This window comes from Microtus oregoni, unplaced genomic scaffold, assembly GCF_018167655.1.
Source record: "Microtus oregoni isolate MIOR12 unplaced genomic scaffold, Mior012 000009F_ref0000495, whole genome shotgun sequence".
Taxonomy (NCBI): domain Eukaryota; kingdom Metazoa; phylum Chordata; class Mammalia; order Rodentia; family Cricetidae; genus Microtus; species Microtus oregoni.
Window position 1 is genome coordinate 16,977,069 of NW_024543068.1, and position 144,179 is coordinate 17,121,247.

The following is a 144,179-nucleotide window of genomic DNA, read 5'->3' on the forward strand; positions in this document are numbered from 1 at the left end:
ATTGACTATGCAGAGTCCACTGGCCCTGAGCTTGTGGCAATCTTCCTCTCTCAGCTTCTGTAGCTCTGGGATTATAGTTGAAGTCATTTTTCTTTTCGATAAGTGTGTCATCAGGCATGTTGACTCACATCTGTAATCCTGCAATCTATGACACTTAGAGGTCAGCCTGGGTTTCACAGTGACACCCTGTCTCAAGACAAAACCCCAAACTCAAAACAACATATATACCATTATTTCTAAAAGCTCACATACACCTGCATGAAAATAGCCTCATGGAGCCTTGGGGAACAGTAATCTTTCAACAACTCCATTTAGAGCTGAGCTGTGGCTTTGCATGCTTGAGGCCTTAGGGTGAATCTCCAGCACCAGAGCAGGATACGGTGGCTTACTCAGTACTCTCCAAAGATCAGTGTGTCAAAGGCTTTGAGGTTGTAGAAACACTGAGAAGTGGGCCCTAAGGGAGGTACAGTGGCTACTTTCTTTTGCCCCAGTCAGGGTATCTCTGCGTAGCCCTCATGTCCTGGAACTTTCTCTGTAGACCAGGCTGACCTCGAACTCAGATCTGTTTCTACCTCCTCAGTCCTGGGATTAAAGGTATGCACCATTATGTCCTGGTGACTAAATATGCATTCCTGAACGATTTAAAAAATTGTTTACATAACACGGATGTGGGGGTGGGGTGCACATGCACACCGGTGTAGGTCAGAGGACAATTTAGTGGAGTCAGTTTCTCCTTTCAACTTTATGTGGCTTTGAGGTTTGAACTCCAGTTGTCAAGCTTTCAACCATCAGGAATCGAGTGCCTTACCCACTGCAACTGCTCACCAGCCCAGCATTTTACAGATTTATTTTTTAAGATTTATTTTTAGCCAGGCACAGTGTTGCACACCTTTAATCCCAAAACTCAGGAGGCAGAGGCAGACAGATCTCTGAATTCAAGGCCAGCCTGGTTGGTCTACAGAGTGAGTTCCAGGATAGCCAGGCCTACACAGAAAAACCCTGTCTCAAAAGCAACAACAAAGAGATTTATTTTTATGTCACATGTAGAAGTGCTTTGTCTGCATGCATTGCCTATACACCACATGTTGCATTACCCGTGGAAGCCAGAAGAGGGCCCTCAAGTTCCTTGAAACTGGAGTTATGGCTGGTTGCCAGCAGCCATGTGGGTGCTGAGAATTGGTCATGGGTCCTCTGCAAGAGCAGCCAGTGCTCTGAACTGCTGAGCCATCTCTCCAGCTCCCAACATTCTTAATATAGGCAAATAAATAACATGGTGCTTCACCTCCTGATGTCAATTATTATAGATAGAGTTAATTTGGCAAATAAAAATTATAGCTTACCCCAGTGAATTTGAATTTTGAACAAACAATGATTGATTACTTAAAAAGTGTATTGCCAATAGTTCATGGGCATACTAACACTAAAACTCAACTCACCTGAAAATCGTACTGAACTGAATGAATGCCTTTTATTTTCTCTGGCAACCCTATTTATAGAGATGGGAATAATCCAGAGAAGCTGAGGGTATAGTTCAGGGTGGAGTGCTTGCCTAGCATGCACTGTATCCTAGATTCAATAAAATCTCCCCAGAAGAGCAGTAGGCTGTTAAGACTGGGTGGTCCTACAGCATTGCTCTAGTTGGTCACTGAATAGTTAAGAGAACTTTCCAGCAAAGCCCTAGAACTGAGCTAGCTTGTGACCAGATCCTGAATTATTTTTAGGTTGAGGTTTTTCCAGGGACTGGGGGAAAAGAGTCATATTTAAAGTAGCGTATTAGAGTATGTACTTAAGAGGGGAAAGAAGGTGTACCTTACATATTGATGGGGTAAAGGCTACTTCAGACACATCATCACGATGCCTCTCTCCCCTACCCTAAGCAAAAATGGCAGGAAAGAATGACGGTTATTAATTCAAAGGAGCCAGAAGGCCCTTTTTAAATGTGTAGTTGAGTATGCCAAGCAAAGGAACTGAGATGGGAAATAACTTTGCAATGAATGGATAGAACTTTGCTGTTGTTCTGAGTTAGTTTCCTGGAGCAGCCCAGGCTGACCTTGAACTCCTGATTCTCCTACCTCCACTTCCCAAATCCTTGGATTACAGCCACACACCACTGTGTGCATAGGATAAAACTGTTTTTGTTTTTCGAAGCAAGGTTTCTCTGTGTAGCCTTAGCTGCCTTGTAGACCAGGTTGACCTTGAACTCATAGAGATCTGCTGCCTCTGCTTCCTAAGTACTGAGAGAGCCAAGTGTCACGACAGTCCAGCAGGATAAGACTTTTAAAAACAAAGCATCACATGGTGCACGCCTGGTCTACAAGAGCTAGTTCCAGGGCAGTCTCCAAAGCTACACAGAGAAATCCTGTCTTGAAAAACCATTAAAAAAGAAGCATCACATATTTTCCTAAAGGAGCATATTCCTTTAGAGGTCTTATTTTTTAATTTGGTGACTTTTTAGTCAGTTTAGAATGTTATAATACGGCCGGGAGGTGGTGGCGCACGCCTTTAATCCCAGCACTCGGGAGGCAGAGGCAGGCAGATCTCTGTGAGTTCGAGACCAGCCTGGTCTACAAGAGCTAGCTCCAGGACAGGCTCCAAAACCACAGAGAAACCCTGTGTCAAAAAAAAAAAAAAAAGAATGTTATAATACGGACTTTCAAATGAACTATTTGCAAAAAGACATGATTTTGCTTAGGTGAACTTCTTCCATGTCCATCCCATCTTTAGCTTAAGAATTTCTTTAGTACATTTTTCATCAATGGTTATATTCAACCACTCCTGTGCCATCTCTGGTCCAGAGGATGTAATTTCTGCTAAATAGAAAGGGCAAAACCAACACCTGCCTATTTCAGGAATTAATTACCACTAATGACAGAGGATAGTTTCTTGGAAAAGCACTGCATTGAAAAGGAGACTTTCAGCTGTACCTGGTAAAATTCCAGTGCATTTACCCGGTTTCCCACTGAGGTCATCTTGGGGACTCCTGCACTACGGAAAGGGAGCTCCTTCTGGCCCCGTATTGTGGCTGCTGGCTAACAGCTGTGCATCCTCAGAACTCCACACTCAAGACCTTTGGCCTCACCACTACCAATGAAATAAGATACAGCTATGTTCCTATAATGTTTCTTGTGGCTTGCAAATGCATCTGGAACCAATGGACAGAGGACTTTCTCAATTTAATTTTGGCAATTTTCTTTTCACTTTCTTCGGGGGTGGTGGTGGAGGGGATTGTTAGTGCTAGAGGTTGAACCCAGATCTTGAAGCAGGCTAAAAGCATGTGCTCTCTACACAGAAGGACAGACTCAGTCCCTTTTAACCCCTTTCTCTTTTCACCTCCGTATACCAAGTGTCCTATAAGACAGAACAATTCTGCCTTTTTTTTTTAACTGCTGGGCTGGGGGTGGGGCGGGTAAATTAGAGAACTGAATTGGGGACTAGAGGGGTAGCGATAAATTTTTGGAGGGGGGCAGGTGCACTGACAAAAAAAAAAAAACAAAAAAAAAACAAAAAACAGAGAACCTTCTTCCAGACGTCCAGTTCAATCCCGGGTTCCGGCGCCCCAAGAGGCGGCGAGTAGCGCTGGGCGAGCCGCTGCCCCTCTGGGGGAGGAAGCAAGGGGGGAGCCCGCAGGCCGGCTGCCACTCTGATTGTTACGCGTGTCCAACTTCACAGAGTGCGGCGCGCCGGGGTGCACCCCGGGGCCGCCGTCCAGCGCCAACCGCGGTTCGGTTCGGGCAAGCGGCCGCGGCAAGCCTCCGCCCGCCGTCTCCCGGCAGCCGTCCGCGGGGGAGGGGCAGCTGGCGCCCGCGTTCTCCGGCCCAGCGGCCGGCGGAAGGGCCCCGCACCGCGGAAGCGCGACCGCAGCTGGGGATCAGCTGCTGGAGGAGGCAGAGAGGCGGAGCCTCGGGGGGAAGGGGAGGGAGGGAGGGACGCGACCGTGAGGAAGCCGCGAACGCCGCCGACCGTCTGCACACCTCGCTCCGTCTGCCATGGCTGGTTAAAGAAGCCTCGGGCTCGCCGCGCGCGCGGGGAGGGACGGGGAGGGGAGCGGCGGCCGGGCGTGCGGCCGAGGGAGGGGCGGCGGCGCGAGCGGCGGCGGCGGCGGTTCCAGCATGAAGAGGAGAGCTGGCCTGGGGGGCAGCATGAGGTCAGTGGTGGGCTTCTTGTCCCAGCGGGGCTTGCATGGGGACCCCCTGCTCACTCAGGACTTTCAGAGGAGACGCCTGCGGGGCTGCAGAAACCTCTACAAGAAGGACCTCCTCGGCCACTTCGGCTGTGTCAATGCCATTGAATTCTCCAACAATGGAGGCCAGTGGCTGGTCTCAGGTAAATCAACCCCCTTCCTTCCCCTCCCCGCGCCTCCCGGTCCCCTTGCCAGCTGCCCCTCGCCTTTCCCCGCCACCCTCCTGCTGCCCCGAGTCCCCACCCCCGCCCTTCTCAACCCCTCTCCAGCGGTGGGAAGATTTGGTGTGAAATTAATACCATTGCAGGGGGAAGGGAGGGAGGGGGGGGGGAGGGAGTGGAAGGAGAGGATGTCTTCTATAAAAAAAAAAAAAGACCAAAATGGTTGACAGGTCCTTAATGCGCTTTATCCCAAGTGCAAAGTGGTCCCTCCAGATGCCGGCCCCGCAAGTGCGGGTCGGGGAGGGGGGCGAGGTTACGGCTTGACTAAGTTGGATGGCAAACTCTTCCTCCGCGTAGTTTAAAAGGTGCGGGGGGCACGGGGTGGGGGCTCGCAGTGGGGAGAGGCCGAGGCGCGCCGGAGGCCAAGGGGAAGCTCGAGCCCGGGTCCTCAGTGTCTTGGAAGAAAAAGGGGGCCTCGGAGCCGGAGGCCGGTGGTGACAGGGAGGGACCCCGAGGGGCCAGCGGGGTCGCGGCGGGTGGTGACGGGCAGGCAGCTGAGAGGCGTCCCCTCCCCCGGGCTCTCGGAAGGGCCCAGTCCCGGCTCCCTTCACGCCGTGGTAGCCTCTTCCGCGTCTTGTTTTTATTATGGTTCCGAGAGTAGCGAGGGGAGGGGACACCACCAGCCTGAACTTGGCTGTGCTGCTCCAGAGGCAGGGGTTCGGGACGACCCCAGAGGGACTTCCTGGCGGGAGGCGGGCCCCGGCACCCCCTTCGGCCCGCGGCTCCTGTGGCGGGGTTGTTCCCCCTCCACCCCTCTCCGGTTTAGCTGGGCCTACTTGCCTCCAGCCCCCCTCCCCCCGCTGGGGTGGGGAAAGTGGTGCAATCGAGGCCGGGGCTCCGGCCGGGCGGTGTAGGCCTTACTCTCCTGGGGCTCCTAGCGACAGGCAGCTGAATCGATAGCCTATTGCTCCCGGGGAGGCCCGGCCCGAGCGGCGGCGGTGGCGGCGCCTGCGTACGCCGTGGTCGGGGTCGCGAGCCGCCGCCCGCTCCTCCCTGGGGTCGCGGCCCCGAGCGAGGGCGGGTGGGGTTGGGCTCTCGCCGGGGAAGGGGCGGCTCCCAGAACCCCGACTGCGCTGCGGAGGGCCTAGACCAGAACGGGCGTTCCCGCTCGCCTCCTTCCTCCGCTCCTTTTCTACCTCGGGAGGGTTGCGGGTGGACGCCATCGCTAGACGTGGCGCCTAACTTCACCCAGGTGGATCCCCGAATGGCTTTCTAATTTGCCTCAGTGGACCAGCTCTCCAGAAACTTCAGCGATTAAGGCAAAGCATCTGTCTTTGCAAGTAACAGGCGGAAGTGACACCATGAGTATGGTCCAGTTAGTGGGTAGCAGAGATAAGAGGTCTGTGACTGTTTCACGGTAAACCGGGGATTTCTCCAGAATTGAGCCCTCCTTTCACACCAGATCATGTTCTCCTTGTATAGAGTTTGGACCCTAGATGGCACCCCACTCCACACCCAAGAAACCTGATATACCACTTCAAGGCAGACCCTGCATTAAAAAGCTTCCTTACACACAGCACACCGTAGGATTTTTTAAAAATAAATTTCAAGTACAAAAAATGGAGAAAGACCCCCTTCTTTAAAGTAATACAACTGTGGTAGTAATACAACTCTCTCCTGAGACTAATGTATTAACGACCAAGGCTCCTAGACAGTCAGTTTACCTAAGGAATGAGGGACTCAGGATACTCTTACAAATGAGCTAATTAATCCTAACCGATCACACATAGCCCCAGTTTAACACACTTTAAATATAAATTTGAAATATGATTATACATACCATTAAGTTATCCCAGTCAAAGTTGGCACATTTTACATTTGTTTGTTTGTTTAGTGTTTTGGGACAGGGATTCAATCTGTAAAGCAGGCTGGCTTCAAACTCAGCTCTGCTTGCCTCTGCCTTCTGAGTACTGGGATTAAAGGTGTGCTTAACCACTGTCCTGTGTATTTTATACTTAAATCTTAGCCAAAAGGCAGAGAAATAGAGAAATAATAGTTAATGCATTTTAAAAAGCACCAGTCGGGTCACTGAGCAGTGTGTACTCCCAGCATTATTTTGTGATCCTTACCTTGAGCATCTTTGTTTTCATTTTGGAGACTGGGTCTTGCTATGTATCCCATGCCTTTCTCTATATCCTCTATATTGTAGTTGAATCCCATTATCTCTAGTATTTTAAATTTTTGTTTGAGAGTGAGTCTATGTAGTTCAGGAGGGTCTGAACTCCACAACACCACCTAGGATGACTTTGAATTCCTAAACCTGCTACCTTTACCTCCCAGGTGGTGAGCTTATATTGCATTATTTTTTTTATCTTTAGGAGACAGGGTCTCACACTTCTCCCAGGTTATTGTGGAACTCACACTGAAGTTCTGACTGGCCCCAGGTGCCTCAGCCTCCAGAGTGCTGGGATTGTAGGTGTGAGCCATGATGCCAGGCTCTTTCCTTCAGTATATACTGTAGAAAAGGACGGCTTTTCTGCATAGGGGCAGGCTCTGGTTATAGGTATTGGATTCCTTTTCTAGTCCTGAGTTCATTGCTATCCATCCATCAGTACTTCCTGGGTTCCAGCCCACCTGCCCTCCCCAACACTCTTCCTATCCCTGTTCTTCCTGTTTTGTGTGCACACGTGTGTTTGTGTTTTAATCTGCTCCTGCCCTTGCTCTTAGTCCTTCCAGCAGTCAGTTTGACTCAGATTTCTTCCCAGAGCACAAAGTTTTGTTAAAAGCAATTCACCTTCCGTTATTTGTACACAGTTCATGTTAACACAGAGTTCTTCCTGCTTGCTTTCGACAAGAAAGCCTCCTTGGGGATTCATAATAACACCGTAACTTGTTAAAGCTAATTAAAAAATGTTTTCCCTTGAGAGGTCCCTCAGTGATCTTCTCATGTTTAAATCTATTTGAAGTGCTATATTTTCATGCTTTTTTCCTTTGCTTTATTGATACAAAGGTCTTATAGCCCAGGCTAGTATAGAACTCAGTATGTAGCTGAGGATGACTCAGTGAACTACTTGTCTTGCTTCCTTCTCATAGGTGCTGAGATTACAAGCATGAGAACCCCTCCCCTTTGTATTCCCCCCCCCCCATCGCTGTCCCTTATTAACAATTATCACCTGAGAGGGTAATCACACACTAGTGCAAGACGAGTGCATCTATTCCCAGTAAGTCACAATAGTATAGCGGAATAGCAGACTCTAGGCTTGTTATTAAAGTTGTTTGGTGTGTTTTGTTGTTTTTGTGTCTTGTTTGGGTTGCTGAAAGCCCCTGGAGAATGGCGCTACCTCTGTCAGACTGCCTCCAGTTGCTTTCATTTGCTAATAGTTGGGGCAGGCCCACATTTATTTCAACAACAAATATACAGGATTTGATAGATTTAATAAGACCCAGGACAAAAATATCTGTGTAATTCCTGTGACCATATAAAGTGTTATTGTTTAAGGATACATCCTGTCCTATCAGCTGTCTTCCAGGGTACAGTGAGGCTTGCAGGTAGTAAATGTAGTGGCGAGGAAATCAGGACAAAAATGGTGTTCTGTTATGACGGCAAGGGAGAGAATGTTTGATGTTTTGAATTATTTGACACTTTATTTTTTTATCTTTAAAATTTTTATTTGTCTTATGTATATAGTTAGTTTGTCTGCATTTGTCTATGTACCGTATCTATGTCTAGTGCCTTCAGAGCTCATTGGATTGGAGTTACTGATGGTTGTGAGCCACCATGTGGTACTGGAAATTGAACCCAGATCCCCTGGAAGAGCAGCCAGTGCTCTTAACTCATGAGACATCTCTCCAGTCTTATTTGACACTTTTAGGTTGGGAAAACTGGCTATGGTGACTCACACTTGAAATTCTATCTGCTTGGGAGGTTAAAGCAGAAGACTGGAAGTGACCAGTGTGGGTGTAATTTAGCAAGAGCCAGTATTTAAAAAATGCTTAGTTGTATGTTCCTCTATAGAGTGATTGGCCTAGTTTTCAAGGCTCTCTGTTCAGTTCGCACAGTTTGGGATATGCTTAGATACTCCTTGAACTTCTGGTCCTCCTCTCTCCATCTCCCCAGTGCTAGGATTACAGATGTGTGCTTCAACCATGACTGGTTTTAAGGAAAATTAGGATATTTTCATCAAAAAAGTTACTTTTGTTGTTTATTATTGACCAAACAAAAAACTAGTATCACTGTGACACCTACCATGGAAACAAGTGTGGTATTGTGGAATGATATGTTTAAAATCATTGCTAGGCTGCTTAAACCTTAGTTAGGTTACCGAGCCTCTCTGTAGTTTTCCTGGTCTGTACAATGGGAATACACTACCTGAAGGGTTATTGTGAGATTTACATTAAGTAAAGTATATGTTGGGGGCTGAACAGAATACAGACATCTCATAATAAAAGCTGTTGGTGCTTATGTGGTGTCGCCCATAGTTGATGATTGACCTGTGCGAGTTGGGCAGACAGTATGGTTATGTGACTTTTGTTGTTGCCACGCTGAGTACTCCAGGCAAGTGCTCTCCCACTGAGCCATATCCTTAGCCTTTAGTAGATTTTTTGTTTTCTGAGACAAGGTCTTATCACGTAGCCTTGGCTGACCTTGAACTCATTATTAGGTCTGGCTGTCCTTTAGCTCTGGATCCATTCCCATCTGCCTCCTGAGTACCACCATGCTTGTCAGCCCTTAAGTATTTTTGAGATATCTCACTCTCAGGCTGGTCTTAAACTCTGTATTTTTGTGTTGGCTCAAAGTGCTGGGATTGTAAGTGTGACTAGTTTTATGACTTTGTGAAATGAAAAGGCAATGTGATATGGAAAATACCTGGGAGAGGGTGACATATGATTTGATGTTAGCAGTCTTAACAGTCACAGATTATGTGAATTTAGGTAAATTCCTTCATTTTTCATAAAATAAGGGTAGTAGATTGCTCCAAGTACAGGATAGGTGGTAGGGAATGGTCAGTGAAATTACTGTGCACAAAAGTGCTGAGGCTACGGATGTAGTTTAGTTAACACACGGCTTGCCTAGCAGGCACATAGCCCTGAGCTCCATCACCAGTACCACATAAACCTGGCACTGGATAAAGCTGTTAGGGTGGCTCATGCTTGTAGTCCTAGTACTTGAGAAGTAGAGGCAGGAGGGTCAGAAATTCAAGGTCATCCTTGACTACTGAGGCCAGACTAGGTTCATGTTTCCAAAGTCTAAAGCAAGCCTGTAGAAGGGCACACAATAAAAACTGGAAAACACTGAAGGCAGTGAAGAATGTACATCATGGAACTGGGAATGTAGTGCAGTGGGAAACCACTTGCCGAGCAGGCATGAGACCCTAAATTCAAGTCTCACAACTCCAGATAAATAAACTACCCCAAAGTGCTCCTCCATAGCTAAAAGGTTAAATCCAGGATATCCCCTCTGTATATATAGTACTCTAAGCTTATTAATATCTTTAGCATTGCTTGCAAGAAACTTTCATTTCTTGAATAATAATACAATATATATTATATATGTATGAAACTAATAAAGCACAAAGAGCTTTTACGGCTGCTTTTTTTTTTGTTGTTTTGTTTTTCAAGATAGGGTTTATCTGTGGCTTTGGAGCCTATCCTGGAACTCACTCTGTAGACCAGACTGGCCTCGAATTCACAGATATGCCTGCCTCTGCCTCCGAGAGCTGGGATTAAAGGTGTGTACCGCCACCACCCAGCCAAACTAGACTTTTAGGTTTACATAGCTGGAGTGATGGCTTGGTGGTTAAAAGCACTGAGTGCTCTAGGAGAGATTCCTTTACTTAATCTATTGCATTTACATGGACCTCCAGCATGGATGATAGGAATCCATAGTGATGAAGAGAGGCTGAGATTCTTCACTCTTGCTAACTTAGTTGCCTTTGACAAGTCCTTTGTCCTCTGTGTCTCTCTCCTCATTCGGGTCATGAGGTCAGCAGTATCTCACAGGTTATGAAGACTGAATGAGTTGACACAAGGGACTTCATCCTGGCTTTTGTCTAGAGTTCCTCTTGCTGCTACAGTTGCTGTGTCATTTGAACCTCACAAATGAACAGAAATAAAGATGTGCTCAAGTAGGGTCAAGCTCTCTAAGTGGGTCACTTGCCAGTGTAGTCTATCTGTAGTTTCATTGCCCTGAACATAGTTGTTTTTATTTAATTGGTGCCCCATAAGGGGACGTTTTGCAGGGTAGAGCTAGGCATTCTCTCCTGCTGAGTTTCCAGTGTTAAAGCTGAGCGTGCCAGAAGAGGGCACCAGATCTGATTATGGATGGTTGCTAACCACCATGTGGTTGCTGGAAATTGAATTCAGGACCTCTGGAAGAAGAGTCAATGCTCCAGCCCCATAATTTGTACTTTCAAAGTTACTTTGTGAGAGCATGTGCATATCTGTCTGCTCGCTCTCTCTCTCTCTCTCTCTCTCTCTCTCTCTCGTACGTGTGTGTGCATGTGTGTGTACGTGTGTACGCACACACGTAGGAATAATTCTTCCAAAATATGTGTCAGGGTCAGAGGGCAATTTTTGTAGACTTGGTTCCTTGGTTCTCTATTTCCTCCTCTATGGTTTCCAGGGATTGAACTCAGGTCTTCAGGTTGTGCAGCAAAGTACATTTACACACTGAGCCATCTCCATAGCCCACTTTGTTACTTATTGCTATAACAGACTCTGTGTTGCACAAGTTCTAATTGATCTTAATAATAAAAACCCAGAGCCAGATATTGGGGGGCAAATGTTGAAAGATCTGAGAGAGAAAGGAACAAGCCACGCTCTTACCTTGCTAACTCCTCAGCCCAAAAGGGCCAAACTACTGTATCCTCCCACCTTAAATTCCTCTCTCTGCCCATTCATAACACTTCATGTCAATCTGTACAGACCTCCAGATCTCTATGGTTAACTAGTGGCTAGCTCTGCCCTCTGATCTTGAGGCAAACTTTATATTTCCCCCTTTTTTGTCTAAAATAAAGATTATAAGAAAAACTATATACAATAAGTATAATAGCTATATACAGTATATGTAGGCAATAAATACATCAACAATGTCTAGTCCTTTAGCAATTGACAAATTCAGGAAAAATACTCCATATCCATCTATCTTGATGAGTCCAAAAGGTTGTACCTAATTTACTTTCTATTTTAACTTGCATTACCAAAACTATCTTTTAATGTCTCTCCACCATACACACACATCTTTAGTGAATTTCTTTTTGAATCTGGTAACAAGGAAAACTATAACTATAAAGTCTTCAACTCCTTCAGAGATCCAAGAGGGTAATAAGCAGGAAGTTCAAGCGACTCCCCAAAAATGTGAGATGTAACAAACAGCTGGCTGCCTGGACAGTCCCCCAAGGTTCCTCTGCAATGTGGACTCATACACCCTCAGCCTACAGGTCTAGCATATCTGACAGACTTTTCTATGACGCAGGATATTCTGAAGGTCTGTCCTACCTTGTCTTGACAAAGTTCAGCAGTCCTTTCTTTTGTGTGCTGCTTGACCGATCAGGACAGCATAGTGTCAGCAGCTGAGGCAAAGGTACTTTCTTGCCCAGTGACTTACTTTTGCCTCAAAGAAAGTAAACTCCATTTGGAGTTTCTTCGATGACCATCATCTTCTCCAAAGTAGGTTGGTTCTGCCAGGAGCATACATATCTTATTGTCATAAAAGAAAAAAAAAAAGAACCTATGTTATTAAAACATCTTAAATGCCATATTCTGTAGCTCTCTGAAGTGTTTGAAGATATATATATATATCTAAAATAGTCTGTTGAACCTTGTAAACATACCTAATATGACTGCAAGTTTCACTGTAATAGGTGACTAATTACTAATCTGCATTTTTTATTATCCTAAATAGTTGGTAGTAATAAATTTTAAGGACTAGAAATTTGCATTACTCTGTTAAATGAGCTGTATATTGTATAGGCACAATACCTTGAGCAAGATTAAAAATGTATGCACAGTATGTTCTAACAAAAATAATTTTAAATTTGTATCAGTATACAAAAACCCATCAGTGTAAAATATTTAAAACCAGTAGTGGTTTTTTTGTTGTTGTTTAAAAGTAGATTCAATTATCTACCTTTTTATTCTATTTCTATATCCCTCTTTTTCTTTTCAGAGTAGACTCAGTAATCTACCCTTATATTCTATCATATCTATATCCCCCTTTCTTCTTTACAAAACAAGAACCCTGAATCTAAACTCCTTTGTTTAGCCTTTTTCCTGATTATTACCAATAACAACTTGTAACCAACTTCCCCTAAACAATGACAAATATCCATAACCCAAAGACCAAAACCTATCCATCCCACCTCTTGGGAATGTGGACTTTGTGTTCTTAAAGTTACTTCCTGTTATCTGGGGCTGGCAGCATCTTTAGGAGATCCTGAAAAGGAAAAATTGGGCTGTCAAGTCCCAGAAGTAGCTGTATCATTTGTGTCCAGTCTCTGTATAATGGAAAGTCTAGGGCTTGGCTCAAGTCCTGGCTAGAGAAGTCAGTGAGGCTACTTATCTTATTGTCCTGAGCAGTTTGTAGTCCAAAGCCGATTTTTAGGTGGTAGTTTTTCAGCTTAGTGGTGTTATTATAGTCCGGTTGAAATTGTCATTGTGGAGTCCCATCTTTCTTTTAGAGACTTCAAAAGTTGCTGTTAGGCATGGTCTTGGTTCACTGCAGAAAACTTAAAGGTTTTAAGTGTCATATGGAGCAGATTTCAAATAGGTTAAAGGATCAACATTTGTTATGTACATCCAGACTACAAAAACTTAATTGCTAGTTACCTGATAAAGACTCAAACCTGAAATCATGTACAAAAAACTAGATGAAGCCCAGTTCTATAATTAGTACTCTGTATGACTATTAATATTATGACAAAAGTTTAATATATATATTCTTATAAATTTTGAGATGTTTATACCTAAGAAAAGCTGTCAAAGAGTCAAAATAAAACCAAATGATTATGATATTAGTGACAATAAAATAGTCCCTTAATTTTGGTTTTTCTTCTGTCCAGTATCAGGTGGCTCTTCTGACATGAGACAAGAGATTTTGGATTTTACTTTAACAAGCATACTTGGGTTTAGAGAGAGCCACATTTCAACTCCAAAGCCAAGTTGAATTTCAATTGGACTGGGTCTACAAAAAGACTATTTGCATTATATGTCTATAGACATACAGGTATCAATGGTGTGGTGTATGTATTTTATTTTCCAAATTCTACAAAATGGAATACATCCATTTTCCAGATTTCATTCCTTTGAGTACTTCATGCAGGTAGTGAAGTTTAGTTCTATAAGGAACAAGTAGGACATTTCCCTATAACTTCCTTGTCTTGTTGCCAAGTGATGGAAAAGTCTTTTTTTTTAAACTTTTGCTGTTGATATGTTTTTTATGATATTCTGAGGCCTCCAGTCCATTTCCTGTCAATAGTTGATCAATTTCTTAATTACCGTGTGTTAGAGGACCTGACAGACCCTTATAGAATCAGATGTATGTTATGTATATGGCATGATTCCTATTCCTGAGTACTTCTTGTGACTGAATGAATAATACAGTCAATTCTGAATCATGTGGTATAAATTCAGCAGTTTCAGTATGCAAAGCAACTCTCTCTGCATATTGCAAATCAGTAACTATGTTGAGGGTTCTGTAAGATTCATTAATATCATGAGAATAGCATAAAACTCTGACTTTTGAACAGAGTTATAAGGGCTTGAGCCACTTTGCTTACATTTTCTGATTTGTAACCTGCCTTTCCTGATTTATTCACATTAATATAGAATGTAGGTCTTCAGATATTGGTTTTCTTGTATAATGCGAGGAGCGATCCAGTTAGTTGTATTTATAAACTAAAATCTCTTGCTTTTGGGATGTTTGTTGTTAACTTCTCCCCCAAAAATTATTGCAAGCTCTTTGCCAATAATTTGTCAATTTCATCATTAGTAAAAGATACTATTGCTAATTGATGAAGTCTCAGTTTTCCCTTAGAATCAACTCAGAGACTTTTTCCATATAAGATTTTATGTTTTTACTCTATTTAGATGGTGAAAAGATCCATTCTAAGATAGTTTCTTTCCTCTGCATTAATATTCCTGTAGGAGAATGCTTAGAGGGTAAAATAACCAGAATGTAATCAACCTTTGGATCCACACAATCCACATGTGCATTCTGTAATTTCTTTTCCATCAAAGCCAATTCTTTCTCAGCTTCAGCTGATAATTCTCTTGTACTATTTAAGTCCTTTCCACCATCTAAGGTTTTGAACAAATTACTCAGTTCATCAGGTTTTACCTCAATAGTGGGCTGTAGATAGGAATTATCTCCTAGTATCTTTGAAAGTCGTTAAGAGTCTGTAATTGATCTCACCTAATTTACACCTTTTGGGGTCTAATTTTTGTAGACCTATTTTATATCCTAAATACTTAATAGAATCTCTTTTAGACATAAAGCAAAGAAAAACAGCCTACAGTTCATAACTCCAGAGAACCTAGGCAACAAAAAGGACCTTAAGAGAGACATACATGGATCTAATCTACATGGGAAGTAGAAAAAGACAAGATATCCTGAGTAAATTGGAAGTGTGGGTATCATGGGAGAGGTAGAAAAGGAGGAGGGAGGAAGGGAAAGGAACAGAGAAAAATATAGCTCAATAAAAATAATAAAACAATAAAAAATAAACTGAAAGAAAATCAAAAAATTAATAGAATCTCTTCTTTGTGGTTTTTTCAGGAGAAATTTATAATCCCAACAAGACAAAATTTTCTTTTTCAAACATTTTTTATAAAGTAACTACATTTGAATCAGCTAGTAAAAGGTTGTCCATGTAAGCTAAACTATAGTTTGAGGAAATTACTACATATTATTTCCTATGGCTGATGTAGAAAATATTGTCACAGAGTGGGGGCTATTTAACCTGTGGGAGAACCTTCTATTGATATTTCTTAACAGGCTGAGAATTATTATAAGTAGGCACTGTGAAGGTGAATTTTTCTGTCTTTATCTTATAAAGGTATAGTGTAGAAAGTGTCTTAAATCAGTAACTTTAACAGGTCAACCTTTAGGCGATAGAGAAGGGCAAAGAAATTCCAGGTTGTAGAGAGCCCATTGGCTGAATCACCTTTTTAACAGCACTTAGATCTGTTACCATTCTCCAATTTCCAGATTTCTTTTTAATAATAAATAAAGGAAAATTCCAAGGGCTGGTTGATTCTTCAATATGCTGAGCATTTAGCTGCTTCTATACCAGCTGTTCTAAAGCCTGCAGTTGCTCAGTTGTTAAAGGCCATTGCTTACTTATTCAGGTTTGTCTGTCAACCATTTTACAGGTAGTGCTGTTGGTGCTATTGAAACAGCAGCAGCTGTTGTGCCCTGTTCTTGTACAACCTGAATGGTTGGTGACTGTTCTTTATAATATCTTGTAATATTTTCCCCAGAAATATTTGTTAATTTATGGTTATTTTCTAAAATTTATGGAATGTTAATCTGAGTATTCCATTGCTGTAACAAATCATGTCCCCATAAATTTATTGCTATGTTAGCCACATATGGCTTTAATTTTCCTCTGTCCCTCTGTCCCTATACATTTGATCCATCTCATACTCTATTTTATCTAAGATAATGTTTCAGTCCCTAAAAGCTGAACATTTACCTCCTAAAGAGGCCAGTTTGGATGCCAAGATTCTGATGGAATTATTGTTACTTCTTCACCTGTGTCTACAAGACCTTCAATGACAATGCCATTTATTTGTATTTTTAATTTCGTTTATTTTTTATTCATTTGTAGAAGTTTGCCAAAAATATTTGCTTTCCAGTTTCTCCTGAATTTTTTGTTCTCTGTTCTATAGCTTTTCTAATATCCAGAGCAGTATGGCAGTATGGGTTTTTTTTTTTGTTTTTTTGGGTTTTTTTTTGGATTTTTTGAGACAGGGTCTCTCTGTAGCTTTTGGTTCCTGTCCTGGAACTAGCTCTTGTAGACCAGAATGGCCTCAAACTAACAGAGATCCACCTGCCTCTGCCTCCTGCTGGGATTAAAGGCGTGCACCACCACCACCCGGCTTGCAGTATGGTTTTTTACAATAAGCATTAGGTTATTTAATTGCTCTGGGAAGGAGTTTCCTCCATGATAACAGGAAATATCTGAACTGAATTTGGCTTGGGATCCTGCGAGGGGCCCCTCAAGGTGTTTCCCCACAGCAAAGGGTTACCTTGTAATCCCTTGTTGATCTACACTCATTAGTCTAATGACTGCCTTTGCCACACATCTCCATAATTCCAGAAGGGAGGGGCGTCTGTTTGAATTAGGCTTAGAGAAAACATTGTTTACAATCTTTTTTTATGTGATCTTGTTTGTCACAATTGAAACATTTGACCTTTAAAGTTTTCTTCAAACCTTTGGAAATCATCATCTCTCCTCTCCAAGCATCATCAAGGTCATGAGATTCAATATTGATTGTATCTCAGATCCATTCCTCCAAGGATGCCGATCTTGCCTTAACATTCTAATTATTCTTTTGCCTTGTGCATTAGCATTTTCAAAAGCCAGAGACTCAATTATTTGTCTAGTTTCTGAATTTGGTATCATTCTGTTTATTGCTGAAATCAATCCTTTTAAGAAATCTGTGAAGGTTTCCTTTGAGCTCTGCCTAACTTTAGTAAATGACTCAATTTTCTTTCCTACTTCTCCAATTCTGTCCCAAGCATTCAAAGCTGCTGTGCAACATAAATCCAGGGCATAGTCATCATATACAGATTGCCTTTGTACATCAGCATAATTTCCCTCTCCAACAATTTGGTCTTGGGAGATTTCCATACCTCTAGCCCTATGTCTTTGTTCAATGGTCTTAGCCTCATCTTTCCACCAGGTCATCCATTTGTAACTGAGGATCAGGTTCCAAAACTGCTGTGATCAAGTCTCTTCAGTCTTAAGGGATAATTCTATTACAAGTTGACCATGAGTTTAACATTTGTTTCAAAAGGTGAATGCATGTCCATATGAGACTATTGCTTCCTTGAATCTCCTTAAATCTAACATTTCCACAGGAGGTCACTTAACTTTTTTTTCTTTTTGCATCTTTCTTTTTTTTTTTTGACTTTTTAAATTGATTTTTATTGAGCTCTACATTTTTCTCTGCTTCCCTCCCTTCCTCTCCCCTCTCCCTTTCAATCCTCCCCCAAGCTCCCCATGCTCCCAATTTACTCAGAACATCTTTGTCTTTTTCTACTTTCTACTTCCTGTGTAGATTAGATCTATGTAAGTCTCTCTTGGTGTCCTCATTGTTGTCTAAGTTCTCTGGGATTGTGGTTTGTAGGCTGATTTTCTTTACTTTATGTTTAAAAACCACCTATGAGTGAGTACATGTGATAATTGTCTTTCTGTGTCTGGGTTACCTCACTCAAAATAATGTTTTCTAGCTCTATTCATTTTCCTGCAAAATTTAAGATGTCATTATTTTTTTCTATATGTAGTACTCCATTGTGTAAATGTCTCACATTTTCCTTATCCATTCTTCAGTCAAGGGGCATTTAGGTTGTTTCCAGGTTCTGGCTATGACAAATGGCCATTTAACTCTTGCACAACCTTGGGAATATCTATCATTTGGCAGTTGTTCCTGTAAGATGACTAAATAAATTAAAATTGGTTGTTTGAAAACCTTAGGCTGTTCCTCTCTAACCTTATAATGCAATTCGTTTTTCTTTAAAGTTATAAACTGATTGACCTAGTAGCTCAAACTTCTTATTAATGCTTCTAACTTATATTAACCCATTATTCTTGTCTGTGCTAGCCATGTGGCTCGGTACCTTATTCAGTGAGGCAGTCACATTTTGCTTCTTCTGTGGTGGGATCACAGTTGCGTCCTCTTCCCAGAATTTTCCCGTTCTTATTGACTCGCCTCAAATTCTTGTCTGGTTGTCCTGCCTATACTTCCTACCTGGCTACTGGCCAATCAGCATTTATTTAAAATATAATTCACAGAACATAGACCACTGTTCCACACTACTCACCCCCCCTCTTTTTTTTTAAACAAAGAAAAATATCCATAGTCCATTTTTTGGTATTGTGGGCAAAGTTTTCTAGGCTACTTCCTGCTGGTTGGGGGTTGGCTTATGGGGACCTAAAGAAAATTTAGAATTATGATCAAGTCCTGACTAGAGTATCCTGTGAGTCTTGATCATCTCAGGCAGCAGTCTTGAATCTGTTCTGGATGTAGAACTCAGACATCTGGGCCATCTGTTCCAACCACAGATTTCTCAGGTGGTGTTTCTTGGTCAAACCTGATTTTTTTAAAACATAGAATGAATCCATAGTGTCTCATTTTCTGTGGAAACAAAAGCAAAACCTCTTCTCCAAAGTAGCATATCTTTTGACTTAATTTTGAAGTCAAGGTATTTTCAAAATACCTATCTTATTATAAACAAATGTATTTTAGCATCTGTTGCTCCTTCCTCAGCATTCAAACAATTCAAAGAGAACATAACAACATATAGTATCCAGACTCTCTGTATTTTTCATCTTTATGTGGCATTATTTTAAACTCTATTACTTTTATTTTTACTTTTTGGCTTTTTGAGACACAGTTTCTGTGTATCTGGTCACTTTGTAGACCAGGCTGCCCTTGAACTCACAGAGATTTGCCTGTCTCTGCCTCCCATGTGCTGGGATTAAAGGTGTATGGCACCACACTTTGAACTCGCAGAGGTCTGTCTGCCTTTGTCTCCCTAGTGTTGGGATTAAAGGTGTGTACCACCAAACCCAACTACTATCTTTCTTTCTTTTTTATTTTAAGGACTTTAACCTTTTTCTTTTTTCTCTCAAACCTTTATTTTTTTATTTTTTTATTTTATTTTATTTTTTTTAAAGATTTATTTATTTATTATATATACAACATTCTGCTTCCATGTATGCCCACACGCCAGAGGAGGGTGCCAGATCTCAGTACAGATGGTTGTGAACCACCATGTGGTTGCTGGGAATTGAACTCAGGACCTCTGGAAGAGCAGCCAGTGCTCTTAACCGCTGAGCCATCTCTCCAGCCCCTATTTTTTTATTTTTGAGACAGGGTTTCTCTGTAGTTTTTGGTGCCTGTCCTGGAACTAGCTCTTGTAGATCAGGCTGGCCTCGAACTCATAGAGATCCACCTGCCTCTGCCTCCCGAGTGCTGGGATTAAAGGTGTGCTCCACCACCGCCTGGCTATCTCTCAAACCTTTTTAACACATTGTAAACCATTAAGAGGTTTTCTTCATCTTTGAATCTCTCTTTACTGTGTATCATTCTTTTTCTGACCACATGAGTTTTTAATTTGCTAGGCAATAAGGCTAGGATTAAAGCTGTGGCTTTGACGGCTGGATCTAGCCCATTCCCTAGCTTTCTGAGATTCCAGCCTCATAGCAGAGGTACCATGTTTATTGCCACAACTTTATCCTGTCTCAAGGTCTCTGCCAGCAAGCAAGCCGCAGCAGTGTGCTCACAAACCACACTCAAATGCTCTGTAGCTGGACCTCCTGCCTGAAAGAGTCAGAGTTTGCGCTGTCAGGACGGCCCAGAAAGCTGGCATTTTAAAATGGTGCAGCTTTTTTCCTGCTATGGCTGAAAACCAAAAAGCATCCAGTCAGCTTTTCATCAACACCATTTAAATGTTTTGTGGCAGGGCCTCAAAAGGGCTGGCTGCAAAGTTTTTGCAGCTAAAGCTGAGTCAGGAAGCCTCTCTTTAATGAGATGCATTTGCCTCTAGCAAACGAGCTCACCTGAGAAAATGCTGCTATTAAGAAGCCATGCAACTCTATTCTTTTTTTTATCTAGAATTACTTCCCAAACTCTGTCAGGCTTTATGTGGATGCAGGCGTATACACGTTGGGCACCATTTGTTGTCTGAAGTTTTTGTCCTGCCCAGTTCCAGCAATAGTTAAGTCCCAAACAAATCACACAGAGGTCTACATTAGTTATAAACTGATTGGCCTAGTAGCTCAGACTTCTTATTAATGCTTATAACTTATAATAACCCATTATTCTTGTCTATGCTAGCCACGTGGCTTGGTACCCTATTCAGCGAAACAGTCACATCTTGCTTCTTCTGTGGTGGGGTCACAACTGCACAATAAGTTTTTCTAAGGCCTGTATCGTGGCACTCAAATCAACATCATTTTTAGAGATAAATGAATTATTAAACCAACAATAAATATTATCAAAATGATAATTAGCATGTCAATCCCAATTAAATTGATTATCCCTTCATTTAATTGTTTCAGTTTTAAACCATCCATTGTGTGATCATAGAGACCCAACTTTCTCCATCATAGTAGTTTTTCCATTTTTTAATATGGGGAAAAAAACCCTCTCCTTTTTTTTTTTTTTTTTTTTTTGGTTTTTCGAGACAGTCCTTTTTTTTTTTTAAAAAAAAAACTTAATCCCTCCTGTGAGAATTCCTAATTGTCTCATCAAATCTGCTCACGGTGGAGCGTGAGGCTGCCACTGCATAGTACCTGTGAGCTGAGAACACAGGAAGCAATCTGGCTGAGGACACTGCAGCTGCTAGCTTACAGCCGTGAGCTCAAAGTGTATGGCAGTTACAGCAACAGTAGATGCCTGAGTGGGTGTCTGTGACAGCAGCTCGAGGAAGGGGTTCAGGAGAGAGAGAGTCTGCTGTCTGGAAAACTCACATGGGATTATACAGAAACAGCACTGGTGGCCGGAGTTGTTTGCAGGCAGAGCCAGCCAACCGGTCTAGGGTGGTAACTCCTGTGGTGTTTGGAACCGGAGACTGTTGTAGAGGGGCTACAACAGGAAAATACCAAACTCTCAGATGCTTAAAGAAAACCTAGCTGTCAGTGTGGTGACTCCCGCGGGAGCCCCCACATGTGCCAGTAGCTTCAAAGCCACAGGCATGTGGCTTTTTCATGAATTTGTGCCATAAGTTTGGGTGCCAATTGTTGCACAAGGTCTCGGTGGTCTTAATAATAAAAACCCAGAGCCAAATACCAGGGCAAATGCTGAAAGATATGAGAAAGGAGTAAGCCACAGCCAGCTCTTACCTTGCTAACTCCTCACAACTGAAAAGGGCCAAACTACTGTCTCCTCCCACTTTATATTCCTCTCTCTGCTCAGCCCAGCCATGTCATTTCATGTGTGTCTGTATAGACCTCCAGACCTCTATGGTAACTAGCGGCTAGCTGTGTCCTCTGATCTTCAGGCAAGCTTTATTTATTAGGGCACAAACAAGATATCACCACAGCTCTGACAAGAACTGAAATGTGGATATTTGGTAGCTTTGGTTTAGTCTCAAGAGTACTGCAGGTGAGTAGTGACTAGTGGGGTCTGTATTGAGTTGATCTTAGAATTGTTCAAAAAAAAAATAAAAAGCTTTATGGTGTTTATTTTTCCTTTGCAAAGAGTTTTTTTTAAGATTTATTTATTTATTATGTATACAGTATTCTGCCTACATCCATGCTTGCAGGCCAGAAGAGGACACCAGATCTCATTACAGATGGTTGTAAGCCACCATGTGGTTGCTGAGAATTGAACTCAGAACCTTTAGATGAGCAGGCAGTGCTCTTAACCACTGAGCCATCTCTCCAGCCCTGCAAAGAGTTTTGTAAAAGTATAGGCAGGTACAAAAACGAAATCATACACTACTCAGAAGGTGTGCATGGAGCATCTGATATAATCAGAAAAACTTATAGAACTCAAGTTATAGAAGAGTTGGGACTGGAAAGACCAATGGCTTGTGGTCTGGAAATACTTACATTTGCAACAGCTACTACCTTAAATACCCTTCCATGGATCCTTGCTACTTAACCACTGAAAAAACTGTTTGCAGTGTCTAGCTCTGTTCTAATTGCTTTTGTTCTTTTGACTGTCAACGATTCTATACTTGTATGATCCAATAAGACATTCACAATAGTTACCGGAATGTGACAGTTATAAGATAATCCTCCCATCCATTTGTTATTTGTATTTTGTTTTGAGACAGAGTATCACTTTGTAGCCTAGGCTGGTCTTGAACTCACAAATAGCCAGTTGCTTTTGCCTTGAGTCCTGGGACTAAAGCTGTATGTGCATATGTGAATGTGCGCACTTAGGAGTCATGGCATGCATGTGGAAGTCAGAGAACAGCTCTTAGAAGTCATTTCTTTCCTATCACCTTGAAGGATCTGGGGACTGAGCTCAGGTCATCAGGTCTTTGTGCAAGTGTTTCTACTTGCTGGACCATCTTGCTCACACTCACTTAGTTCTTTGTGTGTTGGGGATGGAAGCATGTGTCTCATGCATGCTAGGCAAGCATTCCTTCATTGAGCCCTACCTCCAGCTTCCATTTATAGGAAGTTTAATTTAAAGAAAAAGTAATTCTGGGGGCTGGCTGGCAAGATGGTCCAATGGTTAATAGCACTGACTGCTCCTCCAGAGGACTGGAGTTCAGTTCCTCGCACCCACATCAGGCAGCTTCCAACTGCCCATAACTTCACTTCAGGGGGTCTGACATTCCCTCTGCCAGCTCCTGCACAAATGTGGCATACAAATGCATAAACACACTTAAATAAGAATAAGGGGAAAAAAGGAAAAGTAATTTTTCTTACCTTGGATGACTATTGTTAATATCTGGAACATATTTTTAGCCTGTTTGTTATGTGTATGTACTTTTTTCTTTCTTTTTTTCTCACCGGAGTCTCATATAGCCCTGGCTAGTCTCAGACTATACTTATAGCTAAGGTTGCCCTGAAACTCCTGATCCTCCTGTCTCCATTTCCTGAGTGCTAAGAGAGGATTGTGTAGTGATTTGAATGAGAATAGTTCCCATAGGCTCGTCATATATTTGAATACTTGGTTCCTAGTTAGTAGAACTGTTTGGGAACAGTGAGACACCTCCTTTTTGGAAGAGATATGTCACTGGGGTAGGCCTTGAGGTTTCAGTGATTTTCAGTCTTCTCTCTGCCTGTGGTTGTGGATTAAGATGTGAACTCTCCTGTTGCTTTGCTCTGCCATCATGGACTTGAGCTCTCTGAAACTGTAAGACAGATTAAATGCTTTCTTTTATAAATTGCCCTGGTTATGGTGTTTTTTTTCAAAGCAGTGGAAAATAACTTAAGTCATTGTGCTTACAGGTGGACATCACCGTGCCTAGTAAACCCTTCATTTGGGGGCAGCCAAGGCTGCTCTCTGTTCTTTCATGTCAGCCTCCCTGGTGCGCCTCTATAGGTGTGTGCCACCATGCCAGCTCTATTTTTAAGGTTTTATTTATTTATTTAATTTTAGATGCAGTTTTATGAAGCTTAGGCTGGCCTTGAGTTCACTATCTAGCCTAGAGCAGGGTCTTGCATTCCTGATCTTCTGTTTCTATTTCTGAGTATTGGGATTATAGGTATATATCACCGTACCCAAATTATGTGTATGTTTTAAAAATAAAATTGGGATGAGGTCATCTTTAGCGTTTAGTCACATTTTCTAATTAAAGTGAATATTTTCTTCGTGTGTTATTGACTATTCTGGAGAACATTTTCCTTTTAACTTAGCACTGTTGCCATTGGACTGAATATGGTTTTGTTAAAGTGGGCTATTCTGTGCACTCTAACAGCCTTTACTCAGTATATCCCTTTGGTAACTGTAGTTCTCAGTTATAACAATGAAAAAATGTCTGTAGATATGTCCAGTGCCTATGGGAGACAAGAATCACTTGGGTTTTAAAAAAAATTGCCGTAAAACAAAATTCTCAAACTTTTGATCTCAAGACTTTTTTTAACATTGAAATCATTGAAAATCTCAGAAAAACTAGTTTATCCCCTTTATGATTTATTGCATTAGAAATAAAAATATGAGAAAGCTTAAATACTCACTTAAAACAATAATAAATGTGTAAGTGGGGGAGAGAGTGTGTGTGTTTGTTTCTATTTCTGCTTATTTATATTGGAGATAAGGTCTTAGTGTATAACGTAGACCAGTCCAAAATGTAGTTTCTAGTTCCATGGGCTGGTCTTGAACTCAGGGTTGTCCCACTTAGCCTCTTGAGTGCCTTGCCATTACTTGATCTTAAAGATAATTTTGCTTTGTTTTGTCTTCCTTCCTTCCTTCCTTCCTTCCTTCTTTCCTTATTTCTTTTTTTCTTTGTCAGACTCCCAGGTTTCTCAATCTGGCCTTGAAATCACTTTGTATCCTAGGATGACCTTAAACTTTTGATCTCCTGCTTCTACCTCCTGAGTGTTGGCATTGCAGAGACGTGTCACCATGCCATGGTTAATCTGGGAACTACATCTACGGCTTTATGTATGCTCAGCAAGCACTCTACCAGTTGAGCCACACTTTGTAAACAGAGACCGAAAAATCAAACAGAAACTGTATTAATTATGACATTGTTTGGCCGATGGCTCAGGCATATTCCTAGCTAGCTCTTACATGTTAAATTAATCCATTTCTATTTACCTATGAGGCTGTGGTTTACTGTAAGTAATGTTCTGGCATCTTTCTCCTTCAGTGACTACATGGTGTCTCTGACTCACTCTATATATCTCTGTTCAGATTTTCCACCTGTCTTTACTCTGCTAAGCCACTGGCCTAAACAGCTTTATTCATCAACCAATAAAAGCAATATATATACAGAAGGACATCCCACATCATTTAAACTTTCAAACATACTCTCTATCTATCTATCTATCTATCTATTTATTTATTTATTTATTTGTGTGTGCAGAATGTTAGAGTACAATTTATAGGACCTGATTCTTCCCTCCCATGGTCAGGTTTAGCAGTTGGTGCCTTTACCCACTGAGCCATTTCACTAGCCCCTTAAGCTAAAAAACGTTAAATCACTTTGTTAGTATTGCCACAAGTTTCATCAGAAATACATGAATAACTATTGAATTCCCTGGCAGATACAAGTTTTTGGAAATTCTTTTTACTTTAGAAGTTGAATTTTATCATAGGAGATATACTGCTAATTATTTTCTTTTAGATCACAGGCCACAGGCTTATCTTGTTCATTTTTGAGAAAATATTGCTAAATCCCTGAGTCTTAAACTATAATTAGTCTGTTTTAGTAAAACTTAGTAAAAATGGAAAAGATATCTAGCTCAGCTTATGATGAGCAAATCATTGTTCTTCTGTGAGCTTATGTTTTATTGAGTACTTTGAGTTTCATCATACAGTGTTAGGGAGTATTCTGTGGTTGAAATTTGTTTTAATTACTGTTTTATCAAGGACATGCTAAATATAGATGACATTTTTAGTTTTGTTTTCCTACACGTGATTAGCAGTTATGAATATACTAATGAGGGGCCTGAGAGATGACTCTGGTCAAGAGCACTTCCTGTTCTTTCAGAGGACCAGGGATTTGTTCCTAGCACCGCTTATTGACTTACTACCATCTATAGCTCTAGTTCCAAGGGAACTGACATGTATCTTCTGACCTGAAGACACCAGGCCACACACACATACACCTTCAGGCAAAAGACTCATCCACATAAAGTAAATAAGCATAAAATATTATAAAGAATATGCTGACCAGCACAACTTGTGTGATTGCTCTAATCAGCACTAAGCCATCATTAGTTTTGGAATATCAGTACAATGTCAACACACCTAAAAAAATGACTGATGAGATGGCCCAGTGGCTAAACGGGCTCACTATACAAGCCTGATACCTGCAGTTTGATCCCTGGAACCCACAGTGGGTAGAGAAAACCCTAATCCCAAAAGCTTTCCTCTGGCCTTGTGGTGGTTTGAACTAGGATGCCTTTGTAGGCTCATATATGGTTAAATGCTTGGTTCCTGTTGATGGATGGTGTAAAAAGGATTCGGAGGATTTGTTGAAAGAGGTGTGCCAATAGGAGTGGGCTTTGAGGTGTCAAACGCCTACACCTGCTCTCAGCTACTGATTCAGCTCCACACCTATCTGTCTGCCTCCATGATCCCCATCATGATGCTCATAAACTCACCATGTGAAACTGTAGCCAGCTCCAAATTAAATGATTTCTTTTATAAGTTACTTTGGTCATGGTGTCTCTTCACAGCAATAGAACAGTAACTAAGACAGAAGATGTTGCCAGGGAGTGGTCCCTGTTGCTGTGACAGGCCTGACCGCATTGCTTGCTGGTGGAATGTAGGCTTTGGTTTAGGAAAGTGGTTGAACACCCTAAATGTTGGGATTAAAGAGTCACTCTTGTATGATCATGGAGGACAGTAGTCCTGAGAGCAGTGTGGACCAGGAAGACCCAGCTAAAGATTTCATAGCAGAATAATATTAGCAGCTATGCTGGAGACTGTTCCTGTGATGTTTTGGCCAAGAATATGGCTGCTTTTTGCCTTTGTCCTATAAATCTACCAGATGTTAAGTTGAAGACTTTTGGACTAACGCCATTGGCAGAGATTTCAAGACAACCTAGTATGCATTGTGCCATGTGGTTATTAAAAATCACTCTTGTACATATTGCAATGGAAAGGAACAAGTGGGGCAAAAAATTCTGAATGTACAGTCTAGGAGAAAAAGCGCCAGAAAGTGTAATGTTGGAGCCAAGTCCTGTGTTCAAGGAAATGAGAAGTTTAAAGAAAGGCCTATTAACTAAATGAAATAAAGAGAGTGGTGCCCTCAGGGCAAGACCCAACCCAACTAAGCTTCCAACTTGTGAAATGCCTAAGGAATCATGTCCAAAAGCAAAGGAAAGTTATGAACAAAGGAAAGCATCAACAAAAATCTATGCTAATTATTTCATGTAGGGGGCCAGATTCCATCCCAAGCAAGCCGTAGAACTTGGCATCCTCTACTAAGGTAGTTCTGGTTTTAAAGCCAAGAATGCTGGAGTTAAGGAGTTGTGGGATCTTCCTCCAAAGTCCAGGAAAGCTGCTGAGACCAAATTTGTGGCAGGGGTATCCCTACATGGAGGCCCAGAGACACCATTGAGTGAAGCTGTGAAAGTGAAGCCTGGGTTTCCTTGGAGACCCCAAGATGTTGAAGATGCCAGAACCATGAGGTACCTGCCAGGGAGAGTTGCAGACACGGAGTGGAACCAGACCAAAAGAGAGAAGTATGTAAACAAAGCTGAAAGGAGTGGGAGATTTGAAGAACTGGCTAATAAGCCCTTTGACATCAGAAATAGAGTTACAGGATTTAGAGTTTGACTTGGTAAGTTTCAGTCTTGCTTTGGTCCTTTATTTCCTCCTTCGCCCTCTTTCCTTCCTTGTGGAATGGTAATGCATAATCAGTGCCACTGTTTGTTAGAAGTATGTACTTTACTTTTTGATTTTTCTCAGGGGTTGTAGAAGGGAATTTCACATTATTTATTGGTGATATTAATAGTGCAAATTTCAAACCAAGCTGTACTTCCGTTTTTTTTTTTCTTGACAGAGTCTCAATTTGTAACCCCCAACTGGCCAGCAACACAGTATTGTAGATCAGGCTGGCCTTGAACTCAAGAGATCCAACTGTCTCTGCCTCTGGAGTGCTGGGATTAAAGACATGCACTACACTCTAGTCTTGAGTTCCACTTTTGGGGAACAAAAGGGTCCTTGTTTTAAGATAGTTGCATCGTTAATTGTATAATAACCTTTATAGGGTCACCATTGTTCTTTTTCAGGGCTTCCATAGCCTTAACCTTTAACACACCTACTTCTGACTTGACCAGTTCTGTTTTTATTTTCCATAACAACCTCTTTCTCTTTTTGTGCATTTGGAGTCTTATTTTCTTGAATGTTTGAAATACCTTCACTTTGTTTTTTAGCAGTTGTCATCTGTGTGTGTGCTGAGATAAATCTTTAATATTGGCTTCCCGAAAAACTGTATAGGTATCTGAAGCTGGGCTCCTGTGGCTTTGTGATGACAAGAAGCTATTCTTAGATTTCTGCGTAATGCTTCTTGTAATCCTTGGAATCTGCCGAAGACCCAGCTGGGACATAGCCTTTTTGTTCATCGCTGACTGGTTCGTCATTGACTTGGGCTGCCGCCACCACCTGGGCGTGTGTGTGTGTGTGTGTGTGTGTGTGTGTGTGTAGCAGGTGTGATGTAGCCCTCGAGCTCTGCTACTGATGACTGTTGGATTCTGTGCAGACCCTGTCTCAGCCTGAGGCTGTGGCAACTGTAGCAGAGGCGGTTTCTGTGGATTCACTAAGTATTTTGTGTAGAGAACATGGATCCAAGATGGCAGCAGAAAGAGTAATACCTTAGCTGATGCTTTTTTTTTTAATTTTCATTTTTTAATGCTATGGATTGGGCTCAGGTCCTCCTCTTGGCAAGCATTCTACTGATAGAACCATCTCCCTAGCCTTTCAAAGTTTATTCCCTTAAAAACAGTGGTTAAAAGGATTTTTTTTTTCCAAAGACAGGATTTCTCTGTGTAGCAGTCATGGCTGTCCTGGAACTCAGTTTGTAGACCAGGCTGTACTCAAATTCACAGAGATCACCTGCCTCTGCCTTCTAAGTGCTGGGATTAAAGGCGTGTGCCACCACTGCCACCACATACACACACGCACATGCACAACTTAAAAGGAAATCTTATATTACTATAATGTCTGTGGGTTTTGTTAGGTAGTCTTTTTTTTTTTAATAACATCTGAAAACTACAAAATTAATTTCTCCACTGCCTAGAATCATCCAGTGGTGTTTAGGAAGAGCAGAAACATGTTGGACTTCAATTCCCCTCTTCCTCTAATTGGTGGTAGCTTAACCTCTTTTGTATCGGTTTCTTTATGGGTAAAATGGGGCCACTGGAGAAAATGATCTCCCAGGTACCTTTCCAACCCTGTCCTGTGACTGGTGTAGGAGACTACTTTAAAATGAGAATAACTTTGCTCTCTTACCTAGTTGGGGTATGAAATGAAGTTAGATACAAAGGTTTATCTTTCAAAAGAAAAGTAGTAGCAGGGCACTAGCAGAAGTTAGTACCTGTAGATGCTATTCCACCTCCGACTTAGTCTGTAGCTTAGGAATGCCTTGAAGTTTTTATCTTCCTGCCTCAGCCTCCAGAGTAGTGTTAATTACAGGACTGCTACAAGGCCTGATTCTGCTTCTGGCAGCTTCTGCAGTAAGGTGCAGAGTACATATGTAACCTTTATCTCTTCAGACCTTCCAGTGCTTGGCATTTGATTTTCCTTATCCATACTCTCCATTTAAGACATGAACTCCAGCTTTGTGACTTGGCAGATCACCCAACCTTGCTTACCCATTGGCAGAACGCAGCCATCATTGAGCCTACAAATGCTTGAGCAGATGGTGTAGCTCAGCTAGTAGAGTGTTTGCCTAACATTCGGGAACCCTGGTTCCTAGCACCATACAATACCTGATAGTGTCTTGTCTGCTGCCTGTAATGGAAGCAAGAGGATCAGGAGTTCAAGGTTTTTTTAGCTACATGGAAATTTGGGGGCCAAGCTGAATCCCATAAGACTGTCTTTAAAAAGTACTCAACCTGGCCATTTAATCTGGTCGGTTTCAGTAACTCTTCATTGCCTGCTCCCTACTCAATAGGCTGGATTGGTGTAGGGTAAGGAGCATTTTCTGGAGCCAGATTACCTGGGTACAGATCATTATTTTTTTCAAGGGTCACCTGTAGACCAGGTTGGTCTTGCATTCCTGATCCTCCTGCCTCTACTTGCTAGGAGCTAGGATTACAGGACCTGGCATGTGCCACCACACCCAACTAATATTCTTTTTAATTATTTTTTTAAGTTGAGAATCTCACATCATGCACCCATATTGCAATCACGTTCCCAGTCTTCCCATGTTTACCCCCTTATGACCCTCCCCTTTCACCAAAAAAGACAAATCGATTTTGTGTTATCCATATCCACTGGAGAATGACCTAATTCCTAGTGGCCAGTCCCCAAGGGAGGATGGATGAGTCTTTCTCCGTCTGCATCTGTGTTGTAAGCCATGAGCTGAGGAGAGCCATGCAGTGGCTGGAACTAAGCATGACTAGTTCTCCTGCATCCACTGCCTTGCTTCCGTGTGGTTGCCACATTGCAGTTGCCAGTGAGGGGTGGGACCAGCCCTCCCTATGCTCACAGACAGTAACATGGCTTCAGGTATCAGCCACATACATCAACAAGGCCCTTGGCTGTATCAGGAGCACTGTCTGACTCATGGCCCTCTGTGGCTACACAGACCGCAAACCTCAGCTGGTCTCAGGTGGTTACACGTGCCACTCAAATCAGCATGGCTCCCCGAGGCAGCAAAACCTGAGGATATCACAAAGGCATTGGGCAGTGGACAGGCTGCATGTGTCCATATGAATCTCAGGCTTCAAAGTAGCCTGGACCACAGACAACAACACGACCTCCTGTGTCTTGGACCATGGTAGTCCTTTGAGGAGGTCCAATCCAGAAAGTGAACCTTTCCTCATCTCAGGCCTACACTTTTCCTCAGATCCAGGGCCATCTCGAGGCTGGCTGGGCGGCAGGTTTCAGGGATTGAGCCTGTATATCATCCTGCTAACCCCTTCTGGTCAATGACAGCATGTAGACCTCAGCCCTCTCATCTGTCACCACCATCATGTCTCCAGTTCCTCCTGTCTCCCTAGTGCATTCCTACTTTGTTTTGGTTTTAGTTTTTCAGGACCGGGTTTCTTGGGCACTTCTGGTATTTTTGTTTTTAAAATGAGTCTGTGATTCATAGTCTGATATTATCTAAAAACATTTGAAAGACAAGGATAAATTCATGGATGATAGTTATCATTATTATTGAGACAGAGTCTCTCTATATAGTCCTTGGCTGTTCAAGAGCTCACTATGTAGACCAGGCTGGCCTCAAACTCTTGAAATCCACCTCCCTCTGCCTCTCAAGTGCTGGGATTAAAGGCATGCACTACCATGCCTGGCTTGGTTTAAAATTGTGTGTATATGGTGCTTATGCATGTGTATATGTACACCTGCATACAATACCCACAGAGACCAAAAGACAGTGTCATAGCCCCTAGAGTTATATAAGGTTGTGAGCCACCTGAAGTAGTTGTTGGAAACCTAACCTAGGTTCTCTGGAAGAGAGGCCAGTGCTTTTAACTACTGAGCCATCACTCCAGCCCTCATTTTGGCTTTTTGAAACAGGGTATTACTCTGTACTGAAGTTGGCTTGGAACTCAGTATTCATATCCCAAACTGGCCTCAAACTCATGGTAATCCTCCTATCTCAGCCTCCTGAATGTTGGGAATACATCATTATTGAACAATGGTTTTAACCAGACTAGTTGCTAGGTGTTTAAATGATTTTCAGTCTTGCTTCCTCAAACATTGCCCAGAGTCTCGGGGAACTCCCACAGTTTTGCCCTGTGCTCCTGTAATTTTTTGAGGAAACTCAAAGCAAATTGTTTCCTTCTTTGCTCAGCTGTTCTGGACTGTAAAGTAAGAATGCCAGCCGACTGCTTTTGTAATAGCGTGGTATAGGTTTGCATAGTTTGCTGATTAGTGCTCAGGACCTTCTGGGAAAGGGAGCTCGTCTGTAACTTCAGAACTTCTGTATTGTTGTTGTTGTTGTTTACTATATTATTATTTAATGATTTTAGTGCAAAGGGAAATGAACCCGGGCTGGAGAGATGGCTCAGAGGTTAAGAGCACTGGCTGCTCTTCCATAGGTCATGAGTTCAATTCCCAGCAACCACATGGTGGCTCACAACCATCTATAATGAGATCTGGTGCCCTCCTCTGGCATGTGGGCATACATGGAGGCAGAATGTTGTATGCATAATAAATTAATAAATAAATAAATCTTTTTTTTTTTAAAAAAAAAGGGAAATGAACCCAAGTGTTCAGCAGCTGCGCGTTCTTCCAGTTCTCAGAGAAACTGAAGTTAAGCCCTGTCTGAGGAAACCCGGCCTTCATTACAGCTGTTGCTCGGGGGTAGAGGACTTTTGTGGCATGTGGAGGCCCAGGGGTGGATCCCTAGTGCCACCCAGGACAAGCAAGCAACAAATGAACATACCCCTGAGTCTGCTTGTCCTTTGTGTGGCACTAAAGGCCTCGCCTTCTGTGAGGGACCTTTGTGTTTCCTCAGGCACTCACAGACGACCCTGAGTGGAGTGATGAGATGAAGAAAGGGCAGACACCCATGTGGGACAGTTGGGATCCAGTGGGCTGTGCTCACTCTTGTGGAGCAATGCCAGCCTCGCAGGAGAAAGTGTAAGCACAGCACTGCTAGAGCACAGTGGGGAGTTGTTAGCTAGTCTGGGTAGAGGTTCTCTGCAGGGGAGCAGTCATCCAGGAAAAAGCTACAGTTGCTAAGACTTTTTTTTAATTATTTTTATGTATATGAGCATCTTGCTTGCATGTATGTCTGCGTACCACCTACGTGCTTGTCAGCATTAGCAATGGACCAGAAAAAAGAAAAAGGCTTTGCCATTCCTCTGAGCCTCCCTGGGGAAACACTGGGATCTTTCACATGGCGGTGTCCACGTCAGACAGTCCACATTCACTCAGTACTTTGTCCACTCCGTCCACATTCTCTCCTGCTTTCCTTGGCTCCCCATACTAAGCCTAGTTTTACTAAGGCTGAATCTATAAAGCAGCCGCATGCCAGGCTCATGATACCATAAGTGATCATATATTTTACTTGGATGGTTTTGTTGTTGTTGTTTTCCAGACATTCTTTCTACCTTTAAATTTGACTAGATGGGGCTGGAGAGATGCCTCAGTGGTTAAGAGCACTGGCTGCTCTTCCAGAGGTTCTGAGTTCAATTCCCAGCAACTACATGGTAGCTCACAACTATCTATAATGGGATCTGATGCCCTCTTGTGACATAAAGGTATGCATACAGATAGAGTGCTCATACACATTAAATAAATAAATAATCTTTTTACATTTGACTGATGAGGAAGCTGGAGAGATTATGCAAGCACATAAGTACCAGAGTTCAGATTCCCCAGTATCCACAGAAAGCCAGTTCTGGAAACATTTGTAGTAACCCCAGTGCTGTAGGTAGGGAGTTTCGGAGGGACAGAGAGAGATCCTGGGAGCTTGCAGCTAAAACAGAGCTGCTGGTTCAATGAGAGACCATGCCTTTTTTAAAAGAGAGAGAAAGAGAAAGAGAGAGAGAGAGAGAGAGGAGAGAGAGAAGGAAAGGTTGAGTGCTGTAGAGGAAGACACCTGATGACCTCAGACCCCAACACATTCATACATGTGTAAGCAAGCATATTCTCACGTGAGTGAACACATAACCCATACACAAAAAAGTTTAAAAAATAGATAAAATCTAGTGAAGGGTAAGGATGTAGCTTTTAGTGGTAGAGCGCTTGGCCTAGTATGTGGGAGGCTCTGGGTTCAGTCCCCAGCACCACACACATAAAGGTGTTGGGACTGAAGAAGAAATAAAATTGGCTAGGTAAAGGGGCTGTGGTGATATTCATCCATCATCCCAGCAAGGGGATAGGAGTTGATGGCCAGCCCTGGCTACATGAAAGCCCCTCTAAAAACAAAGCAGTAGGGTTTGATGAGGGAGTCGGGCAGGAGAGTGCTAGCTTAGGCAGGACTGCTCTGACTCAGTGCTGCTTCAGTGCAGGCCTCAGTTTCTTTGCCACTTGTGGTTCAAAGTGTGGTCTCTGCATGGGATTCCTAACACCTTGCCTAAGGAAGCAGAGGCAGCAAGAAGGGGGTGAGGTGGAAAGTGTGGGTGAGGGGTGGGACTTCCCAGCTCTGCCACTGTGATCTACCTCAGTGACTTCCATGGAGTTTGCTGCCAATCATCATGCTCAGTGTTAAGGTCACTGCTGCTAACCCCAGGCACTCGACAGGCAACCATGCATCCCAGCAACTCAGTACTTGGTACAATTAACTCTTCCTGCAGATGCCCACAGTGGTTAATGATGATGCTGTTCGGATGGTGACACTGCCCAGACTTTTAAGTACAAAGGTGACACACTTTGTTTTCAAGTTAACAATTTTTTTCTTTTAAAATATTGTAAACATATATTGTGTGTGTGAGTGCCATAGCATAGGTGTGGAAGACAATTTTCAGTAGTCCTTGTGGGTCCCCAGGATTGATATTTATTTATTTATTTATTTATTTATTTATTTATTATGTATACAATATTCTGTCTGTGTGTATGTCTGCTGGCCAGAAGAGGGCACCAGACCTCATTACAGATGGTTGTGAGCCACCATGTGGTTGCTGGGAATTGAACTCAGGACCTTTGGAAGAGCAGGCAATGCTCTTAACCACTGAGCCATCTCTCCAGCCCCCAGGATTGAACTCAGGTTTGGAGCCCAGAGTCTTCCTGCTGAACCGTCTCACTCTTCCTGAATGCTCTTTGTGTGTGTGTGTGTGTGTGTGTGTGTGTGTGTGTTTGTGGCCTGTTTGTTTATTTTGAGAAAGGGACTCGCTTTGTAGCCTTGCCTAGCCTGGAATTAAGTGTGTAGCACAAACTGGCCTCGAACTTCCAGAGGTGCTCACCCCTGCCTCCTAAGTGCTGGGGCTAAAGTTTAAAGTTATGTGCCACCACTCCCTGCCTGTCTCTTCCCACCCCCACATGCTCTAATTTGATTCCTGGCCAATGTTTTTTTTAATCAGTAAGAAGGTTAGTAAGAGCTGTCTTCCATTGCTATATTTCTTTGCCATAAATATTCTAGCCCACTGCATGAGTCCTTGTTTTCCTTTTCTATTGTGAAGTTTAAAAAGCCCAGAATATTTTATTTTAGAAGTGTGTGTGTGTGTGTTTACGTGTACATGTATGTAGAGGGCATAAGCAGGTGTCAGATCGCTTTAGTTAGAATTAGAGGCATTTGTCAGCCGTCTAGTGTGGGTGCTGGGACTAGAACTAAAGTCATCTTAAGAGCAGTCTTAGCCTCCGAGCCATCTTTCTCACCCTATCTTTAGGAATTTTTTTTTTCTCAATACAGGGTTTCTTCATGTAGCCCTTGCTGTCTGGAGACCAGGCTGGTCTAAAACTCAGAGATCCACCTGCCTCTGCCTCCCGAGTGCTGGAATTAAAGGCATGTGCCACCACTGCCTGGCTTCAGCAGAAGTTTTTAATAATACAAAAAAGTAGAATAATGTAGTATTCCCAGCTACAATTTTCTACATTTTCTTTTAAAAAATATTTTTAAAAAAATCCAGGCATATGCCTTATCACCTCTTGGTATAATATATTTCTTACTGATAAAGACTTTTTGAAAAAAATATAACCGCAGCACCATTTCTATAAGACATAATAATTCCTTATTTAAATATAAGGAACTATATATACCAATTAGATTTGACAAAACGTTGATAACTTGTTAGATTTATTTTTAATCACATTTGTTTGTTTTTCTTTTATTGAAAAGAGATTCTTTTCTCATACAATATATCCTGATTATAGTTTTCCCTCCCTCTGCTCCTCCCATTTCCTTCCCTCCCCCTCCCCCTTCTGTTTCTCATTTAAAAAGAACAGGCTTCTAAGAGATAACAACTAAACATGATAAAATATAATATAATGCAGCAAAAACTATCATATGAAAGTTGGACACATCAGCTCTGTAGAAGGAAAAGAGTCCAAGGACAGGCACAAGAGTCAGAGACCCAATCATTCTCACAGTCAGGAGTTCCATAAAAGTACTAAGCTAGTACCTGTAATCTACACGCAGAAGACCGGTGCAGACCCATGCAGGCCCTGTGCTTGCTGCTTCAGTCTCTACGAGCACATATGCTCTTTACTTAGTTGATTTGAAGGAAGTTGTTCCTGTGTCCTCCATTTCCTCTGATTCTTAAAATCTGTGAGGGATTCCCTGAGCTTTGAGGGAAGGAATTTGATGGAGACTTCCTATTTAGAAACACTCTCTGCATACTGTCTGGCTGTGGGTCTCTGCATCTGTTCCTTTATGCTGCTGGAAGAAGACTCTCTGATGAGTGGATAAAGCACGTATCTATGAGTATAGCAAAATATCAGTGGGAGTCATTTTATTGATACTTGGTTTGTTTTGCCCTAGGTCTCTGGGATAGCTAATCTACATACATACATACATACAGTAGTACCTGATTATTTTCATTTTCCTGGTAATGAGTTGCCTATTTTCCCTTTACTAATTTTTTTTGATGAAGTATTTGTCATTCTAAAGTCAGATTGATTTTTTTTTTATTCTTTTAAGTGAGAGTTTATTTAGATTCAAAGTTCATGGAAGGGAAGCCTAGAGTGCAGGAGCTTGAAGTATCTGTCATATGACATTCGCAGCCAGGAGGAGAGCAGTGAATGTGTGCAGTGCCCACTTCAGATACTCAGATTATTTCTCATCAGCTGGTTCTAGGGATCCCTTACAATTTGAGTAATTTATCAGATATGTCTGTAATTTTTTTTCTTCTCTGTGACTTGTTTTGTTCTCTTAACAATTTTGTTCTTTTCCATTTTTACCATATTGAAAAGAAGCATCCCAAATACAGCCTAAGAGTTATAGTGGGCACTGTAACAACTTCCGTAAAGTCACCTATGCATGGCTGTGAGGTACATGCAAAAATGTGCATGTGTAATTACGTTCAGGGTTTACTTTAAAAAAGATTTTTATTTTAATTTTGTGTATGTATATGCCTTCATACACGAGTACATTGCCACAGGAGGCCACAGGAGGGTGGTGGACCTTACAGGCCATCCTGAGCCACCTGATGTGAGTGCTGAGCCCTGAACCCTGTTTCTCTGTAAGAGCAGTTCCTGCTCTTAATTGCTTGGCCTTCTCTCCATCCCTAGCACTTTTTTTTGAAACTGATATTTTTATTTGTATTTTTAATTTTCTATTTAATTTATTATTTTTTATATATATCTTATTTTTATTATTTCTTTTTTAGTTTTTCTTTGGTGGGGGAAACTACAAGGGTAAGGAGCAGATAAGGAGGAACTGGGAGATTGGTGAGATTGGGGTACATAATGTGAAATTCCCAAAGAATCAATAAAAAAAAAGAATAAAAAAATCTACATACTTTTCTCCAGCCATTACTTACAGAAGTTGTCCTAAGTAAGGGTGACTAAGGTACCAGCCACCAGCCTTTCCCTTGTCCTTCCATGTCCCTTCACCCAATAACTAAGTACTGAAAACTTAGCTCTGTCAGAGATGGGTCATACTGAACTGAACTCATTCTGTAGACCCCATCCCTAGCGCTTTTTTTTTGTTTTGTTTTTGTTTTTGTTTTGTTTTTTTTTTTTCGAGACAGGGTTTCTCTGTGGCTTTGGAGCCTGTCCTGGAACTAGCTCTTGTAGACCAGGCTGGTCTCGAACTCACAGAGATCCGCCTGCCTCTGCCTCCCGAGTGCTGGGATTAAAGGCTTGCGCCACCACCGCCCGGCCCCTAGCGCTTTTGGTTCACTCAAAACTGCCAAAACTCCTGCTACTGTGTAACTTTAAAAAAGAAATGACACGGGGGCTGGAGAGATGGCTCAGAGGTTAAGAGCACTGGCTGTTCTTCCAGAGGACCTGAGTTCAATTCCCAGCAACCACAGGGTGGCTCACAACCATCTATAATGGGATTTGATGCCCTCTTCTAGTCTGCAGGTGTTCATACAGAGCACTCATACATAAAATAGAAGTAAATAAATGAATTTAAAAAAAGAACTGACACAAATGGGTAATGAATCACATACCTTTACACCCAGTTTTTACCCTTAGCTAAGACCTTTGGATATCTTTGCATTGACATAACGCTCTGTGGCATGACCTTTTATAGGTGTGCTTTAAGTGGTGCTAAGTACATAGTTAACACGGTGTAGCTTCACTAGCTCAGCTATTCCATTCATTGTAGATTTTAATTTCTCCATCTATACAAGATTAAAGAGGTTCAGAGATGTGATTTGCTTTTCTTGTAACTTAATTGGGGGGGAAGGGGACGTGGTGAAGTTGTTATAAAAGTCAAACAGGAAGTGTGGGAGATATGGCATTGCAGTTGTGAGCATTGGGTTCTCTTCCAGAGGATTCAAATTCAGTTCTCATAACCCATGTCAGGCAGTTCACAACTGCGTTATTCCAGTTCCAGGGGATCCAACACTTCTAGCTTCTGTAGGAAGCTGCACTCCTGTGCACATAACTACATGCAGATATATATGCACCTACACATACTTAAAAAAACTCAAATAGGGTGCTGGAGAGATGACTCAGTGGTTAAGAGCACTGGCTGCTCTTCCAGAGGTCCTGAGTTCAATTCCCAGCAACCACATGGTGGCTCACAACCATTCGTAATGAGATCTGGTGCCCTCTTCTGACCTTATAGGCATACATGCAGGCAGAACAGTGTTTACATAATAAATATAATCTTTTTAAAAAAAATCAAATAGGAATGGGTATAATAAATAGTTTAGTGGTGAACACTTGAGACTTGATATTACACAGGGCTTTGTGTTCAGGCTCCAATACACATAACAGTTTGTGTGTGTGTGTGTACATTTGTATATATACCAAGTGAGAAATGTAATCTAAACTTCTCTTGTTTCCTAGCAGTAATCTTTGCTAATAGTTTGTTCCTCCTTCTACACACTTGTTAACAAATCTACAAGTATATAGAACAAGTATATTCGCATTCTCTAGGAGCTAGCTTATACAGTATGGCATTGCTTTTGCAATTCAGACACTGAGAATTGCACAGAGGTAAGAGTCGGGCTCCCATGAGAACTAGGTTACATCAACCTCCTATTAGGGCCAAGCAGGCCCTTAGTTGTCTGTATACTATCCTATAGTCGCTAAGTCCACTTCATAGATTGCTTTGTAAACTTTTATGCTAGAAATGCTATAAGAGTTTTTTGGTTGCAAAGCTGTAGAAACCAGCTCAGGTTCTATTGGTTATTCCCCTCTCCCTTCCCAAAAGACTTTACTAGAAAGATTCCAGGTAATAAACAAATATTTAAACACTAGATTTCTAGAAAGACAAGAGGAACAAAAGGTATTGGGTAGGGAGTGTGTTCTCAATGTCAGTGCTTATTCATAATTTCTGTATTATCTGTTTGAGTCAAAACTTGGAAAAGGATAGGAATATAGTGGTAGAGCACTTGCCTAGTGTGCACAAGGCTCTGGGTTCTCTCTCTATCACCACTAAAATAAAGCAGTCAATCAGACAGCAAAAATAAAACTCAAACAATTCCTGGGAGAATATGGACAGTTTAGAGTTCATGTACCTCACAGATAAGAATCCTGGATTTGTGTGCCTTCTCAGAATCTTCTATAGTGGGGAGGCGTAGATTCAGAAAGGATGGGAGTTGAGGTGGCAAATTCAAGTGTTAGCCTTGCAATATCAATGGTTTTAACCCTAGATTCTTGGTCCTTGCTAAAGGAGGAGATGACCGCCGAGTTCTGCTGTGGCACATGGAACAAGCTATCCATTCCAGGGTCAGTCCCATACAGCTGAAGGGAGAGCACCATTCCAACATTTTCTGCCTGGCTTTCAACAGTGGCAACACCAAAGTCTTCTCTGGAGGTAAGAAGAGAGACTCTACCTTGGGAAATTAGTTGAAAGAATGGTCAGATAACATATTTTTCTTCCTAAATCTTACAGAGTTGTGGAATTATTGCCTTTCCATAGTTGGTTTGAACATGTGAATTAAGGTTCCATCCTCCTTCTCCCTGCCCTCCATCCCTCCTTCCCTCCCTTCCTTGGTCCTTTCTTCGGCAGAACAGTCTTCATACAGAATACAGGAAGAAATAACCTTAAGTATATGATTCACTGATTTGTGCTTTATGTTCTGTTTTATCTCTTCTGGGATTTTACTTTTTGTTGCTTCTGTATTTACTTATTTTTAATTATTGCACATGTAGGTATGTGTACTCCTTCCATTTTTCACATAGCTTCTGGGAATCGAACTTGTGTTACCAGGCTTGTGCTTCATGCAAGCGTTTCTTTTTCTTTTTTCTTTTTGGAAAAAGGGTTTTTCTGCATAGCCCTGATTATCCTGGAACTCACTCTGTAGACAAGGCTGGCCTCAAACTCACAAAGATCTCTTGAGTGCTGGCATTAAAGGCATGTGCCACCACTGCCCGACCTTCTTTTACCTCTTGACCCATCTTTCCAGCTATAAATTTTCATCTAAAAAAAGATTTGACCATGATTTTGTTTTGTGAGACAAGGTCTGAGAAAGCCAAGGCTGAGCGTGACATTGTACTCTCAGACCATGCCTGTCTCCCGGGTGATGGGATTATAGGCATTTCCTGCCTTCCTTGCTTTCCATCTCTGTGCTGCTGCTGTTGGTTGGTGACAAAAGGTCTCAAATAGCTCAGGTTGACCTTGAACTTCTACTTCAAGGGACTGTAGGTCAGTAACATTAGGCTTAATTAAAAAAAAAAACAAAACTTTTTTTTTTATTGCATTTACTTATTTGAGGAGCATGCCACAGCAAGTGTGTGGAGGTCAGAGGACACTTTGCTAAAGTTGTTCTCTTCTTCCACCATATGGGAATCAAAAACTGTCTCAGCAGGCTTAATTTATATTTATTTTTTAATTTCTATGTATTATATATTATTTTATTATATAATATTATATTTTATTTATATATAATTATATATATTTTAAAAAAATACATACTCTTTGTGTGTGTGTTTCTGCATGGGTGTACGTGCATGTGTAGAGGCCAAAGGAGAACGTAGGCTCCTTCAAAGCGGAAGCTGTGAGTGTTTGGGGGATGCTTAGCTTGTAGTGCAAGTTGCTGGGATTTGAGCTTCAGTTCTCATGACTGTATAACAAGCGCTCTTAACCACCAAGCTATCATTTTATCCCTCACTATTTCATTTTTAAAGATACTTATGGTTGCGACTCAGTTTGATGTCCTGACCTATAAATGATTCTTATTTGAAAGGTAGTTGTTAGGGTACAGTTGGAGTGACTGATAGACAACTTGGTGATGGCTGTCTGACTACAGAATTTCTAGCCCTGACCTCTTCGTTAACAGCAGATTTTCCTGCTGGATATCTTCCATGTTTCACAAGCATTTTAAATGCACTCAGCTGGTAGACCACTTGCCTAGGATATACAAGATTGTAAGTCACCCTCAGCATGGCCAAAATAAGGGGTGGAGGGACAACAACTTTAAAAATCACAGTAAAAGAAACCGCTGAACATGTACTTTCAACTTGTCAGAAATGCCATTTTGTATAAGGTTCATCTGTTGCATTGATTGATTTTGTTTTGTGGTAAGGTCTCCTTAAGCAGCCCAAGCTGGCTTTAAGCATATGAGAATCTCTGCCTTAGCCTGCTGAGTACCAGAAATCTAGGCATATGCCACCATTCCTGGTTGCGGGTCCTCTTAATAGTGGCCTTGAATTCACTGTGTAGACAGGGTGGCCTTGAACTCCTGTCCTTCAAATCCCGCCTTCTCAATTCTGGGACTACAGTTGAGCACTATGCTTAACTCACCTTCCCAATGATCATGAATTTATCCTCCAGCTTGCCTTTTTGGGTTTCTTTTTGTTCTTGTTTTCATGTTTTGTTTTGTTTTTAGTCCGTCAGATCTCTCATTCTTCAAGTCATTGCTTACACAAGTTTTCATTCATTTCTGTGTTTAGAATGACTTCTTAATTTATTGTGTGTGCACAGTATGTGAGGGCACATTGTGTGTACAGAGGTAAAAGGGCAACTTTATGTGAGTCCAGGGATCAACTACACAGGTCACCATACTTGTGTGGCAGATCTGTTGCCCCAGCCATCTCTCCCTGGCCATAAATTTTCATTAAAAAATATTTGATGCATGTCTTTCATCCAAGTACTCAGGATGCAGAGGCAGGTAGATCTTTGAATTTGAGAACAGCCTGGTTTACAGAGCAAGTTCCAGGACAGCCCAGGCTAAACAGAAAAACCCTGTCTTCAAAACAAATCAAAATTGGCTGTGTTTTCCTTTGACTCTCTAATACTCACAGGATAAGGTCTGACCCAGCTGACCTGTCCAGCCTCATTCCCCTTGCCGACTATACTATTTGGTGTCTTAGGTCACACATTGGGTTGCTTTATTTGACCCTGTTTCTCCCCACCTTTTAAAATTTCCTGAGGCAGGGTCTCACTATAGCCCAAGCTGACCTAGCCTGGCTTACCACTCGCTGAGTAGCCCAGACTGGCCTTGGACGTAAGGAAGTCTTCCTGCCTCTGCTTCCTCAATAATGGGTTTGTAAGTTTGAGCCACACATCCAGTTTATCCTTAAACTAGAATGAGTTTAGAGTTGCCTGAATGTCTTTGATTTCTGATTCTCCCGTATGCTTTCTCTCTGAACATGGAAGGGGATAATTGTCCCTAAAACTAAAAGTCCCATCTCCCCATAGCTCACCCTCCTCCTACTACTAGTTTATGTAACTGGACACAGTTCTTTTCTTTCTTTTTTTTTTCTTTTCTTTCTTTGATTTTTTTTTTTTTTGAGGCAGGGGGTTGGTTTTTTGAGACAAGGTTTCACTATGTAACTCTGGCTGTCTTAGAACACACTTTGTAGACACAGAGATCTGTCTGCCTCTGCCTCCTGAGTGCTGGGATTAAAAAGGTGCACACCACCACCACCCAGCCAGGCTCTATTTTTTTTGGGGGAGGGGTTTGAAGCAGGGTTTCTCTATAGCTTTGGAGCCTGTCCTGGAACTAATGCTTGTACTTGTAGACCAGGCTGGCCTTGAACTCCCAGGGATCTGCCTGAGTCTCCCGAGTGCTGGGATTAAAGGTGTGCACCACTGCCTGTCAAGACTTTGAATTCGTAAAGGACTGGACAGAATCTTATTCTCTTGTCCCTAGTGACCCACTATTTTGGGCACTTGGAAGTTATTAGTGTGAGTTTACTTATGTCATTAGTATGTACCCACTGGAGAATTTATAGCCAGCACTTTGAAAGTTGAGATGACTTAGACCACATCCTTACTGCTATTTTTGCTGTCTATTTTAGATGGCTTTGGGCTGTGCATCTGAGAGTGGGATATGTCTTTCGTCCTACACAAGTTTGCTTTAATTGTTTTTGGCTTTATAAACTATTTGAAGACATATCATGAATAGTGTTTTAGATTTTTAGAATAAGAATATAGAGAGAGTTGTGGAAGAAAGCTCTACCATCACTTAGGATCACAGTCACCAGATTTTAATGCTATGAAGGATTAGGTAGAAACAACAAACATTTATTGGAGGCCTATCAAGTTCAGCCTGATTCTGAGTGCTTTTATAGTCTCATATCCTTGTAATAGCCCAGTAAAGTAGGTGGTTGTATTATCCCTGTGTTCTCGTGGACTGCAGAAGCCTAGAGTTGTTAAGAGATTGTATTCTAAGTTTTAGCAGCTGATGGTTGCTTTGCCCCGGGGTGGGTGGTTTAGTGTAGATGAGTGAAATGATTGTCCACTCTGCCTGAATGGCTAATGGTTTATTTTGGTCTGATCCCCTGAATAATGTATTCTAAAAAAGTTACCAGGTTTTACTTGCTTTTTTAAACAAACAAAACAAAAACTTGGTAAAGACCGTTCTGCCCTTAATGGTTTTTTAGAGAAAACATGTGACTTGTGAGGCCGTTTCTCACTTATCCTAGGTGCCCTGAGCCTCCTCATTCTCCCCCCACCCCCCGCGTGTTGGGATTACAAGCAGGTATACTATACCTGACCTCCTAAATGGTCTTGATATTTTTTCTAACTTAACATTCCTATTTTGTATTATTTTGTATTTTGAGTGTGTTGATACTTTGTGTGTTTGTGTGTGCATGCTTGCGTGAGAGAGAAAGAGAGTAAGTGCATGCATGCTTGCACATACATGCACCAGCTCAATACACATGCCATGGCACATATGTAGGACGACTTTCAGGAGTTAGTTTTTCTCCTTCAGCCATGGGTTCTAGGGAATCAAACTTAGGAAATAAGTTTTCAAGACAAGAGCTTCCACCTGCTGATGCCATTCATTAAAACTTTAAAATCCCACATTGTCATGTGGAAGGGACCACGTTGCAGGAATTATGAAATATCTGTCTTTTTCCTTTGTAGGAAATGATGAGCAAGTTATCCTCCATGATGTTGAAAGGTAAATAGATTATTGGTGTGATAATGACTGACCATTTTTTAGATGAACAGAGGCAAATATCTCCTTAGACGTGGATTTTAGTTCTTGAAGAAAATATGGAACCAATATTAGTTTTCTGAAAAAAGAAAATGATTTCTATAATAGTTTGAGGAAATTTCATATTTAAAAAAAGAAAAAGATTTGCAGAGTTGGCATATTAGTACAAGAGATAAGAGGGAAAGGTTTTTCTCCTTTATTATATTTATTTATTTGATATTTATTACTTATACACAATAAAAATCAATAGTTGATAGTAGTATTTATTGAGTTCTTACTATCATGTTCCAGGCCCTGTTAAGGGATTTTTCTGCATTGAGTCATTTAACCATCACATTCATTTGTGAGGGATACTGCTGTGATATCCATGACAGGAGGGCGCAGAGGCCCAGAGATAGGCACTGGGTTCTGGCTAGCTCAGAGCTGTGCTGTTTATCACCATGCGAGTCTGCTGAGAGCTCTCTACCTCTGCTGTTACCAGGTCTGGCTGCCTTTAAACCTCCCCTCTGTGTTGGGAAATCTTGTACCACTTTCACCTCTCCATACAAGTAGATGAGTTTGTAACAAATAGAAACATGAGCTATGCTTAGTATGAAAATTATGAAATTTATAAAGGTAATAATACCTTTAAATGTATATATAGATATTTTATGGACATACTTTATACATTTTTTTTTCATTTGAGCTTTGAACTAATTAGCTAATTCATTATCTTGTTGGTTTACTCTGGGAATGAGAGAAACTGAATCCTAGCTAGGTACCTTAGGGCTGGGAGTCTGCACCTTGTCTGTGTGTGTGTGTTTGTGTCAATTGCTTCTCTGTTCTTTTTCTCAGCAGTGAGACCCTGGATGTGTTTGCTCATGAAGATGCAGTGTATGGCTTGTCGGTGAGCCCAGTGAATGACAACATTTTTGCCAGCTCTTCAGATGATGGCCGGGTTCTCATTTGGGACATCCGGGAGTCTCCCCATGGAGGTAGGCCACTGTGTAAGGAGTTGTTGGGTTATGCTCAACAGTGTGATAGCAAGTTAATCAGTGTGTGAGTTACAGCTAAGGAAAAGAAATCTGAGACTCTAGGTAGCCCAGGTATGTGACACTGGAGGGACCATCTTGCCCCAGGTAGTCAGAAGTAGACCACATTTACCAAACATTCTACAGCTGCCTGTGACTGTACAGACCCTGCCTCTTGGCACTCAGTGGTCCCAGAATATGTGATGCTTCATTGTGGGGGTAGCTGCCAAAGACTCCTCTTGTGTGGTGCTGGTCCACACTTTGTGGATTGTTTGCAGAGAAGAGGGACACTGTGTACTTCTTGTTTCAAGACCACACAGACCCTCACCTTAATTCCATGTGGGTAAGTGTTGGCAAGTGCACTCTGTCTCTAGGACAGCGAACTCCTCCTCCACTTTACAGTTGCTGACTGAAGGACTTGTTTTATAGACTCTGAGGTTCTTCAGGAAATGTATCTTCTTAGCTTATTTCCTGCAGAGGGATTTCTCTTACTGTTTCTTCTAATTCTACCACCCTGCCCACTTTTGTCCTTAGTTTGATTCAGTAATGAACCCACAGTCTCTGTCTCACCTTCTCTGGCAGGCAGGACCAAGGTCTGTATTTGCTCATATATCAGACCTTTACAGGTTCAGGATGACAAAGAAGCCTGTCCTTGGTCAGCAGAGCTGGTCACAACAGACAGTATCTGTTACTGCATTTCTGTGTGTTTGTATGTACACTAATCCCTTTTCTGCATGCTCTATTCCTGAGGTGGCTGAGTACTTCCCCTGCCCAAGGCCCTGAACATGACTTATTTGGAAACCATAGATAATGTTTGTCTTTGTTTGATTGTAATAGATCTTAGAGGAGTATGTTATTCCATGTAGCAAGGTGATTCTTTCCTCACCAGGAACTGTAATTTATGCAAAGAGTCCAGAGTTCCAGGTCAAGTTGATTAGGAATTGACTGGATTCAAAGGCAGCTCAAGTGTTAAACTTTAAAACAAAAACATATTGTGGGTATATAAATCAGGCTGGCTTTGACCTCACAATTCTTCTCCCTCAGTTACAGAAAGGGGGCACTAAGCTTTTTTTTTCCCCCCCTTGAGGCAGGGTTTTTCCTGTCTAACAGCTGCCTGTCCTAGAACTAGCTTTGTAGACCAGGAACTCACAGACATCCCCCTGCCTCTGCCTCCCAGGTGCTGGAATTAAAGGTATGTGCCACCATTGCCTGGCTCAGGCTTTTTTTGGATACCGGGAGTCAAACACAGTTCTGTCCATTTAGGGAGCATCGTGAGCCAGAAGGGGAACTGCACTGTTACTTTGCTTTGTCTCAATCTTTCACTGTTTCACTTTGTCTTCATTAAATCTATTTGTTTATAAAACTTTCAATTTTATAAATATTAAAGGTATAATAACTTTGCCAGGAGTTGTGAAATTTTCTATCAGAATTCATCTTTCCTTTTGTAAACAGCACACTTTTTCCTTTGAAACACTAGGGTCTGAGTATTACAGTTTAAAGTGTAAACAGCACACTTTTTCCTTTGAAACACTAGGGTCTGAGTATTATAGTTTAAAGTATAAACAGCTCACTTTTCCCCTTGAAACACTAGGGTCTGAGTATTACAGTTTAAAGTTTGGCTATGTGCATTTAATTGGTATTGGAGGCTTAGGGAGATGTGGAGGTGCTCGTGAGGTGTTCACTACACAGGAGTGGCACCATCTTTCATTGACTCCTGCTCAACTGCCTGCCCTCATAGAGTGGTGTCTCCTTTCTGTCTTCACAGAGCCCTTCTGCCTGGCTAATTATCCATCAGCCTTTCACAGTGTCATGTTTAACCCCGTGGAGCCCAGGTTATTGGCCACAGCCAATTCAAAGGAAGGCGTGGGACTATGGGACATTAGAAAACCTCAGAGGTAAGCCCCAGTTGAAGAAGTACTTCAGCCTTTGCCTTCCTCATTTCTCAGGGAGTGGAATCAGCCAGCAAGTGTTGCAAGAACTTGTGGTAGCAGCTAAGCTCAATTGAGGATCTTTTTTATTTTTTATTTTTTTCTTTCTATTTTCTTCTGTCTTGATTTTCAAGACAGTTTTTTTTTTTTTTCCCACGTTACCCTAGTTGTCCTGAAACTCTCTACGTAGATCAGGTTGGCCTCGAACTTACAGAGATCCATTTGCCTCTGCCTGGGGTTAAAGGTATGGGCATCTCTCTTAACCTGTCCTGCTTTTATAAAGTCAACAGCAGATGAGAGATCCACTCTCCTTCTTGTGGAGTCAGAAGTTGTGGTCTGAACCCTAGACAGAGTAGTTACGGAGCAATTGTATGAAGGGGTAAACACCTCCCTTCAGTGCTTCCGGACTTGCACAGGAGCTCTTCTGGGTGCAGGTGGAGTTTCCACGTTCATTGACACAGAGCTAGGTAGGTTTTTTTTTTATTTTTTATTTTTTTTTAAGATTTACGATCCATTTATTATGTATGCAGTGTTCTGCCTGCACACCAGAAGAGAGCATCAGATCTCATTATAGATGGATGTGAGCCACTGTGTGGTTCCTGGGAATTGGACTCATGACCTTTGGAAAACCAGCTTCTTTTTAAGATGGCTCTTAACCCCTGAGCCATCGCTCCAGCCCCTGAACTAGAGTTTCTTAATTTCAGGCCACAGGGTGTCCCTCAGTACGCTTTAGTAGAACTGTAAACTCCTAAAATTATATGGAAATTCTATGTTATCTATTCATGTGATGTAGTTTTTGAGAAGGAAATTGGTTCACCTTTTTCATTCCCTTAACAGGACTAGAGACAACAACAAAAAGTTAATGGCTGATACCATGGGGTTTTGGGGAGCTAGCTTGTTTCTTCTGTTTTTTATATTTAAAAAAAAGTACACTGGCCCAGTCCTAACTTGATCATCTAAAGTGCTAACTGGGGAATGTGTGGTAGGGATATAAGATGTAGGATGTTCTTTCATGTTCCTTAAGTCCTGTGATGGAGGCAGGGCCTTTTGGTACTTGTACATAGTCTTTAAGTTATACAGGTATTACATATTATAGGTCAATAGTTGTTCATGTTTGTTGTACATACAGTCAGATCAGTTAGGTTCTTTAGACACATAGAAATTGTATTCTGTTTAGAAGGTAATCTTCAACCATTTCAAGGATCTATAGAATATGGCAATTAAATAACCTAGGGTTCTGCTGTCATGAGACACAATTGCTCCTGACAGCACTAATCTACTCCCGAGAGAATGTTGAGCACCAAAGACACTCCACTCAGAGTTTGTTTTCTTGACACAATTGGCCTTTGGGCAAGGAACTGCCCATACCTCAACCACTGACAAAGTACATAGTATCCAGAGATGGATAAGCAGGACACAAGGAAAAAGAACTGTCAAATTTTGCCAAGACAAGGTAAGACAGTTCTGAAAAGTTTACTGCCTCTAAAAATGGTCTGTCAGTTATGCTAGGCCTTCCTTAGACAAAGTTGGTTGCTTCAGCATTGCTAATGAGACTTTAGGTAATTGCTCAGGTAGCTAATTGTCTCTGTCATATATTGCTCTCTTTGGAAGCACTTGATTGTACTTTCTGCCTGCTCAAGTAATATCTCCCTTCTCAGGCCTTCGATGGGGTTGAAGATTAGATAGTTATAGTTACTGTCCTCTTATTATCTAGCCAAGCCATTTCCTATACAAGACTAGACTCCTTAGGATAGAATGTTTATTAAAACATTTAGCATATATTCCTTGCTTAATATTGTTTATGCTGGTTATAATTCTAATCTTATACTTGATATTTGTTCCTAGTGTATATAGTTTTGTATTGGGTTTCGAACTCTCTTAAACAAAAGGGGGAGGTGCTGTGGGAGCACATTCTGTCTCTTCAGACAATAGCCTTTAAGATACCAGCCCACTTGGGTGTGATCTCTTATACTATTTATGCCTATGTAAAGTGTGTGTCCGGCCTCTTTTCCAGCTGGGGGATTTGGTTGCTGTTCCCTGTTCCAACAGATGATTGTGATCTGTGAGTCTACCCCTAAATAAATAACCCTCTATTATTTTCAATTCTGAGCTAGTGTGGGATTTTTTTTAAGCGTCCATTTTCACCTGCATTGTTTATAAAAGGCAGTTAATGTCTCCGGAGATCCTATGTGTAGGTAATTGCTCACTCCGTGAAGCAATGTTGCAGAGTGCCATAAAGAATAAGCAAGGTTCTCCTTGTTTAATGAACCCTCAGTGAAGCAGGCAGTTAAGTACAGAAGATTATCTTCCTTGATTTCCAGTACCTACTGATTCTCTTCACAGGGCAGTTCAGGGAGTTGGAACTACTGTAGTGGAGGAGTGTCCCTCATGTTGAACAGGGTTCCCTGAGGCTCCACATGGCTGAGGAGATTGCTTTTGCACTCTCCATCACACAGTCCCTCACCCCTCCTGCTTTTCTAGTGCACAATAGTGGCAGACCCTTCATGTGCCTTTGTGCTATGTGCCTAAGGAGGGCACTGTCCAAAAAGAAGACAGGCTCTTTAGGTTCTTAGGTTTAGTTAGTTCTGTCATCGCATGGTGTTTCTGAACAATGGTTCTAGCTCATCCGTGCTACAAAAGGCAGAATATGAATTGCCTATGCCTGCCTGTTCCCAGCCTGCTTTCTGCTCCACTTAGAGTTGCAATGACTAGCTATTGCAGAAGTTGGTTTTCTTGACCATGAAGGTCCAGATGATCAAACTCAGGTTGACAGGCCTGGTGGCATGCCTTTAACCACTGAACCACCTGGAGGTAGGGTGTGGTATTTTAAGTTTCCCTCTTTCTCTTTCCTTCCCTCCTTCCTTTCTTTGTTTTTGGTTTGTTTTTTGAGACTGCATTTCATATAGCCCCTCCCTGTGTGCTCCTGAATCTCTTTGCCTCTACTTCTGAAGTACTAGGATTGGTGTGCACCATCAGTTTCTGTTCTCTTTTTCCCTCTTTCCTTTCCTTTCTTTTCCTTTCCTTTCCTTCCTTCCTTCCTTTCTTTTGGTTTTTTGAGACAGGGTTTCCCTGTGTAACAGTCCTAGCTGTCCTGGAACTAGCTCTTGTAGACCAGGCTGGCCTCGAACTCACAGGGATTCACCTGCTTTTGCCTCCTAAGTGCTGGGATTAAAGGTGTGCACCACCACCACCTGGACTCCCTTTTCTTTCATTGGGAGCTTGCTTACTGTAAAGCCAGGATGCCACTGAACTTAAGAAAAGATGCTATTACTACTACTACTGCTGCTGCTGCTGCTGCTGCTGCTGCTGCTGCTGCTACTACTACTATTACTCCTCCTCCTTTTCCTATTGCTGTTATTGCAGGGAGTGTACGTATACCATGGCATGTGCATGGGGGGGAAGGGGAGGCGGGACAACTGTCAGGAGTCAGTCTGTCTTTCTGCCTTGGGATCTGGGGATTGAACAGGACATCAAGCTTGCATTGTTAAGAGTTTTTACCCAGTGGCCATCTTGCCTCCTTGAGCTTTGAACTTTGATCTTTTTGTCTTTACCTCAGAGTGATTACAAATGTGTGTCACCATGCCTAAGGAAGGTGTTTTTGATTTTAAAAAAAAAAATCAAATTTCTACCATTACCACCAAAGGCTACAGTGACTTAGAAACTACTAACTGTAATAGTGGCTGTGTGTTTCTCCAGACCTGTGTCAGCAAGCTGATGCTAGTCTTCTGGAGGAAAATGATATTTATTGTTTTTATTTCTTTAGTTATGGCTGGAATTTTGTGTTTTCTCTTATAACCTATAGTTTTTTTTAAAGCCCATATTAAAGAAAATCATCTAATAAGGCCAGTGGCAGTCTAGCCTGATCCTGTTATTGGCATCAATGGAGCACAGTCCCATGGGAACAAGGTCTTTGCCTTGCTATTTTAACCCTTCTAATGTTGTACAAGGCTTTGTTGGTGCCAGGTAAAGGGGCATGGCGTACTCTGAGAGGCCTTCTTAATTTCATATACCCTGGAATTAGGGATTCAATTACAGCTCTTCTCTGTTTGAATTCCCTTAGTACAAGTTGGTGTAAAGGAGAGGGAGGGAGGCTGTCAGTCTTTTTCTTGTAGGATTAATTATGCTGAGTTGCAGTAGATAATTTGTTTCTTGAATACAACTCCCTAGAAACCCCAGCCCAGATCTTCGTATAGTTTGGAGTCCCTCAGGAGGACAAGCTTTAAGCAGGATAGAGCTATTTCAGAGATATTTATAGAAAGAAGTTTTAGGAGTCTTGTAAACCCCTTATAATTGTTAATAAAATTATATGTAGTAGTCTTAGAGAGTAAATGAAATTTTTTTTTCTAGCACAAAAAGATTTTACTTGGTGTTGTGGCACACACCTTTAATCTCAACACTTGGGAGTCAGAGGCAGGCGGATCTCTGAGTTGGAGGCCTGTGGTGTTCCAGGCCAGCCAGGGCTATATAATGAGACCCTGGTTTTGTTTGTGTGTTTTGTTTTTTTTTTGTTGTTGTTGTTTTAAAGAAAGAAAAAGAAAGCTTTTATTGAGATCTCAGCCCAGAAAGGACAAGTTGTTTACCCTTAGGAGTCTAGGTTTGGTCTGCTGTGGTTCTGTACTAGGTCTTTATCGTAAATTATTTCCTGTGGGTGAATTCAGGATCTACTCTGACTGGCTGGCTATTGGACTCCTAGAGATAGTCTCCGTAAGAGCCATGAGGATTCCCTCCTGAATATCTGTCCTTCTTAGCCCAGCGTATGGATATTAAGTTGTTGAGTTTTTGTTTTGTTTTTTTTTTTTTGCCTTCTCCTAAACCAGACTGCTCTACTTTAACCTGAAGCCTGTAGGTGTATGGGCACAGTCATTCTGTTCCATCACTGCCCTGAAATAAACCCATGAGAGGGCTGGTTGGCAGGATAAAATGTTAGTGGTAGACAGGACTTGAGTTAGCATCTGGTCCAACCTAAGAGAACCTAAGGGGGGCCGGGCGGTGATGGCTCACACCTTTAATTCCACCACTCGGGAGGCAGAGGCAGGTGAATCTCTGTGAGTTCGAGGCCAGCCTGGTCTACAGAGCTAGTTCTAGGACAGGCTCCAAAGCTACAGAAAAAAAATCCTGTCTCGAAAAACAAAAAACAAAAAATTGAGAGAGATAGAGAGAGAGAGAGAGAGAGAGAGAGAGAGAGAGAGAACCTAAGAGAAGAGGCCACAGAGCTCGAGTGCTGTTGATGCTTTCTGGAGCCTTCAGACTGAGTGTAGATCTAGGCCAGTGCTTCTCAACCTGTGGGTCCAAGACCTCCAAAAGACCGTTAGAAAACACAGATAATTACATTACGATTCATAACGGTGGCAAAATTACAGTTATGAAGTAGCAATGAAAATAATTTTATGGTTGGGGTCACCACAGACAGTATACCTTATTAGGAGGCATGTGATCCTGAGCTGACCTCCGTCACCTTTCATTACCAGGGATAGTGACAGTTATGTGAGTTATTGGCCTCTCTCTCTCCTTCTCCCCTTCCCCCACCCCCACTCCCACCCCAGGATTTTTGTGTAGCCCTGTCTGTCCTGGAACTACTTTGTAGACCAGGCTGGCCTCAAAGTCACAGAGATCCACCTGCCTCTGTCTCTGAGTGCTAGGGTCAAAGGCAGGCACCATCTTCCAGCTGTGTAATTACCATCTTCTTATAAGATAGGTTCTTTTTGTTTTCTGGGTTTTTTTGTTTGTTTGTTTTTGGTTTTGATTTGGTTATTTGTTTGGTTTCTTGAGATAGCCTTTCTTTGTGCAGTCCTGGCTGTCCTCAAATTCGCTCTGAATACCAGTCTGGCCTCAAATTTATAGAGATTCACTCTGCCTCCTGAGTGCTGGGATTAAAGTGTGTGCAACTGCTGCCACTACCTGGCTTGTTTTCTGTGGTTATTGTTTTCAGACAGGGTTGTACAGTCCAGGCAGGCCTCAAATTTGCTACCTCTCTGAGGATGACCTTGAACTCCTAGGTCTGCCTTTGTCTCTTTACAGGCTTGTGCCACCACTTGTGACTATAGTCTGTTTGGTTTTATTTGTTTTTAGTATTATCCATATATATATACACACACATGAATGTTTTATATATGTATATATGCACATATGTGCTTCTCTTTAAAAAAAGTCAAAATATTTTATATATCATTGAACCTTTCTTTCTGTACTAAGAGCCAAAACTGAGTTAAAGGTTCTTCTTTAAACTTCTTGGTGTAGTCAGGGTCCCACCACTTCTTCTTCTTCTTCTTTTTTTTAAAGATCTATTTATTAGAATCAAGGAAGACCGCAGTCTCATTCAGAGGTTGCATTTGTTGGGAGAAGCTTCATGCACTTTGGCCAAAAGTCCCAGGCCCTGTGCTCTTTGCCTTTTCTAGAAAAGGCAAAGCCATCTTAATTCTCTTTTTGTTAAATATTATCTAGAATTCTATTGCCTTTTACAATTTTATTAGTCTGGAATTCAGCTTTCATGTTATAAGTTTAAGGCTCAGCCTCTCATACACACACAGACAAACTTGGCTCTGTCTTTAGGATTTTTACCCTCTGACTGGGCCCATGGCTGCATGCTCCATTTCTTTTGTATTTTCCCTTATTTTTGTGAGCTCTCCAATAAATTATCTTCCTTCTGCCACACAAAAGATCTATTTATTTATTTGTTAATTTATTTTCTTTTATGTGTATGGATGTTTTGCCTGCATGTATGTCTGTGCACTATGTGTGTGCAATGCCTGCAGAAGAGGGCATCAAATCCACTGGAACTGTAGTTAAATACAATTGTTAGCTGCCTTGTAGGTGCTGAGAATAGAACCCAGGTCCTCTAGAAGAACAAGCAAAGCTCTTAACCACTGAGCCCAGTTCCACCACTTCTTGAAGGCTTAATATTAATCTTAAACCCTCAGATTACTTGCCTGATCCTAAATTGGAAAGTTCAGCTTTAGGCGTTTGGGCAGTGATGACTGGACCTTAGGGAGGGGAAACTTGTGTAATTGACTAAAGGAGAGAACTTCACACCTACGAGTATATTTTACACAGTCAAACAAGATGTCGTTGGTTCCATTTCGATATTTCTGACCTGTTTCCAGAACCTCCCTCCTTTGTCGGTGCCAACATCCCACTTACATCATGCATACTGTTGCAGCAGCCTCGGGCTAGTTTCAGAACTGCGGTCCTCTGCTGTCTAGAGAATGGAGACAGAGAGCAAAGCTTCCCTCATGCTCTGCCTGTGGTAGTGGTCTCCTCACCCACCATCTCTTCCCTTCAGTCTTTTTAGATTCTGTCAGCAACTGTGGGTTTTATGCCAAGTAGCTTTGACAAGGATAATGAGAAAGTGGTTCTTTCTCATCTCACTTAGTAATAAAACTAGGCAAACCAGGAATTCCTTTTAAGATTTACCTTAGTAGATGATATTTTAGGCATTGTATAAATGACCTGTGAAAAAAATGAGCAGTGAAAAAGTACAGATTCCTACTTGTGAGTTAGTTTTTGTCAGACTGACACAAAGCTAGACTTAGCTGGGAAGAAGGCATCTCAGTTACAGAACCTCCTCCATCAGACTGGCATGTGAGCATTTTTCTTGGTTGTTGGTAGATGTGGAAGGTCCCATCCGGCTGGGGTGTAGAACCCTGTGCAGGTCCTGGGAAGAAGTGTAAGAAGGGGATTCTGAAACAACCCAGTAAGCAGCAGCCCTGGTTTCCTTGCAGATGGGTCTGTGAGCCAAGTAAACCCTCTCCTCCCCAGGCTGCTTTCGCCCATGTTGTATTACAGCAGCAGGAGCAAGCATGGCCACCACTGTCAGAGAAAATTGCCCGGAGGACCTGGTTTGGCTCTTGGGATGTCTAGGTCGAAGTGTCTGCTCTTTGAGACCTGTGCCAATCCTACTTCAATAGAGACCGAAATAAATGCATCTCCTTGCCTTCTGGGCCAGCCAAGAAATGTCTGTCATACTGCATTTGAAGGTTCCTCATATAAAATGTTAAAACCTGGTATCCAACATCAAAACCTTTGGTATTTGCTTCAACTTGAAAGAATGAGACTCTCCTGATCCCTCTTTCCTTATCAAAGTAGACAAAGTATTTGAAACAGGGTCTTACTATGTTGCTTTGGCTGGCTTGGAATTCACAATATTGACCAGAGAGCTCCCTGCCTCTGCTTCTGCTTCCCAGGTGCTGGAATTAAAGGCGTGTACCACTTTGTCCAACCAAGTGGACAGATTTCTTAAATAAGCAGTTGGACACTCTGGCCCCTCGGGCACTTGAGTCCACATACACATCTACATACTCACACTTGCATATTTAATTCTTTTCAGAAGTACTTCAAAAGCAATGTTCATAAAAGAAAGTGTTAGTAAGGTGTTGGGGACCAGCCCCAGCAAAAAAAAACCAACAAAACAAAAACATTTCTTACCTGCGTAGAGGTGTGGGAAAAATGAAGACACAATTCACAGAAATCGGGAGGGAGTTTCAGGGATTATTCAAATCCCCAAATCACCCATGTTTATTTTTCAAACAGCTTTTATATCAACATAAACTGAGGGGGAAGGTAACTTCCCCCTCATTAGCATTCTGTTTCCTAGGTAGTGGGGAATGACTTAAGTCATGGCTTACCTATGTCCATTTGGTCAAGTAGGTTGAAAACACCTCTCCCCCAAGTGACTTCATAGTTATAATGGAAGGAGCAGAATTACATTAGCATGTCCTGGCACCTGTTGGGATTGCTTTACTTCAAAAGAGCCAGGCGATCCCCTCCTGTGTGGAAGGTGCAAATTGTGCCTCTAAGTCGCTCAGATTCTCTGACCACCAGACAGTGTGGAATATGGGCCTGCATATTTCGGCCCCTACACTTTTGTTTTGTTTTGTTTGTGTTCAAGACGGTCTTACTGTGTAGCTTTTGTTTTCAAGACCGGGTCTCACTGTGTAGCTCTGACTGTTCTGGAACTCACTATGTAGCCTTGAACTTACAGAGATCCACCAACCTCTGTCTCCCAAGCGTGGGATCAAAAGTGTACACCACTGTGCCTAGCTTGACACATGCTCTTGATTCTAGCATTTGAGAAGCAAAGACAGGTGGATCTCAGAGTTTGAGGCCAGTCTGGTCACAGAGTGATTTCCAGGATAGCCAGAGCTACACAGAGAAAGCCTGTCTCTAAAAACCAAATTGGATTTCATTAAAATTAAGAACTTTTGTTAAACAAAAACAGCATTACATCTGTGAAAAGGTAGATAGGTACTATATGTGTAAGGTATATATTGACTAAGAATTCATATATAGACTATATAAAGAACTATGAATCTGTAAAAAATAGAAGTTCATTTTTAAATAATTATACTTTTTTATTATTTTTTGAGTGCATATGGGTATTTTGCCTATATTCTGTAATGTATTTTGCTTGTATTCTGTAAGCAGTGTGTGTGTGTGTGTCTGGTGCCCAAGAGGGTCAGAAGGACTCCCTGAAACTGGAGTTACAGACATGTGGGAGCTGGGAATCTAAGCCAGGTCCTCTGGAAGGGCAGATAGTACTCTTAACAACTGAGCCATCTCTCCAAGTTCCATTCTTTAAAATCAGCAGAAATGCTTTATCAAATAAAATAAACAGACAGTAAGCATTTGAAAGTTTAAGGTTTCTGTCTCACAACTGCAAGCTAGTACTTGAGAGCTTGAGAGATAGAACAAGAGGATCAGGAGTTAAAGATCATCTTCACCTGAATGGCAGGTTCACGGCCAGCCTGAGTTAATGAGACTATTTAAAAGGAAGGAAGAAAAGTTAAAGCTTTGCAGCTTCCTTACTTACAAGGTAACTGAAAAATGCTCAGAATGATTACAGTGGGAAAAGATTGATAGTGTTGGCAAAGCTGTTAAAGTTAGGATGCCATCATAATTTGGACAGATCTGAATAGGTACAACTGTCAGAGAAAACGTTGTAAATGTCTGCTGAGGCTAAACATAGGACCCAGCAACCTTACACTTAGCTCTACCTAAGGGATATGATTATTATGTGTCTCCGCTGAAGATAAATACAAGAGTATCCCAGCTGCTTTATCCATAGTAGCCAAAAGTTGGAACAAGCTGAAATATCCACTGAAGGAAAGTGATAAGCAAAGTGTATGGTAGCCATATAAAAAAAAAATGGACAAACCATGAAAGGAACAGACTGTTGATCCACACACTGATGTGGATGAGCCTCATGGTTATAATCTTGAGTGAAAGAAGACAAGTCAGCCACAAAGGAGCCTGTCCCCTATGATTCCATTTGTGTGGTGTTTACAGACAGGCAGATTATAGGTGTCAGAGTAGTGGTTACTCTAGGGTAGGATATTTTTTTTAATTTTTTTCCTTTATTTTATTTAAAGAAAAAGTATCTTTTATTTACATATCAATCCCAGTTCCTACTCCCTCCCCTCCTCCCATTCCCTCCATCTTACCCTCCATCCCACTCCCATCCACATTGCTTTGAGGAAGGACCAAGCCCCTCCCTCTGACTATATCGACACCGAGCAAGGTATCCCTCCAAAGAGAAAGGATTCTAAAAAACCAGTACATGCAGTGGGGATAAATCCTTGCCCCACAGCCAGTGACCCTACAGTCTATCCCAGCCATACAACTGTCACCCATACTCTGAGGACCTAGTTTGGTACTATGCTGATTTCTTCTCTATCTGACCAGAATTGGTGAGGTCCCATTAGCTCAGGTAAGCTGTTTCAGTGGATAGGCATCCTCATTGTGGTCTTGACCTCTTTGATCCCACTCTTCAGTTGGACTTTGGGTCCTCAGCCTCTGCTTTCATCGGTTAATGGATGAAGGTTCTATAGTGACATTTAAGATCGATATCAATATGACTATCTGGGATCTAGGGTAGGATATTGAGCCTAAAGTCACCTCTTGATCTCGCTGTGGTTCATTGGTGTATGTATACTTAGGAAATAATGCATTTAGCATTATTAATGCATAGTACTATGTTATATTAATTGTCATGTATAGGTGTGTGGTACAGAGGATCAAACCCCAGGGCTTCACACTCGATAAACATTCTACCCATGAGGTACATTCCTATCTTACGTTGTATTGTAAAATAAGTTTGACAAAAATGAATCCAAAATGGAAGCTGCAAAACCAAGCATGTAGACAAAGGAGAAAATGTCTTTTGTCTGCAGAAAGCAGCGGTCCTACATGAACATGGAGGTCTCTGTCTGACTTAGAAGAGCTGGCTAAGTCTGATCGTTCACCTCCATACAGCTCTTTAAACCGTCACTCTTAAATATTGTTTGTTTTCTTTATATTTTGTTCAGTATCTGCTTATTAAATGTACTTATAAGAGCAAACAAAAAGGAAACCAAGTGAAGTTACTCCTCCATTGACAAAATGAAAAGGAAAGGAAAATTAATGAAAGGCTCCTTTTGCTTCTATGGTATTTACCTTATTCCCTGTGAGTCTAGTGCTTTTAACAACCTCATTAACTCTGTAGAGAGAGATCTGACTTGAAGGGACAGAGAGAACAGAATCAGGAGGCCCCAGAAGTTTAGATGGCATGGTAGGAAACTGCAGCAGAAAACCAGGAGTGTTATCAGATCAGAGGCACCTCCACCCTTGCCCATCCCTCTCTTCCCTATCCCTTCTCTCTTCCTTTTTTGTATTTTCTTTGTATTTTGAGACAAGGTCTCACTGTGGAGCCTGAATTAGCCTTAATTTCTGGCAGTCCTCCTGATGCATCGGTCTTCCAAGTGCTAGGGTTACAAGCGTGAGCCACCATACCTGGCTGGGCTGTCCTGCTCTCCCACTCACCTTTACCATACAAGTGTTCCACCCTGCTTTCTCCCCCAGCACTATATTCCATCCTTTGCTTTCTTACAGTCTTTTTCTGGGTGAAATCCTAGAGTCCTGTCTTTACCCATCTTCTGATTACGCCTGGAAGCTCTCGATTACAAGACCCTGCTTCATCTCACAGCCACTCCCTTCTTTCTATCAGTGCTGTCCGCACTGGCTCTTGGCCTGTTGTGTTTAGTGCAGATCCTTAAACATCATTTTTTGCCATTCTCTTATACCTTGCGTGGGTTATCTTTGTTCATATAAACATGCCCAGAACCTATATTGTGTAGGATGCTATAAAATATAAATATTTTTGAATGAATAATCTATTTCACAAGATAAACGAACGCTGCCTAAGAGAAGTTTGCCCTTCTCAGTGCAGTCTGTATTCCACAGACAAACACAGGATAATTTGTCCTTTTTTCTTTTGTAAAAATTTTGTCTTCTAGGTATGTTTATTTGTCTGCATGTGTGTCATATACATACCTAGTGCCTGTAGAGGCCATAAATGGGCATCAGATCCCTGGAACTGGAGTGTGTGTGGATGCTGGCAATCAAACTCGGGTCCTCCGTAAAAGCATCCAGGGCTCTTACCCACTGAGCCATCTCTGCAGCCCTGGAGAGGGATTTCTTTATTCACAGTCTCTGTAGAACTTGTAAGGCCTTCTACATTCATGTTGCATGAGTCAGTCACTTCTTTTGCTGCCATTGGTTACTAAGTGACTGTTATCTTCAGTGAAACCAGTTTCTATCTTTGCTGTCCTTTCCAGGGTGCAAGGATTGCTTCCCAGAAAGAGGCACATTAGCTTGCTCCATAGTTCTTGTACTTTTCTGTGAACTTGAAAGAACAGGACCATGTTCTAGTCATCCTTAATCTCTAGTGTGTAGCATTGAATGGATGCATCCCTAGTTTGTTTTCAATGTTTTTTTTTGTTTTTGTTTTTGTTTTTGTTTTTTTAGGGATGGGGTGGGATCAAAATTAGTCTAATCGTCTGTCTCAGCCTCTCCAGCCTAGCAGTCTGTATGTTCAAAGTGTAATAACGGGAACCAGAGCTCTGTATCTAAGGACTAAGTCCTCAGGGCGAGTGCAAACATTCTTGTTGGGCTTTGACTGTTACTGGCAGGGGACAGAAGACCAGGTATTCTAGTAAAATTGCTTTCTAGCTTTAGGTCACAAGGTGGCGCTGTGAAACCAGTTTTGCTCATTGGTTGGATTCCAGGCTCACATGCTCTCCTGACAGTCAAACATCAGGATCACCTGGTTACTGGTTAAAGCACTCTTTAATGAAATTTGTACACAGAGCTTGAATTGTTGGTCTAGAGCAGTGGTTCTCAACCTTCTAATGCTGCCACCCTTCAATACAGTCTATGTCGTAGTGACCTCAACCATAAAATTATTTTCATTGCTATTTCATAACTGTAATTTTGCTACTGTTATGAATTGTAATGTAAACATTTTTAGAGATAGAGGTTTGCCAAAGGGGTGGCGACCCACAGTTTGAGAACCACTGGTCTAGAGAGTCCTGTGAGCTTCTGGTTTTAAGTAAATACTCTATAAGCAATTTTAGCATCTGGCTTTTCTCCAACAGTGGAAGGTGTCTTTGGTTACCTAGAGAGATCCATGTTGAATAGTCTATATAGCAAATTCCAGAACAGGCAGGATTACATAGAGAAATCCTGTCTCAATTTTAAAAAAAAATACACATATGCATCTCAAATTTTTAAAAATATATACATACATACATGAACACGCACACACACATCCATATAGTCTGCCATATGGACTAAATATTCCACTTGATTATGCAAAGATATCTGTCAGAAATATAATTAACTCCTTCAGTAAAATTAGATTTCTAGATATTCAAAATATGAACTCAAACTCTTGGTGAATAATGTTCAGGGGATAATAAATTTGTTCAGTCACAGTTGTTCAGGTCTATTTCCCCTGGGGGTGGGGAGGTTCATCCTTGGGACTAAGGGTCAGACTGTTTTGGAAAAACAAAAGCAGCATCTTGTGGTCAGAAGCTTGATGTTTGAGTCTAGGAACACGAGGCCCGTTTGGGAAGCATAGTGGGGTGAGGGGAGTGTGTCATCGGTCGTTCCTGTGGAACAGTAGAGACAGAGGCAAAGGAAGAGAAGAGGAGGAATGAGAGGCATAACTAAGAGTTTATCGGGTTACTAAACACAATTAAGTGGACATTATACCTATTTCTAGTGTCTTCTAGGATTCTTTGTATTCTATATGTTGAATTATAGAAATGACAAAATATTTCAGGTTCCATATAGGTCATCCTAAAGCAGAAACTCATATGGAGAAATTTTCTCCCTGTGATCTACATGAACCAGCTCTGAGTTAGAATAGTACAGCCTTGACCCAAACATCAGCGTACTGGGGAAATGGGTGCCATGTGCACTGGAAATCGTGTTGGCATCATCAGGCAGCATCAGATGAGTTACTTAGCCGTGGATTTATGGTAATGGATTTCGGACTTTGTAAGGTCTACACTTGGAAGCTTCTTTGGTTCCCCATTGTGGTTTTGAATGAGAATGTTCCCCCTCCCCCATAGACTCATAGATTTGAATGCTTGGTCACCAGGGAGTCGCAATATTTGAAAAGATTACGAGGTGTGGGGGCTGGAGAGATGGCTCAGAGATTAAGAGCATTGCCTACTCTTCCAAAGGTCCTGAGTTCAATTTCTAGCAACCACATGGTGGCTCACAACCATCTGTAATGGGATCTGGTGCCCTCTTCTGGCCTGCAGTCATACACAGACAGAATACCATATACATAATAAATAAATAAATATTTTTTTAAAAAAAAGATTACGAGGTGTGACCTTGTTGGAGGATGGGTCACTGGAGGTGGGCTTTGAAGTTTTCAAAAGCCCAAGCTAGGCTCTCTTTCTTCCTGCTGCCTATGGATCCAGATATAGAACTCTCAACTGCTTCTTCAGCATCCTGGCTGCCTGCAGTGCCTTCATGCTCTCCACCTTGCTCCCTGCCATGATGACAATGGACTAAACCTCTGAACTGTAAGCCAGCCCCAATTAAATGCTTTCTTTTATAAGGGTTGCCATGGCCATGATGTCTCTTCACAATAGAGCACTAAGATACTTAATACTGAGCTAGATATGATATTTCTAATCACTTTTCTTTTTTCTTCCAAGACCTTGGCCAAGTATTTTTATCCTGCTAGAGCAATAAAGAGGTCCAGCTGAGTGTTTTCTTAACAACTAGCTAACTAAGTACAGAAGTCTACAGTAGTCTGGGCTATTAGGGTCTGGTCTGCTTCACATCCTGCCTTAAGTCTAAGGTCTTTTGCACACTGACCCTTATATCACCTCCTACTGTGATCTTGTTGCATTGTACAGCAAGTCACTGGCTGAAAATATTTTGGAAATAACCTTTTATTCTTCCTTTAGGAATGTTTTTACTTGACTCATCCTAACGTGTTGGCCAGTGCTTCCAGGTGCCACTCACATTTGGGTGTGCAGCAGCAGCCAGCTGTTGAACAGTAAAGACAGTGGCAGCTTTGTTTTGATCTGGGCAGTGGAGATGTACCCCTTTAATCCTAGCACTGATGGGGAGGGGCAGACAGACAAATTTCTGTGAGTTGGAGGCCAGCCTGGTCTACACAGTGAGTTTCACGACACCCAGGGCTATAGAGAGAGACTTTGTTTTGAGAGAGAGGGGGGGGGGGGAGGAGAGAGAGAGAGGAGAGAATGGATTTCTGAGAGCAAGTCAGAATAGAGGCATTCTTATAATGGTGGTGCATACCTTGAATTCCAGCACTCCAATAGGCAGAGGCAGGTGTGTCTATGTAACTGGAGGTTTCTCTTCCCCCTGCCAATTCACAAATAACCACTCTGAGGTTTGATATTAATTACAAACTGTTTGGCCTATTAGCTCAGGTGTTATTAACCTGTTCTTAGAATTTTAATTAACTAATTTCTGTTGTATATTTTGCACGAGGCTTGTGGTTACCTCACATCTCCTCTGGTGGCTGCTACTGTCTGCTTGACTCCACCTTCTTTTCCCTGTCCTTTTGCTTGGATTTCCCACCTAGCTATAAGCTGCCCTGCCAAAGCAGCTTCTTTATTAATAAATAAAACATATTCACAGCATGCAGAAGGGAATCCCACATCATATCTACGTGAATTCAACACCAGCCTGGTCTACAAAGTGAGTTCCAGAACAGCCAGGGCTACACAGAGAAAATCCTGTGTCAAAAAATAAAAAAAGAAAAGAAAATCACTCAGTCCTCATAGAGCAATGAAAATTTTCTTTTTCGGGAAATATGCTAAGGATGGAGGCTAGAGTAGAAATGGACATTGCAGGTATTGTTGGTGGAGTGGCACTGTGGTGTCAAAAAGAATTTTCTGGGAAAAGACAGGAGGCTTTAGATTTTTCCATATTGTTTTGTTTGCATTTCATTGAGACTCTGGTCATCTCTCCTCATCTTGCTCACCCTTATTCCAAAATGGAATCATGATTCTGAGAAGTCTGCATTAAAACAAACCCAACATTTGTTTATTTTTTGACAATTTCATATGTGTATAGGATATATTTTGTCTTGATCATATTCAGCCCTCCATTTGTCCTCTCTGATTTCCCTCCCACTGTCGAGATAGTTCAGTGGATAAAATCACTTGCCACAAAGCCTGCTGATCTGCGATCAATCCCCAGGACCCGTTTAGTACAAGGAGAACCAATTCCACATGCAAGTACCAGTATATATGCGTATACTCAGAAGAAAGAGAAAATTTAATCATAAATATTTAAACAACCATTTGGCAACATACCCATTTAGCAAGCAATAGTAATAATATGTTCCTCCCTAGAGCCTTGGCCTTCCTGGCCATGGTCCTTTGACCAAGTTTACAGTACCAGGGATGGATTCTCTCTTCTGAATGCAGGCCTCAAATTCAGTAGGAGTATGGTTGGCCACTCCCATAACAGGCCGCTATTGCACAGTGGGCACATCTTGCTTGGGAGAATGGTATTGTAGCATAACCTGCAGGGTCTCCTGCTGGATAAGATACTTGGATGGTTTTTCTACTCCTGTAGCCTGTCCGTCTTAAAGCACTATGAAAGCTAGCCAGCAGAGAGGGAGCTTCCACTTCCGTTTAAGCTTGATCTGTGCTGCAACCAAAGTGTAGTCCTCAGCAGTAGGACTTTACATCTAGTTCTGACAGGCAACCAAGAGCAATGATGGTTTAAAAATTTTATCGGGCCGGGCAGTGGTGGCTCACGCCTTTAATCCCAGCACTCGGGAGGCAGAGACAGGCGGACCTCTGTGAGTTCGAGAAACCCTGTCTCGAAAAACCAAAATAAATAAATAAATAAATAAATAAATAAAAATTTTATCGGGGGCAATGGTGGCACACGCCTTTAATCCCAGCACTTGGGAGGCAGATGCAAGTGGATCTCTGTGAGTTCAAGACCAGCCTGATCTACAAAGCAAGTTCCAGGACAACCAGAGCTGTTACACAGAGAAACCCTGTCTTTAAAATTTTTTTTAAATTATATTTACATATGTATATGTGTGTGAGTGCACACATGCCACAGTGCAAATGTTGCAGAGGGTAGCTTCTAGAAGTTGATTTTTTCTTCTACCATGTGAGTCTGGGCATGGATATGGAATTGTCAGGTTTGGTGGCAAGTACCTTATCTGCTGAATGAACTATCTCTCTAGCTCTCTGTAGTGAGCCGGACAGGATCGCCATTACAAGATGGTGCCGACATCCTGTCTTGTTGGAAATAAACAACTCCATATTTGGCTCTGCCTTTGGGAGCTGCGTGTCCCCCGCTTCTCGCATGCACCGTGGATAAGGGTCCTTGGGCCTATCCCGATGCAGTCTGGTGTCAGCTGATGGTGGCAGCCAATCACAGGGCGACCCATGTGCCAATTTCCTATATAAGCAGCTGCTTTCGTGCTCTTGGGCCTCTCCCCCTCTCTCTCGGCTCCTGCCTCTGGGCTTCCTGCCCCTCGTTTCCTGCCCCTTTGCTTCATGCGATGGTGACTCAAGCCTTTAATCCCAGCACTCAGGAGGTAGAGGCAGTCGGATCTTTTTGAGTTTGAGGCCAGCCTGCTCTCCAGAGTGAGTTCTAGGACAGCCTCCAAAACTACACAAAGAAACCCTGTCTCAAGAAACCAAACCAATCAACTAACCAAACAAACAAACAAACAAAAATTCAAAGCTAGGATGTATGTGATAGAGAACATATGGGGGCCTGGGTTACCACACTCAGAATAATATTTTCCAGTTCCATATAGTTTCTTGCAAATTTCATAATTTTGGTTTCTTTCACAGCTGAATAAAATTCCTTGTATATAGGTACAACATTTTTGTTGTCCGTCCAGACTGACTCCGTTTCCCAGTTACTGTGAATAGAGCAGCAGTGAGCATGGATGTGCGCATCTCTCTGTAGTAGAGTCTTTGGGTATGTGCCCAAGAGTGACATAGCTGGATCATACGGAAACCTACATTTTAAAAAGTTGTAGATCACCTTTAATCCCAGCACTGTAGAGGCAGAGGCAGGCAGATCTCTGTGAGTTCAAGGCCAGCCAGGTCTATATAGTGAGTTTCAGGTCAGCCAGGACTATGTAAAGAGACTCTGTTTCAAAAAAACAAACAAAATTTTTTTCCAATAAAAAATAAAGTTGTAGATATCCTCCCTCTAGCCCCTACTGTGGTCTTGGCGTATAACCCATGCTAACCTTCACCTTGTGTCTCCTGAATGTTGGAATTCTAGGTGTATGCTGTTATCCCTGGTCGGTCGGTCGGTCTGTCTCTCTCTCTCTCTCTCTCTCTCTCTCTCTCTCTCTCTCTGTGTGTGTGTGTGTGTGTGTGTGTGTGTGTATTACACTTGGAACTATGAACCATAGAATCTTTTAAACTTTTTTTTTCTTTTTTAAAGTATTTATTTATTATGTATACAATATTCTGTCTGTGTGTATGCCTGCAGGCCAGAAGAGAGCACCAGACCCCATTGCAGATGGTTGTGAGCCACCATGTGGTTGCTGGGAATTGAACTCAGGACCTTTAGAAGAGCAGGAAATGCTCTTAACCTCTGAGCCAACTCTCCAGCCCTAAACTTTTTTTTATTTAATTTTTAAGAGTGTGTGCAGGAGGGTTGCACTGGAAACCAGCAGAGGGCATTAGGTCCCCTAGAACAGAAGTTACAGGTAGTTAGGAGTCCCCCATCCTGTGTGGTGGGAACCGAACTCATGTCCTCTGAAAGAGCAGTGCATGCTCTTAACCACTGAGGCAGCACCCTAGCCCTGAGCTGTAGAATCTTGGCAATACTGGATCCTGACTATGAAGGAAAGCTGCCTTTAAGCCTTTTCTCCTGGCAAAATAGATGATTCCTTATTCTCTCAGGGAGTGGTCAGCTGCATTCTCCATTTCTGCTGAGAATGGCTGTTTATAAGACTCACTTTCTGGAGTTATTATTCCATCCTTCTGGAAGGAACCTCATTTTGTTCTCTATGAACCAGGTGTTTAGGTGCCCTCTTTGTGTGAAAGAGGAATATTCCTACCCAGAAGTGCAGGAAGGAGAAAAGTCACTGGAGCCTCAGACACCACCTGCACTGTAACCAAATTGCAAATGGCCGGTCAAGGAGCTTGGGTTGGAATGGGATAGACCCACAGGCCAGTCAGTGCTGGCCTGACTAGAAGGGACAGAGAAAATTGCTGTTGACTGATGGAAGGGGTTTGGCAGAGGCCTCGGCTTCCTGTTGGGGATTTGAGCTCATGCAAACCTTGCTGTTGAGCGGGTGGGGCTGGCCAAGCTTGTTTCTGGTGAGTCTTGTTTCACCCCCACCCACCCTCAGTTCCACAGATGCTGGTTTATTGCAAGCTCCATGCTGACTGTAGACTGAAAGCCTCTCATTGTTTTTGAGCTCTTGTTTAGATAACTGCACATGCCTGTGGTGGCCAGGGCACCCTGTAAAGGAAGTGCCTGGGCTCCAACAGCCCAGCCCTTCTTTCTCTGTGTGAGTGAGTGTAGCTTGTATTCAGGACATTATAAGGCCATTTATTTCTTTGCAGGATTTATTACTTGAGGGATTCTAGGCTTCTCCCCAGTACTTGGAATTTTGGGATGGCTTTTTGTCTTTTCTTCCTTCCATCCATTCTACCCAGAAGGATTACAGGCTATTTTAACCAGGCCTTCTTTCTATACACAGCTGGGATACCACAGCATTCCTCCCCTTGGTGAGAAGATTGCTTTGGGAGGGTGAGGTAGGCATGACTGTGGTGGGGTTAACAGGTTGTTTTTATGACCATGGTAGGGTTAGCAGCCACCCCTGCACTGATGTTTTCAGGGCAGCTCTTCCTTAGATTATCTTCTTTGTCCTCTTTTTCATCACTCTCCTGTCCCAAAAAGCTTCCACTTGGGTGCTCAGTAAGCCATAGAGCACTTACTGCTTTTGCAGAGGACACAGGTTAGATTCCCAGCATCCCCTCTGTGGCTCACAGCCGTCTGTAACTCCAGTTCAGTGGGGCTGATGCCTTCATAGGACCTCCATGGGCACCAGGTACACATAATTATTTGCAGGTAAAATATACACAATACATAAAGTAAATTACTATAATTTTTTTTAAAAATCTGAATCTGGGCTAGGTATGTAGTTCATTTCCTAGCATGCATGCAGCGCTAGGTTCAGTCCTCAGCACCACACATGAACCTGCTGTGGTGGCGCTCACCCGACAAGTCAGTCAGGACCTGCCGTCAACAGTCGTTTATCATTTAGAAACATAGTGGGTTTCCTTTAGTTTTTTTTGTTGTTTGTTTGTTTTGTTTCATGTACATTGGTGTTTTGCCTGCATGTATGTCTGTATGAGGTTGTCAGATCCCCTGGAATTGGAGTCACAGACAGCTGTGATTTCCCATGTTGCTGCTGGGGCTTGAACCTGGGTCCTCTGGAAGAGCAGCCAGTGCTCACCAGCCCCCATCTCCTCCCCGACCTGCCAAAAAAAAAAAAAAAAACAAACTTGTTTTAACTCTGTGTGTGTGCGAGAGTGACATGTGCCACTGTGTGTGTGAGTGTGATTCACATGCCATTGTGTGTATGAGTGACACATGTGCCATTGTGTATGTTCTGCTGAAGCAAGTTCTCCCTCTACCACATGCGTCCTGGAAACTGAGCTCGGGTAGCAGGCATCTTACTGATTCATCTTTTAACAAATTGAAAAGAAAAATAAATACTTCTTATGCTTGTGAAATCATTGAAAATTACCCAGAGGAACACTGATGGTTCTTGTGCTTCTAATACAAAAGAGAAATATATTGTTTAAGAATCTATTATTAGTTAATCTCAGTACTCAGGAGACAGAAGCAGGTGGATCTCTGAGTTCAAGACCAGCCTGGACTACAGAGTGAGTTCTAGGATATCCAAGGCTACACAACGAAACCCTGTCTTGAACCACACACCCTCCAAAAGAAAATCCATTATTGGACAGTTGGGGTGGACATGACCCCTTCTCTGTTTGGGCGTGGTTAAGCAAAATAACTAATGATTTTAATGTGTCCTTTTTTTCAAGATGTGTTAATACTTTTCTATTAATTTTTTTATATTTATTTGTGCGTGCGTGTGTGTGTGTGTGTGTGTGTGTGTATGTGTGTATGTGTGTGTAAGTCAAAGGATAACTTTCAGGTGTCTGTTATCTTCCCACCATGTGGGCCCCAAGGTCAGAATTGAAGTTCAAAGGCTTGACAGCAAGTGCCCTTACCTACTGAGCCATTTTGCCCTTGGTAATCTTTTCTTGTAAAATTATTCAAAATTTACCTTTGGAGATTTAAAAGGGAGGCTGACATTTTAAATAACTTATTTTAATGTAACCAAGAAGTCATTCTTTTTTTCTTTTTCTTTTTTTCCAAGAAACCATTCTTTTTGTTGTTGTTTTATTTTTTGATACAGGTTTGATACAGCCTCTGAGTGCTGGGATTAATGGCATGTGTCACCACCACTCAGCTTCAAGGAGCCATTCTTAACATAACTACTATATTTTAATAGAAGATACTCTTGAATTTAAATGCCCTTTGTTGAAATTCTGATATAAGCCTTACAGGATAGCCTGGACACATGTAAAGAAGCTAATTCAGTGTGTTTTACGGGCTTTTATCCTATCTGCCTCAGACTTGATCCTTGTGCTTTTTGCCTTCCAGTTCTCTCCTGCGCTATGGTGGCAACCTATCTCTCCAAAGTGCCATGAGTGTGCGATTCAACAGCAATGGGACCCAACTCCTGGCCCTGCGGCGGCGCCTGCCCCCTGTCCTTTATGACATCCACTCCCGCCTGCCAGTGTTCCAGTTTGACAATCAGGGTTACTTCAACTCATGCACTATGAAGAGCTGCTGTTTTGCAGGGGATCGTGACCAGGTGGGTGCCTTGGCCGTCTACATCCCCATGTCTTACTGTATTGCTCTCAGTTTCTCTTTTGTACCACATGAAGTAGAACTGTTGATATATATTTTTTCATTTTTTTTTATTTTAAACTTTTTTCATTTTACATATCAACTCCAGTTTCCCCTCTCTCCCCTCCTCCTGCTTCTCCTTCCCACCCTTTCCATTCCACTTCTCAGAGGGGGTAAGGCCTCCTCCCTTGGGGAGACAACAAAGTCTGGCATACCAAGTTGAGGCAGGACCAAGTCCCTCCCCTGTAATCAGATTCGTGACCACCCTAACTGTCATAGCATCTACACCCAGTAACTGATGAAAGCAGACGCAGCCATCCACAGTCACACACGGGGCTGAGCTCCTGGATGGAGTTCATATGAACAAGGCGGGGAGGGTCAAGATTATATAAATATATATTTTTAAATGTATTTTGCATGCATGTACGTCTGTAAGGGTATCGGATTTCATGGAACTAGAATTACAGACAGTTGTGAGCTGCCGTGTGAGTGCTGGGGAATTGAACCTGGGTCCTCTGGAAAAATAATCAGTGCTCCCAACCGCTGAGCCATCTCTTCAGCCCCTGATTCTGATATTTTTGTCTAATAGTGACTGTCTTCATCCAGGATGCCAGGGGTCCAGTCATTCAAGGCACATCCTGTAAACCAAGGCTAGCTACATGATTCTAAGCAACCAGCTCTGCCACATTTGTGGATGGATCTTGAATTTTAAGAGTGTGCCATTCTGAAAGGAAAGGAGCTCGTGGCACAGTAACCTGCCAGTGGAAGGCATTCCCGTAATACGTGCCGTCCCAGAGCCATGTATCTTGAATGGCTTCTTGAATGGTGTCATTTTCTTGAATGAAATGGCCTCAGCAGCCTTGTTTGAGAAAGAACCAGCATTCTAATTAGGATTGACCAGTCCTAGCTCTGTGTTCTAGTCTTTTCTGAGTTGCTGGGACTAGAGATACTGATGATTTAATGGAGACAGTTTAGGGGCAGGAGAGATGGCCTAGGGGTTAAGAGTATTTGCTGTTTGCCCAACACCCACATCAGGCAGCTCATAACCACCCAGCTCCAGTGGGTCCTATGCCTTATTCTCACTTCAGAGAGCACCCACACACATGCATCATGCATAAAAACATAAATGGACACATAAATAAGTTTAAAAGTGGCAGTTTAATAATGGACTTGGCACACTTATATCTATCTGAGCCATAGAAATTGTGAAGTAGTTGTCAGTCATCACTTGGACTGGCCTCAGTAATTGAGCTGAGTAAAGTCATATAAAGAATCTATTGCTGGTAATTCTTTAGCAATACAGCTTTTTCTTTTCAAGGATAATGAATCTTATTGTTGCCTTACATCCAGATAGGGGGAAAAAAGAAATGCTAGTCTCTATTAATGCTGTGGACTCATCAGCTATGTCAAATTTTGACATTAAATTTGACAGAGGCAGTTGGGTGTGGTGGCACACACCGTTACCACCAGTAATCGAGAGGCAGAGGTAGATGAATCTCTGTGGGTTTGAAGTCAGCTGTTTATCTACGTAGTGTGTTCCACACCCACCAGGTCTACACAGTGAGACTGTCCCAAAAATTAATCAATTAACTAAAGTCTCCCTCATCTCTTAAGAAATATTTGTTTGTTTGCTTTTGGAAAGAGGCTTAAAAGAAAGAATTCTTTGAGACTCTCCAAAGACCCTGGTTTTATTTTTTGTTTTTGTTGTTTTGTTTTTCAAGACAGGGTTTCTCAGTGCAGCCCGGCTGTCCTGGAACTCACTCTGTAGACAAGGCTGGCCTCAGTCAAGCTCACAGAGATCTGCCTGCTTCTGCCTCCCGAGTGCTGGAATTAAAGGCATGCATCACTGCCCCCCCCACTCCGGCTAAAATAGACACCTTTTTTTAAAAAATTTTTTTAGATTTTATTTATTTATTATGTATACAACATTCCTTCCATGTATGCCAGCAGGCCAGAAGAAGGCACCAGGTCTCATTATAGATGGCTGTGAGCCACCATGTGGTTGCTGGGAATGGAACTCAGGACCTCTGGAGGAGCAATCAGTGCTCTTAACCTCTGAGCCATCTCTCCAGCCCCCTAAAATTGACACCTTTTATAGGTAGAGAATAGATACCCAAATTTAGGGTTTATTCTCAGTTTGAATCCTAGGGCCTACTAATTTAAAATCCTCATTGAGCACCACTAGATGGCCTCAGTTAGATAAGGGTTGTCTCCTAGGGAAGGCCACAGAACCTAAATGATTTTGTTTTTTATTTGCCTGGGGGTATTATAGACTTAAAAAAAATTGTGTGTGTGTGTGTGTGTGGGCACCATTTGCATGTTTGAGCCTACAGAGGCTAGAAGAGGGCTTTGGATTCTCTGGAACTAGAGTTAATGGGTAGGAACCAAACCCCGGTCCTTTGAGAAAAGTAGTAAATGCTCTTGACCACTGAGCCATGTCTCCAGCTCTCCACTTGGTGGGTTTTTTTTTTTTTGTTTTTGTTTTTTGTTTTTGTTTTTTTTTTTTTTGAGGTGGGCTTTCATGTAGCTCGGACTGGCCTAGAACTCCCCATGTAGCTGAAAAACCTTACACTTGCTAATCCTCGTTCCTCACTTCCTGAGCACATGCTGAGGTTATAGGTGTAAGTCACCAAGCATAATTGATGCTGTTCTTGGGGCTGAACCCAGGCTTCATGCATGCTAGGGAAGTTTCTATGAGCCACACCTTCAGACATAAGTTTTCTCTTGAGTGCAAAGAAAAGTCATGTCCTCGAGATGAAGTGATCAGATTCAGCTTTCTGTTATATAGAATGGCTGATTTGGTTTGTGTTACTGTGGAAATGCCAACCTGGCCTCCTCTTCCCTTTTTCCTTTGTTCATTGTTTTTGTTAATCTTTTTCCATCATCTTTTAACCTATTATGCATGTAATTCTTTTCTTATTGACGAATATGAACATGTAGTAAATGTAATAGCTTCTTACTGCCAAGAAAATAGGCTGAAGGAAAGATGAAATGAGTTAAAAAAAAATGTAGATGTTACGTTTTCTTCAGACTACATCAGCGTCCGAAGCCTGTCTTTATGGTATCCTTAAAACACCCACATCAAAGGCCTCTGCCGCAATGTAGAGCAGTGTAGAGCATGTAAGACCATGGTCTCAATCTTAGTACTATGAGTATTTGGTCTGATGAGTCTTGGCTATGATGGTTTGTTCTGTTCTTTGTGAGATGGGTAGCAGCATCTCTGGCCTCTCCTCAATGGATGTCAATAATGTCATCCTTATTTGTCTTCCTAAGAGACAAAAAAATGGCCAGACACTGCCGAATGCCCCTTTAAAGAGGAACGTGTTCCCTGATTGGGAAACTATGATCTGGTAGATCGTAAATATTCAGCATGCACAGAGACACTTGGGTAGGTTTGCCAGAGCAGAGCCATGTAAAGTGTTTTCAACGTAAGACTGGGTTTTGCCTTGTAGATTAATATATAGTGATAAAAAGCGTTGAGTGCCTTTTGATTTTTCTCTATTTAGATTTGACATAATTATGACTTTTATTCTAGTGGGAATTTACACAGAGACATTATAGTGTCTTTGATAAATTGCATTGCATTTTGATTACAGTAAATGGTTTTTCTAGCATGAACAGCAGGTTATAAAAGTTATTGACTCTGGCTTTTAATAAGTCTTCAGCCTACTTATATCTCCCTTGCAGATTATCAGAGATGTCTGACCCAGTGGATTAGGAAATAGATTTGTGTTTGATATCTGCTCACCCCTTAGGGACTAAGAACATAGCTAACCCATCACTGTCTTGTCTCCAAGCCCTAGAATGTAGTAAGAGCACGATAAATGCTTGCCAAAGTGACTCTTGAGTACTTTGATCAATATGTGGTATTTAGCGCTCTGGACAGAAAGCTTCAACAACTGTAAATCAGGATTGATAGTCATTTCTCCTGGTCAAATTTTAAAGGCCTTGATTAGAATGAATCCAGTGAAAAGTCGTCAACTAAGCTTATAGTTTTAAGTGTACAAACAGTTTTAAGTGCCAAACAGACTTACTGTCCTAGTCTTGGAACATGTCTCTCAAAGATGATTCATAGGCTCTGCCTTCCACAGTCAGGGCTTACTCAGCAGCAGCCAGTTCACTGCGATCTGTACAACTGGGAGTTGTTTTTTTTTTTTTTCTCTAGTCCAGACAGGATTTTTTTTGCTGTTTTTAAGTTGTTTGGGACAGGGTCTCAATATATTGGCCTCAAACTTGCAATCATGTCTCAGCCTTCTAAGTGGGTAGGATTATAGGCATTTGCCACTGCATCCATATTTATGTTGACATCATTCCTATGTCTATACTCTGAAAACTCCTACAGCCTGGGGCGCTGTGCTGTGCACTCTTCATTTAGTCATAGGCTGGGTAATCATCCCAGGGAGGAATTTGAGAATTTCCATAATAGGAATGGATGAACATGGATGATCCCATCCATCTGAGACAGGCAATTAGTCAGGCCCCATGAATGGATCCAGATATTGTGCCAGAAGGCCTGAACTTATCTTTATTTTTTACCATCCTAGGTTCACTGGGTAGTCCATTTGCCTCAAAATGAAATTAATATTTTGAAAAATTAGACTCATGAAATAAAGTATGAAATGATGCTGAGCCCATTTTGTGTCTTTTAAGTTCTAACCACGGAGCTTTCAGAGATCATTCTGAACCAACTCTTCCCTTTGAGAAAGCTAAGGTTCAGAAAGGTAAGGTGCCCAAATCACCACATGTGGCCTACAACTAACATTTGTGCTATGGTTGAGTGAAGTAAGACAAACTGTAAAAATTAGTGTCTGGAGTATACATTAAGAAGCAGTGGAAGCTAGCTAAGTGGAAAGCCTATGTTCTGTCAAAGTAGGATAGCTTCCACTGTTTGGTCCATCACTGCTATGGCAGCCTGTGTTGCCAAAACAAGGTGATTTTCTTTAGAAACACTGGAGTTGATACCTCATTGTAGTGATAGAGCAAATCTGTGTATTATCTGTGTTCTGATGTGGGCCACCATGAGATCTCTGTGCCATACTCCACAGTATATTATCTCATGTTTGGCTCCATGGTCTGTCTGATTAATGGGTGAATGAAAACATTTCCTAGCTTTATACCTTTTAAAATTAATAAAACAGATGTTTGGTGAACATTTATTATGCTCCAGTAAATGTTATGGTGGACCAGTTCACATGACCTTGCATGGTTTGATTTTCATTCCAAGCTCTCTATATAGTCTGACTTCCCTGCTTTAGGCTATAAATGCATGGTTTGTTTATCTGTGGTATACTTGAAATATCCAAATTTAATAATATTCACTGCTAGATTAGGTTACAGTAGCATTTAGTTTGCTGGATATCAGATATCAATAGAAGCAAAACCCTAAGAAAAGAAAAGATTTGAGCTTTTTTTTTTTTTTTGGACACAGTCTCACTATGTTGTAGCAGGCTTTCTTTTGGTCACTAACCAACTTCCATATCATGACACGAAGACTTATGATTAGTTGTGAATGTTTGACCTTATGTTTATCCCACTAGCTCTTATAACATAATTTAACCTGTTTTTCTTCATCTACATACCGCCTTGGGGCTTTTTATCTTTCTTTCATTCTGTATGTCCTACTCCTTGTCTGGCTGACTGGTGGCTGCCTGATTGACTGGCCCTAGGTGTGTCTCTTTCTTTCTCTCTCATTCTCTCTCCTCTCTGTCAAGCCTAGGTTCCTCCTCCTATTTATTCTCTCTACCCAGCAGTCCCACCTATTTCTTTATATTGGCTGTTCAGCTTTTTTTATTAGACCAATCTGATGCCTTCGGCAGGCAAAGCAACACATCTTTACATCGCTAAACAAATGCAGCATAAACAAATGTAACAAATCTTTACATAGTTAAATAAACTTATCAACACTATGTTGTGACCATGAACTTTTGGCCTAAAATGATCCCCCAGTCTCAGCATCCTCCCTTGAGCAGCACAGGTTATCTATAAGCACAGGCTGACCGCCCCATTTTTGGACTTGATTTTCAGCAAGTACACCTAGTCTTAGGGTCTAGTGAGTGACCTTGCAGCTAAACAGCATCCTCCTCTAGGAGTTGCCTGAGCTCAAGTTGTCTCTTCTTCACAAGTCCTTACATTTTGTTGTTTCCTTTCTGAAGCTGGACTGGCTACATTCTGTTCTAAGCTCTATAGTCCCATGTGTATCCAGGGTTAAAAGAATGTTTGTACTCCACCTGCTGGCTCTGCTGGCGCACACTCAGGCAGAACTTGCCTTTTATTGCTTTCTTTTGAACAGTTCTTTAAATGACACTTGTCCTAGCCTGAGTCCAGCTTTCCTGCTAACAGCTTGGGTACCTGGAAATGGACATGCTGATTATTTAAAAACTTCTTAGTCTCAATTAATGGCTAAGCCAGCTTGTCTCTATCTTGCTGAAAGAGGAATGGGGAATATAGGCAAGTGTTCTGAAAAGGCTGAGCAGCAGGGGGACAGAGCATTGGAATCTCTTTCTTGTGGATTTGACAATTGGCAAGGACACCCAAAATCATGGTAATGAAATTGTTTGCCCTCTTCTTCCAAAGAGTTGTCTTTGTACCCCATGAGCCCAACAAAATGGCCATAAATTTGTGAACTGACTTCAGACATAACGTCACTGCTCACCCTCTCTCTGTTGGTGTAGTGTGTGTAGGATGGATGGCAAGGATGTCTGTGTAAGAACTCACCAGACTGGAGACCGCCCTGTAAACTGTAGCTCTACTTTCTATGACTCTGTCCCCCGCTCCTCCCAGCACACACACTCATTTGACCCCACATGTGATATGTTCTTCTTCATAGGACTTTTTCTACAGGAAAATTTAACTCTTAGGTTCCATCCTTTGATTTGTGTGATTTGGCTAATTTTTTCTACTTCCTTGCTTCCTGTTTTATCTCTTGTATTTGAATTCACATAGTAACCTCTAGGTAGCATTGGTTTCATCCTCCTTGAAAGTAAGGCCAAGAGTCATTTGTAATGGCTGGCAGTGTAGGACTAAACCGGGATTAAAGTCACTTCCTTTCTTGTGATTGTTGCCTTTTCTCAGTCATGTTGCCTCCTGTGTTGCTAAGATCCAGTGATCTTCATGGGCCAATGAGGAAGAACTGCAGAGCGTATGGTCAATGAATTCCCTGTATTTACTATTTAGGGAGTGAATTTTTAAAGGAATTTTTGTTTTTATGTTTGTGTCCGTGTGCCATAGCACTTGTGCGGAGGACAGCCTCCAAGTGTTGTTTCCTCAACTTCCCTCCTTGTTTGAGATGGGGTCTCCTCTTCTGTGTAAGTGTGAAATGGGAGGCCCCCGTGCCCTTCCTTTTCCTCTAGGGGCATACCCAGAATAGAGGTGACTCTTATGTGGGGCCTGGGCATCTGCAAGCATGGCAAGTGCTTTCCCCCTCTGGACCATCTCCCCAGCCACTTGGGAGTATATTTTTTATTTGTTTTATTGTTTTGTTTTCTTGAGACATGGTCTTACTGTGAGGCTCTGGCAGACCTGGAACTGAATACATAGACTAGGCTGGCCTCGAACTCATGGGGATCCATTTACCTCTATCAGAGACATGTGCAACCATGTTCTGTGAGTGAATATTTTAGAGGATTTTGTTTTAACCAGTTGCAGACCTGTAGTCCTAGATGCCACAGAGGCTGGGGCAGGAGGATTCTACCATCCCCAAATAAAAAGTTAAAGGAGGGCTAGGAAGGGATGTAGCTCAATGATGGCATGCTTGTCTTTCATATGTGAGGTCTTAAGATTTGACCCTCAGTACCAAGGTGGGGAGGTAGATTGAAGAAAACTTGCTTATTAAATCAGCTGTTTTGAATTCTTTTAAACCTTGGGCTATTTTGAAAATCTGAGAGCCATGAACACTGTCAGAAAGTGCATATTGACGGGCTATAGTGGAGCATGCCTTGAATCCCAGCTCTTGACAGAGTACTGACCTCTGAGTTTGAGGCCAACCTGGTCTACAGAGTTCCAGGATAGTCAAGGGTACACAGAACACACACACACACTGCCCGCCCACCCACCTACCCCCCGCTGCCAAAGTACATATAACCACATAATAATATATGCAGATAATAATAAGGGTTTCCCGGACCTCTGGGATCTGGGTGCTCAGCTATTACCAACCTTGAACAAAGAGGTTCATCCTGCAGTCCATTTGCTGATTCAGTTAAGAACTTAGAAATCAGGGAAAGCCCTCTAGAAGTGGTCTAATTAATAACTGTTTGGCTGAAAAAGAACACACGGTAATCTGGATTTGTTCTTAGGTTAGGAATAAGTGGAATTGCTGTGGTCTGGTAACACGACCTGACAGTTCTCCTTTAAGCACTACCTTAGCTAGGAGTATGGACAGACACTAATGAAGCAGGACAGGTCATACTGCTCCTGCTCTGCCTGCTAGTCTCCTTCAACATATGACTCAATCAATCAATAGCTTTGCCTCTCTTTCCAGCTTCCTCAAGCTTTGAAGAAAAGGGAGATTCATCTTCTTGAGAATGCTTAGAGCCTATCTTGAATAATGAATATCGTTGGGCTAGAGTAAGTGAGAGAATCCAGTCCCCGGCTGTCAGAACTGTGGCTAGTGAGGAAGACTGGGTACTGATGTCATTTGACTAATTCTGCTTCTGCCCAAACCTGGATTTCCAAAATAAATTTATACAAATTCTTGTCTTCAAATAAGGCAAGCTTCTTCTGGCTTATAGCAGCAGCTGCTGATACAGACAGTACTCTTTATAAAAGTTTTCTTCCCTACTGATTATTTGAATATTATCAGCTGCTGTTATGGAATATTTCTTTATTAACATATTTTTCCTACTTAGACCTCATAAAGTTTGGTTATTAATAAACCAAAGAATTCCAGGAGTTTAATAGAGCTGAAATGGCAAGTGATCCAAAACAACAAAAATAACATAATTTCACATGTGAAGCTATTATTATCATTATTATTATTATTATTACTATTATTGGTTTTTTGAGACAAGGTTTCTCAGTAGCTGTGAAACCAGTTCTGGAACTCACTCTGTAAACCAGACTGACTTCAAACTCTCAGAGATCCACCTGCCACTGCCTCCCCCTCCCAAGTGCTGGGATTAAAGGTGTGCATCACCACCACCCAGCCAAAACTATTATTCTTAGGGTATGAATATGCATATATGTCCCTCTTTGGGATGTGAATATGCATGTGCACTCATCCCCTGGGTATACATACATACATGTGTGCTCTCATCCCCTGCGTGTGCATGTGCATTTTCTCTCATCCCCTACGTGTGCATGTGCTTATGCTCTCATCCTCTGCATGTGCATCTGCGTATGCTCTCATCCCCTGGGTGTGCATGTGCATATGCTCTCATCCCGTGGGTGTGCATGTGCATGTGCTCTCATCCCCTGGGTGTGCATGTGCGTATGCTCTCATCCTCTGCGTGTGCGTGTGCGTATGCTCTCATCCTCTGCATGTGCATGTGCGTATGCTCTCATCCTCTGCGTGTGCTTATGCTCTCATCCTCTGCGTGCGCATGTGTGTATGCTCTCATCCTCTGCGTGTACATATGTGTATATTTTCATTAAGAGCCAATGCAATTCTATTTGTCTTATTACCAACTAAGTCTCTCACTTGCCCATTTCCAGAGAAATTTCCTTTAATGCTTTAGATAATATTTGTGTCAGGTACTAGTATAAATAAATTATATAATCACATTGTGTAAATTGTATTTACACAAGTAGCGAACCCTTCTCTAGAAATGATCTCTAATGGAGTGTGCCACAAGTTGTGCTATCTTATTTTTTCCCCTGTTAACAAAGGTCAGGGAAACTAAAGAGCTATGTTTAATTAAATAAAAATAGTTATTTCTCTTCTATTATGGATCCTGGCAAAAGAGCCATCTGGTTTTTCTAGCCTAGTCAATACAGTTAATTAGACAGACATGCCATTTACTGGAGAATAATTAATCAATTATTGTGGAAGGAGTCTTTGGAGAGAACTCTAAATTGATCAACACACAATGAGTAGTAATTGATATATTTCCTTCAGTAGATGGTGAGGAATATTGAAAGCTATGCAGACATGCATAACACACACACACACACACACATTTTGTGTGTGCTTGTCCATCCATCCATCCATCCAGCTGTCAAGAGAGCAACAAGAGATTTTCCTTTTACTAAAAGGCCTGTTGAGACCTTTTTCAGTATTAACTGGACAGTGTCTAGTGCTTGACTTGTCTCTTGATTTTTTTTCCTTTTAATTTGGATAGATTATTTTTTGTTGGTAACGATATTTCTAAAATCATATAAAACTTACAGTGTAGCTACTAGTAATTTGCCTGTACTCCAGATAGTACTGTGAAATCATGTTTTCTGTAGTAAGTCTAATTTAGATCTTTATTTGAACTTTAAGTTACTAAATTGTGTGTGTGTGTGCATTTGTCTTGGGTGATTCCTGATTGATCTTCTAAGATAGTAAAAGTACCTTGCAAATAGAAAGAAATTTCTAGAGAAAGTTGTTATTTAAGAGATAAAGAAGGGCACTGGAAGGATGGTGTTTAGTTACTTGTCTGTTGCTGTGCTGAAACACTATAACTAGGGCAACTTCTAAAAGAAATGAATTTGGCTTACAGTTTCTCATGGTTAGGGTTCATAATGGTGTTATGAAAGAACAGCTGAGAGCTCACATCTTGATCCACAGGTAGTGATGTGGGGGGGGGGGGACAAGCAAACCCACACGTCCTTCTAAAAGGCCACACCTCTTTGGGGTTTGTTTTTTTTTTAAGGTTTATTTATTATTTATACAGTGCCTACTTGTAAGCCTGTATGTGTGAAGAGGGCACCATGTGATTGCTGGGAATTGAACTCAGGATCTCTGGAAGAGCAGGCAGTACTGTGTAGTATGGAAGTGCGGGCTGCTTTTCATACCGCCCAGTTCTCGGTCGCCCGGCTAGCTTATGCCTGAAATAACCACACAGAGATCTGTATTAATTAAATTGCTGCCTGGCCCATTAGCTCTAGTCTCTTATTGGCTAACTCTCACATCTTGATTCAACCCATTTTCTAATAATCTGTATCTCACCACGAGTTGTGGCTTACTGGGAAAGATTCAGTATGTCTGACCTGGCAGCTTCATGGTGGGCGGCTCTCTGCCTGCCTTCTTCCTCCCAGAATTCTGTTCTGTCTACTTCACCCATCTAAGGGCTGCCCTATCAAAAGGCCAAGGCAGCTTCTTTATTCAACCAATGAAAGCAACACATAGAAAGAAGATCCTCCTATACCAGTGCTGTTAACTGCTGAGCCAGTCCAGGGCCACACTTCTTAGTCCTTTCTAAATAGTTCTACCAATTGGAGACCAAGTATTCAAGAATACGAGCCTATGGGGACTGTTCTTGTTTAAACCATCACAAATGACTCAATGGTTAAGAGTACTTGTTGCTCTTTCTGAGGACCCAGGTTTGAGTCCCAACACCCATATGCAGCTCCATCTGCACAACCATCTGCAGCTCCAGTTCAGGGGATTTGATGCATGTACATGGTACACATTTGTACACATAAAATACATTTTTAAATTTTTTTTAAAAGAAAGATGAAAAAGTAGGGGCTGGAGAAATGGCTCAGTGCTTAAAAGCACAGCTTGTTCTTCCTGAAGACCTGAGTTCAATTCCCAGCATCAACATCAGGCAGCTCATAACCACCTGTAACTAACTACAGCTCTAGGGAGACTCCTCTGGCCTCTCCATGTACCTGTACTCACAAATACACATAGTTTAAAATTTCTTTTTAATTTAAAAGAGAGAGATGAAGAAATGGGCAAGACTTGTTAGAGCAAATATTGGGTTTTATCACAGCAAAAGAGTGCTACCCAATGACTGTTTCTATACATGTTAATGAGTTGACAGAGTATCGGTACAAATAAGCCTGTACCACTGCCTGTGGGGTAATCTTTTTGTCAAGCTGTTTCTGGTGTTCTTCTGATGTGTTGTGAAGGAGTGGTTGTTGGACCTCCTCTGCTTGATCATGGTAGTACTCTCTGTACTGACAGAGGATTGGGTTAAACTTCACTGTACTCTTAGTGAACATTGAAATGAATCAGCACATGGCCAGTTGGTGACATAGCTTACCAAGCTTGCCAACCTTTGATCCACATGGTAGAAAGAATTGTCCTCTGAGTTTCACATGTCTTCCATGATACAGGTAGACACATGCACAGCGCACACACACACTTAAATAAAGAACCAAACATCACTGTGGGAAAATCCCACAGATTACTGTGAAGTTTTACAAAGAGGGTTGAGGCAGAAGATCTGATAGTTCTAAGCCTGTCTTGGCTAATAGTGAGATACTGTCTCAAACAGAGGTAGGGAAGGAGGGAGGGAGAGAAACAGCAGATGAAGAGAGGAGGAGGTGAGAAAGAGGCAGAGGATGGTCAAGGGGAAAGGGAGAGGCTAAATAAAGTCAGAAGATCAGGGGTGCAAGGCCAGCCTGGGCTGTATGAGATGCTTTCTTAAAATTTAACCAAACCAAAATAATTTTTAAAAGCCCAATTGAAATTAGGTATCAAGATAAAGGGGGGCTATTAGAGCTGGGAAGATAACTGGGTTGTTAAAGTGCTTGTATGTAAATATGAGGACCCAATTCCAACAACCCCACCCGACCCCCAGCACGCTCTAGAACCCATGTGAAAAACTGGATCATGGTGGCCCAGTCTTCAGTCCCAGCAGTATGGAAAAAGAGATACCAAGAGAAAGAGAGAAATTATGCCTGTTTTCACTACTTAAGAATTTGCTTTATTATTTAGTCCAAATGATTATTATAGTTCATGAATATTAATGAGATTATACACTGTAGCTTTCTCTTGGTAGTGACTAGCATTAGAGCTCTTCTGCCTTTGTTTCTTGTTCAGCTTCCATTGTACCCCAAAGCAGAATGCTCTTAAGAGAGCCCACCAGGACTTGGTGCCTTGAGCAACAACTAACCATTTGCCAGGCTTCAAGCATCCCAGTCCTAGGAGGCAACCTAGGAAAGGACATTCTTTCTGTAGCAATTTTAAATGCCTCCCTGCTCCAGGCCCACTTGAAATAATCTCCTACACAGCTTTGAAAAAAAGCAGGGCCCAATGACAAAGGCCTGTGAGACGCGTTCAGGGCCAGCGTGGGCAAAGCTAGCAAGACCAGTCTCCAGACAGTGTTTTTAAAAAGCTGGGAAAGGGTTGAGTGGTAGAGTGCACACTCAGCGTGTGTGGAGCCCCAGGTTCACTGGCTATCTAATTCGTTCTGCTTTTTATTTATTTGCTTTGTGTCAGGATCTTATGTAGCTCAGGCTGATCTGGAACTCTTATGTCTAGGATCTTCCTCATTCAGCTCTTTGCCTCAGAGCCTTCTGAACACTTGGATTACTGGTTTGAGACATTACACACAGTTTGCTAATTTATATTTTGAAATATCCCAGAATTCTCTGCCCTTTTCTGGAATAGTCTTCTCCCAGATATGCACATAATTTGCTCCTTTGTTTCCTTCAGAGCATTGCTCACAATGCCATTTTATCAGAGGCTTCTGTGAGCACCCTACATAAAACGGAAACCAGTTACCCCACCACTCCCTAGCTTCTCTACCCAGACGACTCGCTTTTCTTCTAGTGTTTACCCACCCTGGGAACATCATGGATGTGTTTCTTGTTCCTAGCTTTGTTCCCCTTTTCCATGTTATATAAGATGATAGTTCCAAGAGGGTAGGGACAAGGTCTCTCTTGGCCAGTTTTGTATTTCCTTCCTGGAACAGTGCTCAGCACATAGTAGACACTCAATAAATATTTGTTTAAAGAATAAAAGAATGAACTCATTTTTATTTCAGACTCTCCCAGTTAACAGTATCCCAGGCAGCCAACTGTTAATGTTGGCAGGAGTCCAACAGACAACCACTAAATGACATAAATAATTCCTCAGGGCATCTTGTAATTCTAGTGTTGGTGAGCATTTACTTAGTCTGACTAGATGTCAGTGGGTCGTGACCACTCCCCCCACCCCCAGAAATTATCCCAAGCAGTTCTGTCCTGGTAGATGGCAGAGAGGTTTTAAGGCTATCAGGACTTGCCTTATCCCCAAAAGCATTTAAAGCATTCCAAGCATTTTCTGTGTGTTTGAGGAGTTACCATATTAAAGCTTAACAGGCTTAACTCTGTGGGAGCATTTTCTTCCTTCTAAGGTTGTCTTCTGAGTCAGCGTTCTGTCTGGGTGGTTCCTTTAACATTCCCAGGCTCTGCCCCAGTGAGTACTAAGCAAGTAGCAAAATACCAATGCTTCAGTAAAGTAAGATCTCCAATAAGCAAAGCTTTGCAGTACCTTTTTTAGTATGCATTTTTGTTATTGTTGTTGTTGTTGTTTATTTAGTTTGGGAAAGGAAGAAAGCAGGAATTCAATATCAGGTTTACAGTGTCTTTTAATCAGAACATGGAGCAATGAGACGTTGACTGTGAGTTTTATTCGATGCATATGTATATACATGCATGTAATTCTTAGGTGATTCTGTTCGTGATTCTTTTGTGTTCCCCCTCTGTCTTATAGTAGTTCAGTTTTCAGGTGTAACTCACTCTTTGGAAATGTAGTAAGCAGGAGCAGAGCAGAGAAGTGTGAGGGGAGGAAGAGACCTCCATGCCCACCAGCAGTTTGAGTCTGCATGAGGGGGAAGCTGTCAAGCATAATCCTCAGCATCCAGGTTCTTCTGTCAGCACAGGAAGCTGCACTGCTCACGAGCCTGCTCTCCTTAGTCTTCGGTTGATGGCTGAAAGCCTTGACAAAGAGATGTGGAGCCTGGCAGTCGGCAGTCAGGCAGAAGGTAGCCCAAGGGATAGGGAGCTACACCAGTTGAACCCACAGGCTTCAGGAGAACCATCTCTGTGTCTTTGGCCATCATGACTTTCTCTGAAACTAACCTAGTGCTCACACTGATCTTGTCTCAACTCTTATTATGGTTTTTAAAAAAATCATTTACTAGCCTTCAAAAATCTTGAAGAGCGTAAGTGAAAGGCGAAGGTAGGACATTTACAGTGAAGCTATACTTTCCTCAAGAGTCAGGGCACCGAGGGGAAAGTACTGATTTAGCACCTTCATCTGCTAAATGAGAGGAGAGAGCCAGATTGGTCGTTCTCCAAGAATGAGTGGTGGAACCCAGATGAGACCCTAATGTTCCTAATCTATCACCTGAGTGGCTGACAAATGACTGTGTAAACTTGCTTGACTAGGAAACTCAAAAATGACATGTTATACTTGAATTGAAATTTTTCCTTGCAGTTAGGAAGTTGGAATTCAGTAGCCCAGGAATTTCACAAGATTAACAGAAAAGATTTACTCACTACATGCTAACCCAGATCAGCTGGTTTGCAAGCTACTCTGTTGCTTACAAAGGCATGTAAAGTGACACCTGGATTCTCAGGGACTTACATTAAATAGGCAGTGTTGTAAAACATGTAGGTTACAAGTTGCTAGGTTCCATTAAGAAAATACAGGCTTGACAGGATCAGTGGGAGCACTAGGCTAGCTTCAAAGAAAGTCATGAGGGCCAAAGATGCACCCAATATGTTTTTATGAGTCTGATTAGTTAGTTAGATCTAGCAATCATGACCCTTTTCAGACTAGGCAATTGGAAATCACTACATAAAAACAATGTCATGTCCTTGGCACTAAGTCATGTCTGGGTTTAGGACAGCTTGCTGCTCTAGGATGTCAGGGGAATACAGTGACATTTAGGATGCTTGACCTCATGTTAATGATCTCTATGAAGATCCTGAGTTTTTTTTTTCTCTACCTTGTGATTTGTAAATATTTGTACTAGGCTGTTTGCTTTGTGACTCCTTTAATATATAACAGTTTATACTGTTTTTTAAAAGTGTGTGTGGAGAGGAAGAGAGAGAGAGAGAGAGAGAGAGAGAGAGGAGAGACAGAGGGAAACAGTGAAATAGTAACAGGGACACAATGCACATGACCTGTCTTGCCCTCCACTGTAAGATCTAAGGATCAAACTCAGGTTATCAGGCTTACACAGCAATTGCTTTTGCCTGTTTTAAATAAAATTTCTCTTTACAGAATGATGTAGGTATATCACAAGGCTATATAGTATGTGTTGTATTATATATGTAATTGAATAGTTATCTCTCCAGTTATAAAATAGTATATACAGTGTCTCTCTTGTCCCAACAGTATATCCTCTCAGGCTCTGATGACTTCAACCTGTACATGTGGAAGATTCCTGCAGATCCAGAAGCAGGTGAGTCTGTCCCCCTGTGGATGTGCCACTCTGCTTGGCTCTCTTGGACTGTGGTGTGCAGTTCCCTGAGAGAATATATCACAAGAGATAAATATACTTCTTTAAAAAACATTGTTTTAGATTTTTATTTCATTTTACGTGTACAGATGTTTTGCCTGTTATGAATGTATGTGTATATGTGTGTCTGGTGCCCTCAAGTATAAAGTCCTTTGGGACTGGAGTTACAGGTGATTATGAGCCACCACGTGGGTGCTGGGAACCCAACCTGGGTCCTTTGCAAAAGGAACAAGTGCTCTTGACTGTTCAGCCTTCTCTCTAATCCCCAATACTTCTTTCTTTTAATATAAACAGTTTATCAGAAAATGTCCAAGGGAATTATTAAAATAAAGATTAGAAGAAGTCAGGTCATTTATTTATACATGGTCAAATCTGGCATGTAGGCGGATCTCTGTGAGTTCGAGACCAGCCTGGTCTACAAAAGCTAGTTCCAGGACAGGCTCCAAAACCACAGAGAAACCCTGTCTCGAAAAACCAAAAAAAAAAAAAAAAAAAAAAAAAAAAAAAAAAAAAAAAAAAATCTGGCATAAGTCATGCTTAGATATTTTTTCCTAAGAACCTTCTTTTTTTTTTTAGAAATTTATTTTACATTTACTTATTGAGTGTGTGTGTGTGTGTGTGTGTGTGTGTGTGCACATTCATGAATGCACATTAGCCATGACACACGTGTGGAGGTTAGAGGACAATTAATTTGCCAGAGTCAGTTTTCCTTCCAGCATGTGGGGCCTGGGATTGAACTCAGGTTGTCAGTTTGACACCAGGAGGCCGGAGTCTCTACCTTTTACCCTTAGAGATGGACCGCATCTCTAATCCCAGAACCTTTCTTTCATTCACTCTTTTTCCCCCACTTTGGTTTTTTTTGTTTGTTTGTTTGTTTTGTTTTGTTTTTGTTTTTGCATCAGGATTTCTCTGTGTAGCCTGGCTATATTCTGGAACTAGCGCTGTAGACCAGGCAGGCTTCGAACTCACAGAGATCCACCTGCCTGTGCCTCCCGAGTGCTGGGGTTAAAGGTGTGTGCCACCACACCCAGATTTTATTCACTCTTTATGGGTGATATTGGAGGTAGTTCCTAGAAATAGGGTTTCAATATATACTCCAGACTAGCCTGAAATTCAGAATCCTCAATCTCCAGATTGCTGAGAGTCTGTATATGCCACCACACCCTACTTCTAAAAATCCTTCCTTAGACCTTAGGAATTTCCTTTATATCCTGTTTCAAAGAATTTCCTCAGAACACTTAAAATCTTTTATTATTTTAAATTGTGTATGTATGTCTGTGTGTCTGTCTGTCTCACTGTAGGTATGTGCACATGAGTATCAGTACCCCTGGAGACTTGATCCCGTGGAGCTGGGAACATGGGGCTGGGAAATGAGCTCTAGACCTCCTCAAGAATAGGAAGTATTCTTAACTTCTGAACCATTTCTCCAGCCCTGGAGATTTTTCATTATTTATTTATTTATTTTCTGTTAAATGCCTCCCTCATCCATCACATATCCTGCTTGCTATTTTATGCATGATTGCTTCATTGGTGGTGTTTACTAAAGAAGGGCTTCTTTGATGGTGAGGTGTATTTCTTGAGGTTTGGTACTCTAGGCACCCAGTACTTGCCTAGATGTATTCTGACGAAAGCCTATAGTTTTCCCTAAATTTGGATCTAAGTCATCTTGAGTTTTCAACATAAGCAAATCTTTTTTAAAACAATTTATTTTATGTGCATTGCTGTTTTGCCATGTGTGTCCGCTCCCATGGACGCACATGTCTGGAGTTACAGACAGTTGTGAGCTGCCATGTGGGTGCTGGGAATTGAACCCAAGTCCTCTGGAAGAGCAGTCAGTGCAGCAGGCTCAGCCATCTCTCCAGCCGCTCACCTCATTTTTTTTAATAAGATTTATTCATCTTATTGTATTGTGTTTACCTCCATATTTGTCTGGTCTGTGTACCATATGCATGCTTGATGTACATGGAGGTCAGAAGAGAGGGCATCAGACTCCTTGGAACTGGAGTTACAGATGGTATCAGTGCTGAGAATCAAACCTTGTCCTCTGCAAGAGCAACGAATGTTCTTAACTGTTGAGTGATCTCTCCAGCCCCTCAAACTTCATTTCGAGTTCATTCAATAATGGCATTCTCACTTATTTAATGTTACCTACTGCCAGAAAAATGACTTGTTTTTATCTTGAGGACAGTTCAACTCAACCATCTGCTATAGGTGATACATGGGTAGCATCAAACTTGAAAATGGTTATCAGAAAAATAGCAGAGAACTCTGCCAAGTGTATGACAAGAAATATGTCTGGTGCTCAAAAGTTAAGAGACTTTTTTGGCTTTGACTGTTGCTGCATGAATAACACCACTACCAAACCTTTAAAATGGGGGTCAGCCGGGTGGTGGTATTACTCACTTTTAATCCCAGCTCTTGGTAGTCAGAGATAGCCGGATCTCTGTGAGTTTGAGGCCATCTTGGTCTACAGAACAAGAACCAGAACAGTCGGCGAAGCTACCAGAGAAACCCTGTCTCAAAAAATTGAAAAATAAAAATAAAATGGGGATCAGGGTAAGGTGAATCCAATTGCTGTGGTCTAATTACCAAAAAAGTTATAAAGCACTTTCCTTCTGGAATGTGGAAGTGCAGAGAAGCAGCTTCACTCTCAGGCGCAACCAGATGTGCAGCTGTCTGCCCAAGTAGGGAGAGCTGGAGTTTCCCACCCTCACAGATCACACATTGATTAGCTGAGAAATAACCGTTGGGTTTAGTTGTATCTTTTACCTGGACTTGCAGTGTTTTTAATTATTAAATCATTTTAACTTTTAAAGTAGAAAGTAAATTACCCTCTCCCCTTTCTGGAACTGTTCTCTTCAATCTTTTCACACTTATATAAAGAAAAATGGGGGAAAAAAAAAAGAAAAATGGGAATTAGCAACAGAATGGGAGATTTTGTTTGTGTTTTTTGTTTTGTTTTTGTTTAATTTGGTTTGGGGTATCTTCCAAGTCCTTTGTGTAGTCTGCCAGGGCTACAATACGAGAATAGCACAAACCTGATAGATTAAAAGATATAAATTTTAAAGCCAGGCATTGTGGTGCATTCCTTTAATCCCAGTATTCAGGAGGCAGAGTTCAAGGCCAGCCTTGTCTGCATAGCGAATTCCAAAATAGCCAGGGTTATATAAAAAGACCCTCTCTCAGAAAAAAAAAAAATTCAATAAATTTATTCCCTCATATTTCTGAAAGTTAGAGGGTCAAGGTACCACCAGTAGATTGTGTTTCTCTCTTTGACTTGAAGATGGTCTTCTTTCTCTGTCCCCACTTTTCCCTGCACCCCTGATTTCCTTTCCTCTTCTTGCAAGGTAGCTCTCAATTCCCTTTCAAGATGATCTTCAGAGATAGTTTATTTTGTAGTTCCTCAAAGAAGTGAGGTTGGTTCTTCTTGCTGCACTGATTTCTCTGTTGAGTTTGTTCTGTCTCTGTGTGTCAGTTAATCCAGTCAGTGGATTCCACAGATGTAGTCAGACTTGATCAAAGGGGGGAAAAAAATCATTGCCTCATTGATTTTAAAGTGTGCTACATGGTGCATGGTGATTGAGAAAGCAGACCCAGGGCCAGGTACACACCTTTAATCTCAGTACTGGGAGACAGAGGCAGGTGGATCCCTGTGATTTCCAGGTGGACCAGTATTAAATAGTGAGACCCCATCTTAAAAATAAGTAACAGCAAACCAGAAAGTAAAGCAATTTCATATAAGCTGTAGGAGGCCCCAAACCTCACATCCACTTACATTATACTTGAGTTGTCCAGAAGCCCATCATTTCCACACTGGCTATTGCTGGACTCAGTGTCAGGTTTCTCTGTTTGCAAGGGCAGGGCCATGTGGTTTCCCTCAGTAGCTGGTAGTTGTGGGCTTTGCTTTCTCTGTATGCCTCTCCAGCATTACATCATCAGTCACAGAAAGTCAGTTCCTTTCATCATCATCTTGTTCTGCATCAAATGAAAGTACCTTTTGCAGTTATTTTTAGTAATCTTGACTCATTTGGGAATCCAGCCTTGCTGCCATTACTCCAACAGAACTCATCAACATTCTCTCGTCTTCTGTGTGACTTTCCTTTTCTTTCTGGGTAGTCTTCTTCTTTTTCTCTACTTCTGCTATTGTTGTAATTAAATTACTTTTGTTAAAGTCATACATGTATGTAATTTTTCCCTTCTTTTTTTTTCCGAGACAAGGTTTCTCTATAGCTTTGGAGCCTATCCTGGAACTAGCTGTTGTAAGGAGAGGGGGCCCGCTTGTTTGTCCCAGCCACCCGGCTAGCTTAGTCCTGAAATAACCACACAAAAATTGTATTAATTAAATCACTGTTTGACCCATTAGCTCCAGTTTCTTATTGGCTAACTCCCACATCTTTATTTAACCCATTCCTACCAATCTATGTATCACCATGAGGTTGTGGCCTGCCAGAAAAGCTTCAGCACGTCTATCTCCGGCCGCTGATCCCTGGTGTCTCTCTCCTACTCTGCCTTTCTTCCTCCAGGATTCTGTTCTGTCTTCTCCGCCTGCCTAAGTTCTGCCCTATCAGGCCAAAGCAGTTTCTTTATTCATTAACCAATGAAAGCAAACAGAAGTACCTCCTACACCATTTCCTCTTTTCTGTTTAAACAAAAAGGAAAGCTTTAACTTTAACATAGTAAAATTACACATAACAAAACAGGTATCAAATAAGAATTACAGTTACAATACTTATATTTACTTTATCTTTTATCATAACTAAGGAGAACTATAACTATACCTATAAATTCTTCAACTCCATCAAAGACCTCAGAAGGATATAATATTACCTAAGTAAACAGGAAGTGCATTGTAAGCAACTTCCAAAATTCTAGAATTGACAGACATCTCACTGACTGTACAATCACCCAAAGTTCTTCTGTACCTTTGGGGCATCCATCTTCAGCCTATAGGCCCATAGTGTCCAGCAGATTTTTCCGTGAAGCAGGAAATTTCAAAGACAGTTCTGCCTATATTGGCAATTTGCCAGTCACTTTCTTCTGTATCCTGCAGAATGTCTTGCAGACTCTTTCATGAAGCAGGAGCCCTAAAGGATCATTCCATCTTTAGGAAATTTCAGCAGTCATTTCTCTGTGGGTTCTGCATTTCAAGTTTTTACAGCATACCATGAAGCAGTCCAGGCAAGAGAAGTTTCTTGCCCAAATGGCTAACCAACTCCATAAGGAGTCTCTTCAATGCCCATCATCCTCTTGAAGTAGCTTAGTACTGCAAAGAGCAGATGTGTCTCATTGTCATGAAAAGTCCTAAGTTATTAAAACATTTTAAATGCTGTACTCTGAAGATCCCTGAAAGATTTGAAGAATACCTAACTGAAATATATCTTTATATAGCTAGAAAATCTAACTAACAATGACTATAAGTTTGACTATTATAGATGATTACCTGTTAACCTATATTTCTTAATTATACATTATACTGTTTTAAATTATTTATTTATTACGCATACAATATTCAGTATATATTCTGTCTACATGTATGCCTGCAGGCCAGAAGAGGGCACCAGACCTCATTACAGATGGTTGTGAGCCACCATGTGGTTGCTGGGAATTGAACTCAGGACCTCCGACAGAGCAGGCAATGAATGCTCTTAATGGCTGAGCCATCTCTTCAGCTCCTATACATTACATTTTTAAATGAGCTACACAATCACAATACCTTAACCAATATCAGAAATTTATACACATATAACAAAATTGACCTTAAATTTGTATCAATAAACCAAGATCCATACCAATGCAAATTATTCATATGTATATCATATCCCCCTTTAAGTGTAAATAAACAGTTATAAACAATATTTGGGAATATGGGTATAGTACTTTCCATACTTCTTCCTGCTGGTTGGGGGTACTGTTAATTACATCTTTCATGGTGTATATGTGCTAGGTTCATCTCAGTCAACAGTTGGGTGAAGTAATTTTTTGAGGGTGTTCATGGCAACCTTTCAGGGGGGCATGGTCTATCATACCATATTGGTGTAGAAGCAATCCTCAGGTTCTTATCTTCTGTGAAAACAAATGAAGAACCTCTTTTCCCAAGCAACATGTCCTTAGACCCAAATTCTGAAGTCAAGATACCTTTACCATATACATGCTGGTTTAGCTTAGCAATCCATAACTCCTTCACAGTCAAAGAAATTCAAAGATAACACAATAATATACAGAATCCCGACTGCGAATTTTCCATTTTTACGTGGTTTATTTTTCCTTATTCCTTTTAATCTGATTATCTGTACTCTGTCTCTTTAAAGACTTTACCCTTTTTTTAAAGCATTAACTTTATTTTATGACTCTCTATACTCTTTTTCTTCTCTCTCCCATGCCTGCATACTTTTATCCAACACTGTGACCCATTTTGAGGTCTTTTATGTCTGAATATGTCCTATTGTGAATCTGTAATTCTTTATTGTCCAGGATCACTTCTTAAAATGCTAAGCACTTCTTAAAAACTTAAGTTACGCCATTAGTAGGGGTAATATGGTACCACCACCTTTTGCCTGCCCAGTCTAAAACTTAAGCTGTGCTTAAGTTTATATTTAAAAATGATAAATATTGTAGTTCCTGCTCGCTCTGCACAGTCCAGCGTGGCGGAGCTGCTTGTGCCTCTGAGCTGTGCGCACTCCTCCCCACTTTCAGGCACACAGGGAGTCCACATTGCTATCATGGAAGCTGTTGCACTTTACTCACAAACCCCATCCAAACGCTCTGTCTCCCACAAGAGCCATTGGTCGCACTAGCAGCATAGCCCAGAAAGCCGGCATTTTAAAACTGTCACTTTTTTCCTACTGTGGCTGCTGAGTCAGGATATATTTGTGTGTGTGTGTCTGTGTCTGTGTCTGTGTATGTATATATTGTCTAGAATTTCTTTTTAAGCCCTCTCAGGTTTTATGCAAAGTTAGTTGACCACATTGGAGTGCCAATTGTTTCAAGGAGAGCGCCCCCCCCCACTCATTCATCCTGGCCACCCGGCTAGCTTAGCCCCAAAATAACCACAAGAAATTGTATTAATTAAATCACTGTTTGGCCCATTAGCTCTAGTTTTTTTTTTTTTTTTTTTTTTTGATTTTTCGAGACAGGGTTTCTCCGTAGCTTTTGGTTCCTGTCCTGGAACTAGCTCTTGTAGACCACGCTGGCCTCGAACTCACAGAGATCCGCCTGCCTCTGCCTCCCGAGTGCTGGGATTAAAGGCGTGCGCCACCACCGCCCGGCTTAGCTCTAGTTTCTTATTGGCTAACTCCTACGTCTTTATTTAACCCATTTCTACCAATCTATGTATCACCATGAATTCATTGCCTACCAGAAAAGTTTCAGCACGTCTATCTCCGGCCGCTGATCCCTGGTGTCTCTCTCCTACTCTGCCTTTCTTCCTCCAGGATTCAGTTCTGTCTTCTCTGCCTGCCTAAGTTCTGCCCTATCAGGCCAAAGCAGTTTCTTTATTCATTAACCAATGAAAGCAAACAGAAGTACCTCCTATACCAACTAGCTCTTGAAGTCTAGGCTGGTCTTGAACTCACAGAGATCCGCCTGCCTCTGCCTCCCGAATGCTGGGATTAAAGGCGTGTGCCACCACCGCCCAGCTTGTGTGTAATTTTTAAATCAAATAATTATTTAAAATTTGAAGACTTCTCTGCTTTGCCTGATAATAGCTTATAGTTTATTTGTTTGTTTAATTTTTTTTGTTTTGGGGGGAGCTTGGGTTTTTGTTGTTGTTTTGGAGATTTTGTGTGTGAGTACAGGGTTTCTCTGTGTAGCCTCGAACTCAGATCTGCCTGCCTCTGGAGTGGTGAGATTAAGGCATGTGCCACCACACCCATTTTATTTATTTTTAAGACAAGATGTCACTGTGTAGTACTGGCTAGCCTAGAACTCGTTATGTATCTTAATTCTATATGGAAGCTATTTGAGGGACAGTTAAAAAATGACTGTGAAGGCCAGAAAGATGGTTCAGCTGATGGAGATACTTGTGTACAGCCCTAACAGCCTGAGTTCAATCCCTCGACCCCACAAGCTGACAACAAAAGTTAAAGAGTTGTCTTCTGATCTCTCTACCCAGAGTACTATGGCAAGAGTAAGCCATACCCATTCACACACACACACACACACACACACACACACACACAAGAATTTAGATTTAATATGAATATAAGAGCCATAGATCTCCAGGGCTTTTTTAAACTCCAACTTATGCCCCAGAGTGGAAACCTTTTCAGACCACTGTCAGTTGACAACTCCCAGGCCTCAGCTAAAGTGGGGTGTGCAGTTCCTGGCAGGTGGGCTCTGGAGAAGTATGTGATGATGTAACTTCTCTCTCTGCATGTTCTCAGCCTTCAAACAGATTTCATTAATACTTTGTATTGCCAGGTGGTGGTGGTTCAAGCCTTTAATCCCAGCACTTGAGAAGCAGAGGCATGCAGCACTCTGAATTTGAGGCCAGCCTGATCTACAGAGCTAGTTCCAGGACAGCTAGGACTACACAGACAAACTCTTGTCTTGAAGAAAAAAGAAAAAAAAAGAAAGAAATGCTTGACATTTCTTTTTTATACATAATAGCTATACTTTTTAAAGAATATATTTATTATATCTGTGCATAAACATACATGTACACATCTGCTTTCAAGCACACATGCCCGTTGTGCCTGGGGCACATGTGGAGGTCAGAGGACAACCTTTGGGAGTTTATTCTCTCCCACCATATGGTTCTTCGGAATTGAACTCAGGTTGGACAACTGAGCAGCAAATCCCTTTGCTCGCTGAGCCATCCTTCTGGTCCTCTTAAGTTTTAATTGCTAGCTATTAATTCATAGTTGTTTTTTTTTTTTAAATATCCAGCAAGTTTTAGCAAAACAAGCCACCTTGAGTTTTTGTTTTGACTGTGTCAATGAGAAATGACCTAATCCATCCGACAGCCTTTCTAAATTAACTGTTTGGTTCTGGACTGTGGACAAGCATGGCTTCCCTCTCTGGTTGTATTTGTTGAATATAAGACACTAAGACGAGCTAGTAAGGGAAGCTGACTAATTATTATGAACCTTAATGGCACAATTACTGCGTGACTTTCAATGACAAGCAGTCAACATTAACTGGATGCCTGCTGTGTGCTTCACAGCGAATACCAAATGCTGAGAGTCCTGAGTGAGTCAAAGTCAAGGGCATTTATTTAATGTTATATAAATTCTAAAGAAATTAAATTTTTTAATGCAAATAATTCCGACATAATGATTTGGCTGGTATTCATGTAAGACTTCAGACTGGGCTGAGGAGAGTGTTTCTATTTGTAAGACCTATGCCCTGTAAACTTGTACCTAGCAGGGTTAGGTCACTGTCTTTAGTTGATAGGATTTGCTTCCAAGATCCCCGTAAGTCACAGGAAGGAATAGAACTGAGGGTTTTGCCATGGTAAAGAAAATGCCTGTGTGAGTGTTCACACCTCTCAGATGGGATGGGAAGGCACCTGTTGTGTGTGTGATCCTGAAAATAAGATCAACTGACTGGACGTTACATATGCAGCCAGCAAAGGAGCTTGGGCCTGGAATCCAGTCCTGCCACACTCGAAGAGCTGGGTAAGGCAGGTCTCAAAAACAGGAATTAACTAAGGTCGTTTCTTTTGTAAAATGTATCCACTCTTGTTGCCATATTGTAATGATTTAATAACCCTAGAAGCTCTCTGAAAAGTGTGTAGAAGTAGAAGACATGGGCTGCCCTGGATATGGTCTTCAGCACCCATGTGGTAGAAGGAGAGAACCATCCTGCAAGTCTGCAAGTTGTTCTCTGGCAGCCACACGTATGCTGTGATGTGTGCATATCCACACATAGAAGCACACACAGTAATAATTTTTTTTTTAAAGATAGAGTTCTGTGATGTAGCCCTGGCTAATGTAGAACTCACTCTGTAAACTATGCTGGCCTTGAACTCTAAGATCTACCTGCCTCTGCCTCCTGACTGTTAATAATATTAATTAAAAAATATGTTGTACTACTGTTGCTAGGAACATTATGATCACTGTAGATACAAAGCATTTTCTTTCTAGTAGCTTAGATATGGAAGTGATAGAGTTGGCAAGGTAGTGGGAGAGATGGGTTACTCTTTAAATATTTGTGTTTTCTCTTTCTTCTACCTGTGTAAGCTTTAAGGTTTTCACAGATAGAGGAGCTTTCCCTGGGATATGACTCTGCTTTAATACCATACTACATATGTTTATTTTCTTCTCTTTCTCTGCTCATGTGTGTATGTCTGTCTCTCTTTGTGTGTGTTAGAACCTAGAGCTTGTTGCATGCTAGGCAAGTGCCCTTCCACTGAGCTATATATTATATATTTCTAGCCCTGACCTTATTATTTATAGACAAAGATGTAATGCAGATGGAATGATAGTCCTGTTTTTAAATTCCCAATCCATTCATCTTATAGTTAGGGACTCTAGAAAAACACTCTAACCCTTCCAAGCTCTTTCTTCCTATGTGAAATTAAGAATAATGACTTCTACCTTCTTGGTATTAATATGAGAGAGAGAGAGTACTCAGTGATTGTTCTTCTTCATTTAAAATGTTTCCTCTCTTTCTGAACACTCCTTTTAAAAAAGCAGGATGAAACATTGTCTTTGTATCCTCATGAATGACTGACCCAGTGGTTCTTATGTGAAGACTGCTGGAGTCATGAGTCCTCTAAAGGGTTCCCTTTTTGACAGACTTTTCCTGAATGGAAGGGAAAGCCATGCATTTTCACCATCAAGTCACTTCATCCACCCAAATGCAGTAGGATAGCAACAACTGTAAGGTGTATTTGTCAGCCTGCATGTATGTGTAGACAGTATCTCTTACTTCTTTCTGTATTTAACTTTACTTTGTGTGTGTTTGCATATGCACAAAGATCAGAGGACAACCTACAGGAATTGGATCCCTCCTTCCACTGTGGATCCCAGGGATCAAACTGCTCATCAGCTTAGGAATTGCCTCTTCCTTCTGAGCGATGTCACTGGCCCTCTTGCTTTTCCTAAACATAATTTGCTCTCAGTGAGTTAAGCTTGGGCATCTGGTTTGTGCCTTCCTTGTAAGTGGAAAAACAGCTGTTTTCAGTTGGTCACACGTAGTTGGTTGCAGACACATGTAAAGTACATGTGAAGGAAGAGCTCGGTATAATTGTCTCTTTGTATAATTAAACATTGCTGCCCATGGAGTGCTGGAGCTCTGCTGACAGCACTGTTGTCCCCATCTGGCTTCTCTCATCTCTTAAGTGGTTACATGTTCCCCAAGAGACAGCCACTGCTCGCTCTGTCTTGTCAGTATCCTTGATTGTGTTCCTCTGTGATTTGAAACTTAAAGCCTGCAACTGTTGGTTCAGGCCTTTTGAAAGTGTCAGGATTTCTAAGACTTCTCTTCTAAGTATGCCAGGAAGACATTATTGCAAAGTTGTTCAGATAGATCATTAAAAGGTAAATACTTTTATTTTCTTTTGCAGTGCTGGGGGAGGTTAACCCAGAGCCTTGAATGCACTAAGCAAATGCTCTACTGTGGAGCCACACTCCCAGTCAATAAATACGTTCTTGACATAAGAATTTCTGTGATGATCCGGGCGGTGGTGGTGCACTTCTTTAATCCCAGCACTTGGAAGGCAGAGACAGGTGGATCTCTGTAAGTTTGAGGCCAACCTGGCCTACAAAGTGAGTTCCAGGACAGAGAAACCCTGTCTCAGAAAACTGAAAAAAAGGAAGGAAGGGATGGGCAATGCACATGTTATCTGCATGTGCATATACTCAACTTAAACATGATTCTGGTTAGGTATCTTAGGACTGCTGTGGGATATTTGTACACTGTGGGATGTATCTTTATCAAGGTGCCTTCTGATTAGTTTAATAAAGAGCTAACTGGCTGATAGCTAGGCCTGAGGGGATACGCGGGATTTCCAGGGAGAGAGAAGAAAAGGAGGAGGAATCTAGGCATGCAGATTTCACCAGAGTCTGAAGAGGTCGGACATATTGTACAGAACGGATGTAACTGAGCTTCATGGCAGAATGTAGATTAATAGAGACAGGTTAAGTTAAAAGAGCTAGCTGGAAAAAAAATCTAAGCTAAGGCAAGCTTTCATAATAAGTGTCCGGTTATTATTTGTGGACTGGCAGTCCAAAGATAGTCAAACAGGAAAACTTGCTACACAAAGACATGAGGATTCTAAGGTCCATAAAAAGATAGTTATTAAGAGAAGTATGAATATACTTCAGGAGCTTGGTAAGATTTTCAAGGAACTGACATTTTAAACCATCATGAAGGATATATAGGTGGGAGTTTAACTGATTTTTCAGTGGCTCTTACTGTAGTAAAAATGTTATAAAAGAAACATTCTGCTGGGTGGTGGTGGCACAAGCCTTTAATCCTAGCACTCAGGAGGCAAAGACAATGAGTTTGAGGCCAGCCTGGTCTGCAGAGTGAGTTCCAGGACAGCCAAGGCTACACAGAGAAACCCTATCTCAAAAAAAGAAAAAGAAACATCCAAAATTAGCATCGGGAGCATAGAGGCAAAGAACCATTTAGATAAATCCATATGCTAGGCAATTAAGCCTACAAGTGAAGTTGTTTTTTGTTTTGTTTTTGTTTTTTCCCTTATATTCTACAGTCTAATATATTCATGTTTCAATTTGTTAATCAAATATTTATGCTGCTAGGCAGTGTTCTAGAGACTGGGGAGACAGCAGAGCCAGAGTTCTGCCTTCACAGAGTTCACTCTAAGTGAAGGAAATTCAGACAAAGAGCGGTAGGCATGAATAACACCACATGCCTTATTGAATGATGGAAAACAGTGGAGCAGAATAAGACTTGTAGGAATGGCATTGGTGGGCTTGGGGAATCAAGAGATGCATTTTTTGATTGAATGTTCAGTAGAGGCTTCATTGAGAAGGTCACATTTGAGTAGAAACCTCAGAAGGTAAGAGAGATAGCCATGTATGAGTCTTGGAGAAGGACATTTGAGGGAGCCTGCAGAAAGGTCTTGGAGCAGGATTGGGCAATGTGCATTTGACACACATGGAAGCTAATGGGTTGAGGCAGAGCAAGGATGTTGAAGGAGTTATACAATGGGTGATGAGGTCCACTGTAAGTGGAATAAAGGAGAATGGTTATTCAGCTGTGTGAATTTATTGAATAACTGAGGAACGATTAAAACATGATGAGCATGGGCTAGAGAGATGGCTCAGTGGTTTAGAGCACTGGCTGCTCTTCCAGAGGTCCTGAGTTCAATTCCCAGAACACACATGATGGCTCACAACCATCTGTAATGACATCTGTGGCCCTCTTCTGGCGTGCAGGCATACATGCAGGCAGAGCACTGTATACATAATAAGTAAAGAAAACAAAAAAAGAAAAAGAACTACCATATATTTAAAAAAAAAAACATGATGAGCAGAGGAACTACCTGATATGACCTATTTTATTTTAAGAGGATTGCTCTGGTTGCTGAGTTGATGGTAGGTAGTAGGAGTGGGGCTGTCAGGAAGAGGAAAATGGGGATACATGTGAGAAGTTAGTGGTGGCTTGAACCAAGGTCCTAACGGTAGATGAGAGGTACATGTAGAAAATAAAACCATTAGGATTTCTTGAATAGAAAAAAAAAAAAGATCAAGAATGAATAACCATGGCCAGGCATGGTGGTATATGCCCACAATCTCTGCAGGTTGCTGAGGCAAAAGGAGTCATGGCCAGCCAGACTGTATAGCAAAAGCCTGTGCTGGGAGGAAAGAGGGGGAGGATAAGAAAGAGAGAAGGGGAAAAAAAGAAGGAAAAAGAAAAGAAGGGAAATCAATAGTCTTGGGGGAAACAACACAGGGGAGGTAAGCTGTGTTGAATCACACATGTCAAATAGTTGGGAGGCAAACTGGATTAACCATTGGATTCTTTGGTAAATATCACATGCTCTCATGTGCTAAAGTTTCCTAAGCCCAAGAAGGTCATTTCAGTGGTATTTTTTTTTTCATATCCCTGTGTCATTTGAATTGCTAGTTACCTGATACTTCTAAAATGTTGAATTGCTAGTTACCTGATACTTCTTCTAAAATGTTGTATTACATATTGTGAATTTGCTCATAACTATGCTTTGCAGATTGTTAAGGTTCTTCTGCGACTGTTTCAAACATTTCCTATACAATAATCTTTCTGCTTGAGTGTAGAATTGCATACTACTAACAGTTCTTCACTGGTTTGCATGACAGTCTATCAAGCTCATCTTCCGTTCCTGACTCTATCTTAGTATCGTGGGTATGTCAGTGTCTAAGTCTGCAGAATCCAACTTCTTTTTCTCTTTGTGAAGGCCTGTGTATTTGCTTGGAAATACGTTATTATTATTATTATTATTATTATTATTATTATTATTATTATTATTATCTGCCTTAATTATTTTGGTTTGTCATGGCCTCAAGCTCAGAATCTTCTTGCATCAGCCTCTGGGACCTGGGATAACAGGTGTGCACCGTCACACTCAAGCTGCCTTCTTCATTTCCTTGTTGTCCTCCTCCAGTCATCTGGGGTCTGTCCCTTAGTACTGCTTTAATACTTTTGTCCTCCTCATCTTAGTGTTGATTTAATTGGTTTTCCTTCCTCTTCTCACAACAGTGTCTGATCTGGAAAGGGGGGAAAATGCAAAGATTCCAACAAGAAAATCAGCAATGGTATTTTATTAAGGTTGCATTTTCTATTGGTTTTGGTAGAAAATACAAGTTTTGTGTGTTATGATCACTGAATACTACTTCCCTGCACGATTAATTAGGTGCTACTAGACAAAGGCATCAGCACACCTTGACCACATTACATTAGCTTTTAATTTGAAAGCATAGTTGTTCTCAGTGACTCTGAAGCCAATGACAAGTGAGAGTAACGTCTAACTATTGAGAGGCCTAAGGAAGTAAACCCCTGACTGGATGTCATGAAAAGAGAGTAAGTACAGAAGAGGACAGAAATTAGGACTTTAATGTTTAATCCTTGTCTTCTCTGTTGGGAACATTTGGCCCAATTTGGAGGGGAAAACAAGTCATTCTGGCCTTTTTCTTTTTCCTTCCTTCTTCCTGGCATTTCTAGGGACTGAATTAGGCAAATGCTCTACAACGTAGCTACATCCCCAGCCCTAGCCACCTATATTCTATACAGAGATCACTAAATTGCCTAGAGTGGTCCTGGCTTTGTAATCCAGTGGCTGAGATTCTAGGTTGTTTGGTTATTACAGACAAGGTTTTATTAGTTCTGACGGGCCTGGAACTCACTGTGTAGTTCAAACTGTCAGTCCTCGAGCCCAAGCCTCCCGAGTGCCATGGACCCCACACACCCACTCCCAGGGCATGTTAGCTTCTGAGTCAGTGTTTTCTCTGAGTTACTTGGATCCCAGTGTCCTCTAAGGTAGTGAGAGTACTTGTATTTATGGACTTCCGTGAGAAGATCCACTATTAACCCTCACACACATGTATGCACTGTGCAATAGTAGAAGTCAGGACAACCTCCGGTGTCACTCTTTCCCTTGCTTGAGACAAGGTGTTTTTGGTTTTGGGTTTTTTTTTTTTTTTGCGTTTTTTGTGTTTTTGTTTTTGTTGTTGTTGTTGTTGTTGTTGTTGTTGTTTTTTGCCATTTTGTATATCAGGTTCTAGAGACCTGAGCTCAGGACTTATATTTGTGAGTAAGCACTTTACCATCTCCCCAGGTCTACTTTGACCTTTTAAAAATAAAAATTTGTTTATTTTATGTGCATGGGTGTTTTGCATGTGTGTGGTGCCCACAGAGCAAGAAGGCGGCCTTGAATCCTCTAGAACTGGGTGGCTGTGAGCTGCCATGTGCATGCTAGGAACTGAACCCGGGTACTCTACAAGAGTGGCAAGTATTCTTAACCACTGAGCTTCCTCAGTAGTCTCCATCTTTGGCTTTTGAAAGAAACCTACAAACAAGTGCCATCATGTTTGGCAAAGTTAGCGAGAGCAGATGGCCCCAAGAAATGACTGTCCTACGGAACTGTGGAGAAGTAATGGCTCAGAAAGACCTGTCCTTTTCCCTGGGCATGTTCATTTGTTTACACAGTTTACTAGCCATTTATGTACTCATTATTAGCAATTAGGTCATAACTCAACAAATCATTTACATACACTGTGCAGTTAATCTGAATTCGGTCATTTGAAACCCAAGAACCAGAATGCAGAGCAGGGCGTCTTAGCTTTTCCCGTTGCAACCCTTCACCTGGGTGTGTCGGCACATGCAATAGGCATACGGCTCCAACAGTAACTTACAATAAATGATAAAAACTGTTTTAAATCGATTATTTGATATCCATACAATTTTAGCATTTAGTATAAAAAAGAAAGCAAATTTGCATCCTCATAAACCTACTGCACTGCTGGAGACTGCTCAGCCCTTGGGCTTGCTGGGCAGTGCCCCACCACTGAGCCACCTCCCCAGTGTGCGTGTCTATTTTTATGTAAGGAATTATTCCATCTTGGCTGAGTTTTTGATACTGCAGACATAGAGCATCTTCAACATTGTCCAGAGCTGATGCTTTGATTATGTGATCATCAATGCTGAGCATGCTGCCTCACATCAGTAAGCAGTGCGGAGTGATGGTATATTTAGGGCTATTGGAAAAATTGTGGAGCATTCTGACATAAATGCAAGCAAAACTCATTTTGACAATTTTTTATGAGACTCAAGTTAGCAACTAAAACAGCAAGGTTTGGAATTGAACATTTTAGCACAACGCAGTCCAAAGATGTGTTATGCTAATTTGACGCTTCTGTGCTGAGGAAAGCTCTGTGACTGAGAGCCCATCCACTGCTGTGGTTCTGGGAACACGGCCTTGCTTGCCCTAACAAATGGCAGAAATGCTTCCTGTACCTGTTTTACCATCAGAACCTTGGCTCTGTTGGGAAAAAAAAAAATCAGATTTGTTGGATTCCAGGTTGGAAAGGAAAGAGAGGGGAAAAAACACAGTAAGCAGGATTAAACAAAATATTAACACTAGCTTTAATCCAGTTTCTTTACTACTGACCACCCCAATTTGGCGGTAGGGACAAGAATATGTTTAAAAAGTAGAAATCAGAGTACCATGGCCTGTATACTCCTTGACAATCAGCCTTCCCTACAACAGAAGCCATTGCTGGTTAGTTTCAACCTCAGCCTAGAAGTTCCTGGGTAGAGGGCTGCAGGGAGGATTGCTAGATGAGGCTGGCCTGTGGGCATGTCTCTGGAAGATTGTTTTATTTATTCTGAATTTTTTTTTGAGACAGGGTCTCACTTTGTAGTCTTGGTGTCCTGCAACTCACTATGTAAATCAAGCTGGCCTTGAACTCAGAGATCCACCTGCCTCTGTCTTGTGAGTGCTGGGGTTAAGGTATGCTTCCACAGCCAGCTGGAAGATTATTTGGACAGCCTTAATTGATGTGACGTGGGTAGCACCATGTGGGCCCTGGACTGTATATGAATAGACAGCTAGCTGAATACCAAGCATGTCTACATTCCTTCTCTGCTCTTGACTATGGATGTGGTATGGCCAGCTGTCTCAGGTCCTGCTCCAAAACGTGCCCCTAGTAATGGACTATAATGTGGAATTGTTAGCCAAAACAAACCCTTTCTTCCCTAAGTTGCATTTTATTGAGATGTTTTATCACAGCAGCAGAAGGAAAGGTTGCTCCTAAGGGACGCTGTGAGCCCTGTGTCTAGATAGCTGCTGGCCACCTTAGGTTCCTCTCCCTAGGCCCAAGCCATCTTTGCCTTCTCCCTCCTACGCTCAGATACTTGACCTTGTGACACAATGTGTTAGGCTAACTCTTGCCCATGGAGCACAGTTCGGACACACCTGTATCCCACCAGATCAGCTCCCTTTATCCATGAGGCAAATGAGGAACTTTGCCAGGAGGCCAAATGCAGAAAAATTCCTAGAAAAAGATGACCTGGTGGGGAAGGCACATTGTTCTAGTTATTGTTCCTTCCCTGAGATACTGGGAAACATTTGGAATGAGTGTTGTTCAAAGTATTGCTGGGAGCAGAATGGGGTACATAGAACAGAAACAGTACTTAATAGTCTTTTGTCTCCATGGTAGAGACACAAAGAAAGTATCCATTGATCAGATAACACTGGCTTGTGTCTGGATGCCTCACTCTGCCTTATTAGCTTTGTGTGTACTCAGCTGTGGGTGACCGCGCAGAAGCAGCTTCGTTCAGAATGTAGTGCAGGTGTTTGGTGTGGTTGTAATTGTGTGTAACTGTAAATGTAATATCACCATTGCCAATCTATATTGAGCCTCTGAGTTTCTCCCAAGTTCATTAACGACAGTATCTTTACTGTGCTAACACATTCCAGGCCCTTCTCATTCTCCAAAGAAGGATGCCTACAAGCTGTTCCTTAAGAGATAGCTTTCAAACCTGGCATGGTGGTGACACACACCTTTAACCCCAGTACTCGGGAGGCAGAGGCAGGTGGATCTCTGAGTTTGAGGCCAGCTGATCTACAGAGCAAGTTCCAGGACAGCCAGGACTACACAGAGAAACCCTGTCTCCAAAAAAACCAAACCAAACAAACAAAAAGATAAAGCTTTCTATAAGTGAACTGTTGGCTGAACTGTACATGTTGTTCAACGTTCTTTGTTTTTAATTACATTACTTATTTACTTCGGGCAAAGACAACTCCTTCCATGGTTGTGAGGCTCTAGGACTTATCTCAGGTTGAGTCTGGCAGCAAGTGCTTTTACCCATGAAGCTATCTCACTGGTCCTACTTCCAACTCTTAATACTTGCTTATTATGAACGTGATTCAGATTTCCTTTGTCTTCAGTTCTCTTTGCTATCCAAGGACAAAAAAAGTGTTCTTTGCATTGTTAACCTCTTTTCCTTCCTCTAATACCATCTTAGTATAAACTGAGAGTTTAACAGATCAAACATGCCTTGTGTATTTAAACCGTCACATGATTCTGGTTTTATATGTTCCTGGCTTAGCTGCCTAACTTGTCCCAAACTTTCAATCTCATTTTGCTCTATTGCATTTTCTTTTTTTTTTCTTTGTTTTGTTTTGTTTTTTTGTTTTTTCGAGACAGGGTTTCTCTGTGGCTTTGGAGCCTGTCCTGGAACTAGCTCTCTAGACCAGGCTGGTCTCGAACTTACAGAGATCCGCCTACCTCTGCCTCCCGAGTGCTGGGATTAAAGGCGTGCGCCACCATCGCCCGGCTTCTATTGCATTTTCTAAAATGATTAGAAAATTTGGATTAGAACTTGGAGACCAAAAACTTGAAGTTTTAAGTGGCTTTGGGTCATTATAGTGGAATTGCTGTGGGTGGTCGTGGGCATTGCTTACAAGCTAAATAAAGGCTCTTGGTAAGAGCACATGTGCTGGGAGGTGTTCCACCCCTCTTTCCATGGCAACTTTGTCTGTGAGATTATGCACACTGCTCTCATATAGTTGGTAAAAAAAAAAATCTCAGCTCCTATTCTGAGTTGTTTATGTGTCATTGCTGAGGCCTGTTTTATCATGTGATTTTGTTAACTTCTGTCTTTCCAGGTGGCATTGGCAGAGTGGTCAATGGAGCCTTCATGGTGCTGAAAGGGCATCGATCCATTGTTAACCAGGTCCGGTTTAACCCCCACACATACATGATCTGCTCTTCTGGTGTAGAAAAGATTATCAAGGTGAGCACTTTCCCCTTCTGTCTTTTGTAGGGAAATGTTTGTAGTTCATAACTGGAAAAAACTGGAACAATGTATAGAGGGATTTATATCTAAATATATGAGCATTTATCAAAACTCAGTGAGTGCCAAGCATGGTGGTAATGTCTCTAAGCCTGACACTTAGAGCTGAGGTTAGGAGACTCCCAAGCCCAAAGCCACCTGTGCTCTAGAGCAAGACTTTGTCTTTAAGGGGGTGGTTTGTCAGCGATTTAAACATAGAATATTAGAAGCTGATATTTTAAAAGTAGGTGGCTCTCCTAGAACTCACTTTGTAGAGCAGGCTGACCTTGAACTCAAAGAGATCTGTCTTCCTCTGCCTCCTGAGTGCTGGGATCAAAGGCGTGCACCACTATGCCCTACTTGTTTGTTTTTTTTAAGTAATTTTTTAATGACTTCCTTTCAGAACCATTGTAACATGTTTATTAGTAAATCAATGTACTTAATAAATCTGTGTTTTATATGTGCTTTTTTTTAATCAGAAATGTACATTTGTTTGGGTATGGTGGGACATGTCTGTAATCAAGTATAAACATTTGATATGTAGAGGCAGGAAGACCAGAAGTTCAAGGGTTATTTTGAGAAGACCAATATACAGTTCTCAGTCTAGATTTGATGGCCGCAAACCAAACTTTCAAGCTCCTGGCCCAATGTCCCGTGACTTCCCTTTGACTTTGAACTATATCTCCAGATCCACCTTTAGAACTAGTCACCAGGCTTTGAAGGGTGGAGTGTATTCTGCACACTGCTTTGCGTGTTGTGCTGTAGTAGCTGATGATCTTGGCTGGTGAGTTCTGCTCTCCACTCTCATGTGATCTGGAGAACCATCATCTCTCCTATTACCCAGCATGCTCTGTCCCGATCTGGCACAGGTTTAGCCGAGTAGTTGTCAGAATCATGGTTAAGTTGTCTTAGGATGGATTTTAAAAAACAAAACCAAAAACCTGCATGTGGTTTTGATTGAGGCAAATTAAATATGAATACTAACCTTATCTTCTGAACAAACTCGCCTTGGCTAAAGAGTATTTGTGTAGCTACCACAAAGGGAAGCAGCCTAACCTGTTTCCACAGAAAGGGAACCTACTTTGGTCACTCATAGTTTAGGTACTAGCAACCTTTTTCCATATCTGAGGAAATAAAGGTTGAGGGAAAAATGAGAATTCACACACACACACACACACACACACACACACGCTGCCAGTACTAGGAATTATACCAAGGCTTGGCTTTACCACTGAGCTCTGTCTGTCCCTGGCCTGAAAATGAGAAATTCTTTAGGACCTGTGGTAATATGACTTTGAAATAGGCAGAGGTTATGCTTCCCGCAATAGTTAAAATTCCTTAGTTTTTAAAATGACAAATTAAACCTGAGATAATTTTCAGAGGAAAAGTAAAAGTGTATTTATGATAATTTAGCATTATTATTGTTTGAGGCTATCATGCATGCATATAATGTATTTTGATCAAATCCACTCCCTATTCTCCTGTTCATCCGCTATTCCCCCACCACTATCCCCTCCCAACTCTATGTGCTTTGTGTTTTTTAGCCCACTTAATCCGCTATCGGTGTGTGTATGGGGTTAGGACCTTCTGGGTGTGTGGAGCCTCCTGTGTTTGCTATCTCTGAAGAAAAGTGAACTCCTTCCAGTGGCCATTAGTTGCTAATAGCACCTCAGCAAGGGGTGGGACTTAGTGACCACCTTCCCTTCCATGTTAGAGTTTTTTTGTGGTTTGAAATTGCCTGTGTGAGCTCATATGTGCAGCTGTCCTGCTGTATCCAGAAAGTGGTTTTGTTGTAGCCAGCCACCATCTGCAGTGGGAAGAGAGAATGTAGATGCACCATCTGGGATGGAGTACTCTGCAGTCCCTTATGTTTGCAGATGTTGACATTTAAGTTACAGATTACTGTTGGAGTCGTGTGGCTAATGTGTGGAAAGCCAGGCTGGAACCTTACCCACTCCATTCACCATGCTAGTGGGAAGAGACTGGACGACTGACTGCACCATCTCAGTTGTCCTTCACTTGGACAGTCACTGAAATAGCCCTGCCCCTCACATTACTTTCCCTTCTCATTTGGCCTATGATTAATAGGTTGGCACTGTAACATGCCCTTTCTAGGCCCGTTGACGTCATTCTCTACAGAGAGCTCTCCACTTAGGCATCTCCTTTAGAAGAGAAATTCCTGTTTGGCATGTGCTCAGATGCTTCTGTGCTGAGTCTCCCCAGATATTGTTTAGTCAACTGAAGTCTTAACTCTAAAGGTCATAGGTTGGAAACTGGCCAAGTTCTCAAGAAAGAGGAGAAAATGTTTGCTCTGTGAGGTTATTCAGACTGAACTGTGGAACTCACTGCTCCCAGGTTCCCATAGGAACGGAGAGACACAGTTGGCCATTTAAAACCTTAAGTGTGCACAGTGAGAGAGAAACACAAGGAGGTTCTCGGCTTCGGTTTCTCACAGATGTTTCCCCATTTGCCTTCTGGCTGGAAATAGAATGAAAAGCATTACAGGTTGGGTTTGGTGATGCACACTCAAGAGGCTGAGGCAGGAAGATAGCATGTTCACAGGTCATTCTGAGCTACACAGTGTGGCTTTGTCTCAAAAAAAGAAAAAGAAAAAAGAAACTCAGGAGAGGCAGAGGGGAGAATAAGGTTGAAAGTAAGTGCTAGCCCTTCTCTCTGTTAGGATTACTGTCCTTGCCTGAGCTTCCATTCTCCTGAAAGGCCCCTAATTCGCAGCGTCTGTGTGTCTCCTATTGTAATTGAGGGTGTGGCACACCTTTGTCTTGGGATCTACTGGCCTGACAGTTACTGTTTAATGAAAAGTGACTTTGCTGCTTGCATCGGCTCCAGAAACATCATCCACCATGAAATCTGATTTTCTCTGTCTACTCTCCTCCCTGTCCGCATCCTTTACTGCCATCTTTTCTACTTGGAAAAGAGCCCTCTTTGACAGAGCCAGCCTCTTCACACCCAGAAAAGGTCCTCTGTTTGCCTGAATGCCCACACTTATCAAAAGAAGGGGTTTGTTTTATAATTAAGTGGGGGGGGGCAAATTCTTTTTTTCCCCACTCAAAGCTCTGCTCTATATTATGATATAGCTACTGTGTGCTGTTCATGGTAGGCCCTATGGGAAGCATAAAGATAAGGGTCATACAAGTCCCCCTAGGAATTGATGACCCAGGGGAGAGAAACAAAGATAAAGGGGTTCCCAAGAAATGGAGACAAAACACTGGAGAGGGGGATTTTTCTCACTTGGGATAATCTCAATAGAGGTTACTGTTTGCGCCATCTTTGCAGCCCTTACAGTTTAAAGACTGAAGACATGAATCCAGTGCCAGGGATCCATACGCTAGAAGGAAAGACCAGCTCCTGCACTGCAGGTTGTCTTCTGACCTCAGTACATGCACTGTGATTCACACTTACACACAAACCTGTGATAAATAAATGGGGGGGGGGGGGGACCAGTGCTCTGTGCCAGGCATTGTGCTTATAAAGAAATGTTCAGAAATAGGAAAGCATATGACTGTTGAAAAAGTGATCTTGGGTAGCCAAAGGCAGAGAACAAGGAGAGGACTAGTACCATTCTGGATGGCCCTAGAAGGTCCTGGCAGCCACATTGCAGTGTCTGCAAGCCCCACAAAACAGATAGGACCTTAACCTATATACAGGTGATCGTGGGGTCAGTAGATGGTCAAATTCAAAGGACTTACACAGAGAAGAGGACTTAGAGCAGCTACTTCAGCACATCCCAGTCACTCAGTCAAACATTTGGTATTCCATAAGAATTGAATTTTATCCTTTTTTTGCAGCAACTTGAAAAAACTGTGCTTGTCAAGAAAACTACTCAGACCTCAAAGAGGCACACCTAACCACACTTAATAAGTAATGGGGTCTCCTCCCCCTCTCAGAGTTGTCATTTATTAAGAGATAGTTGCAGTATAGATTTAAGTACAGTCGCTAAGGTCTAGAGCAGGTGCTTACAATGACCACACACCCATGATGCAGGTTTCCCAAATAAATCTAGCAAGTTATTTTTCCCGTGATTTGCTTTTTAAAAAATTATACGTATGAGTGTTTTGTCTGCATGTATGTATGTATGTATGTATGTATACCACATGTGCACAGATGCCTGTGGAGTCTGAAGTGCATCAGATGCCCCTGGAATTGGAGTTACAGGTGGTTGTGAGCAGCCACCTGGGTGTTGGGAACTGAATCTGGGTTTCTTTGGAAGAGCAGCCAGTGTTCTTTAACCACTGGGCCATTTCTCCAGCCCCAGCATTGCTTTACTTTTGAATCGTTGACTTTGAGGTAATGAAATGGACAGTTTCATAAATGATTGAAAAGGTTCTGAACCAGGATAATGGGGAGTCGGTGATTCTGATGCCCAGCTAAAGCATTTTGGTCTTAAAGTTTTCTGGTTGTGGGTTTTGGCCACCAAATTAAAGAGAAAGCAGCACGCTGATTAGTGCTTGACCATAGCTTATGTCATTTCATCACTCAGATCTGTGGTTGAGAAATGGAGGCTTTCCAGGGTAAGACGTGGGCTTCTGCTGCTCTGTACTGCTCTCAGACACACACTGACTTCTAAGAGGCTGTTTTGTTTCGCTCTGAATCTTAGGACTATGTTAGGGCCCATCTAATTCACTGCTTAGATGAAGGAGCCAAGCCTAGGAGTCCACACTCCAAGTCTTCTTTTGATCCAGTCTTGTTCCATTGCCCAAGCTTCAGAAGTACACAGTTCAACTCAGCTTGTCACATTCCAGAGCCCAAATAAAACTGACCTTTAGTGCTGTGATTTTCATTCCTGAAGAGAAAATGTGGGGGCTGGGAGATCAGAACTTTAAAGCTGGCTTGTCAGAGGGCTTGAGAGGAGATGGCTTAGTGGTTGAGAACACTTGCTATTCTTGCAGAGGACCTGGGTTCAATTTCCAGCACCCACATGGTAGCCCCTGACTGTCTATAACTCCAGTTTCAGGGAATCTTCTAGTAATAAGAGCGGCGAGGCTGCGTCCCCAGCACCCCGGCTGCCCATATGGCTAGCTTATGCTCCGAAATAACAACACACAAACTGTATTCATTTAATCACTGCTTGGCCCATTTCTATCTAGCCTCTTCTAGGCTAATTCTCACATATTAATTTAGCCCATTTCTAATCATCTGTGTAGCGCCCCTAGGTGCGCTTACCGGGAAGATTCTAGCCTATGTCCATCCTGGGTCGGAGCTTCATCTCGTGCGTCTGCCTGGGAGCTGGTTGCGTGGTGTCTCTTTGAGGCGTCTGCTCCTGAGAGGAGAGCTGTGGAGTCTGAGCTCACTTCCTCTTCCTCCCAGGGTTCTGTTCTGTTTACTCCTCCCACCTATCTTCTAACCAATAAAATGGGCCAAGGCAGTTCCTTTATTAGCCAATGACCTTCCTCCATCAAAATCTAACTACCTCTTTTGGCTCCAAGGCAGACAAAACACCCATATATGTAAAATAAAATTTTAATTGTAAAAAGTGGCTTGTGAAGTAGTTAGACCATTTCTGTTAGCAGAATCTGGAGTTCTATGAAGGAGATTTGTTTTCATATTAGGGAAGATAGCAAATAATGTTTTGTCATTTTTAAACTGAGAAAATGAATCACTTGCCCAGAATTAAGAATGAGACCCAACAAGCATCCTAACCTTTTGAACCCTTCAGCTCACTTCCTAGGACACCAAACTCTGAGTTCTCAGAAATCTGTTGGCAGAGGTGTCCATCTGTATGTAGCTAGAGCCTTGTGCTGCCTAGGTGTTTTCCAATCATTGCCTGTCACAAAGAATTTGAATGTCCCTCAGAGAAGATCTTTGTTTTCTGCTTCTTGCTTTATGCTTATTATATGCTAGCGTTTACTAACCTTGCCTCACCTCTACTGATCCTTTGAGTCACAGTCTCTGGGGTCAGAGTCAGCCTGTTCTAGAGCTGTCTCTTGGGCACACTGCTTCCAAGTTCCTGAGTGGGAGTTTGAAGCCCGAGAGGACAGGACACTTGAGTTGTAGACGGGAGCAAGACTAAGGAGAACACATCCGGGCTGGGGAGGCTGAGAGGTAGCTGGCCCTGTGAACTGAAAGGAGCCTCTTGTGAACTGGAAATCTTCTAAAGAGACCACCTCTCAGGGATCAGTAGGCCTTGGGACATTTCCGGAGGTGAATTTTTTCTTCCTGAGCTTTGAGGAAACGAATGGAGGAAGTTGGGAGACACTGTTCTCTTGAGTAAGATGCTATCTAAAGACAAAACACCAACCTGTCAGGCAAGAAAATGACTGGAATGCCTGCCGAGAGATGCTCTGGCTATGGGCTGGTGTAGCTGAATTGCTCTGCACTGCTCAGGGGACCAGCAGCGTCAGGTTAAGTTAATTGCTCTTGTTTACAGTGACAACTTCATTACCTTGAACTTGATTTTGCATAACTCAACACAATGGTAAAGCTCAGTTTTTGAGTCAAAAATACCTGAGTTAAAAACTCTAGTTTTACTAGATAGTAGTGGCACACGCCTTTAATCCTAGCATGCAGGAGACAGAGGCAGGCAGATCTCTGAGTTTGAGGCCAGCCTGATCTACAGAGCCGAGTTCCAGGGTATCTAAAACTGTACAGAGAAACCCTGTCTCAAAAGAACAAAACCAGAAAACAACCTCTAGTTTTGCTTCTTTGTAGCTGTGGGTGTAGTCCTGGACAACCTGGTAAGGGATGGGGATGCAGTCACCCCTCCAGGGACAGTGTGCTTTGCCTTTTCTTGCTAAGCAAGCAAGCGACACCCTGGTTAAGAGAACCCTGTTTCCCAGGTAACCGATGCTTGCATGTCTGAGAGAGGGAAATGCAGTGGAGGCAGTTGTCTATTCTTATCAAGCCCCAGTGAGTAATTCTCATTGGTTAAAATTAGAATATTACTGTTTGAAAGAAGTGGAACGATGGGCTGAAATCTTTTTAGGGTGTTTACTTTTTAGACAAGGTCTTACAATGTAACCCTGGCAGGCCTGGAACTTAACTCTATAGACCAGGTTGGCCTTGAATTCACAGAGATCTGTCTGCCTCTGCCTCCCAAGTGCACCACCATGCCTGGCAAGGCATATTTTCAAATCGACTACCTAATATTCAAAGCATCTTCCACCCCTACTTTGAGATTAAGGTTATAATCCTATGTACTGACAGAAAACATAAGAGGAAAGAGACAATAATGGGTATCCTCCACCTAAAGACATCCTTCGGTCTCTGAATACTGTCTAGTTCTATGCTCTAAACAGCTTTTGCCTACTCCTAAAAGCCTCAGTTTTGATATACATTTTTTTTTGTTTTTTTTTTGTTTTTTGTTGTTGTTGTTGTTGTTGTTTTTTGTTTTTCGAGACAGGGTTTCTCTGTGGTTTTGGAGCCTGTCCTGGAACTAGCTCTTGTAGACCAGACTGGTCTCGAACTCACAGAGATCCGCCTACCTCTGCCTCCCGAGTGCTGGGATTAAAGGCGTGCGCCACCACCGCCCATAAGAGTCAGTTTACTAAATAAAGAGCTTTTGTTTTGCGTAGGAGTCAGTGGCTATTTGTTTTGAGACAAATTCTGGCTATGTATCAGTTGATGAGGCCTTGTGATGCCCCGTCTCAGCCTTCCAAGCGCTAGTATTACAGAAGTGTGCCATTGTACCTGGAAAGAAAATATTTTTAAAGTTGTTTGGGGACTTTAATATGAAAGCATCTGGGAGAAGCTCAGCTTTAGTGGTCTTTATCATGGCCTGCTGTAGAACACTTCCCATTCAATCCTGGTTGCCTTTGTTTTTCATCTTCTGTGTAGATCTGGAGTCCATACAAGCAGCCAGGCTGTACAGGAGACCTCGACGGTCGTATTGAAGATGATTCCCGCAGCCTCTACACCCATGAAGAGTATATCAGCCTTGTATTGAACAGCGGAAGTGGTCTGTCCCACGACTATGCTAACCAGTCGGTCCAGGAAGACCCCCGGATGATGGCTTTCTTTGACTCTTTGGTGCGCCGCGAGATCGAGGGCTGGAGCTCTGACTCAGACAGTGACCTCAGCGAGAGCACCATCCTTCAGCTGCATGCAGGGGTCAGTGAGCGCTCGGGCTATACTGACTCAGAGTCCTCAGCCTCACTGCCCCGCTCCCCACCTCCCACAGTAGACGAGTCTGCTGACAATGCCTTCCACCTGGGGCCCCTGCGAGTCACCACCGCAAATGCTGTAGTGTCAACCCCAGCAACGCCGACGTGTGAGGATGCAGCATCTCGCCAGCAGCGCCTATCTGCTCTGCGTCGCTACCAGGACAAGCGCCTCCTGGCCCTGTCCAATGAGTCTGATTCTGAAGAGAATGCCTGTGAGGCTGAACTGGACACAGATCTCTTCCCTCGGCCGAGGTCGCCCAGCCCCGAGGATGGATCCAGCAACTCCAGCAGCTCCAGTAGCTCGGAGGAAGAAGAGGAACTGAACCAACGCCGAGCCACCACTCGGCAGCGAAATGCCATGCGGAGGCGGCAAAAGACAGCCCGGGAAGAGCGGCCCAACGCTCCAGTCAAGCCCACCAACACCTACATTGGTGAGGACAATTACGACTACCCCCAGATCAAGGTGGATGACCTCTCCTCCTCCCCAAACTCCTCCCCTGAGCGGAGTGCTTCCAATCTGGATATCCAACCAAGCCGGGCCCCACCAACTGCCAACATGGAATCAGTAGAGCGAAAGATTTATAAAGCTTACAAGTGGCTCCGCTACTCCTACATCTCTTACTCGAATAACAAAGATGGAGAAACTTCCTTAGTGGCAGAGGAGGCAGATGACGGGAGAGCAGGAACCAGCCCCAAAGACAACCCAACCCCTTCTTCCAGTAAGGAAGCCTGCCCAACCCAGAGAGACCAGGACCTGCCCCCTGAAGGCTGCAGCAAAGATGCTTGTAAAGAAGGGACTTCCACCAGGAATCCCAGCAGTGGTGCAAGCCATGAGCACAGCAGCCATCCTTGGGCAGAGGTGCCAGAGAGCACCTCTCAGGACACTAACAGTAGCAGCCCTCTAGAACACTCTTTTGAAACCAAGAAGCTCAATGGAAAGGCCCTGAGCAAGGCCCTGAGCAGCCGGACTGAGGAGCCACCCTCTCCTGTCCCCAAAGCATCTGGTTCCACTCTGAATAGTGCATCTGGCAACTGTCCCAGGACCCAGTCTGATGATAGTGAGGAAAGGAGCCTTGAAACCCTATGTGCCAACCACAACAATGGACGCTTGCATCCCCGACCCCCTCACCCCCACAACAATGGGCAGAACTCTGGGGAGCTGGAGACAGTGGTCTACTCTTCCCCAGGACACCCAGACACTGACCATGATAACCCATCCCTGACAGGGACTCTTCTACACAAAGATTGTTGTGGGTCTGAAATGGCCTGTGAGACCCCCAGTGCTGGAATGAGAGAAGACCCCACTGACCCCTCAGCCATGGACAGCAGCAAGGGTGTTCATGACCACAGTGGCCTCAAAAGGCATCGAATTGAATTGGAAGACACAGATTCAGAGAATTCCTCTTCAGAGAAGAAATTAAAAACATGATAAAAACAAAGGGAAAACAAAAGCTACAAAAAGTAGCCTTGCAAAATAATTTTTTCTTGTTTAGTGAACACAGAGGAAAGGAAAAAGTATTAAAGGCACATAAAACCGGGGCCTGAACGTGTCTGCTGCTGCTCCTTCTGTTCACCATTCTCCAGGGGGTTTTCTCTAGTGAGATGTGAGCATAGCATTCCTCTGAGGCTCTGTGACAGTGGTCCTGTCTTGGGACATTAAGCTTGTTGTGTGTATGTACCCACTGGCACATGTGGGCTTGATGTCTTATGAGGCCTTTCTTTCAACTGTCTTGTTAGCAAAGCCCTGTGGGTCTGTAGCTTTTGCCATTTCGCCTGTTCATTGTTCACATGACATAGGTGTTCTGGTCTTAAATGAAGAGTGTCCTCTAGATCAGATCGTGCTGCAGTGAGTTGTAGATTTACGCTAGCAGAAAGGAGAGGCCTGCCTTCAGCTCATTGGCTGTGCTGAAGAGGAAAACATGGCTCCTCTTTAAATGCCCCATGTTTTCTCCAGCTAACACATCATTGAGCATTTACTGTGACTCTTTTTTTTTTTTTTTTTTTTTTTTTTGGTTTTTCGAGACAGGGTTTCTCTGTGGTTTTGGAGCCTGTCCTGGAACTAGCTCTTGTAGACCAGGCTGGTCTCGAACTCACAGAGATCCGCCTGCCTCTGCCTCCCGAGTGCTGGGATTAAAGGCGTGCGCCACCACCGCCCGGCTTACTGTGACTCTTGAGTGGAACATTGTTCCTGTTAAGAAGAGGTTAACACTTGAGCTCAGATCCTGATAGTGCCGCTGTTTTCAGAAGGGGCAGAGTTACACTCTGTGCTGTGAGATCCTTACAGCAGCTAGTGAACAACACATTTTAACCATCTAGTGCTGGCTCCTAGGACGCACTCGAGGCCAGCAGGTGCTAATGGAGTCCAGGCATCCTAAAAGAAGAAAGGACCCCTCAGGAGAGCTTTTTACCCAAACTTATAAACTGACTGGTAGAGGGATACTAATGAGTTGTAGTGAAGAGTGGAATGCGGTACTGTATCCAGTGCCAGTCGGTCAGGCAGAATGTGGTACTGTATCCAGTGCCAGCCCGTCAGTCAGAATGTGGTACCGTATCCAGTGCCAGTCCGTCAGGCAGAATGTGGTACTGTATCCAGTGCCAGTCCATGAGGCAGAGCGTGGTACTGTATCCAGTGCCAGTCCGTCAGGCAGAATGTGGTACTGTATCCAGTGCCAGTCCGTCAAGCAGAATGCGGTACCGTATCCAGTGCCAGTCCGTCAGGCAGAATGTGGTACTGTATCCAGTGCCAGTCCGTCAGGCAGAATGTGGTACTGTATCCAGTGCCAATCCGTCAGGCAGAATTGGCAGGCCTGTCACCCTCCCTCAGGCTTGGAGTTGTCAGAGGCTGTGGGTTCCACCTGAACTTTGCAGAGTAGTTGGCATCTGTTAGGAGGCAGGGAGTGTCGAGAAACAACTCTCTCTGGTCAGTGTCTTGGCTCCCTGAAAACATTTTGTTCTGTTGAAGTAGGTAACAGTGGAGAGAAGAAAATATCAACTTTTCAGTGTATAATGGTGTTGGTAGTCCCTGAGTTGTCAGTGAAGGGTTGTGAAAGACAGGAAGACCTAAGGCTGCCCAGATGTCCTGCTGGTGTAGATGTTGAAGCAGGAGGAAGAGAGAACAGTGGAACTTTGCATACAAAGGTGCTAGACAACTGGAGCCTGGCTGGAGCTGGCCTAGGGAGGACTTAGCACAAGGCATATCTGGCCTCACTGGTGCAGCGTTCCTTTCGGAGTAGGACCTGACCTGCTGGGATGGAGCCGAGAGAAGACCAGCTGCGGAAGCTGAAGGATGGACAACGTTCAGTGCCAGGAGCCAGGGTTCTTATGAAAGGAAGGCGGTTGGTAAGAGCCAGGAGGATAAACCGTTTTGCTGAGCTTTGTGGAAGGAAGATGTGCTTAGTGTCTGGTGATGTGGCTGAGGTATGAGAGCACGGTTTGGGAAGGAGAGGAATGCGCTTGAGTAGCGTGGGGTGCATACAGTCAGCAGCTGGACTCTTCCTGGGTAGTGGGACAGCGATTCTGTAACCAACGTTAGAATTACTTTAGATTTGTAATTAAAATGGTTCTATGATTTATCTTTTGACTATTCATAGATAATTGTAAATTCTGGTTTTATAAGCCCAAGTCATTTTACATTTGCTTTTCCAAAATTATTAAATTGGAATTTTTAATCCTTTATATACAAAAGAGTTATAAGCACTCAGTGTGTGTCTCTCTTCCCCTTAGTCAGCATGCCTTGTTCTTGTATTCCATTTTACCTTAATCTAATCAGATAGATCCACATTCCACATTCTTCCTGGAGGAAAAAGAAAGCAAAATTAGCTATTGATAGTTTCCAAGTGCCAAGGGTGGGCTTTCATGGGGACTCCAAACCATTCAAAAGTCAGAGTTCACTTAGTCCATAGTGTAGACTCCGAGAAAGGTCACCCTTTGAAGGATGCACTCCATCCTTAGGAGGGACTTCCTGCCCCGTAGGGTAGGTTGGGTTGTCAAGAGATGGGTCCTGCAATAACCACCAAAGTAAGAGAAAGAGTGATGCTTCTGTTAGCCATCCCACACTCTTTTCCAGTGATCCTGTGTTGTATGGTCCTGGTACTAGAAGCCTGGATGGGAATCACTTCTAAGATCCCTTTGCTAGGACCATTGTAGAATCCAGGCCTCCCATGTTGAAAACTTATTCAGTCCCCAAATTGTTCCTTGTTGGGTGTTTTTCCTAGCAGGAGAGGGCACTGATCAGGCTAAGAACTCCTGGAAGTGCCTCTTAATGATTTTTTTTTTCCTGCATCCTGTACATAATGTTTTAAGCAGCAGGTCCAGGTACGTGAAACTGTTTCTCTTCCCTTTATTTCCCACCTGGCTTTGTAAATGATTCTCAACCGATAAATGAGTTCATTAAGTCGTTGGCTTGAGGCAAAAGAAGTTTGCAGTTGTGCTGATTTAATAGGAGTCTCGTGTTGTCTGTCAAGGTGCCTTCCTCTGCTGAAGCCTTACCTCCTCAAAGCCCTGCCTCTTCTCACCCAGCAACGCTGACTCTTCTCTGTGTATATGCAAATAAACCTATTAATCACTTCTCCCAGGCTTCCTCCTCTCTTCCTGGGAAGACTCGGTTGCTTAGACACCCTCTTCCTTTATTTCTTTGCTGTTTTAATTTCTGCCCTGTTAGAAACTTGAATTAGAGTCACACTGAAGACTAGAAGACAAAGCTCATGTCTAACAGTGGTCATATCACTTCTAGATATTGGGACAGAGGTCACATCTGACAATAAAAGGAAGGGGGAGGTGCTGTGTCCACTTGGTCAGGACAGTGAGCTCCTGGAACTGACATTTTACACTGTAGTGAGTAGCATGGCCTCCCCCTCTGTTTCCTGATGCTTCCAGATAAGGTGATGCTTTTCATGACTTTTTAGGTACATTGCAAACTTGTTTCTTTAAAATGAGAACAGAGTGAAAAACAGTAAACGTGTCATTCTATAAAGCAATAGGGGTCTGTGTTTAGCTGAAACATTCCTGCCAACCAAGATACTTGTCAGAAAAACACTCCAAAGGAAGCCTGTTCTTTCCTTACAGCCTGAGTACAACTGTGGTGCACTGGGGTAGGGGCTGGAGGTGTCACCAAGGTGTGCGGTGACACTCCTGAGTCCTGGACTTGTCCCTAGTGACAGGATAATGGCTTTATTTTTTGTTGGTTGATTTAATGGGGGGGGGGGGTAGTTTTGGTGTTGAGTTTTTATTTATTGTGTTTTACTTCAAAAAAAAAAAAAAGGCTGGCAATAGTGGTGCACACTCTTAATCCCAGCACTCAGGAGGCAGAGGCAGGCGGATCTCTGAGTTTGAGGCCAGCCTGGTCTACAAGAGCTAGTTCCAGGCAGGCTTTAAAACCAGCGAAACCCTGTCTCAAACAAAAACAAAACAACAACAACAACAACAAAAAACAGTCTCATAGTAAAGCCCGGGCTAGTTTCAAACTGTGACAATTCTCCTGCCTCAGCCTCCTGAGTTCTAAGTTTCAAATACAAGCAACCATTCCCTGCTTGTGCTGATTTTAGGACAGGGTTTCACTAGCTAGAGCGCTGGGATTACAGATGGACATACATACACTCCATTGCACCCAGCTCTAGGTCTTCAGCAAGCTGCATGACCCTCTGATGGGGTTATTCCAGTCAGAATGTTTATTTGTCCTTGGGCATCCATACCAGAATGAAATAACATGAGTTTGAATAAACAAAGTAACTTTCATTGTCTTTTAAGATCCTGTGCTTCTGACAGTATAATGAAAATCTGCCCCATCTGGACTCTAGTTGTATTTCATTGCTAGTTGGTAAGATGCTTCTTGGGATTGGAACTTAGAGGCAGATATGGATCAGGGAATAGGCCTGTGCTGTATGCAAGCAGGAGGAGTCGGTTCCGTTCACAATATGTAGAAGGGTTCTGTGGAGTTTATCCTACTGTGAGGAAGAAGGTTATCTAGCATTTCAAATGGCCTAAGTTGGGAAATGACTCCTTTCTGAGCTCATGGGCTATTCCAGCAGAACTTTATCTGCCTGTCACTACTCTATCAAAGCCAGGGAAAGACACACACTAAGATACCCAAGATGTTTACAAGAGTACTTGGACAGGAGAAAAGTTGTATTGTCTACGGAAGTTGAAATCTGGAGGTTTAGAAGACTTGAAAGACTGCAATGGAAGAAAAGGAACCGTAAGTAGGACCAACAGCTTTCTGGATCCATATAGCTGCTATTCAATACACTAGTTAGGGGAGGAGGCTCAATGGTATAGTACTTGCCTGCTATGCCTCAAACCCTGGACTTGATATCCATGTCTGAAAAATAGAACAAACACCAACCAAAACCCTCAGGGATAATCCCAGATTTATCACCGAAGTCAGTAGAAATATAGAAAAATTCTCCTAGAATCCATAAATCCTATGGCAAGAGGAGCGGGGAGAATATGATAACTAGAACACCAGCATCGCATCGTTACACATGGTGAGTGTGGTGGTGATCGACAGGATTCCACACAGTAGCGTACTTCTGTTTGACTGCTCCAGACTGGCTAGTGACTATTGAAGGCTTGCACCTACCTTTTTGTTTCACCTACCCTTATTAAGATTTATTTTTATTTAATTATGATGTGGGTGTATGCATGTAATTGCAAATGCCCACTAAGGCAGAGGCATCAGATCCCCCTAGAAGCTGAGTCTACAGGTGTTGTGAGCCACCTAATGTGAGTGTTAGAAACCAAACTTGGGTCCTCTGCTAGACGAGTATTCACTGTACCTGCCTGAGTCATCTCTCTAACCCCACCGTATCCTCCCAGTGTGTCCCAGCATTTGTAGGTGCTCCAAGACCCCACCTGAAATAACTCCAGCCAATTTCCTTTCTTCCTAAGAGACCTGTGAGTGGAAAGAGCACTGAGCTCACACAGGAAGTACATCCTATGTTGGTTCTGAGTGAAGAACATGAGTCAGGCAACTCCCCATACTCCTGGGAACTGTCAGATAGATGCCTCAACCCTGAAATGTGACTCCTCCTATCCCAGAGCCTTGGGCCAGAGGGCTCTCTAGATTCTACTCAAACATTATCAGTTTTTGAGACATCTCTGTAATGCCCACCAGAGCTTCTTGGTGAGCCTGCTCAAGCTCCTCTGTGTGTGTGAGAGAAAGCAAACCAACATAGGCTCTCTTTGTATGTGTATTTATAGAATAATGTGATGTACAGTAAGACACATACCTGAGAATAACATGATACAGAGAGAACACAAGAACCTAACTGTCGTTGGCACATCTCCTGTTTTGTTCTTGTGCTAGTTGTCAGGACATTCATGTGCACACCACTGGAAGGCTTTTTGGATAGCGGTCCACTAAGGAATAATGGGTAGTCAACATCCTTAAGAGAAAGAATGACTGTTTTTCAGCAAGGCTTGGAAACCACAGTAAAAGAGATTGACCCCATTCCTATGGACCAGATGAAACTTGCTTTTGGAGCCTTTGGCACAACCTCCAAGACATCTGAGTTGGGGAGCCAGCCCTAAGAGCGTGAATGTTAAAAGCCAGGCATAGCTAACAGAGACTTCATAGATCTTTGCTCTCGACAAGCTTGCAAAGGTTGGGATAAGGAGTGGCAAGTTTTATTAAGCTAAAATCTTAATGTGATACTGGAGAAGACCTGGGCCATAAGAGAAGAGCTGAGCTGAGCTGGGATAGCAATACTTCTGAGGTCAAGTTCTTAGACCAGGTGCTGAGCCAACCCTAAGAGAACGTGGAAAGGGACAGTCATGGAAAAGTGTTGCATGTACCAAGGAAGAGTTAACCAGTTTTCCATGCAGGGTTGATTGAGGTGTGTGTGTGTGTGTGTGTGTGTGTGTGTGTGTGTGTGTGTGTGTGTGATCTTAGTATCTCATCCAAGAAGAAGCTAAACCATAAAAAACAACAAAGACGTCTGACTGGACCAAGGAAGGAAAGGTGAAGTTCACCGCCTGCCTCAGTAGTCAAGGAGCTGTATTAGTGATGCAGGGGCATGTTTGTGGTTCTTGGAGAGGGCAGAGAAATGCGAGAGGGGTTTTGCATTGCTGGTGGAAAAGAGGCAATGGAATTACACTTAAATTACACTTTACTTGAATCTTCAATGGTTTCAAGTAAAGCACATCTGCCTGAAGAGAGGCCAGAACACAGAGTACCATGGGGCAGACAAGGCACAGAGGAGTCAGACCGAAAGAAGCACTTTTGAGCGGACACTACAGGAGAGGGGAAAGGGCCCTCCCTCATCAGCCGCTTCTGTTCCTTTATAAAGGTGGAAAGTAAATTCTAGTTTGTGGTGATCACTAAAGCTAGTGTTTCCAACAGAGATCTCAACTGCCTGCTTTCTGAATATGGTTCCTGGGTCCTTGCTTCTGCATGAAGTTCCATTTGGCCTGACTCTTACCAAGTGACTGGCGCTTGATCACAACGTACAGCACTAGTAAAGGATTGCAGCCAGGCACATGGAGGCAGGTTGAGTTGGGTGGAGCCTTTGGCAAGAGAAGAGTAGACTGAGTTTGGACCACCCTCGCCCTGCACCCAGGAGTTTGGACCACCCTCGCCCTGCACCCAGGAGTTTGCACCTCTGACTACATTTTCTGCTGTTCGGCCGCAAGAGAAAAGCCATCAACATGCCAAGGGACTAGGAAAGAAGGATAAAAGGAGCTAGAGAATAGGAGCCTGACTGCTTAGGTTTAAAATACAAATGGGTTTAAGACTAAGAAGACCCTTCAAATTCAAGAAAGAGCTTGATAGCTATGTGTAGTGGTGCATGGCTTTAGTCCCAGCACTTTGAAGGCAGAGGCAGATTTCTGACCCAACCTATACAACAAGTTCCAGGACAGCCGGACTACATAGGATGACCCTGAAGGAAAAGAAAAGAAAAGAAAGGAAGGAAGGAAGGAAGAAAGGAAGGTACCCATGAGGCAAGGAATCATAATCCTCCCAGTCACAAGCCCAACCATTATTATCTTCTTGAATGTTGGTGGTTCTCCTTAAGCTAACTGGGATACACAGTTGTAGCTCATGTCTCTCTATGGTTTAGGGGTTGGTTGGTTTGTTTTGTGGTACAAAGGGTTGAACCCACTCAAGTTGGTTGGCACAAAAGGTGGACAGTTGGTCTCAACTCTTCCTGATTCCACTCATGATATTCTGTGGGAGCAAGAGTTGGCTGGCACAAAGGTCAGTACCCGATCAACATTCCCCAAGCTAGAGCCTGCCATGGAGAGACCTAATGGAAACAGCACAGATCCGAGTCCCTACTGCTGCAGTGGGATGATGCTTGTGTTCCTCAGAAGGTTGGTTAAGTCTAGTCAGCATCGACTGACTCTCTGCCTGGCTTCAGGTCCAGTAGGCAAACATTTCATAAGACCAGGAGATAAATTCCTCCTGAACACTGCATTTACACCTCTCTACCCTCCAGATACACGTGAAAGGAATCCAGAGGAAGGTAAGTTCTTGGATTCTACTTGGAATAAAGGAAGGGCCGATGCTTGCGACACAGTGGCAAATGTGACTCTAGGCTCTCCCAGGTCTACATAATGAGACCCTGTCTCAAATAATACCATCCATCCCACACACACAAAGCCAGTAGGGCAGTGATGGTGCACAACTTTAATCCTCCAACACTTGGGAAGCAGAGGTAGGCAGATCTCCGAGTTCGAGATCAGCCTGGTCTACAGAGTGAATTACAGGACAGCAAGGACTACCCAGAGAAATCCTGTCTCTAAACAAAACAGAAGCTACACTACATTTTTGTTTATAATAACCAGCTCATCTGTCCTTGTTGGAATTGTCGTCATTACCATTAACGCAGTTATAGATCATAGACTTTCCTGTAGGCCTGGGTCCAGGCATTGGCCAACAGAAGGGGATCAAGTCTCTACTCAGGCTCTAGGCTTCCCAACTTCAAAGTCTAGAAGATCTAGATTCTAGAAGGCAATGCCAAACTCCACACAACCTCTCTACATGATAGCTTGACTGCCATGGGTCATACAATCCTTAGTAAGTGGAATAGCCAGTCCAGAAAGGGGCATTCGTAGCTCTCTGGTTATTTGTTTTGACCTCCTCTTTCTCCCAGAACATGCACATCGCCATTCCGTCTCCCTTCCCCCACTCTCCCAGTCCCAACAGTAGCTAGCCAAGGTTATGGAGCAATCAGGTGGAGGGAAAACCTGAGCCAACACACACACACACACCTTGGGTACCTACAGAGTTACAGGTACATTCTTCCTGTCAGTCCTTATTGGAAATCAAGGCACAGGAGTGGTTGAGCAAGTTTCTCAGACCTCTCCTGCTTTTCAGTTCTGACCCCTCCAGGGAACAAATATCACAGCCCCCACTCAGTGGAATCGCAGGAAGAAGCCGAGAAAGAGCTTTATTGCCAGGTCCAGGTCTTGCCCTCCACACCATTCTGCATCACTTCCTGCCCCTTGCTGGGCATTGATTTCCTGCTGCTGCTGCTGCTGCTGCTGCTGCTGCTGCTGCTGCTGCACCTAAGTTCCAGAAGAAAGGGAAGAAGATACTGAAGTAGAAGTTCTGGGGGACTCTCTGAAGCTGCCTTTTCTCAGGCTTCATTCTCAGCACGTATGTAAGCACATATGCAAACGAAGCCCGGTGTTGCAAAACCAGGGTTTCCTTTTCCTAAACACTTCTGAGTAAAGCGAGCCACGGAAGCATCTAGAAAACCAGAAGCTTTGATGGGTGAAATGGCAGCAGCTTGGGGGAGCCCTAGGCACCAGTAGCAGCTACTTTCCATCCTGGCTGCCAGCAGGCCTCCAGTGACATTGCTGGTGACGTGCTGGTACTTACTGACTGCTCATTTAGGGCTGTGGTCTGTCAGGCAGGGTTATTGCTTTTGCTTTAAAAGGAGCCTATTATGAGAAAAGCAAACTCATGAAGCCAAAATGAGGACAAAGCGATTCACATTACATATGAATGATTCTTTGCCAAAGACTTCAGCAGACACCCCACTGCCTCTTCAGAGGCACCATGGGGTGGAGAGATGCACAGCAGCTCTTGAGTGGGATCTTTAAGGAACCCAGACGGTGTGAGCCCACATGGCCCATGTTTGCCCAAATAACCAACACCCCAGACATTCTCAAGAGAATTCACTACATAGGATTTGTGTCTCTGGGACGTCACCAGACTTCATAGGTTAAAATTCCCATCAAGCCAGGCAGTGGTGGCGCATGCCTTTAATCCCAGCACTCAGGAGGCAGAAGCAGGAGGATCTCTGTGAGTTTGAGGCCAGGCTGGTCTGCAAGAGCTAGTTCCAGGACAGCTAAGGTTGTTACACAGAGAAACCGTGTCTCAAAAAACAAACAAACAAAAATTCCCATCGAATCATTTCAACTCTTTCCTCTCCCCTCCCTTGAGCATCCAGGTGCCAGCAAGGGTCTCCAGAATCACTCCTTCCTAGGACTTCTCTCCCCAGTTACAAACCACAGACATCATGTTATGGGTCATTCATTGCTCCCCAAGAACACAAGCATCTTCTTGGGGGAGTAGTTTCCCTTGAAAACTAAGCCATGGGGTATAAAGAATGGCCCCACTTAAAAGGGCCAGGGAATTTAAGGGAAATTAGTGAGGCGGGAAGTAGAAAATGGCCCTGAGCCAGCGAGATGGCTCAGCCAGTTGAGGTGCTTCCATACAAGCCTGATATGAGCTCCATCCCTGGAACCCACATAAAGATGGAGGAGAGAGCCAACTCCATAGAGTTGACCTTTGACCTCAACACATATACTGGGGCACATGTGCCCCTCCTCACCTTTGCACACACAATACAAAATAAAAGATGGAGCTAGCAACTGTCCCTCTGTAGCTGGATGTACCTCATCACGGAGACCCCAAGGTTTGCAGATCTGCCTGCACAGGAAGTGTGTCCTAGCTCCTGTTTCTGGCTGGGAAATCTGTGATAATAGTCCCGCCTTCCTGTGGTCCTAGACTTGTTGCCCACCAGAAGGGGAAAGACTGCTCACAATCCCGAACCTCAAAGGAGGTGACCACACATTCTCTGAGATAGCATTCCACTCCTGGACATGTGTTCTAGGTGTTCCCACCTCATTGTGAAACACTACTTGGATGTCCACTGCAGCTCTCTGAGCAGTAGCAGACAGCTGGGCCCACAGGTTTTCACCCTCATAGGGGATAGATATGCGCAATGTGGCAGCAACCCATTCCCAGAGGCTGTGCAGCTGCTGGCAGGAACAACCAGATGTGCTCATGGCGACATGGGTCATCCTGTCAACACAGTGCTAGTGGAAGGAATAACACAGAATAATAGCTATGTATAGCAATGGATATAAATGAAAATTGCTTGTGCAGGGCCAGGCATGGCGGCATGCATTTTTAGTTCTAGCACTCCAGAGGCAGAGGCAGGTTCGTATCTATTGAGTTCAAGGCCAGTCTGGCCTCTATAACAAATTTTAGGCCAACAAAGGGTACATAGTGTGACCCTGTCTTGGAAAAACAAAAGGATGAAGAAAAATGCATGTACACAGAGGGAGAATGCACATTTTCCATGCCATGTAAAATAAAGGCATTTGTACCACACACAAGGACTAAGACCCAAGGGAAGGCAGGTGGAGTTGGTCACAGAAGAGGGGACCTCACAACCACACAAAGATGTTGCTAGCAGTGGACGACTCAACTGATGATAACCTGACACAATGGGTTATTATGCAACCAAAAAAAAAAAAAAGCTCAGAACTGGGTATGGTGTCGCTCCACTAAAATCCTAGTGCTCGTGGGGTAGACGCAGGATTAGGTGTTCAGAGCCAGTCTCAGCTACCTAGTGAGTTCAGGTCCAGCCTGAGCTACATGAGACCACTTCAGAAAGGGGTGGTAAGGAGGGAAGAGGGGAGAAGATTTTAAAAATATGAACCTTTAAAGTGGACTTTAAAAATATGCTAAGTGCCAGAAGTCAGTTGCAGAGACCACGTGCTGTACGATTCTGCAGGTTACCTAAAAGTGACCTGAGGCCAATGGGAACTGATGCTAGGGGACTAGAATGTACCGTAGCAACAGTGCAGCTGATTAAAGGCACTACAGAATACTGAACTGTGTCCTTTGTATGGTTAGATTTTAGGACACAGAAACTATCTCATAAAAAATGTTTAAAAGGAAAACTGAAAGGGGGAGGAAAAGCACCAGTGAATTGGTTGGCCTTGGCTCCTTCCTCTTTGCGCTTCTGGTTTCAAACAGGAACTGGGTGAGGTTCACCTACCTTGACCCTGCCTAGGGGCCATTGCACCCCAGTAGTGCATAGTTGCCTCTGGCCCTTCAGGCTTGGGAAAACCAGTGGCTAAGAGTCCCTAGAGGGAACTCAGAACCACAGCGGGTCCTGATTGGCTACCTCTGCCATCTGCTAGCTGAACACTTCAGAAAAGGGACATCAGTGGTAGCTGGAAGAAGACGTGTGTTTTCTTCTTGCTGGGACCGGTATGGGTCGAGCAATGTTAGAGCTGTCGGTGACTCAGTTTCTTTCTAGGAGGTGGGTGTGAAATCCCAGGAGCAATCTGGATAAGAAATTTAAGAAATATATGGGAAAACTCCTAGCACTGACCTGTCCTCTAGATAGAACCTGCTGGGTGTTTGCTGAATCCCAAACCTAACATGCCTTTCAAACAAGCAGCCAAAAATAGAATACAATCTTGAGTTGGGGGAAGTTGATAGAAGGTAGAAGTAAATACACAATCTTAGTTGACGTCCTGTGTGCCAGGGAGTGTTGAGTGCCGAGAAACAAAGACGAACAGAACGATTCTGAGTCAACTGTCCTGGGAACAGGAGACTGGAACCCAGCAGAAGCACAGTGGCCAGCCAGGAAATGAAGCGTCTCACTGACAGTTTCCAGAACTGTCCAGCCCAAAAAACTGTTCATCCTTCTCAATGTACAGACAGAGATAGAGACAAGAAAAATCTCCCACAGATCCCTGACCACCCTTCCTGTGGAAACAGAGTGGGTGTGTCCCATGAGCCAACAGGGTGCAGCCGTGGTCATTGGGAAGCGATGACCGAAGCCAGTCTCCCAGCAGGAGCCTTTGAAGCCTGAATAAATTCTTGGTTCAAAAAGATACTGGTGGTGACACGTGACAAAAAATGGCTGAGGTGCCCATTGACCTATCAAAGCGAGCCTGGTCACCAGGTTCTCCCTGCATCCCATGGTCCCTACCTGTTACAGGGGATGGAGGGCATATCCCATCCCCTACCCTAAACGTTTCCAGCCCAGGAACTGGGCTGCCCTACTCCCAGATGCCCTTCCCTATATAATCCAGCCATTTGCTCCGCAGATTCTTTGGCTCTCCCATCTACCCTTTACCTTCCTGATCTCTTGGTCTGGCTCTTCCCTCTCCTCTTCCCCCTGGCCTCACATGGCCTGGCTCAGGGTCATGTGCACGCTGGACTCTCCCAGTGGCCTTTGTCTCTGGCTATGCCCTCCCTTTTGCTTGCAGTGAGCCTTCCCCTCCACCACACCGAGGATGACTCGTGTCCTTTCCTTTTTCTTTCCTTTTCTCATTTACAAATGCCATGAAGGTCAGACCTTTGTCTGTTGCGGGGTTGGTGAAGATCTTCTCCCAGTCAGTAGGTTGCCTTTTTGTCTTGGTGACAGTGTCCTTTGCTTTACAGAAGCTTCTCAGTTTCAGGAGGTCCCATTTATTCAATGTTGCCCTTAATGTCTATGCTGTTGGGGTTACACATAGGAAGCGATCTCCTGTGCCCATCTGTAGGGTATTTCCCACTTTCTCTTCTATTAGGTTCAATGTGTTCTGACTGATAGTGAGGTCTTTAATCCATTTGGACTTGAGTTTTGTGCATAGTGATAGATATGGGTCTATTTTCATTCTTCTACAGGTTGACATCCAGTTATGCCAGCACCATTTGTTGAAGATGCTTTCTTTCTTCCATTGTATACTTTTGGCTCCTTTATCAAAAATGAGGTGTTCATAGGTTTGTGGGTTAAAATTCGGGTCTTCTATACGATTCCATTGGTCGACTTCTCTGTTTTTATGCCAGTACCACACTGTTTTCATCACTGTAGCTCTGTAATAGAGTTTGAAGTCAGGGATGGTAATGCCTCCAGACAATCCTTTATTGTATAGGATTGTTTTGGCTATCCTGGGTTTTTTGTTTTTCCATATAAAGTTGATTATTGTCCTCTCAAGATCTGTGAAGAATTTTGATGGGACCTTGATGGGGATTGCATTGAATCTATAAATTGCCTTTGGTAGAACTGCCATTTTTACTATGTTGATCCTCCCAATCCAAGAGCAAGGGCGGTCCTTCCATTTTCTGGTATACTCCTCAATTTCTTTCTTCAATGCCTTAGGGTTGGCAAGAGACTTGAACCTAGAGTGGCTCCCAGGAGCCCAAGCCGAGGTCCCCAGTTAGTTCCTTGGGCAGCTGAGGATAGGGAACCGGAAATGACCCTAGCCTATAGCAATACTGACGAATATCTTGCATATCATCATAGAACCTTCATCTGGTGATGGATGGAGATAGAGACAGAGACCCACACTGGAGCACTGGACTAAGCTCCCAAGGTCCCAATGAGGAGCAGAAGGAGGGAGAACATGAGCAAAGAAGTCGGGACCATGAGGGGTGCACCCACCCATTGAGACAGTGGAGCTGATCTACTGGGAGTTCACCAAGGCCAGCTGGACTGTGACTGAAAAAGCATGGGTTAAAACTGGACTCTCTGAACATGGCGAACAATGAGGGCTGATGAGACGCCAAGGACAATGGCACGGGGTTTTGATCCTATGCAATGTGCTGGCTTTGTGGGAGCCTAGCCAGTTTGGATGTTCACCTTCCTAGATATGGACAGAGCGGGGAGGACCTAGGACTTACCACAGGGCAGGGAACCTTGACTGCTCTTTGGACTGGAGAGGGAGGGGGAGAGGAGTGGGAGGAGGGGGAGAAGGATGGGAGAAGGGGGAGAAGGGTGGGAGGAGGGGGAGAAGGGTGGGAGGAGGGGAAGGGAAATGGGAGGCTGGGAGGAGGTGGAAACTTGTTTTTTTTTTCTTCCTTTTCTCAATAAAAAAAAATTAAAAAAAAAAAAAACAAATGCCATGAAGGAATGATGGAGCATCATTGCTTACCAGTACTGCTGAAAGGTTCCAGAAGGTAGTGGCCCACACATTTTGGGGGGCTCTAGTCCTTCCTGTGCAGTTCTCTAGGCTCTGCCCCTACGATTTGCTGGCTTCCTCTGAGCTGTTGAGGTAGCTGTCCCCATCGTTCAGGACGACACACTGCTTTGTTCTGGAGACAAGACAGAAAGGCTTTCCAAAGTCCATAGTGGAGTCAGAGGGTGGCTCTGCCTGGACCAATCCAGCCAGGACAAGCCTCCAGCTCCCAAAGCTAGGAGGACAAAGGACAGAACTGATGGGAGATGGTGAGAACCCTCCTGGAGACCATGATTTGCCATCCAGAAGGAAACAAATCAATGCCAAGAGCACAGGCCCTAGGGTTTCCCACGGGGTCATAAATCTCGTTTCCAGGTGAGACTGGTGCCAAAGGCCTCCTAAAGTTCAACATCTGGTTTATGATAAATCCAAGACCAGCTGTCCCCAGTCTCCTCAGTGACAGTGCAGTCAGCTGCCTTGGAAGCAGTAATGTCACCTGAAGGCCTTGACACCACCCCATCACGAGGGAGACTGAGCTAGAGCAGCTACAAGGGGTAGCTACATGATCTCTGTAGCCAGCACATGGTAAGAACAGTGCAGGGATGAGCCCATTAATTCCAGAATGGACCTCAGGGAGCCTGAGGTGGGCTGGTCCCGGCCGTGTTTCCAGATTTGTCATTTCCTGAGAGGCTCCGGCTTCCCCTCTGCTCTCACCTCCCGCTTTAAGCTATTCCCAGGCTAAAATGGACAAACCAGGACTGATAACTGAGTTAGGGCAGTTTCCTCCCTGGCCCTGCCCTCCTCATAATCTCATTTCCAAGGGATGAGGGATGGCAGTGTCCAGGCTCAGGAAGAAATCTGTTCCCTCATGTCCGCTAGGCTTATTAATTGGAGAGGACTGGCTGAGCTTGTACAGAATCCTATTAGGAACAGATTTCCTCTGGTTCCCACAGACCAACCCAGGAGAATTCTCCAGGCCTCGGTATACAGGGAAACTCAGCTTCCATCAATTTCCATATAAGTGAGTTAACTTTTTCTTCTTAATTTATTTTATGTGTATGGGTGTTTGGCCTGCGTGTTTATCTGTGCGCATGCGCATGCAGTCCTGGTGGAAATTGGAAGAGGGCATTGGATCTCCTGGAACTGGAGTTACAGGTGGTTGTGAGCCACCGCGTGGGTGCTGGGAATTAAATCCAGAACCTCTGGAAGGACAGTCAGTGCTCTTAACACTGCACCTTATTCCAGAGTCCTCAAGTCTTTATTAGAATAGTTGCTACCAGTGACCGAGTGCCTACTGCATCAGACATACTGCCGAGGACCTTAGCATCTCTGCTGGCGTAATCCGGACTAAGTAGGACGAGACTGTCACTCTTGGCTGAGGTTCCCTTTTGCCACAAGAACCTCCCTCTATTTGAATGGATGTATATCCTTGGGCAGAACTTCGGGCAGCATCTTAGTTAGGGTTTCTATTACCTTGAAGAGACACCATGACTGCAGCTGCTCTTGTAAGGAAAAGCATTTAATTGTGGTGGCTCACTTACAGTCCAGAGGTTCAGTCCATTATCATCATGTCAGGGAGTGTGGAGACATGCAGGCAGACATGGTGCTGGCTACGTCTTGATAAGAAGGCAACAGGAAGTGGACTGAGACACTGGGCATTATCCTGAGCCTAGGCAACCTCAAAGCCCACCCCCACAATGGCAAACTTCCTCCAACAAGGTCAAAACTACTCCAAGACAGTCACACCTCTTAATAGTGCCACTCCCTATAAGCTTATAGGGGGCAGTTACATCCAAACTACCACAGGCAGCTTGTTTGTGGGGGGCTATTTGTCTGATTTTTGAGACAGTCTCATTGTGTATATCAGGCTGGCCTTGAACTCATGATCCTGCCTTTATCTTTCAAATGCCTGATGGCTAGTTCTGTCAACTCTTCAAGGGCAGTTATGTTTCTAGGGTGTTAGGCTCCCCAGAAGCTGCCTAACACCAAGGTCTACCATGGTGCCCCAAGCTGTGGCCTACATTAGCTTCCTGGACAGGCCTCTTCTCTCTGAATGCTTCCAAGGGACAGGCCAGACAGTGCTCAGCCTCTACTCCTGCTACCTGTTCTCTGAGCCTAGAGTCAGGTCAGAGCCCTGGGTGCTGAGGTGGCGCGAATGTCGACTCCCTTCTTCATGTGCTCCAGGGCTCCCTCTCCTGAGCTGGCTGCTGCGCCTCGTCCACCTGGCTGGCTTAGTCAGCACTATGCTGGACCCTGCCTCTCTCTCCATCCAGAGGCCCTCTTCCTCAACCTGTTCACTCTGTGAGGCCGTCGGATGGATGCTCGGTAGGGTCACTCGTTTAGTTTTGTCTGCTCATGCCGTGAGAATGTGAGAGCTCCGTGAACGGGGCCATGAATCTCTTTCTCCTTCACAGTCCTGGGAACAGGGGACATTTAATCCATGCCTGCTGAGTGAACAGATGATGAAAATACTTGTTGCAACATTTTCTCAATGTAGCTTTTATTTGTTTTGGTTTTCTCTTCTACCCAAGAGTTAAATGTATTTCTTCCTGCTTTCTTTCTTTCCTTCTCTTCTTCCTCCTAGCCTCCTCCTTTTTTCTTTTAAAATAGAGCCTCTTGTAGCCCAGGCTGGCCTCCAACTCTCTACATAGCAGAGGATAACCTTGAGCTTCTAATCTTCCTGCCTTCATCTCTGGAGTGCTGAGATTACAGGTGTGCACCATTTATGCCTGTTAAAGCTTCATGAATGCCAGGTAAGTACTTTGCCCTAATTTCTATATTATCTTTCTGTACATGAGGGTTCCACATTCTTTAATTGAGCCTACTGAAGACTGAAAAAGCCAGTGCCTCTCTGCTGAACTTTGCATCATCTTTCCTTGCCTTTATTCCTTGAACAACACAGTATAACAGCTCTATGTAATGTGACCTTGTGTTAGTCTGGTATGGCTAATCATGGCTAACCATAATCTTGATGGGACTTGAGGGATACCTAAGAGATGAGTGAAGTACACTTCACGGTGTGTCTATGAGGGCATTCCCTAAAATGATTAAGCAAAGGAGGTCCTTGCCAGGTGGTGGCGGCACATGCTGTTAATCCCAGCATTCTGGAGGCAGGGGCTGGCAGATCTCTGACTTCGAGCCCAGCCTGGTCTACAGAGCAAGTTCCAGGACAGCCAGAGCTGCACAGAGAAACCCTGCCTCAAAAACAAGACAAAGCGAGGAAGACCCATCCTGTGGGGTGCTCCATTGAATAGGGTGGAACTAAAGAGGCGAGCATGTTTCTCCCTGCTTCCTGGCTATGGTGGGTGAACTGCTCTGTCCCCCTTGCCCTTCCACCATGATGCTCTCTCTTGGCCCAGGCCCTGGAGCAATGTGGCCAGTTGGCCATGCCGTAACCTCTGAAGCTGGTAGCCAACATGAACCTATCCTTCTTGGGTATTTTGTCGCTGTGGTAAAGGAGACTAATCTATAGCTGTCACACATGATCTAGAGAATAAAGTATGCATAGATTATATGTAAGAACAGCACCATTGCACAGCTGCAGGTCTGGTGTGCTAGAAAACCTTAGAACAATCCCCGGAAGACACTTAGGAAGAGCTATAAATAGAATTTGGAAAATTATTATTTTGAGCAAACTAAGCGCTGATTTATTAAGGAAACCTGAGAACTCAAGAATGGGAGGGGCTCTGAAGGAGGAATATCTTTTTTTTTTTTTTGGTTTTTCGAGACAAGGTTTCTCTGTGGTTTTGGAGCCTGTCCTGGAACTAGCTCTTGTAGACCAGGCTGGTCTCGAACTCACAGAGATCCGCCTGCCTCTGCCTCCCGAGTGCTGGGATTAAAGGCGTGCGCCACCACCGCCCGGCAGGAGGAATATCTTGAATTATGTTCATGACTAATTCTAATAGGTTGTGCTCAGAACCTATTAATTCTCTGTTTAATTTTTTACTCCGGCTTTCTTTCTACCTAAGCATGATTGTTTTAAAGTTTTGTCTAGCCAGGTGAGGCGGTGCACGCCTCTAACTTCGGCATTCAAGAGGCAAGATTATTGTGAATTCAGGCTAGCCAGGACTACCTAGTGAGAACTCATCGCAAAAACATGAAAGAAAAAGAACAAAAAAGCATGTTCTACCGAAAAAGAAAAAGAAAAGAAAACCCACACAACAATAGGATTTTTAAGGATTTTTTTGTTGTTTTGGGGGGTGATTTTTTTTTTCTGATTTTTGAGGCAGGGTTTCTCTGTAGCTTTGAATCCTGTCCTGGAACTAGCTCTTGTAGACCAGGCTGGCCTTGAACTCACAGAAATCCACCTGCCTCTGCCTCCTGAGTGCTGGGATTAAAGGTGCGCGCCACCACCGCCTGGCCAGGATTGTTTTTTTTTTAAATACTGTACGGTCACAGCCTCATCAACAGAAGAAAAAATATGGTGTATTCAATGGAGTGTACTGTTTAACATCATAACTGTTTTAGTGGCTCGTTCTGGCTCATTCCAAGAGATAAATGAAAACATCCCACCTTAATTGTTATGAATTTCTCCTTTTACATTGATTTACATTTATTATTTATTTCGTGGGGAAGGGCACACACACCACACGAAGTACATGGATGTCAGAGGACAGCTGTAGGAGTTAGTCCCCTTTCGGCCATGTAGGTCCTGGGCATCAAACACAGGCAGCAAGGTTTAGCAGCAGGTGCCCGCTGGGCAATCTTACAGCCCCTCCTCTTACATTTGTCTGTTTTGAGGCTGGTCTCACAATGCCGCCCCTGCTGGTCGACCAGGCTAGCCTGGAACTCCTAGAGAAAGGCCTGCATCACCACACCCAGCCTTGCATTTTGAATCGTTTCTGTCATCTGTTATTAACCACTGTTTATTTGATGCACTCGGATTTGTGGGTGCTTACAAGCTGCTTTTTATTGAACACTTAAGGTAGAAATAGATCCAGAGCAAGACCCTTCCATTCTCAGACCTGCTGGTGAAAATCTGCTTCCTATTGACGCGTAGACTGAGAACACAGGCGGAACAGCAATGGTCTCGGAACACCGCCAGCCCTCTGCAGGGAGAGTAAAGAAACAAAATGCTACCCCAGCCTGTGCTGGAGGGAACTATATGCCTGAACCCTCCATCGGGGCGCTAGGACTATCGTTCAGCTGTAGAGGGAAAGCAGCCTCCTCAAAGCTTCAGGACACACAGCATAGTTCCCATAGTTCAGGAGACAGAGGATTCGCCCAGACTCCCTGCATTGTGACTCTTCCCACCAAAGTTCCCGCTTCAGCAAAAGCTACGTTTTATTTGCTTGCTTTTTGTTTTGTTTTTCGAGACAGGGCTTCTCTGCGTAGCCCTGGCTGTTCTGGAACCCACTCTGTAGACCAGGCTGGCCTTGAAGTCAGAGACCCTCCTAGCTCTGCCTCCGGAGTGCTGGATTTAAATACGTAAACTGTTTAGGTGGACGCTCCATTTAGGCCCCACCTCTTTCTGTTTAGGTGGACGCTCCATTTAGGCCCCACCTCTTTCTCTCTCCGGACCTTGCCTTCAGAAAGTCCACCGAGCGGCGGTGGCTCCTCCCCCTGAGATGCTCGGGGACCACGCCTACAGGGTATTTAAGACCTGGTCTCTGGAGCTGCCACGTGATTTCTCTCCTGCTTTCTCCCTGAGAATCACGGGAGATGCTTTGCTTAGATTAAACCTGGTTTTATTAATTCAGCTGGATTTGGTTTATTGCATCGGCAGAGACACTCACAACCAGGGATTCCAAAAGTACTTCTCAGACACCACCGCCCAGCAAAGCCACATGCCTTACTTTGGGGTTAAAGAACAAGGAGATACTTAGGAGAAAGGATGGGTTTTGTTTTGCTTTTGCGAAACAAACAAACAAAAAAAAACAGTATTTTTAATGTTTTTCCTTTCTTGTTTGAGACAGGATCTTGGCTATAAAGCCCTGACTGGGCTGCAATTCCCTATGTAGATCAGCTTGGCCTTGAACTGTGGCAATCTTCCTGCTTCAGTCTCTGAAATGCTCAAAAATGGAGTTGCAACCTACGTGCAATTACGTACACTGATCTTCAGTGCATTCCAGTGGGAATTCCAGTGGCTTTTATGTCACACACCTGTGGAACCGTACTCCAACCCAACACGTCGAACACTCCTGCCACTTCAAGGCACTCGCTGTGTCCTTTCCTGTCCCTACAGGAAACTGTGCCCTGCTCCAATGCCCAGTGCCAGCAGCTCTTCAGCCTTTCTCTGACAATGTGTGCAGAGGCTCCAGATGGCCTGGGACTGGAGTTATAGATGGTTGTGAGCCACCTTGTGGATGCCGGGAATTGAACCCAGGTCCTCCGGAAGAGCAGTCAGTGATCTTAACCACTGAGCTGTCTCTCCAGCCCCTATGCCCTTCATTCTTATCCTGAGGGACCCCATGATTTCTGTCACAAAAGAGAAATCTGACCGGCTTTGTGTAATTGAAACGCTGTGTGAGGGAGTTTGCCGTGTACCAATACTGCCTCCCACCATGTGTGCAGCGGATGAATTCGGAAGGGCAGATACTAAAGTCTCAATGGCTTCCAGGCACTGCCGAGGATAATGAATAATAGCACGAGCAGAGGTTCCCTGGTGCAAATGCTTAGCACTTTACCAGGCGTGCGTATGCAGCCTGCCGTAAACACTTGCAGTTAAACGATCCTCGGAATGATGGAATAATTGTAATACCCAGTGTACTTGTTGGAACTGTAGGATCTTATCTTTTAAGATTTCATTTGAGATTTTTGAGAATTTCATACACAAGTACTATATTTCTCTCTGTTTTCCCCCTTCTATGTATCTGTAATGTTTAAGTTGTCAATAATAATAATAACAATAATAATAATAATAATAATAATATATTACTTTTAGGGGACTCAGTGTGTGTGTGTGTGTGTGTGTGTGTGTGTGTAGATTGGACCTAGGGCCTTGCACTGCTAAGCATGTGCTCTGAGTCCTTTCGAATGCTTTAATCAAATTCATCCACTCCCCTGATTTCACTTTGCTGTGTTTTTCCTGTGCTGGGGATCTGTGCTAGGGCCTTGAACATGCTAGACAGGCGTTGAGCTCCTGGTGTGCACCTGCAGCCCTATTGTCCCAGTCTTTCATGTATGATGACTATGGCCCTCCCTATAAACCCACACGACCAGCACAGTCACAGTGTGAGCATCTCCATCACCCAGAGGGCTGGCTCCCAGGCAGATCCCTGTGAGTGTAAGGGCAGCCTGGGCTACAGAGCTACTTTCAGGCCAGCCAGGGCTACATAGAGAGAACCTATCTTGAACCCCTCATTCCCACACTCTTCTCTCTCAGCTACCTGTTCTCATCTGGTCTTGAACTCACAACCCTCCTGCTTTAGGCTGCTGAGTCTTGAGATTACAGGCATGTGCTTCTTCACTATATCCCTTTCCAGTCTGTTCACCTTTTGTTTCTATTCTGTGCCTTTTGGGCTGTGTGGGATGACAGTAAAATACTGACAAAAGGGGATAGAGAGATGGCTCAGTGGTTAAGAACACTAACTACTCTTCCAGAAGACCTGGGTTCAATTCCCAGCACCCACATGGCAGCTCACAACTGTCTGTAATTCCTGTTCCAGGGGATCTGACACCTGCACACAGACATACATGCAAGGAAAACCACTAATGTACATTAAAAAAATATATATGTATTGATCCAGGCCAGGTAAAACGCGTTTTTAATCCCAGCACTCAAGAGGCAGGGGCAAGTAGATCTCTGTGAGTTCAAGGCCAGTTTGATCTACAAAACAAGTTACAGGACAGCCAGTGCTATTACACAGAGAAACCCGATCTCAAAAACCAAAATATAAAAACTATATATGTGTATGTGTGTGTGCTATGTCTATATGTGTGTGTATGCTATATCTATATATACATATATACCTTTTATTTTGACAAGAAGTGAGGAAGACATATTGTTTTCCCCTTTTCTCGGTCTCCAGGGGGGAGTAATAGGTAGTATGTTGTAGTGAGCCTTTACCAGGTTAGAAAGTCCCCTTCTATAATAGTTTGCTGAGCGACTTTTAAATTTTGTCAAGTCGTCCTTTTATATAGTTCTAATGATAAGGCCATACAGTTTTTAAGACTTGCACTACTGGGTAAGTTCTAATGACTGACCCTCCATGCTGAACCAGGTTTTCCTGCCTCACATCAGCCCGATTCAGTGCTGCCTCATGGCCTCATTTCCCTTTCTCTCCATTGCTGGATTTGATTAGCGAAAATACCGTTGAGTATCCTGTGTCTGTGTTCATTGCAGACTCATTTGTCCTTGTAATCTTATAATCGTCTGATTTGGGTATTCACGTAAGGCTTGGCTTTAAAATGAGCTAACACATGCCACTTCCCTTCCGTTTTCTGAAGGACTTTGATCCTATTACTTTCTCAAGTTTAAGTGGAGTTTACTACTGAAGCCAGCTGGACCTGGGACTTCCTTGAGGAAAGAGTATTTTTTTTTAATTGATTTTTTTTTTTTTTTGAGACAGGGTAGCACTGGCTGTCCTGAAGCTTACTCACTCTGTAGACCAGGCTGTCCTCAAACTCACAGAGATCCACCTGCCTCTGCTTCCCGAATACTGGATTAAAAGTGTGGGCCATCACTGCCTAGCCATTGCTCCCCCGACCTTTTTTTAAACTGAAATAAACTTCACATAACACCAAAGCCATCATTTTAACCATTTGAGAGTTGTTTTTTGTTTGTTTTGCTAGGCTCACAGTGTTGTTACCATTTTCTCATTCCAGAATATTCCCTCCCTCCAGGAGGAATCGTTTTACCTTTCCAGCCCCCAGTTAACCATTCTGCCAATGTGGAAACCACACAGGGTATGGGCTTTTGAGTCTGGTCTACTTCGCTTAGCATAGTTATGCAAGGCCCATGTACCGCGCATGGATACCTCATTCCCTTTACTGCTGACTAATAGGCCTTCTGTAACATGATAGTAGATTTCTCCACCAACGCAGTAAGCCATAACAAGCCAAAGTGAAGAAGTAAAAGAACAGGTATATTTGAACAAAGCAACTCCCGGGTGATCCCTCCAGTCCCAGAGATGGGGACAGGATAAATCTCGCAACCGAATTAAAGCAGGGAGCTTATATACCTTGCAGGCTAGGGGTAATGATGTGTTCTCCACAAACTGGGCTTGTGCCCAAGGATGGCCAAAAGCTGACTGCTTAAGATGGAGCTTTGAGTGACAGACAACTTCAGGTAAGGAGCTGCTGCAGCCGCCAAGAATGCAGAATTGGGTTTTTTGGTGCCTTTTCTTTGCTGGAGATTCTGAGAGGATCAAGCAGGAGTGAGCTGAAGAGCACTGGCTAATATTTCAGTGGGTGACACCCCACATGTTGCTTCTCTGTTCATCAGCTGGTGAAAACTAGAACTCTTCCCGTTTGTGTCTGTTGTAAATAGGGCTACCATGCGCATTTATATATAACTTTTTGTGTGATTTCAGTTCTTTTGGATATAAACCAAGAAGTGGAATTCTACATATGCTAACTCTGAGTTTAACTTATTTGTCTTAAAAGATTTATTTTGGTATTTATGTGTATATGTGTGTGTGCATATATGCGCATTGTGTGTGTGTGTGCTTGTGGAGGCCACAAGAGGATGTCAGATCTCCTGGAACTGGAGTTGCAAGTAGTTGTGAGCCACCCAGCATGAGTACTGGGATCCAAACTCAGGTTTTCTGCAAGAGCAGGAAGTGCTCTTAACCATTTAGACACTTTTTCAGATCCTCCATTATTCTTCCTTTCAATAAATTGTAGCTGGTTATGGCAGGATACGTCAATGATCCCAACAGTTGAGAGCCTGAGGCAGGCAGATCCCAAGTGTGAGACCAGGCTAGGCTCTATATCAAAACTCTAACCAAATATATATGCACTATAATTATTCTACTGGGTGTGCACTGTTGGATTCCTGTGGTTTTAGTTACATGGGTCTAACCCTCAGTGTCATTAAGCCTCTTCTTATTTGTTTACTAGGTTTATTTTATATCTTCTTTGGAGTAACATCTATGTAAATCCTTTCCTGAATTTATTTTTGTTTTGTTCATAGGGGGCTTTGTTTTGTTTTCTATTTTTTTTTTTTTTTTTTTTTTTTTTTTTTTTTTTTTTTTTTAGTGGTGAGGCTGGTGGTTTTTGAGACAGCATCTCCTGTAGCTTAGGCTAAGCTTGAACTTGTTATGTAGGTGTTGACCTTGAACTCCTGATGCTCCTGCTCCCACCTTCCAAATTCTGTGATTAGGATTACAGTCAGCACCGGCAGGCCTGGTTTCTGTGATGCTGAATTGAACCCAGGGCTTCATGTACACTAAGCGGGCAACTCTACCAGCCTTCCCTGCTCAATTTTATAGGGGTTGTTTGTCCTTTATTGTTGAGTTGTATAAGTCCTTGTGTATTGTGGGTTCTAGACCCCTAATAGATACATGATTTGACGCGTACATTTGTTCTTTGAGACAGGGTCTCATGTATCACAGACCAATGTCAAACTCTCTATCAAGCTGAAGATGACCTTTAGCTCCTGATCCCCTGCCCCCACCTCCCAGGAGCTGGGATTGCAGGCGTTCACAAGCACCAGAGTGTCTACAGTGCTGGGAAAGCCTGTGTGAGCTGCAGAAGCCATCTGCCAACTGAACTATGTCAACCAACAGCGTTATTTTACTTCCCCCCATAATTAGTTTTTTTCTAAGTTCTTGTGCTTTTGGTTTTGTTACCGAAGGAGCGGGGGGGGGGGGCTGGAGAGATGGCTCATTGGTAAACACTGGCTGTTCTTCCAGAGGTTCTGGGTTCAAGTCCCAGCAACTGCATGGTAGCTCACAACCATATATATAACTGTAGTCCTATCGGATCTGATGTCCTCTCCTGGGTGCAGATGTACATGCAGACAAAATATCCATATAGATAAAATAAAGACATCTTTAAAAATAAGTAACTAAATAAATAAAAGAGAGGTTGGCCTATTTTTATAAAACTAATAATAACAAAATAAAAACTGTTGAATAGGGCTGGAGAGATGGTTGGTAGTTAATGACCCCCCCCCATCATTCCAGTTGCAGAGGCTCCAATATCCTGATCTCCAAGGGCACAAGGCACCCATGTAGTACACAGGCAGACATGCAGGCAAAATGCTCGTATACATAAAATAAACAAAAATGAAAATGTTTTTAAAAACAAAACAAAGCCTGTTAAATAGCCCAATTTCACAAAAATATATGCCTATGTTTTCTACTGTTGATTATATGGATTTATGGGCCAGCAAGGTGACTCAATAGGTCAGGACATGTGCCACTATTCCTGAGGATTTGAGCTGGACACCTGGAACTCCCATGGTAGAAGCAGAGAATTGACTTTAAATAGTTGTCCTCTGACTGGGCATGGTGGCACATGTCTTTAATCCCAGTGCTTGGGAGGCAGAGGCAGGAGGATCTCTGTGAGTTTGAGGCCAGCCTGGACTACAAAACAAGTTCCAGGAGAGCCAAGGCTACACAGAAAAACTCTGTCTTGAAAAACAAAACTAAACAAGTCGTCCTCTGTTTTCCACACGTGAACTATAGCATGCTGCATGCTAGAGTATGTAAAAATATATAAAATGTAAATTTTATGTAAAAAATGAAATTTTATAAATTCAGCTTGTATATTTAAGTATTTGACCCCCTTTTGTATATGGTATGACACAGTCAACTTTTTAAATAGAAACTCAGTGGTTCAGCTATATTTCTATATAAAAATTTATGTTTATTTATTTTTGTGAGTGTTTGTATGTGAGGGTGCCCATGCCACACTGCACATGTGGATATCAGAGGACCTACTGTGTGGGTCCTGGAATTGAACTCAGGTTTCGGGACTTGGCGGCAAGCACTCTTACCCGATGAGCCACCTTGCAGGCTCTTTCCTCTGTTGAGCTGACCACAGCAGATGATAATCAGTTGACCACATCTGTATGAATTTCCTTCTGTCTTATTGTTTTGAAATAGGGTCTCCCTGTGCAGCTCTAGCTGTCCTGGGGCTCACTCTGTAGACCAGGCTGGCCTTGAACTCACAGAGATCTGCCTGCCTCTGCCTCCCAAGTGCTGGGAATAAAAGACAGGCACCACCACCTGGCTATATGTGCTTTGTGTATGCAGATGCCTAGTAAAGAGGCAAGAAGAAGATGGTGGAGCCCCTGGAACTGGGTTGCACGTGCTTAAAGGTGAGCCATCTCTCCATCCAACCCCAAGTATTATTTTTGTTCTCTTCTTCTTCCTCCTCCTCCTCTTCTTTTTGTTATTTTGAGTTATCTTTATATATTCCTGGCTGTCCCAGAACTCACTATGTAGAAAAGGCTGCCTTCAAACTCACAGAGATCTGCCTGCCTCTGCCCCTCCCAAATGCTAGGATTAAAGGTGTGTGCTACCAGAATAGAGAGATGGTTCAGGGGTTAAGAGCACTTCCTGCTTTTCCAAAGAACCCAGGTTCGATTCCCAGCACCCACATGGCAGTTTACAACTGTTTGTAACTTCTGTTTCAGGGAATCTAACACCTTCGCACATACATACTTGCAGACAAAATACTATACAAATAGATAAATTATTTTTTAAAAAGCCGGGCAGTGGTGGTTCACACCTTTAATCCTAGCACTTGGGAGGTATAAGCAGACAAATCTCTGTGAGTTCAGGCCAGCCTGATCTACAGAGCTAGTCCCAGAACTGCTAGGGCTACACAAAGAAACCCTGTCTCAAAAAAATAGAAAACAAACAAAAAAAAGTATAATTGGGATATAATAAATTACATTTGTTTAGAATGCACAGTTTGATACTAAGTTCTGACATATGTATACAGTCTTGGAAATTATCATTGCAATCCAGCTTTGTTTTATTAGTGTTTTATTTGTTTTATTAGTGTTTGTATGGTACGTCTTATCCATTGTTTTACTTTAAGCCTACTCAGTTCTACAAAATTTATTTGTTTGTGTGTGTGTGTGTGCATGCGTGAGTGTGCATGTGCCTGTGTCAGTGTATGCACATGTGTGTGGGCACACACGCCTATCTGCTGGTGCAGAGGCCAGGCCAGGACATCAGTCATCCTCTTCTTTGTGCCAGGGTCTCTCCTTGAACCTGGGGTTCGTGCTTTCTCACTAGGTGAAAGCCTGCCATCCTCCTGTCTTTGCATCTTTGGAGCTGGGGTTCCAAGTGTGTGCAGAACACCCAGCAGATTCCCAATCCTCTTCTCTTCATCCTCCCCACTCCCAGCACTGGGATTCCAGCCTGGGACACCACACCTTGCTAAAAAAAAAAAATTAATTTTAAAGATCTGGGGAAATAGTAAGTTATATGCAGACCTGCTGCAGAGGCATTCCTTCAACATGTGTTTCTCTACAGCCTTGGGTCTTTTGCCTTCCTTTTGGAAAGTATTTCTACCGGGCATGACATTCAAGTTTTTTCCCTTCAACACTCTGAAAAATATCATTCCATTCTCTCTTGGCTCGCATAATCTCCACAAGAAATCTGCTTTAGTTCTTAGGTTTCTTTCTATTATCTCTTTTAAAGATATTTTTGGCTGTTTTTGAAATTTTCTTTTTATTGTTATTTTTGTGATTTTTTTTTCAAATGTGTTCTGGTTCTCCATCACTTCTAGCTCAGTTACACGCATAATTGTCCTCTTGCTAGTGTCCTGCAGGTCTCCTGGTTTCTATCTTAGAGTTTTCTTTCTTTTCTCTTACTGTATTAGTTATTTTGTTGTTGTTGCTGCCACTGCTGCAGCAATAAAATGCCTGAAAATAAAGGCAACGGAAGGAAGGAAGGAAGGAAGGAAGGAAAGAAGGAAAGAAGGAAAGAAGGAAGGAAGGAAAGAAGGAAGCGTTTGTGGTCATGGCTGCAGTGTACATCCATCAAGCAAGGGGATGTATACAGTGGCAAGAAGCAGGTGGTCACACTGTGTTCTCAGTCAGGAAGCAAGGAGAGACTGAATTCTAGCACTCAGCTTACTTCTTACTTTTTATTCAGTCTGGAACCACAGTCCACAGAATGGTGCTCCCCGCATCCAGGGTGCACCGTCTCCCCTCAGCTAAGCCTTTCTGGAATCACCCTTATGTCACCCATCCTGTCACACACACGACAATTCTACACACAGGCAAGATGACAATGGACATTAACCATCACAACTCCATCCCTTGTCAACTTCATACCCGAACACATCACTAACTCGCAATGCCCCATGCCTCAGCTTCTCAAGCCTCAGGTTTATCCCATAATGTAAAATGCATGTAGTCTATCTTTACAAGTTCCCAAAATTTCAACATTCCCAGCACTGTTCAAGACTCCAAAGTCCCATGTCTTAACTGTGGTTCCCTGGGGGTGAGGAGTGGGGAGTCACAGCTCTGCAGTGGTGGCGCACACCTTTAGTCCCAGCACCTGCAGAGGCAGGCAGA

The 144,179-nt window shown here is 42.9% G+C and overlaps 1 protein-coding gene and 1 non-coding gene across 3 annotated transcripts; both read left to right on the forward strand.

The window, feature by feature from the left end:
• The first annotated feature begins 3,959 nt into the window (after positions 1-3,959).
• Dcaf5 (DDB1 and CUL4 associated factor 5) lies at positions 3,960-115,084 on the forward strand. 2 transcript variants are annotated; one of them, XM_041658154.1, is made up of 9 exons: positions 3,960-4,323; positions 39,557-39,700; positions 44,201-44,237; positions 45,108-45,247; positions 47,049-47,178; positions 69,205-69,418; positions 85,655-85,721; positions 105,337-105,464; positions 113,295-115,084. In XM_041658154.1, the coding sequence occupies exons 1-9, from the start codon at positions 4,110-4,112 to the stop codon at positions 115,047-115,049; spliced, it is 2,829 nt and encodes a 942-aa protein (XP_041514088.1). In that variant the 5' UTR covers positions 3,960-4,109; the 3' UTR covers positions 115,050-115,084. The 2 variants fall into 2 exon arrangements, with proteins under 2 accessions (XP_041514088.1, XP_041514089.1); XM_041658155.1 differs by having other exon boundaries at positions 3,988-4,144.
• Positions 58,320-58,459, forward strand: LOC121452609. The gene has a single exon (XR_005974858.1).
• Positions 115,085-144,179: the final 29,095 nt, after the last annotated feature.

Excerpts from the sequence above, each read along its gene's own strand:
- Dcaf5 (XM_041658154.1), top strand. The coding sequence starts at position 4,110 with ATGAAGAGGAGAGCTGGCCTGGGGGGCAGCATGAGGTCAGTGGTGGGC. Across the intron at positions 69,419-85,654 it reads TTGCAGGGGATCGTGACCAG|TATATCCTCTCAGGCTCTGA; the intron begins GTGGGTGCCTTG and ends TTGTCCCAACAG. Across the intron at positions 105,465-113,294 it reads GTGTAGAAAAGATTATCAAG|ATCTGGAGTCCATACAAGCA; the intron begins GTGAGCACTTTC and ends TCTTCTGTGTAG.